The 144,179-nt window shown below is 41.1% G+C and overlaps 1 protein-coding gene and 1 long non-coding RNA gene across 3 annotated transcripts; one reads left to right on the forward strand and one right to left on the reverse strand.

Moving 5' to 3' along the window:
* Nucleotides 1–13,149: 13,149 nt before the first annotated feature.
* On the forward strand, nucleotides 13,150–118,343 carry TTLL7 (tubulin tyrosine ligase like 7). 2 transcript variants are annotated; one of them, XM_084636838.1, is made up of 21 exons: nucleotides 13,150–13,281; nucleotides 43,617–43,794; nucleotides 44,003–44,134; nucleotides 47,685–47,806; nucleotides 48,506–48,573; nucleotides 54,169–54,327; nucleotides 55,495–55,711; nucleotides 57,226–57,390; nucleotides 58,115–58,273; nucleotides 80,306–80,400; nucleotides 81,459–81,606; nucleotides 81,694–81,767; nucleotides 87,550–87,685; nucleotides 88,464–88,550; nucleotides 91,624–91,819; nucleotides 92,838–93,118; nucleotides 97,253–97,366; nucleotides 101,267–101,347; nucleotides 108,641–108,801; nucleotides 113,849–114,022; nucleotides 118,021–118,343. In XM_084636838.1, the coding sequence occupies exons 2-21, from the start codon at nucleotides 43,770–43,772 to the stop codon at nucleotides 118,136–118,138; spliced, it is 2,712 nt and encodes a 903-aa protein (XP_084492964.1). In that variant the 5' UTR covers nucleotides 13,150–13,281; nucleotides 43,617–43,769; the 3' UTR covers nucleotides 118,139–118,343. The 2 variants fall into 2 exon arrangements, with proteins under 2 accessions (XP_084492964.1, XP_084492963.1); XM_084636837.1 differs by lacking the exon at nucleotides 13,150–13,281 and adding an exon at nucleotides 33,333–33,400.
* Nucleotides 77,877–86,334, reverse strand: LOC311525070. The gene is made up of 3 exons (XR_014712672.1): nucleotides 86,157–86,334; nucleotides 80,648–80,842; nucleotides 77,877–78,946 (listed from the first exon to the last, which is right to left on the reverse strand). It is a non-coding gene; the product is annotated as an uncharacterized lncRNA (long non-coding RNA).
* Nucleotides 118,344–144,179: the final 25,836 nt, after the last annotated feature.

The raw sequence follows: 144,179 nt of genomic DNA on the forward strand, positions 1-144,179 counted from the left end.
CTCCTCCTAAGTGGGTAGGGTGGGATGGGTCTTACTATAAAAGTTAGATAATAATGGAGTTAATATCAGCATTTACACAGCATTTTACATTTTCAAAGATCTGTACAGACGTATGCAGCTTCCTCAAAGTTAGTTAAGTATCCCCATTTTATAGATGAGGAAATGGAGGCAGAAAAGGGAAAGGTACGTCCATCACCACACAGCAAATCAGTGGCAAAGTACAGCATGATTTTCATGGTCCCATCCTCATCCTTAGTAAATGTTTGCCTTCATCAAACAAAACCAATACACAATTCTGCACAACTAGCAACCATTGCTTATGAGAGCAAAGACTCAGTTTTCAGAGCTGTTGCAAGGTAGTTGGAGGTGTACTTGCATAGGGAAGTTTTCACATCATATGCCCAGCCTTTGTCCATTATTATAAAATCCATCATCTTAATGAGCAGAACGTTCACATAAGACAATAAATTGAAGAATTTATTTGAGTTCCTTGACAGTGAATGTTAGCTAACTGTGCGTGCCAGATTTTAGATTATGGTTCTGCACACATTGCGATTCTGCTTAAGCAGATAACGTCAGACATCACCGAAAGACCGCTGAGGAAAAAATTGATTGCTTTTTCATTTTTATGTAGCATTAGACATTCTTTGCATTTCAAAAAATGTGAAGAATTGTAACAGGAACTGAAGTTTCCCAGAAATAGATTTACTAGTTAACTATTGCATGAATTTTGTATGCAATATGAAAGCCAAAGGTATTAGAGTCAAATTACTATTTTAGAACTGGATTTATTAAGAGACATGCCAACCATAAATTAATCCAAAAGTGTCCTTAGGATCTCAACTTGTCAATATTTCTTAGGATCAGGAGAGGGGCTGTATGATCTAGTGACCTGAGCATAGGAGTGGAATTCTGGAACAGTTCTACTCCTGGTTCTGCCAGTGACTCAATGGGCTACATTCAAAAGTGATATGTAAGGTATATCTGTTTCTTCACTTCAGCAGGTGAGTACTGTAGTTGTAAGAATGCTTGCTAGAGATCTTGTAGCTGTTTGTCTCTGTCTGAGGGGTTGGAGCAAATGCAGTTGTATCAAAGAGCTTGGCTGTAGACAATGGATCATGTGGTGTGGTCTGGATGAAAGCTACAGGCATATAAGTAGGAATAGTGGTCAGTAGGTTTCCGGTATAGGGTGGTCTTTATGTGATCATTGCTTATTAGCACCGTAGTGTCCAGAAAGTGGATCTTTTGTGGACTGGTCCAGGCTGAGGTTGATGGTGGGATGGAAATTGTTGAAATCATGGTGGAATTCCTCAAGGGCTTCTTTTCCATGGGTCCAGATGAAGATGTCATCAATGTAGCGCAAGTAGAGTAGGGGCATTAGGGGACGAGAGCTGAGAAAGTGTTGCTCTAAGGCAGCCATAAAAATGTTGGCATACTGTGGGGCCATGCGGGTACCCATAGCAGACAAACACCTACAAGATCTCTATGAAGTATTCTTAGAACTACAGTATCCACCTGCTGAAGAGAAGCAACAGACTGACAGAGCCAGAAAAGTACCCAGAAGTCACCTACTACAGGACAGGCCCAACAAAAAATAACAGAACGCCACTAGCCATCACCTTCAGCCCCCAACTAAAACCTCTCCAACGCATCAAGGATCTACAGCCTATCCTGAAAGATGACCCATCGCTCACAGATCTTGGGAGACAGGCCAGTCCTTGCTTACAGACAGCCCCCCAACCTGAAGCAAATACTCACCAGCAACCACACACCAGAACCACTAACCCAGGAACCTATCCTTGCAACAAAGCCCGTTGCCAACTGTGCCCCCATATCTATTCAGGGGACATCATAGGGCCTAATCACATCAGCCACACTATCAGAGGCTCGTTCACCTGCACATCTACCAATGTGATATATGCCATCATGTGCCAGCAATGCCCCTCTGCCATGTACATTGGTCAAACTGGACAGCCTCTACATAAAAGAATAAATGGACACAAATCAGATGTCAAGAATTATAACATTCAAAAACCAGTTGGAGAACACTTCAGTCTCTCTGGTCACTAGATTACAGACGTAAAAGTGGCAATTCTTCAACAAAAAAACTTCAAAAACAGACTCCAACGAGAGATTGCTGAATTGGAATTAATTTGCAAACTGGATGCAATTAACTTAGGCTTGAACAGAGACTGGGAGTGGATGGGTCATTACACAAAGTAAAACTATTTCCCCATGTTTATTCCCCCCCCCCCCCCACTGTTCCTCAGATGTTCTTGTCAACTGCTGGAAATGGCCCACCTTGATTATCACTACAAAAGGTTTCCCCCCTCTACTCCCCACCCTCCTGCTGGTAATAGCTCACCTTAAGTGATCACTCTCATTACAGTGTTTATGGTAACACCCATTGTTTCATATTCTCTATGTATATTAATCTCCCCACTGTATTTTCCGCTGAATGCCTCTGATGAAATGAGCTGTAGCACACGAAAGCTTATGCTCAAATAAATTTGTTAGTCTAAGGTGCCACAAGTATTCTCTTTTAACACAAAATAAGACTCCCTCAGACCAACTTAGACTGATCTCCAAGTATTGTTTACTGTGTGGTCTTGGGCAATTAACTTTTCTGGCTGCGATGGACATTGCGACGGGGTGCTCTACTTACTGCAGGATGGCACCTCCTCATGGTCACTCTGGGGAATACCTCACAAGGTCATCATCACTTCCTCCAGTTGCACACTGTCCTCCGCCTTTCTCACTCCATGAGCTGCTGCTGCCACCTCTTTGTGACTCAGTCCTCCAGCCAGGTCACTACATGTTTTTTTCCTCTTCCAGGGACCAAGGGGGTTTCAAAATCTCTATCCACACTAGCAGGCTGAGGTAGTCTTCCATTTCACTGCTCCATGATACTGCTCCCTCAGTGGCCAGCACATGAACCCAGGGCAACCCTTCATCCAGTAGTCAAGGCCTACTGCCTTTCTCTAAATCCTCTCCTACCATCTGGCACTCCCTACTCTCTGGAGTTTACAAACACCTTAACTGGGAATAACTATATTACCTGTCCCTACAGCCTCCAAATACTCCTCTCTTCCCCCAGGGAGCAACTGCAAGCTTCCCCAGCAGCCCCCTTCTGTTTCCAATTTCCTGTCTTTATAGTTCCAGCCCAGCTTGTTCCTCCTTAGCTGGGCTCCTTCACTCAGTCAGGGAATTACCTGGCCATCTGATTCCCCAGCTGTGGCTCATTGGGCTAATTGTTCCTCTCACTCTGCATTAACCTGTGGTGTTTAGATGCTGCTTGTAATTATTAGAAGTGGGAGCACTGGCTGTTGGGAGTCTGAAAGGACAGGAAACATGAAGGAGGGTGGGGAGTGGAGGAGGCTGAGTGAGAGCTACCGAGGGTGCAGCAGCAGCTTGGTAAAGAGGTTTCCACTTTAAAAATAAAGTCCTGTTGAAGTTTGTTAGTACCTTGCCTGGTTGCTACAACATAACCCTTTCTGGGTAACTGTGAGGTGAACACCTCATAACACTGGCCCAAATTCATTTCTGGTATAATACCACAGAGCTGGAAGGAATTTGAATCACTGTTTCCCTATCTGTAAAATGGAGATAACAATATTTACTTCATAAAAATGCTGCGAGGAACATTATACAATGTTTGTACAGTGTTGTTAAGTAGAATTATTAAAAAAACACCTGATTATTTAGGTTAAGCTTCTCTAAAATTTTTAGTGTTCTAGATTCATTTTACCTGTAACCAGGACTTTCTGTGGTTCTCCTACCCTAAATTTAAATGAGCTGCAGGCAGCTTCAGAAGCTTCAGCCATGAAAATAAGTGTTCACTTTCCCCCTCAAATTAAAACAAATGATATCTGTAAGAGAAGGAAGATTTAGAAACCACACTTGGTCATGAAACGTGTATATTCATTGCCATTTCTAAGGTCCTGGTGACAGCAGTAAAATCTCATACAAAACAGTCATCATGTCTCCACAAATCAAACTGTTGGCCTGATGGTTTTCTTCAGATTTATGGCAATGTATTTTATATTCCCATTGCCTAATAAGGTGCAGCTCTAACAGTGATTGGGAACTGATAAAATATACTTTGCAAAAGAACACGCTGACTACCATGTTTTACACAACAGGATACATCCTGAGACGTGTGGAGCACCAAAACTTCTTTGGGGTAGGAGGCTTTATCCATTCCCTCATTTCATCTTGATGATCCCTCATCAGAACAAGAGCTCTACCATTCCCTGTTGGCTACTGACAAGCCTGAAACAGTACTGGCAGAAGAGTTGTTCAAGCACCTCCATATTTATCCAGCAGTCCAGCAATGATATAGGCAGTACTGGCTAACGCCATATGCTCTTATTCCAGCTTGTGGATGGATAGTTTATGTGCAGTAAGCATATTGCAGTTTCATTATTTTGAGGGACCAGCATTGATTCATAGATTTCATGGCCAGAAGGATCCATTATGATCATCTAGTCTGACATCATGTATAGCAAAGGCTCTAGAACTTCCCCAAAATAATTCCTAGATTATAGTTTTTAGAAAAACATGCAATCTTGATTTAAAATGTCAGTGATAAAGAATCCACCATGACTGTTGGTAAGCATGTGTATAGTTGGCCAGAACACATAGGTTACCACATTCACGTTCCTTGAATTTGTGCCTCTTCCTTCAATCTTTCACCTCCTCGATGATGGAGAACCTGTAGGCATGGACTTTTGATGGTCTGTCTTTCATTCAGTATAGGACTATCTTCAAAAGGCTGAGGTCCTGAGATTCCATCCCTTTCCCCCTAGTAAGCAGGGGCATAGGACAGGTGAGAGTTTGATATGGGTCCTTGAGAAACTCTACATCCTAACACAGGGTTGCTAAACAAAATAAATGAAGACAGTCTGTTTTGAAAGGATATTTTATGTATTAAAAAAACAAACAATTCTCAAGTTCTTGTGGAAGATTTAATTTGAAAAGATGCCTGAAGTCAGGGAGCCAAATTAAGCCACAGTATAATTGAATGCAACTCCATTGACTTCCTTGATATCACAGTACATCTGTTTACACCCATGATTAATGGGGCCCAGAGGGAAGTTTAAATGGCGACGACTGTAAAGTTGCAGTTTATTGTATATGAAAGGATATGTTATGCTTACAGTTTGTAAAAGCACTTTGTTCCCTATAGTAAAAAATGTTTACAGCAGCAATAAGTCCAATAAAGCACATAGCACACATTTGGTGCTATATAAAAAATACGTCATGCTTCAGGGCATTTGATTTTCAGCAGATAGTACCAGATAGTACTTTGAAGATTAGACGGATAGAAGATAAGAACCTGTAACAGTCTGGCAGGGTGTGCCTGAAATACCAGACTCTGTTAGCAGGTGTTGATGCTGCTGGGAAAGAGTTGCATGGGTTCTGCTAACTCACTGAGTAAGTGGCTTTTATGAGGGAGGATGGTATGGCTCTCTGGAGGGGGAAAATAGATTTAGGCTGAGCAATCTTGAATTAAGAACACGAGGAGAGACCAAGCCTAGAGACAGAGTTTGGGATTAACCTTGCTGTTTTCCTGTTAATTTCTTTAATAATGCCAAACCCCAGCAAAGGGATGATTTTTTGACTCTACAGTGTGTGTGTGTCTCCTTTGTTTTAGAGGAACTTGGAAAAGACACTTCCTCACAAAAACATATTAAATGACTAGCAAATATTGTCTAAGAAGGGTGTTTATAAACAGCAGTAGACAGCACTTTTGAAACAACCGGCATTCGTACTGTACAACTATTGCCTGAGCTACACTTTCTCTGTCAAAGTTAGATGTGAAAAGAGCCTTATAGTGGCTCTTAGCTACAGCCTGGCACTGAGGGTACCATGGAGCTTTTACCAGCACACTGGTAGCACCTCAGGAAGGCAAAATGCAGCCTGAAGTTCCCAGGAGCACAGGAGTGCATGCCTGCAACTACATCCTTCAGACACTATGGTCCAGTGACTAGGGCATGAGACTGAAAGGAAAGAAAAGAAAAATATGTTATGATTTCTCACTCTGCTACTGTCTTCTTTGTGGTCATGACCAAATCACTTAAGCTCTTTGTATTTCATTTTTTCCTATCTGTAAAATGAAGATGATACCTACACACTGTACAAAAGCACTGAGGCCTATGGAAAAGTGTATGGATGATAAGTGTGGAGTACAACAACGATGATCATAATTATTCAGGGAGTACATCATGTATGGAAGGATGGAACCTAGGCTCTGTCATGTATGGCAGGAAGAATGGAACAGGGGCTGGACCATAATAAGTAATTAGCTTATACCCTGAAGTATAGTACAAGCTTTGATTGACCTTATCATTATCGTACTATGTTATTTATAATAATAAAATGTACTCAGCCCCACTTGGAGCACAGAAAAAAAAACAGAAGCATTAAAAGTTTGTGAAACAGCTTTACCACTTTACTTCTTGGTTCTGCTTATGTTGTGCATAGAATTCACAACATGACTCTTACAGCATAAAAGGTATTCCTTATAGAATGTTTTATTTACAGTAGTAATTATGTACACACAGCTGTTATCTCAAGAAGAAAATTGGTTTACAATTTATAAAAACAAACAATCCTATTTTCCACTCCCACTGAAACACCTGGGCATTTAATACCCTGCTTTGGTTTGTTAATAAGTTCAAGTTTTGTTAGAGTTTCATTTCAAATATCCAGTGCAGTCCACATTAGAAGTGATTCAAAATAATGAAGGCTGTATCCAAGTTAAAAAAAAAAGAAAAAGTTGGTGAATTTTGGTCCTTGCTGTATTTCACAGCCCAACTGAGGGCCAGGAAGAGCTCAAATATTTCATTAATTAAAACTTTGCTTTGTATTGTTTCAACTGATCACAGTTTCTCTGATGGCTGAAAGCAAGTGTAGGGATTCATCTTCCTTTTCTAAGAAGGATTTTTTTGTGGCTAGAGCACAGGCATTTACTGTTTCTCTCACACACGTCCTTAATGACGTTGGACAAGTTATGTAACCTCTCTGGGCTTCATTTTCACCACCTATAAAATACCTACCTCACTAGTGTTGTGAGGTTTTAATTCGTTAATGTTTGTGAAGTGTTTCGTTATCTTTGGATGGCAGTTACTGTATGAGTATGTTTGGTTACATTAGCAAGAAGTACAACACTAAGACTATGTCTACACTACCACGGTAAGTTGACCTATGCTTCGCAACTCCAGCTACGTACCTTAGGTCAAGTTACCGTGGAGTCTACATCGCGGGGAGTTGACGGGAGAAACTCTCCCATCGATTTACCTTACTTTTCTTGTCGGGGGTAGAGTACAGGGGTCAACTGGAGAATGATCTGCTGTCGATTTGGTGGGTCTTCACTAGACCCGCTAAATCAGGGATCTCAAACTCAAATCACCATGAGGGCCACACAAGGACTAGTACATTGGCCCAAGGGCCACATCACTAAAGCCTTTGCATACAACGATACAAAAGTATAGTCAAAAATGAAAAAAATGAAGAGTAATATAGTATGCTATTAAAAGTCAATGTATTAAATTTTTTAAAACTGTAATGCAAAGAGGGGTTTTAATAAAATATAAACACCTGTAACTATTTCTTATAAGGTCAGTAACATTGATGATGATCTATACTAACAGTCTATCAACATAGCTGTAATGGCAGGAACTTTTTAAAGTAACTATTCATACAAAATACGTTGCCACTTTTAACAAACATTCTTCCCAACTACTCACAGCAAAGACTCATACATGCTGAACTTCATATCTCAGACTGCTCATCTCTTCCATGAGGCCCCACCCCTTCCCTGCCCCCATTCCAACCCCTTCCCCTAAGTCCCTGCCCCAATTCCGCCTGCTCCCTGCCCCTATTCCAACCCCTTCCCCAAATGCCTGCCCTGGCCCCACCTCTTCTCTGCCTCCTCCCTGAGTGTGCCACATCCCTGCTCCACCCCACTCCCTTCTGGAAAGTCCTAAGTGTGCCAAACAGCTGTGTATGTGCGGGGGCTGGGGGTCAGGGCGGGGGGGCTGGGTGTGTGTGAGGGGGTGCAGGAATCAGGGCAGGGGGCTGGGGTGTGTGTGTGGGATGCAGGGGTCATGGCAGGGGGCTGGGGGTGTGGGCTGGGGTCATGGGGGTGCTCCCAGCCCCCTGCCCAGAGAGGCTCATGGCAGGGGGCTGGAGGGGATATGCCCTGATTCCACCCCTCTTCCCCAAGGCCCCGTCCCCACCTCTTCTCCGCTTCCTCCGCGGAGCAGCGAGCATGCTGCAGCTCCGCTTCTCCCCCTCCCTTGCAAGGGCCATCAGCTGATCGGCAGCAGGGAGGGAGAGGAGGAGGGACAGGAATGCAGCAGGGGGGGGGGGGGAGGCGAGAGGTGGGGAAGGGGGAGCTTGCCTGCTCTGCAGCAGCAGCCAGTGGCCGGAGGGCGCGGAGAAGAGCAGACGGGGCGGGCAGGATTTTTAATGGCACGCTGCTGCCTGTGGGGGTCCCAGCGTGGGTTCGGCAGCGGGCTGAGCAGGGCTGGTGGCTGGGACTCGGCAGGCAGCAGCGTGCCATTAAAAATCGGCTCGCGTGCCGTCTTTGGCACACGTGCCATAGGTTGCTGACCCCTGATTTAGATAATGGCAAAAAGGGGTACACTTACAAAATTTGCAGACGATACCAAGCTCTGAGGCATTGCAAGTGCTTTGGAGGATAGGATTAATATTAAAAATGATCTGGACAAACCGGAGAAGTGGTCTGAAGTAAATAGGATGAAATTCAATAATGACAAATGCAAAGTACTCTACTTAGGCAGGAACAATCAGTTGCACACATACAAAATGGAAAATGACTGCCTAGAAAGGACAGAACAAGAAGCAGTGGGCTTAAATTGCAGCAAGGGCAGTTTAGGCTGGGCATTAGGAATAAATTGCCCAGGGAGGTTGTGGAATCTCAGTCATTGGCAGTTTTTAAGAGCAATTTAGACAAACACGTGTGAGGGATGATCTAGATAATACTTAGTCCTGCCTTGAGTACAGGGAACTGGACAAGAAGACCTCTCAATGTCCCTTTCAGTCCTACAATTCTATATTTTATTAATTGTGAATATGCCTTACCTCCCTCTTCCAGCAGCTGAAGAGATATTTGGGAATGAAAATTTCTCACTCCTCCACATTCAATATATTTCTCTTTAAAGAAAAATCTAAAGAGTTAATTTCTACTTTTTAAAAATGTACATTGTTTTGATTTATGTAGGATGAATACTACAGCAAGATTGATTAGGTTAGGGAAGAAGCAGAAGTTCCACTGCTTGAGAAATTGAAAACTATGTTGGATAATGCATCAGTAAATATACTGTAAGAACCAATCCTAAACAGGTAGGAAGATGCACTGGATGACCAAATACATCTTTTCCGTTCTGCAATTCTTTAAAAATATTGAAAATGCAAAATTGTGTGAAAATATTGAAAGAAAACATTCAATTACTATAAAAAATTGCTCACTTGTACCTTCAATGGATATGGAAGGTTAGCAGCATATTCAGATTGAGGCTTTCTTTAGAAATTTTTGGTAAAGGAAAAGGTTTGTGTAGAATTAATTTTTGCCATTTTATAGATAGCCAGTATGTGATACACAAAGAAAAACATTACATTTTTCTCATGCTTTTAATCATGTGGGTTTTTTGTTTGTTTGTTTGTTTTTCAAAGCAGATGCAGAACACCAGGAGCGATGCCAGAAAAATTTGCTTGATTCCTTCAGATTTTTATATGACAAGTTTGTAAGATTTTCTACATTGCTTTCTCACTCTTTAAGGTGAAGAAGATTCTGCTATCAAGAAAACGTGCCTGTTATGCAAAATAAGGTATTTGATCTTAAATATTGTTTCTTTATGGGATTTTGGAGTAAGTTGTTGTGTAGTATGCTTTTACAGAGACAGGGTTCCTTTTTATGTCACTGTTCACAGACATGAATAAGACATTGGAATGTAAAATGTTTGGTCCATGTTCCATAAAACTTGCCTTCCTATGCATCTGTGGGCCAGATCTCCGGCTAGCATAAATCAACATAGCTCTATTATACTAGCTGAGGATCTGTCCCTTTGTTCCAGGATATTCACAATATCTTCATCACTGTAAAATGTAAATCTTACTTATAGTTCTGTTTAACACACAACAATTTTTAACTAAGGTTTGTAAATTTGAGTTGTATTTTTAAATGCCTAAATAAAACCAATGATGTGGGTTAGAATTCACAACTTAATTAATGCATCAAAAGTCCTTTAACCAATTACTTATACACTTATTCTTTTTATTTCATTTTTGATTCTGGTACAGAGCACAGATAAAACTGAAATCTCAAATACACACCAAAACAGTTTCACAAACATCTTCCAGTGCACTAACACTAGTGATACTCTCATCTGCTGTGCCTGATAAATAAGGTGCAACTAGCATTTCCCTTCCCAGTGAGCAGCTAATGTTAGTGCACATCAGTACAAGAACAACTGAACAGGAATTTTAAAAAATGCTGCATTGTATTCAACTTTTTCAGATAAAGTTTTTGATTTTCAATTACAGATGTAAGTCAAGTCCATTCTGCAAGTATAAAGTTAACTCAGCACATTTATATTAAATGTATTTGATGATAACCAGGAAAGAACTAAGTAGAACATGTGCTTATGATGTCAAGAAATGATTACCTTTCCATATAGAATATGGAAGTTTCCCATCCAAGTCTGACATACCTTGACAGGGGGTGGATCACTTGGTGATTACCGGTTCTGTTCATTCCCTCTGGGGCACCTGGCATTGGCCACTGTCAGAAGACAGGATACTGGGCTAGTTGGACCTTTGGTCTGACCCAGTAGAGCCGTTCTTATGTACCGTGTCAAGCCTAAAAAATGTTGTTGCTTTTGTTGTATAAACAATCAAGGTGGTAATGAAATCTACTTGGTTATAAGAGACAGGTTTATTAACTCTGCCTGTTACAGTACTTCATTTGTGGTGGATATTTAGGATTGTGTAGTGACTTTCCTAACTGCACTATTTCCAGGGTTTTATATCTTTGAAAACAGAATTCTTGTACGCTGAACTTCAATTATAGGTTCTTAGCTCAGAATCAATATTTTGGGGTAAAATTTGAGCAAAGTTGATGCTTTTGAAATCTTTCATTTTGGGGGGATCAGACAATGCTAGAAAATATAAGAATCTGCAATACAGAACTTACATCTCTGAGAGCTCCGGCTCACAAGGGTAATTTTGAGCTATGTCTAGGTTACATAATGGTGTTTTGTAAAAAGGAAAATAGTTGTTCAGAAGCAGAAAATTATTCAGAATATGGGTGTTATACTTTAGTCTGTAATATTTGTTGCCTTATTAGGTAATGTAATGCAAATCTATGACACCAAAAACAAAGGTAGATTGTGATACAAGAATAATGTTATGATCTAGGTGAAACCTTGTTATGGATTGAGTTGAAACCCGATTGAAATTGACGGATATGAGAACACCTGCCAATTAACATAACTGTAAGGATAAATTAATCACAAACCTCCACCTAAGATAAAAGTGCTGTGACCCCACTAGGAGTTTTAAACTGTGTGGGTAGGGGGCTTGAACTGAGTATTGTTGGGAGGAGGGGGAGAGAGAACGTAAAAGACAGAACTAGAAAGTGACAGAAAACCTGAAGAAATCAAAACAAAAGGCTGTAACCAGGGTGTGGCCCTGGAAGAAGGCAGAGAGAGCTTTTGGGTCTGGGCTGACTAAAGAGGCATGAGGGGAGTTGGGGGGTGGTAAGCTAAGAAACTACTGTGTTGGCCTTTGGTTCCTCCCATGTTCACAGAAGTAGGATTTGTACATGCCTAGTAAATAAACAAAAATGCATCAAACAAAATACCAGTCTCCACCATCAATTTCTACTCCCATTCATAGCCCTGAACACTGACTAGCTACTCAAGTCAAAAGGGGGCAACAATAATTTTCTTAAATCATTAGAAATTAGAAATTTTATTGTGAGGGTTCTTCTTGTTTGAAGTCGTCTCCCATATACTACTATGACCTAAGTTAGGCGATCTCAGCCTTGCCTGAGCCCATTCCAGTCCTGTCCCAGTCTTGCTTTAGCCTAGACCCTGTCTGGCACCCAGCCTCACTCCAGCATTGCACCCCCCTTCTTACCCCCTGACTCTTGTTCTGATTTCCACCCTGCAGTCAAGGGGCAACTCTTTGCAATAAATTTCCAGTCTACCTATCTTGCATATTCTTGTATGGCTGCATTCTTATGGTAGCTCAGCATCTCATAAATATAAATGAATTTGTCACAACACTCATACGTTTTACAGATGGGCAACTGAGAGATGAAGTTGTCACTGCTGCAGGGCTAGCTGCAACTTTCCCCCTTTCTTGGTCTGCCTCGGAGCGTTCTCTCAGGTCTCGTGCCTTTAGCTCTCCTGGGGTGGAATTCCACAAGTCTCCCACTTTTAGACCAGGCCCTGGGCTATGGTACCTGGTGTATTCACTGTGTTTACCCAGCATATCCAACTGGGCTTGGCACCTGCAATTCTTCCCGTCGGCCGTCTGCAACCAGCGGTGTCTTGTAGTGACCAGACAGCCTTCTTAGAACCAGAGTATTGTTTACTTTAACAGTAGGAACAAAGTATTGAGGGGAAAGGATTTTAAAACAACAAAGTCTACAGGCACGTCATGTCTATCTTGCCTGAACCCTTGCCATCACCTGCGTACCCCCAGGGGTCCCTGTGCCCTTGGTGAGAGCCACTGACCTACAGGCAGATCACATCCTAATGGGAAGGTTCCCACCCCCGATCAGTTTTGCTTTGCTTGGCGCACGGGTCCGGGGGAAGAGCAGTGATGGGGCGAGCTACTCCGTATGGAGCAGCCCGGCGCGGGGGGAGGGGGCAACAGCGCTAGCATCCGAGGGGTCCCGCTAGCCGGTGCGGCGGGGGAGTTGAGACACGTCCCGGCCGCGGGGCCCGCTCCGCAGCCCTCGCCCGCCCTTCGGGGGCCACCGCCGGCTGCCTCGCGCACCCACCGGCCCCGCCAGCCCGTCTCCGCCACCCCCTCGCCCGCGAATGGTTTGCTCCGGCAGCCCAGTTGTCCCCGCCTGCTGCTGCTGCCTCCAGCGTCCAGCCTGGGCGGGCTCCGGGGCAGGTGCTGCTGGCCGGGGAGGGACCCCAGACGCCGGCCCGAGCGCAGGCGGGCTGGCGCAGCGCAGCGACCCTGCAGAGCGCAGAGCCCCGGAGTGTGGGGGGGGCCCTCAGCCTCAAGGTTCAGGTAAGAAACCAGTGAATCGCGGGCCCTCCCCACTGCCCTTCACCCCGCTCCCGGGCGCAGCGCGGGGCGGCTGTAGCAGCCGGGTGGGGTGGTTCTACCCAGAGACCCCTGAACCGTCCCCTCCTCCCAGCTCTCCTGTGGTTGCAAAGGTGCAGGGGTGCGAAGCCTCTGCTGCGGGGAGATGGGCGTCCAAGGGAGACGCCAGATGCGGAACAGCTGCTGATCGTGATTCAGCATCATTCCCTGCCAGCCACGGGGAGGAGGAGGTGGAGGTCGTTCCAGGGGAGGACGGACATCAGAAGGGGCCCTTTCAGTTACCCAGGAGAGAAAGGACACAAAGTCAAAGGTGCTTATTCACCCTCTCTCCTTTTATGCTTATATGTGATGCGCAGGTAGGGTCTTCTCCCCACAGAGGTGTAATATTAGCCTTTGCGGCTGCTGGGGGGCGGAGGAGAAGGGAGAGGGAGACTCTGCCTATTCAGGTTTTTTTTCTCTCTCTCTCCTGCTATTTGGCTGTGTTAAGAGTTAGAGTACAACTTATGTAAAAAATGCTCCAAAGAAGGCCCCCGTCCAGTAATCCTTTTTCTCACAAATAATGACTTACATGATAATATGATTGATCTCACTGGCACAGGTGGTGGTTTCAGGATTGAGCCCCAAATGGGATGCAGCAAATGCTTCTGGTCAGTTTAGACTGTTATGAAGAGCTTCATAAATGCAGCTGATTTAATAATTTATGTTAGAACATCTAAGGATTGTCATTTCACCTGAAGAATGATGAGCAAGCACATCTTTTTGTCTGTGAGCATACTGTATTTTTAACAAATCAGCTGGTTTTCAGAATAAAATTTACTCGTTACTGATGTGTGTGTGGATGGAAGTCCATTTAAAAATAGCGTATGTAAGTTATATTAGAGTGCCCAACTAGGTCTCTGCAGAGAAGGGCGAGGTTACGGTGGGGTCATTTCTTAGCAGTAGTATTTAGTGAATGCTCAAATTCAGAACAAATGAAATCCACGGACATGAAAGAGAACTTCTTTATCAGCTTCCTGCTGGTAGACCAACATCTGTCGTCTGTAAAGCTTCTTTTTGTAATTCATATGGTCTTAAACTGCACATCAGTTTAAGCAATATACCTGATAACCTAAATATATATTTGAACTTTGTCATCAAACATTTGTATTATTAGATTCCACCAAACAAATGTGAGACTTTTGTGTGTGTATCTTTGATATGTATTTGCAAAGTAAAAACCTAATTTAGGCACTGTTGCTCCTTATAATAAAACCAGTGCTTGATACTGTATTTCTTAGCAGCACTTCATTGGAAGGGCTATCTTCACAGTCAGGAGATCAAAAATTCCTTCTCAAGGGAAGGGGGGAAAAGCATGGATTCTAGAGAATATATCAAAATGTGCAGAATGACTGTACAAGATGCTTTGTGCCTTGTCTAATTTCCAGGGTAAAGGTTTCCTACAGGAATAGAATAGGCTCAAAATAGCACTTCATAGGACAAACACAGAAGGCTGTTTTCTACCAGGGTCTCTGCCACATTGCAAAAAAGGGTATTGTCAGCAACTTCATGTTCATGAAAGCAGCATCTGAAAGTATTATTTGCAGAGATAGGACAATGATGCACTATTAAAAATATACCAGAGCAGAGAAATAAAATTGTTTTCAGAAAATAATATATGATATTCTAGATGCTTCTTAAAGAAGTGTATTCTTACCTATAACTATGGGTTCTCACATTGCTAGTGCAATGGGGTCCTGGTTCAGGATTAGGGCTCCTGAGCATGAAAGTAACACAAATAATAAATAATAAGGACATCACCAGTCTAGAAAATGCTACTGGGTCCAATCTGCTAGAAATGCGGACAGAGGCAGCAGGCTGAAGAATTTTGGAGCCCATGCTCAACTAGTAGGCAGGAAGTGGTTGACTCCCAGCATCTTCCAAAGCCAGTAATGTTAGAATTGGAAACACAGAATAAGCTATGGCCATGTCTGAAGCCGAGAAAGAAGAACAAGTCACAAATGGTGGGATAATAAATCATCTTGTAATCGATTATATATTTAAGTTTTTTTCGAAGATCTTTATATTTGCTAGCAGTGAAAGACATAGTAAATATTGAGGATGAGATGTGGATGCTTAATGCATACTACTGAATGCAGTGCTTACTACCAGTCATTATTGTCGCCAGGATTGAGACACAATTTCTTGTTAAATGTGAGTCTTTGATTGAATCTATATTATAAAATAGGATACACAAAGGGCTTTGGATCAGGCTCTTAAAAAGGAATGAACGAATACATTCCTGATTGAAAAAACATCAAAGTATTCTGTTTCTTGTGGGTTGTCTTAAAAAAGACCAGACGTGGTACAATCATTGATTAATAATGAGGCATTCTTGTTCTTATGATCACTGTTAAGATGAAGGTCTCTATTATTGATGGATAAGGTAGTATACGTTTTAGGTGTTTTTTTTTTTAAGTGCATTGCCTCAAAGGCAGAGATAAGGTAGTCTGGGTATCATACCCATGTAAGTCCATGCTTTCAGATGTCTGGGTTTCTTGTAAGTCCAACTTTAACTTTGAATTTCCTTGCTTTTTAATGGAGTGGTTTTACAAATGGCCACATTATTATAGGGAGATTTACTCTTAGATATGTATGCTCTGCCTTAACTTCACCTTAAAGTTGTTTTTGTCTGCAAGTCCCTTAGTTTTTTAAATAGTTCTAAAATGGGAGTAGGGAAAGCAGGTATTGAGGTAGAGAGGGCTCATTTTCCTCCTTGCTAACTTCCTGAAATCTGTAGGAGTGGATCTTCCACTCCTGATAATCTTGGGAACTATGCAAGAGAAGGGATCCCTTTTTGGGCACCTTATTAGGTCTCCTGGATGGGGAAGAGACTTGAGAAAGCAAAGCAAATGTGGTAGGGCATGGCTCCTTCCATTCCTGTGTACCTCCTGAGGCCCACATGCAGGGACCCCATTTCTGAAAATGTTAGGGAAGTTCACTACACCTGTACAAGTGCATCCAATCTGTCAAAATTTAAGAGGCTGATCAGGGTCTTCCCAACCACAAGGTTTGGAGGCTTGTGAGCTCCATGTTAATCTTGATTCTTAGCAAGCTGGCTTGGGGGCAGGGTAGAAGGGACCTTTCAAAATCCAAGCTGCAGGCATTTGGAGGCTAATGGGATCCCCATAAGCATTAGGAGGCTCTTTGGGGGTCCCCTAATCCTCCCTCCCTTCAAAGTTTAAGAGGCTTGTTATGGGGATGCTCTCCAGCCTTTTCTCTGCAGACACTAGGTGGCCCCCTTCAAGCTTGTTGGAACCAATGAGCTATTTTTACATTAGTGTTACAATATTAATCAGTTTTATAATTGGAATGTAATTAACTAATCTTTGGACTTGTGCACAGGATCTCAACCAGAAGAGTCCAGTAAAGTAGGTTTATCTTTCTCCTTTCCATTTTTTGCTATAAAATTGGCAAAATAAATAAATAAATCATCAGTGGTATTAGCCAAGATGTACAGAGTTGCAACCCCATTTTATGGGAGGCCCTAAGCCGCTGACTGCCAGATGCTGGAACTGGACAGCAGGGGATGGATCACTTGATAATTGCCCTGTTCTGTTCACTCCCTTTGAAACATCTGGAATTGGTTAATGTTGGAAGACAGGATACTGGGCTAGACAGACCATTCATCTGACTCAGTATGGCCGTTCTTATGTTCTTATGTTAATTAGTGCGGGGTTTTTTTGTACTCTGATAAAATCAGAAAACAGAGACCCCTTTGTTTAATTCCACCTTGATCCCAAATGTAACTTATTCATTTTGAATCTGATTTTTTTTTTCTTTTTAAAAAATGGAGGGCAGGGGACAGTATGTGGCAAAATGTGCTTAAAATAGGGACTCAATTGGAACTTCAGCTATGGCCTTATTTACATTAAGGACATTGATTACAATTCTGTGCACTCCTTAATATAGACATTCTGCAGTAGCATAATGTGATCTTACATCAGTATTATTATCAACTACTACTCCAATTACAAATCATTGAAAAATCGTGAGTCAGCCCCCTTAAAAATGAAGATTTAAAAAAATAAATTTTGGGTCCTTTATATTTTGCTTTGTTTTTTGAGCCTTATGGGTTCACATTTTCCAGCTTTTCTCTCTAACCATGAGGGTGAGAAACTTTTCTTTTCTCTTAAGTTAATAAAATGAGGGGTGGGGAAATGGAAGGGTGAGGGAGAAGACAAAATGAAACAGAGATTCTTATGTAATAACATGGCTCCAGCAGTTCGGACTCTAAGCATCAAATATTGAGACCCATGATAAAATTATGAGTTGGCAACACTGTTCAGTGCATTTTATTTCAGAAACATATTATTACACCTTCCTGTTTGTGACCCATTCATCTCTCAGTTATGCATCAGACCTGTCCACAGCTTAATGTGCGTTTCAAACAATATTGGTTTTGGAAGATGCTGGGATTGAACCACTTCCTGCCTACAAACTGACCATGGGGTCAAAATTCTTCAGGCTGCTACTTCTGTCTGAAGTGCGGGCAGACCAGACCCAGAAGTATCCTCTAGATTGGTGACTTAGTATGAGAAACCATAATTTTAGGTAGAATACATTTCTCCTTAGAATCATAGAATCATAGAATATCAGGGTTGGAAGGGACCTCAGGAGGTCATCTAGTCCAACCTCCTGCTCAAAGCAGGACCAATCCCCAATTAAATCATCCCAGTCAGGGCTTTGTCAAGCCTGACCTTAAAAACTTCTAAGGAAGGAGATTCTACCACCTCCCTAGGTAACGCATTCCAGTGTTTCACCACCCTCCTAGTGAAAAAGTTTTTCCTAATATCCAACCTAAACCTCTCCCGCTGCAACTTGAGACCATTACTCCGTGTCCTGTCCTCTTCTACCACTGAGAATAGTCTAGAACCATCCTCTCTGGAACCACCTCTCAGGTAGTTGAAAGCAGCTATCAAATCCCCCCTCATTCTTCTCTTCTGCAGACTAAACAATCCCAGTTCCCTCAGCCTCTCCTCATAAGTCATGTGTTCCAGACCCCTAATCATTTTTGTTGCCTTTCGCTGGACTCTCTCCAATTTATCCACATCCTTCTTGTAGTGTGGGGCCCAAAACTGGACACAGTACTCCAGATGAGGCCTCACCAATGTTGAATAGAGGGGGATGATCACGTCCCTCAATCTGCTTGCTATGCCCCTACTTATACATCCCAAAATGCTATTGGCCTTCCTGGCAACAAGGGCACACTGCTGACTCATATCCAGCTTCTCGTCCACTGTCACCCCTAGGTCCTTTTCCTCGGAACTGCTGCCTAGCCATTCGGTCCCTAGTCTGTAGCTGTGCATTGGGTTCTTCCGTCCTAAGTGCAGGACTCTGCACTTATCCTTATTGAACCTCATCAGATTTCTTTTGGCCCAATCCTCCAATTTGTCTAGGTCCCTCTGTATCCTATCCCTGCCCTCCAGCATATCTACCACTCCTCCCAGTTTAGTATCATCCGCAAATTTGCTGAGAGTGCAATCCACACCATCCTCCAGATCATTTATGAAGATATTGAACAAAACCAACCCCTGGGGCACTCCACTTGACACCGGCTGCCAACTAGACATGGAGCCATTGATCACTACCCATTGAGCCCGACAATCTAGCCAGCTTTCTACCCACCTTATAGTGCATTCATCCAGCCCACACTTCTTTAACTTGCTGACAAGAATACTGTGGGAGACCGTGTCAAAGGCTTTGCTAAAGTCAAGAAACAATACATCCACTGCTTTCCCTTCATCCACAGAACCAGTAATCTCATCATAGAAGGCGATTAGATTAGTCAGGCATGACCTTCTCTTGGTGAATCCATGCTGAAGGAAGTGCTTCAGGATTGATACTTTGAGGACCTGCTCCATGATTTTTCCAGGGACTGAGGTGAGGCTGACTGGCCTGTAGTTCCCAGGATCCTCCTTCTTCGCTTTTTTAAAGATTGGCGCTACATTAGCCTTTTTCCAGTCATCCGGGACTTCCCCCGTTCGCCACGAGTTTTCAAAGATAATGGCCAATGGCTCTGCAATCACAGCCGCCAATTCCTTTAGCACTCTCGGATGCAACTCGTCCGGCCCCATGGACTTGTGCACATCCAGCTTTTCTAAATAGTCCCTAACCACCTCTTTCTCCACAGAGGACTGGCCATCTATTCCCCATGTTGTGATGCCCAGCGCAGCAGTCTGGGAGCTGACCTTGTTCGTGAAGACAGAGGCAAAAAAAGCATTGAGTACATTAGCTTTTTCCACATCCTCTGTCACTAGGTTGCCTCCATCATTCATTAAGGGGCCCACACTTTCCTTGGCTTTCTTCTTGTTGCCAACATACCTGAAGAAACCCTTCTTGTTACTCTTGACATCTCTCACTAGCTGCAGCTCCAGGTGCGATTTGGCCCTCCTGATTTCATTCCTACATGCCCGAGCAATATTTTTATACTCTTCCCTGGTCATATGTCCAACCTTCCACTTCTTGTAAGCTTCTTTTTTATGTTTCAGATCCGCTAGGATTTCACCGTTAAGTCAAGCTGGTTGCCTGCCATATTTACTATTCTTTCGACACATCGGGATGGTTTGTCCCTGTAACCTCAACAGGGATTCCTTGAAATACAGCCAGCTCTCCTGGACTCCTTTCCCCTTCATGTTAGTCCCCCAGGGGATCCTACCCATCCGTTCCCTGAGGGAGTCGAAGTCTGCTTTCCTGAAGTCCAGGGTCCGTATCCTGCTGCTTACCTTTCTTCCCTGTCAGGATCCTGAACTCAACCAACTCATGGTCACTGCCTCCCAGATTCCCATCCACTTTTGCTTCCCCTACTAATTCTTCCCGGTTTGTGAGCAGCAGGTCAAGAAAAGCTCCCCCCCTAGTTGGCTCCTCTAGCACTTGCACCAGGAAATTGTCCCCTACGCTTTCCAAAAACTTCCTGGATTGTCTATGCACCGCTGTATTGCTCTCCCAGCAGATATCAGGAAAATTAAAGTCACCCATGAGAATCAGGGCATGCGATCTAGTAGCTTCCGTGAGCTGCCGGAAGAAAGCCTCATCTACCTCATCCCCCTGGTCCGGTGTATCTATAGCAGACTCCCACCACTACATCACTCTTGTTGCTCACACTGCTAAACTTAATCCAGGGACACTCAGGTTTTTCTGCAGTTTCATACCGGAGCTCTGAGCAGTCATACTGCTCCCTTACATACAGTGCTACTCCCCCACCTTTTCTGCCCTGCCTGTCCTTCCTGAACAGTTTATAACCATCCATGACAGTACTCCAGTCATGTGAGTTATCCCACCAAGTCTCTGTTATTCCAATCACGTCACAATTCCTTGACATCACCAGGACCTCCAGTTCTCCCTGCTTGTTTCCAAGGCTTTGTGCATTCGTATATAAGCACTTGAGATAACCTGCTGATTGCCCCTCATTCTCAGTATGAGGCAGGAGCCCTCCCCTCACAGACATTCCTGCCTGTGCTTCCTCCCGGTATCCCGCTTTCCCACTTATCTCAGGGCTTTGGTCTCCTTCCCCTGGTGAACCTAGTTTAAAGCCCTCCTCACTAGGTTAGCCAGCCTGCTCGCAAAGATGCTCTTCCCTCTCATTGTAAGGTGGAGCCCGTCTCTGCCCAGCACTCCTCCTTCATGGAACACCATCCCATGGTCAAAGAATCCAAAGCCTTCTCTCCGACACCACCTGCATAGCCATTCGTTGACTTCCACGATTTGACGGTCCCTACCCAGGCCTTTTCCTTCCACGGGGAGGATGGACGAGAATACCACTTGTGCCTCAAACTCCTTTATCCTTCTTCCCAGAGCCACATAGTCCGCAGTGATCCGCTCAAGGTCATTCTTGGCAGTATCATTGGTGCCCACGTGGAGAAGCAGGAAGGGGTAGCGATCCGAGGGCTTGATGAGTCTCGGCAGTCTCTCCGTCACATCGCGAATCTTAGCCCCCGGCAAGCAGCAGACGTCTCGGTTTTCCCGGTCAGGGCGGCAGATAGATGACTCAGTCCCCCGGAGGAGAGAGTCCCCGACCACCACCACCCATTTCCTTCTCTTGGGAGTGGTGGTCGTGGAACGCCCCCATCTGAGGACAGTGCATCTCATGCCTTCCAACAGCTCCTTTAAGAAAGCACTATCATATTACATATGAATATTTCACATAGCTTATGCAAACAATTGTATTTCTGTGCTCTGCTACTATTGTTGGACACTAAATAATTGGATACCTGTTAAGACAACAAGAAACTAAAGGAGAAAAGAAGCAGTAGCATATTAAATAAACTATAGTAGAAGACTGTCTTTCTCTTGTGTGGAAAATAGAAAACTATTAAAGAAAATATAGTTCCCTTAAAAGGTACAACATTAACAGCCTGAGATACTGAAGTTCTGTTTATCCACAGTACACACCTACCCATGTTGCCTTGCTTATGTCCCTCCACCGAGGACACTTCTAATGAGTAAAAGATTAAGTCATTCTCAAGCACATTATCCTTTGTACTGTACTATCTTCTGACAATGCCCAAAACAGGACTTATTAGTGACCATTTTTGTGGTGGTTTAAGTGATGTGGACTGAGTTGTGTGGACTGGGAAATGGACTGAGATCAACAACCAGCTGGTAGGTGCCATGATTTTTTACTTACTGTTAACCTGGTCCAGATGTGAACCAGTAGCCTAGAGAAGAAACACTCCATATCAAATAACAAGTTTCCTAAACCATCTTTTTACTCTCATCATTCTTTTTTAAATAAAATTCTTTTTCTTTGCTTTCTTCTGTTGCCATGTTTCTGAATGTTCACCCTTTATTTCACTGACTGAGGTTGGGATAATTGTTGTGGTCCTAAATGTAGGATACACAGCTATGTTACTTGTTCAATGACTTATGGAATAAATGGCAAGCCAGAAAAGGCTGATTTAGTTTCAGCCATCTTCAGTTAGGTTATGACTTGTAGATTTGTCCATAGCAAACAGATAAAATGGAACATTATTATTAATTACTTGTACTGTGATAACACCTAGGAACTGCAGTCATGGATCAGGAGCCCGTAGTAGTAGGCACAGTACAAACACAGAGCAAAAAGACTTTCTCTCCCCCAAAGAACTTACAGCACCATAATGATTATTGTGAAACTATATAATAAAGGTTAACAAAAACCCATCAAAAATTGAAGTGAGAATGTAATGCTGGAACGTGCTTTGTTAAATATCACTGTCATCAACATGAGTACATGATCACTTTTTATAGAAAGTAAAGTTAGTAAATGGAATTACACAAGGAATGGCTTTGGTCCAGTGTTTAGTAATCACTGTAAAAAGTTTAAGGAAACAGGTGCATAATCATCTATCTTCTTCCCCTCAAATAATAGAAGCTATAGAACCTGGATAATTAAAGAGAGCTCTAAAATATAAGTAATAGCAGTAAACTGCAGTGCTACATTCCATTACCTATTTCTGTTGCAAACAGTTTTTTTCTGTAAGTGCAGGTTATTAAGTTGCTAAGTGAAATAACTTCTTAATGCATTTTAGTCCCTAGTCAGGAAACAGATAGATAGAGGCATACCTTCAGGTTCCAGTAGTTATTTAAAATAATGGTTTGTTGTTGAATTGATTTACTCTTTAATGTTACTAACCATTCTGTTCGTTGGCCATAATGAACTAAACTACTGTAATCATGTAATTCTAAACAAACACTACTTTGGAATTTATTGCGGCAGAAGTTAGTGTAAAATGATAATGAAGGCATTTTAGGAAATGTGCATTTTTAAAAAAGAAGACTTTTATTAGATTTAAAATGTGATTTATTACAACAACAAATTCACCAATTCCCTTATTATCATGTGCTTCACAGCATATATTATGTATCTTGTTACATAAATATTGTATCATTATGCAACTACATAGTGGTATAAAGATGACTTTAAATGAGCACAGACTCACATTCATCATACATTACGGTGTGCGCAATACTGGACTGATTTTTGTCCATTGCTCCAAATTTAATGTCTCAGTAATTGTACACTAATCCACAATATGAAGAGCTGTGATTGTGTGGCAATTCTGTGGTCAAGACAAAACCATTTGGGAAAAGGCATACTTTTGATTGCACAGATTGATACCTCTTGTATTTATTACTCTCATCTTTCGCTAATTATAATACTTTGCCACTTTTAATCTCAGTATCTTGTTGAATGCTCACCTGTACGGTCTATGAGCTAAATATTATGCTGCAAAATAAGCATGAAAGTGCAATTAACACTTTCTGAAAGTAATAATAACTTTTCAAATAATTTATAAAATGAGCTGGACAGAGGGAGTAGTATGACTAGTTAAAAATACACATTCCAGTTCTGGTGATTTTGGGCCTAATGCATTCTGCTGGTGAATGGGAAGAGAAGTGCAGGTAACTGGGAATGAGGCAGGGAAGGGAGGATCATGGAATGTGGAAGGAGGCTCCCATTTAAATCTGGTGGACATCTGAGCAAAAAGTCATCTAGCTACTCCACAATTGCACCACGTTGAGAGATGGATGCTTTGCACTCTCAGGGAAGTCTGTGGGAGCATGGCTGAGTTAGTCAAGTTCTATCTGTGGAGACTCTGGGATCCATGGGATGTGTTCATGAATCTTCAGGTTTCATGGGGATTAGAGACTTTGCGTTTTGCTTGTCATGCAGGGCCTCAAACCCTTCCTTCTAAAAGAGAACATGCAGCAGAAACTCCATGGAATAGGTGGTCATTTACACCTGTACAAAGCAGATGTAAAACTCTACCAACTCAGAATTCTCCACTCATTTACACCAGTACTAATACTTAGACACACATCACGTTCCCTTTGCCTTCATGTGTCTGATGAGACAACCTGCAAGACCATGGAGAATCAGGCCTCTTGAATTTGACAGCAGTCTGTTCTCCATTCTGCCTGATATTTGCAGTCAGAGTCAGAACTGGTTAGCTCCATGCCTTCATGCAGATTATATGCATAGGAACATTATTTCCCCTTACTTAATTTATGTTTTAAAGGAATAATTAAAGTGGGCATCATGCCTGCTACCGTTCTAAAACGTTCAGTGTCAGCAGCTTTAATTTGAGCTGCTCAGTGTCTCCAGAGTGAAGTCACTGAATTTCATGATAGTACTATTTCCCTTTCCATATGCAAAACTATTATAGCTTAAAATACAAAGCAGTATGGGTATTTCTTTAAGAATATCTCTGTTTCAAAGGCAGGATTTATAAATATGAGCTGCAGGTGTGGCCTAGATAAACACTCACTTATGTGGGGCAAAACCCTATCTGCTTTATGGACAGTACTTTAAATCTGAATTGAGGCTAATTAAAGACGTTACCTTTTTAATGAATGTTTGAGTATTTTATATTTTGGGACAGTGCCACTGAGATTCCGTCTTTCTCTTTTTTAATCTCTTTCTCCCAGGACTTGGTCCGTACATCCTTTCATTTTAACATTGGTCAAGATGCCCCATACGCCCAAGAGTTAACAAAGAAAAATCATTTTAATTGGAGAATCATTTGCTTCTGTTTGCCTTCAGAGAAATGTCAGGGAAAATAAGATTTCTGGCTTTATTTATTTTTCAGGGAACTCAATAAGAGGTCTAACATCTATCAAATCAATGAAAATTTAAATTGGTGACTTGCTTATTTGATAATTGATGGAAGAATACAGCTATGTATAGCAAGTAGAAACTTTTATATTTGTATTTCACATTTGTGGGCCAATGTGGTAGTCTTGTAGACCACACCCAGTACCATGCTGTGGTCTGAGTTTGAGTCCGTTACCACCTGGATCATTAGGAGTGAAATCCTGGCCCTACTGAAGTAAATGGAAGTTTTGCCATTGGAGCCAGGATTTCACCTCCGGAGAAGAGATGTCATGCTGCACTCTTAAGTCCATTAGGTTGTGTTGGGAAACAGGGATTGAGGTCTAAAGTGGGGGGTTCAGCATGGCATATGAGAATTGTAATGGGTGGGGTCTCAGATAACTGAGTAGGGCCTGAGGTTGTTCTGTTGAAGGGCTACATTAACACCTTATCTAGAAAGAAAATTCCTTAGTGTGGGTACTGGAAAGAGTGGTCTAAAGGGAAACATTGGTAGTTTTTCATGAAGGACAGAGCAAGCCTTTTAAAAATGTAAAGCACAATTGATATTTATTCATGAGGGGGCTTTCCCTGTAGTTTAGACCTGGCTATGTGTTGACAAAGTTATTTTCATCTTTGCTTAGGAGCAAAAAGCTAAGTATATTCTTCTTTGGTTACATTAATGCATGTTTCCTTCCAGCTTTGTCCTTGGATTGACATTTGTTTGTTATTTTTAGCATCTGAAAACCAGCACAGTAATATCCCTATAGGCTATAGTGAAAGAATTGGAGTATAGCACCAGCAAATGGAGCCTTAACACTGATCTTAGGTGAGGGCTTGCTCCAGCATTTCCCCTCCTTCTTTTCTGTTTCTTTGCTTTTGCCCATATTTCCTTGAACTCATATCATAATGACTTTTTCTTCTCGTAAGGATGATTGGCTTTGGGTGGGTGAAAATCTGTCCTGGACACCTTTCCTAAGCATTGCTTCAAACACACAGTGAATTTTGCTATTAAAAAGAAAATCTTTCCAGACCAAGAGAGAAGAAGACTAAAGGTAGTGTTTTTTCAGCATTGCTCCCTAATTGGAACTGCATCACTGCTGTGATTAAAGACATGAGGAGAAATGGGCATGCTTAGGTCAGTTGTCTCAAATTTTGTAGTTATTTTAAACTATGAATTCAGAAAAACCTACAGTGTCACTGTCAGCACGTTCATTGTTTGTAGCTTAGAGACAGCATGAGGTTAGTCTATAAATAGAGCTGTTCAATATTATAGAGTGGCACTAGTAATGCTACCGTTGTGGCTGAGAAAGCACATTTATTCTGTGCTGTGTTTTCAGGCGCTTCCTAAAAAAATTACCCATTTTGGGCAGAAAATTCTCATGCTGCTTCATTTTTCTCAGCACAAAGGTAAAACAATTTGTGTGTGGAAAGTTTGATATACTTTATTTTTTATGCTTCAGGTGTTGCATTTTTTTTCAGTAAATAAAGGAATTTTTCAGAGGCTTTTGATCACATGCTGCCTTCTACTGTATTGTGTGGAGTGTAGCAAATTGTAGCTGTGACAGGGGTCTGCACTCATTACCAACAGATAGATGCTAATTCCTGCTTAGGTCTCCGACAGTGGATAGAGTGGAGAAATGCAGCAGTGCTGAGTGATTGGAAGCCAATCAGGCATTCAAAGGAGATTCTATAAACCCGCTCCCTTTTAGCGAGAAGGAAGAGACTTTGGAGGAGGCAGAGCTCCACATGCCGTTGTGAAAGAGCTAGATTCCTTTTGTTTTATATATACAAGTTTTAGTTTTTAAATCAACTATACATCTTGAACCCCAAGAAGAACAAAGCTGAGAGGAGAAAAGCTTGGTCATGGGATATTTTGTTGTTGGAGCTTCCGGCCTGCTCTACCTGTACATTTGGGCCCAAGTCAGTGAAGCGTTGGTGAAAGGAGGCATTTTGCTTTATTCTCCCCCTGCAGATAATGCACAATAAAAATCCCTTTCCATAACAAGTGCTGTGGGGAACCAAGTCTGTGGCCAGAGAAAAGCAGCTGGTCTTTATGGCATGTTCCCCTCAGGTCTGGTTGAATTTCTGAATGGAAATTAGGCCATGTCTACACTACAGAGTTAAGTCAACTTAAATTTGTTAGTCTCTAAAGTGCCACAAGTACTCCTGTTCTTTTTGCGGATACAGACTAACACGGCTGCTACTCTGAAACCTTAAGTTATGTTGAGGATCATAAACCTCTGTAATTCTATTGCTTGTACCTGTTCACACAACGCTACTTGTGTCAGCAGAGCACATCCAATGTTGTGAGCTGGGCACTGTGGGTGGCTATCCCACTGTGCAACTCACTACATTCTCCCACTAGGAGTTCTGGGAAATGATCGCAGTGCATCATGGGGGCGGGATCACCACCTCCATGATACAATTTTCTCCGTCTCATAATTCCAAGGGCCTCCAACTGTATTTTGTGTCATTTTTCAACTGCTCCTACAAACTTTGCACCTGCAATCTCTGCCTGAAAGCATGGATCCTGTCTTGTGATCAGTATTATGAACACAACGTAGCTGATCCCGCAGTATTTCATGAGCTGCGAATCTGAACAGGAATCCATGCTGCCTGCCCTGCTGTGTGCCATGGAAATAAACAATTCAAGATTTATGTTGGCATTCATGGAGCAGCTGCACACGGTGAACCATCACTTTTGGGCTTGGGAAACAAGTACCGAGTGGTTGGATCCGATTCTGATGCAGGCATGGGATGTTGAGCAGCGGCAGCAGAACTTTTGTATGCACAAAGCCATCTTCCTTGAATTATGTGTAGAGCTTGCCCCCACCCTGAGGTGCAAGGAACTAAAATGAGAGCTGCCCTAATGGTGGAAAAGCAAGTGGCGATCGCTGTGTGGAAGCTGGCAACTCTAGACTGCTACCAGTCAGTCTGAATCAGTTTGGATTTGGAAAGTTCACCGTGGAGGTTGTGCTGATGCAAGTGTGCAGGGCCATTAATCGCCCCCTGCTATGAAGGACTGTGACTCTGGGCAATGTGTGGGCAATTGGATTGTTTTGCGGAAATGGGATTCCCTAACTGTGGTGGGGCGATACATACACATGTATCCCAATCTTGGACCCAGCCCATCTTGCGATGGAGTACGTCAACAGAAAGGGCTACTTCTCTATGGTATTGCTGGTGCTGGTGGATCACTGGGGTCGTTTCACGTACATCAACATGGGATGGTCAGGGAGGGTACTTGACACACGTATCATCAGGAACATTGGCCTGTGCAGAAAGCTGCAAGGAGGGACTTTCTTTCCAGCCCAGAAGATTCCAGTAGTGGATGTGGAAACGCCCATAGTGATCCTAGAAGACACCCTACCGCTTACTCCTGTGGCTGATGAAACTGTACACCAGAAACGTTGACAGCAGCAAGGAACACTTCAACAATAGGCTCAGCAGGTGCAGAATGACTGTAGAATGTGCGTTTGGCAGATTAAGCAGTTGCTGGCACTGCCTTTTTGGCAGGTTAGACCTCAATGAAGAAAATATTCCCATAGTCATAGCGGCCTGCTGTGATCAGCATAACATTTGTGAAACCAAGGGGGAAAAGTTTCCCCCGGGGTGGAGTGTTGAGGTTGATCACCTGGTGGCTGATTTTGAGCAGTCAGACACCAGGGCTATTAGAGAAGCTCAACGATGGGCTATTCAAATCAGGGAGGTTTTGAAGCAGCGTTTTGACAATGAGCCCCAGTAGTGTGCCTTTCTGTAATGAATTGAGCTAGACATTATTTACTTGCCATCTTGAATAAGCCCTGTAATGGTTCCTGCCTGAGCGTTAACTGTAGTCTGCAAATGTGTTGATTGCCATTGTGTATGAATTTCTGTTGCAACCACTCTAGGTCACAAATAAAGAATCACTGTCTTTGTAAGACTTAATGTTTATTAAACAGCAATACACAGATTAACATTTCTTACACCCTTACAAAGATGTAAGGGTGTATTTCCTGCCTGTGTGTGGCTTCAGAGCAGGTTGGTATGTCTGTGTGCTGCTTTGTTTCCTCCAGAAGTAATTGCTGAAACAAAGCAGCTCTGCCAAGGAACCTTCAGGAGAGGGTTGCAGAGTATCTGCAGGAAAGTTTCCTAGAGACCTCTAGGCAGGATCCCCAAGAGATCTCGGTGTGCATTAACAAACTTTTCTGCAGAGCCCCCATTGCATAGCTGCACAGAGGACTATGAAGCCGATGCAAACAGCACCTAGTCTTGTTAATTTCGATTCCTTCTCTCATGTGCACCATGTAACAAAATTAAGGACACCTCTACCTCATGTAACGATGCACTATTCAAGAAAAATGAATACTTACCAGAGCTCCCCTCTCCTACTTTAGCCAGTCTGCTGGGTCTGGGAAGATCCTTCCAGAGACAAAAAGAGGTCTTAGTGGTGGAGGTGGGGTTGCCGCCGAGGATGCCATGCAACTTCTTGTAGAAGTGGCATGTTTTCAGTGCTGCACCGGAGAAACAGTTGGCATCTCTTGCCTTCTAGTATGCTTGTCTCCGCTCCTTGATCTTAGCACGCCACTGCTGCATGTCTCTTTTGTGCCCCTTCTCCTCCATGCCACCAGCAATCTGTTCATAGGTGTCAAAGTTCCTACGGCTGGATTGGAGCTGCAACTTCACAAACTTCTCTCCCCACAGACCCAACAGATGCAGCAACTTCAGTGTACTCGACGCAGGAGCCTGTTTGCTGCAGAAGTCTGGCATGGTCAGCTGGGAAGGTGTGATGTGAGATGTCCACACTGAGCAAACAGGAAGTGGAATTTCAAAAATTCATGGGGCTTTAAAATGGGAGCGGTGCGTGCCTGTGTACCTGGCTGTAGGGCAATGAAGTAGAAACTACTTACCAGAGCAGTCATGATGAGCATTGTGGGATACTTCCTGGAGGCCACTTAGGGTGACATAAGCAAGTACTGTGAAACTGTGTCGCTCTAACTTTGTTGCAAAAAGCTCTATGCTGCTTGCTGAGGTGGGTTTATTTTGTCAGCATAGCTGGAGATTTAAATTGGCAGGAGGTGTGTATACCTCCACTGTCGACAAAACTGTGTAGTGTAGACAAGGCCTTAATCTGGAAGTTCTGCTTGCTGAATCAGAATAACTCCACCCTGGGAGTACATTCACACATTGCTCTGCTGGTGGGATCCAGAGGAAGCATTGCAGCCTTGTGGGAGGGACAGAGCCAGGATAGCTGTGGGTATCCTTGACCTCCATATGGATGCTCCTGCTCCTGATGATGTGGTTAGAGCAGGGATAATCAGACTGGGGCTCAGGAGCCGCAAGTGGCTCTTTAATGTGTCTCCTATGGCTCTTTGCAGCACATGATATTAAAACACTGATTTAATTATTAACCAGTCTAAGTTATTAACCTATTAGGATGCTTTTACTATATTATTAACCAATTGTAGAATACTTGGTCAGTCATTTTGCTGTGAAAAAAAAATATATATAGTAAATGAAACCATGAATTCACACTACTGTGGCTCTTGTGGGTAATGTTGGCTCCTGAATCACTGAAGTCAGAGTATTACTGGGTTAGAGCAAGGGAATGGGAGCTAGGATTATTTTTTTTTTTTTTTGTTCTATTCTTTGTATTGCCACTGACTTGCTGTGTAACCTTGGACAAGTCAGTCAGTTTCTCTGTGTCTCTGTTTGCAGTTCTATAGAATGGGCAGAAGTGTCCTGCAATATTTTGCAGGGTGTTGCAAGACTGAATTCAAACAATTGGGTTGTGAGGCACTTTGGGTCCTTGGGATGAAAGGTGTTAATTAAAATATTCGTTCTTCTCTCTTTGATTATATATTTAAAGAAACTGAAAACAGATTCTTCGGTTCTGCTGAAGCTTCTTTTAAATTTTACATCAATACTTGTCCGAACCACCGATAAAGAAGTCAACTTTGTATTGATTTTATGCAGTAATATGGCAGTGAGCATGGGCGGACTCTTCTTGCTAGTACCATAAAGTTAATTTTTCAGCACTTAGCAGGGTTTTTGGATAGCTTTTGTACAATATGTGTATTAGTTGGGCAGTACTACTAAATTCTATGTACTTCTCACGTGTCTGCCTGCTGGGTTTAAAATTGTGTGGATTTGTTTGTCTTTTTGTTTGGAAGAATGGGAGTGATGTTGAATAGCATTTTTTCATATTGTTTGACATGCTATGGAATGATGTGTACACTAGAGGGCTTAAAAAAATGCCCACTGGATGCTCAGGATCCCACAGCAGAAATAGGTAGAAGCTGGGATTCTCCAAGGAGGGTTAGTTAGGCATCTGACTCCGACAGAAATTCAACGGGAAGTGGACATCTAACTCTTTCCGATCCCTTTAAAACCCCAGCCAAGGTGTTCTGTTGTTTTTAGAAACTGTTTATTTTTTAATTTTTTCCTGTTGTGGAATATTTAATTTCTTCCCTTTGTTCTCCTGTATATAAACAGCTTTGTATACAGCACATTTTTGTCCTAAAATTTCCCACCATTGCTACTGCTAGCACAGCTGCACTAGTGGTGGCAACAGATAGCATAGACCAGAGGTGGGTAAACTTATGGCCCGCGGACCACATCCGACCCGCAGGACGGTCCTACCTGGCCCTTGAGCTCCCGGCTGGGGAGGCCAGCCCTTGGCCCCTCCCTTGCTTTCCCCCCTCCCCCGCAGCCACGCCACTGCATGGGCAGCACTCTGGCCCGCCACTCCTGCCGGGCAGTGTGGCTTGTGCCCACCCGCCACCCACCTGTCCTGCCACTCTGAGCAGCATGGTAAGGGGATGGGGAGCGGGGGGAGGGAGGGTTGGATAAGGGGCAGGAGGTTCTGCGGGGTTGCGGGGTGGTCAGGAGACAGGGAGCAGGGGGGGTTGCATAGAGGGTGGGGTCCCGGGGGGGCAGTTAGGGGCGGGGGTCCTGGGAGGGGCCTGTCAGGGGATAAGGAGCAGGGGTTGGATGGGTCAGGAGTTCTGAGGGGGGCAGTCAGGGGGCAGGAAGTGGGAGGGGGCCAGGCTGTTTGGGGAGGCACAGTCTTTCCTACTGGGTTCTCCATACCGTTTCGCAACCCCGATGTGGCCCTCAGGCCAAAAAGTTTGCCCACCCCTGGTGTAGACCAACCAACAATACTCTTCCAATCACTTTAATCCTGCTTAAAGCAGATTTGAATGTTGCAGTGGTTAAAATGTCACCAACTACCAATCTACACAAGTACTCCCACCATTGCTGTTCCCTGTGAAGCTATACTAATGGTAGCAACAGTGGGGAAACTTCAGAGCAATTACTGTGGGGTGGGCAGGAGTTCACTATGTACATAGGAGCTTCCTAGTTTCAGTTTCATATGTTAGAAAACCATAGACAGACATTTACCCTTAGCGTGGCGGTTAGTTTGTGACCAGACCCTGGACTTTGAAAGTGTTACTTGACATTTTGAATCAGGTTCTGGATTCTAGGCTGCAGGCCAGTGTCTGTCAATTTGCATTTCATCGTGCTGTCGGTGTGCCATCCTGGGTGCTAGACTAGCAAACATTCTGATGTGCCAGGATCTGAATTTAGATGGTGTAATTCACAGCCATAAACTCTGCAAGCCCCATTTAGAAATTACAATTAATGTCCAGAAACACTGATGGAGCTAGGCAGTGCAGGCCTGGAATATATTAGAGCTAATGGGCCAGATTCTGTGCTGTGGATAAGGAGTACTTGCTTTAATGCATCTTTGTGTTTATATCCCTGATCCTGAGGCCATCCTGGCAGTTGGCTAGTACCTGACATGCATTTGAGAAGCCTTCTGCCAGTGACTCTAAGAGGTTATTTTGACAACCAGGGATCAGCTGGGCATAAGGAAGCATGTAACAGATGCAGAGGCATATAGGGTAGACATTGACTATGGGGGCCAGGTGTCTTGCTGAAAGACACAGGTCTGCTGCCAGAAGCACAGGGGGTCTGGGTTGGGAGGAGGCACTTGGGAGTAGGAGTGCTTCCCTTCTTTCTCCATCCAGCAAAACTGAGGCCTGGTCTACACTGGGGGTGGGGGGATTGACATACTTAGATCTATTTACCGCGGTGTCTTCATTTGTGTTCTTTCATTCCTTCATTTGTGCCAGATGTGTGAAATAAATTTGCCAGAGTACCGGAGTCAACGGGAGAGTGCTCGGCAGTCAATTTATCATGTCTAGACTAGACGCAATAAATTGACCACCGCTGGATCGATCGCTGCCTGTCAATCTAGCGAGTAATGTAGACAAGCCCTTAGAGAATTTAGGTTCTTAAATTTTAGAGGGAAGCAGAGTTTGAGCAGGATACAAAACTAAGTGTATAATGGAGATTTCGTTACAACCTTGAATTGGAGCAACTGGGATCATTCCACAATGAAGATCTGAATTCTGTAAATCTGCAGGAAAGTGACATTCACCTGAGAGACGATTACAAAGTCAAACTGCAATCAAACTGATTACAAAGGAGGTAAGTATCATTTCCTCAATAGCTAGTATATAAGATGCAAAACTGTCTTTTTTTAAACATGCAAGACACGTCAATATATACTTACATAACTAAGAGTATATACTTTCTGTATGAGGCATTTATGAACTATAAACCAAAACAGAGTCTAGACCATTATAACACCACTTCAAATGGAGAGATAAAGTATACAGATAAAATGATTATTTGCATTTCTAGGTAATTACCTGCAATAAATAGAGTTTCTGTTTTGCTGAACAGAACTCTAATTGGTGGTAAGGGACTCGGAAGCCATTTCTATTTTAGAGGCAATGAAAGGCTGCCCTGGATAATAGTTTCATAGAATTATCAATACCTTCTGAAGTAATGGACTGTCGTGTCCATGCTATGTGCTGAAAGAGTGCACAATAAAAAAAACATGAGACAGCCTAAAGTGGTATTTTATATTCACTCATGATGGTAGGAATGTGTTCTGTAAATTTATTAGATTTACCAGACACAAGCAGGGTGGTTGCTGGTTTACTTTTAGGGGATAAGTGAAAAATGTACCTTGCCAATATTTCTTCTCATTGTTGTGATTACTGACTAAAGCTGGTGTTCCTCAGCATTTCCTTTGTTTTTGACAGACAGGCTAGATTCTGTTTGTAAGTCTTGTCAATTAGCACATTTTCTAGTGTTTAATTACATGAGCTTCTACAAATAGAAATGGGCATAAGCATGTGCTGCTGTAGCATATTGCTTTATACTACAGTCTTCTAGTTGGCTTTTAGTGTACTAATCATTAGACTGCAAGCAGAATATAAATACGCTTCTCCGAAGTATGCATTTGGCTGGGAGGCTGAAGCCTGCTTTCACTCTAATGCTAGCCTCAGGGGTAGGGTTGGAGCAAGACAATAGTCTGGTTGTGCGCCGAAAGTGAAAGATATCTTGGAAGCAATATTTTTTTTAAAAGGCTTAACAAAGTTTCAACAAAAAAAATGTACTTCAGATCTAGTTAAGGGGTGGGGAGAGTCCTTTTGGAAACGGGATGCATGGAGGGGCAACCATCTTTCAGGGCAATCTTGAAAGGTCTAATGTGACTTTTGTGCCTGTTTCTGATCTCTGGTACACTGAGAGTATTGCAGTGTAGTTTATAAGAGCAGTGTTTACTTGTGAAAAGTATACGTCACAACATTTGTCACAGCAGAGCTCCTAACTTTCCCCTTTGTGCCGCCTTGAGGACACCTGCTCATTGCCATCAAATATTTTACATGCAAAAACTAACCAACCAAAACAATGTAAACACAAAGACAGGACGTACAAAAGATAAGGCTTTCATGAAAATGTGAGCGCTTCAAAATTGCAGATATTGTACATACTTTTTATTTCTGGTTAATAATTGTGTACATATTTAATACGTTATATGTATAATGTGTGTGAATTCCCAAGGAAGTCTCACCTCCAACCAGAGCTCATTCTTCCTTATTTAGGTAACACATCTTTATTTCCCCCAAAACAAGCATTCCTTTCACAACCAAGGTGACAGGTGCCATGTTCTATCACTTTTTGAAACCAGACCAGAATGGTAAAAATAGTCTGAATCTGGATCAGATACTAGTTTGTGCTAAATTATATATATACATGAACATTAAGCAATATTTTCTTTTAAGCCTCTGCTTCCATTATTGCTTAATAGCCATCAGAGTGTTTTGTTTATTAGGAGTTACACAGGCCTTAGATGTGTACGACTTTAGAGCCCTTGACTCATGTGCGCGGAAAGGTTACACAGCAGCAATAAGACTTAGTCAGTTTAACATAACATTGGCTCCTCACATACATGGATTCATGTGTTATATTGTACTGTCTCACTGTAGCTACAGTATTTAGCAAACTTAAGAATAATTTAATATATATCAAATATTCTGAAACTGTTTACTATCTCAGTGTCAATGTGTTACATGAGCTTAGTTGTAGGACTGCACATGACTCAAAATGTTTGAGCTGTGCTGATATGTCAGTTTTTATTCTGGTATTACTTTTTTTCTATCCATTCTGCTACATTAGACAGGTCAGGATTCTATTCTTTAACTGTAGTCAAAAGAGCAGATAACTAGTCAACAGCCCTCTTTTCATTTTTGGCTTGATACAAAGACTGTTGAAGTCAATGGAATGTCAAGGGGATCTCAGCCAGCCTGGGTTGAAAAGCAAAAGGCTTTGGATGAGATAAACTTTTTAAAACAGGACGTTAACCTGTTATACTCCTGTGGGAATTCTGCACCAAAAAATTAAAATTCTGTGCACAATATTTTAAAATTCTGCATATTTTATTTGTCAAAATAATGCAATGTAATCACTCTGGTTTCAATTATTTTGGTAATTTATCTAAACTACAATACAATGGATGAAGAATGGGAGTGAGGCGCATTAGAGGAAATCCCCAAGCACCCTTGCCTAATAGTCATGTAGCTAGGTTTGACCCTTTATTAATCAACAAATATATGCAGCCATATGCTCAGTGTTACATTGTAGGAAACTGAAGAGCAAGTGAGGGCTGTGGAATCAAACTCACAATTTATATTGACGACTGGCCATCTCCAGAAAGGTCACTAGCAAACAGTTCATAGAGCACATTTTGATGGGAAATTCAGTCCAAAAATTTAGACCAGTTCTAATAACTGAAACACTATAAGCATTTGTAAGGCCATACTGTCCTTTACGCCACTCTGGCAATGTAAAGGAGCCTTAAAACTTTTACACTTGTTTTATACTGCTGGGAGAATTCACAAAGACAATGGGAACAATTCACTAAGCAGGCAGGCTGCTACATTCTACTCTGTGTGAGGGGACAGAGCCTTCCCCATGCCTCCTCAGAAACACCCTGAAGCCCTGTCCCTCCACGCTGAGTGTGCTGCAATAGCACGTGAGAGAGACAGTGTCTCTCTCTCACATGCATGACTGCCACCCCCTGGCAGTGATTTACATCTCTACTAGCTGGTCCAGGCCCCCAAACCAACCTGCCTGCACTGCCGGGGAGGGGCGTATAACTGCTCTTGTGTCTTTCCTTTGCTTCCTCTTCCAAACTCATTTTTCTGTGGGGAAGCAAAGATATCTGCGGGGAACATGAATTATGCACACGTGCAGTGATGCCGAATTCCCCTAGGGGTACCTGTTAGTTAGAAAGCATGCTATGATTTGGTTTTATATAAAAACTTTTATTTCCAATATCCTTACTCAGTACCTTTTGAACCTTTCTTGTTTTCACTGTAAATATGTTTAAGTGCTGAAGTGCTGGTCCTCAGTTGAATCTTGGATGCTGGTGTGTATATGGTTCCTTTGGGGATAGCAGAACAGGTGAGTAGCCAGTGGTGGGCTGGATATCAACAGGAACACTTCACAGGGGTGCACCTATTATTAACCTTCAAGGCAAAGTGGGCTTTGAATCAGATACCAGACTTGTATTTTAAGCTTTACTGTGCCTGTTGTCTATATTTTTGGTTTGAATGATTTAAGATTTCTGTTTATAATCTAGGCTCGGAGATTTTTTGCATAGAATTTCATAATTCATGGGATGCGTTGTTTTTATAATAGCAAAATATCCCTTTTAAATTATTTTGCTGCAGTGTCATGACTCTTTGGCCTCTGTTTTTCCCAACACAGAGTATATCTGAAATACCCATTTTGGCACATGTGTATTTATTGTACAGGTCTGAGCATATATCTGTAAAAGATCTTTAAAAAGCCATGTAGTTTATATACAAGAACAAAAGCAAGAGCAAAACAATTAAATTTAAAGATTGACATGAGAAACAACTCCTATTAATTAGGTAAGGCAGTTTGTCTTCTTCCATATCTTCTCAAATACCCCTACACTCTTCTGTAAAAAAAAAAAAAAAAACAAAAGGAGAAACCAATCACCAATTTGAATAGATTTTTGGTCACTGCTGACTTGAGCCAGAGTTTGCTTAGAGGTGCGAGATGCCAGTCTGAGCCATCTAGTTCCCAACCAGAAAAATTCTACCAAAATTATACCATTGTGTACACACTGTACAACACTTCCCTTTGACTTTTGAACTGAAGATGTAATTAGCCTGTCACTTGGAAAGAGATATGAGCAAGGGTTCTGAAGATATTCTGTTCTGTTAAAGGGCTATCAATTATGTCAGAGTCATTAGCACAAAGTAAACACAATGGGCTGCACCTTCAAAATTTGGCACTCCAGATTTGTATGTAAGACAGGAAAATGTTTAGGAACATATGCAGAGAGTGACACACATAATTAGACATGTATAACATTTAAAACATGTGAGAATTAATACATGCATATTTATAACTGTTTCTGCACCTCACAACAGGTGTAACCTGAAAGGAGCAGTGCACAGTATTCAACTAAACAATTGTTTAATTAGCTTCTATTATGTCTGTGCAGATTTAGACCATGAAGGAGTTGCAAGACAAATTTGATAGGTATATAAATTAAAACATGAATGCAGCTAAAATGTCTCTACAGATTCACTTTAGGACAATAACCCTTAGAAGGCAAAATCCTACAGGAAATGAGTTGGTACATACAGTAAAGTAGCAATTCCTTTTGGTCCTTGAAGAAAATAGTTTACATCAAAGTTTGAAAAATAGACTATTTGGGGTCTTTGTAAAAAGATTTGCAATCTCTTACAGAAGGACCATGTTTGAGCTGTAATGGTAAAAATTATGTAATCCATAATCTTGTTAGCAAACAACTTATTCCAAAAAGCAATTTAGATACTTTTTTTGAGGAGAACTGGAGAATACATTTGTCTTGGGCTTTTTTTAGATATATGGCCTCAATAGCAAATCATGCATTAAACATATTGATGGTGACCTGCAGATCTTTTCCATCAACTGCAAGAGATGTGCTGAATATCCTTAGTAGCCAGGCTAAGTGTGGCATTCAGCACAAATTTAGCTCATTTACACTAGGGTAACTGAGGGCAGAATCTGGCCCTTTAACTAATAAACTTATTTTTTCTCTCTTTGGTTAGCAGCAACCATCTTGTCTGAAGATGGTGACTCTGTTTCCTAGATGATGGTCTGGCCGCCCAGTGCTGTGATGCCAAATCAGCTTTGGAGGAACAGTGATCTGTTAATCTAGTAACCCGATGATCAGTAATATGTCAGCAGGGTGCAGTGTGGTGAATCTGCTGCTGTTCTTCTGGCTCTGGCTAGAGGTTGATAGGGCAGCTAAGAGGGGGAGTTCCATGGCAACTGGGAGGACAGTTCGAAATCTGGAGAGACCGTAACTAAGGCAGTTGTTCCTGGTGACCGTCTGGGAATTCTAGGTTGCCTGTGTGCAGCTGGGTCCATTTTGGTTTAAGAATACATAGCATAAACAAGTTACATCAGATTGCATGAAATTGGTCCTGGCTATGCTGTGGGGCAACAATATTATATGGAAATTATAGTTTTAATATTTACAAAACTTGCAGAGAGACACTTATCTGACACTCCCATTTGGCAGATTCTCCTGGTGATGTGTAGGCTTGGCAGAATTTGTTAGTTATTTTTTATAATTTCGATGGATAATATCGATGTTGTTCAAGCATTTTTTCCCAATTTTTATCAATTTAAACTTAGTTGCATGAAATTATGGGTGTATGTGTCAGACAATTAATGACAGACATTGAAATTCAAAAAGTTAAAGCTTTCTAACTGTTAAAACACAAATTGTGAACACTAGGGTTGCCAGCTGTCTGGTTTTCCCCGGAAAGTCTGGTCAAAAATGGCACCTGACAATGTCCGGTCAGAAACACTGACCAGACACCAAAAGTCCGGTTGCTGCCTGCAGGAGCAAGGGTAATGCACAGAGGGGACATGCGGGGGCAAGTGCCCCCCTAGATTTGCCTGCCAGGGCAGGGAGAGGGGCTCTGTCCTTCTCCCACTGCCGCCGCTGTGGTTGGGCTCTCATGCTGACCCAGAGTGGAGCAGCCAGCAAGGGAAGTGAGTAGACCCACTCCTTCCGCTCCTTGCCTGGGCATGGCTGCCAGGGCTGGAGGCTGTGTGAGCTGGAAGTGTACTAGGGAGCAGAAGGGGTAGGACCACCCACTTCTCTCATTGGCCTCTCGACTCTGGGTTGGCATGAGAGCCCAGCTGCCCAGTGCAGCAGCTGGGCTGCCTGGGAAAGAACCTGGCTGTGGGAGGCAGCGGTGGCAGGCCGTAGGTAACTGGTGGGGTGGGGAGAGAGTGGTGGTTCCCAGGGTGGAGGGGAGAGGAGTGAGCAGAGGGCAGGACCTTGGTGGAGGGGGTGGAGCTGGGGGCAGGGCCTCGGGGGAGGGGGCAGAGCCGGGGTGACCAGCTTCCAGAAATTGGAAAATTGGCAGCTCTATCAACATCACATATCAAAATATACAGCATAAATAATATCCATAAATCAAACTCTGGAGTTCTCATATAGCATTTTTCTTATTTTGCCTGTCCGTAAACTTCAGTTATCTATGGAAATATTTTTGCCAGTTTGTGTGTGTACAGTGAAATTGATGTTTACTGACACTGATAAAAATTGAATCCTTCCAAGCCTAGTGGTGTGACATTATAAATTCATGGAGGATAAGTCCATCAATGGCTATTAGCCAGGATGGGCAGGGATGGTGTCCCTAGCCTTTGTTTGCCAGAAGGTGGGAATGGGCGACAGGGGATGATTACCTGTACTGTTCATTCCCTCTGGGGCACCTGGCATTGGCCACTGTCAGAAGACAGGATACTGGGCTAGATGGACTTTTGGTCTGACCCAGTATGGCCGTTCTTATATATCTCCTTGACACCACATTGTCAACTGCTGGGGCTTCTCCTGCAAGCAGAACACAATTGAGGACTGGGCTTGCTCTCCACAAAAAAAAGTAGGTATTTATGCCGAAACAAATGACCCAAAGAATATCATTTTATATTCAGAGAGCACTTATCATGGGAAAGAGAATAATCCTTTGTCAGAATTTGGGTCAGGTAGTACTTACAGTGCGTGTGCCTCACGCATGGAAGAGTGCCCAGGATAAAACTCCATGAGGTTCCGTGGCAAAGTTTCTTCCAAATTCTTCTGTCAAGGGGTTTTCTTCCCATGGAAGAAGCAGTATGTTCAACCTCCGAATCTCATAGGTAGCCTGAGATCTATGTGAATATGGAGGATGGTTCTGCTGAAGGCTTCTGAGCTGGCTCCAGAGCCCTCAGCAATTCTCACCAGCAGCTTGGGACATACAGCTCCAACAGAGCAAAGAAGCAGCAAGGATCCCACATACATTGAGATCTGCAAGGAGTGATTTCTGTGCATTCCCACAGACCCCCCAGGCTACATGACAGATCTTGGTGGCACAGCCTCCACACAGCTGCTGGCTTGCCAGTCCCAAGGACCAGTGGCGTGTCAAAAATCATGCACTTTGAATGTATGTTCTCCTGTTTAAATGTGGATTCATGTCAGAAAAGAGGACCTGATAATCCACATATTAGGAGTAATAGTGTGGCAGAATTTAGTGCAGATTTAATCATTGTGGTCCAGGTGGAAAACACTGATGTATTGATGGTAAACTGTGGGAAGATATTTTCTGTATGTGTAAACTAAATGTCTGAACTGATTGGGTAGGTGCAGTTTGCATTCTGATGGTTTTTATAAAAAGTATTTAATAAAGGGCTACCAACTTGTAATTAGTTGGGATTAAAACAGTATTGTATTAGTAAGGCTGGTGTTTCTCAAGAAGCAATATCAGGCTCCTTATCACTTCCCCAAATTTTCAAAGTTTTTTGCCAGCATAGCTGACAAGCAGCTGCTAAGAATTTGTGTGTGCGTATGCAACTTCTTAATTGGCCAACAGAAGTGCTTCAGGTTTTTCTTCCCAGAAATGAAACTTCTCTCTCACTCTGGCAATATGCTAAGCCTGAGAAACAGATGAAAGTCAGCAAGTCACTGTGCATGCACTCAGTGCTATTTTCCCTTAGTAGTGGTTTCAAAGAGGCTTTTCTGCTGCCCAGTGTATAATGAACTAAAATGGAAAAAGGAGTGGGGGCTTTTTAATTTTTGTATGGTATACATTTGGCAGTAGAATCATTGGGCCACCTTCTTGGTTGACTTCACCCAGAACAATCAACTGCCAAAGAGGCACTTTCAATCCAACTGGGGATTTTCTTGCAGAGATCAGATGCAGTAAAACTCTTCTGCGGGGGTGCATGTGAGAGCTACTGTAACTTACATCCCAACCACTTTTGCCAAAATTACATTTGTATATCAAAATCTATCTAGGCTCTTGGATAAATATAGAGGCAAATCTCAGCCTTGGTGTTGGCTGGTGCAGCTCCATTGATATCAGTGGGGTTGGCTCAGCTTACATCAGAGCAGAATTTGGCCCCCAATGGAATCTCTAATTGGGGCTCGTTACATCAATCTGCTCCTATTATCCCATTGCATTAGTAGGAGTTTTAAGGATAAATCCCCTCATTGAATTGAGAAGTCACTTTACAACTCAACTTTTTTTTGCTTCCTACTAAAAGTATCCCATGCTGACCTGTCCAGAAAATGATTAAGTATATTATGATTGTATCTCAAACAAAAGGAAGAAGACTCAGACTTAATATTCTGGGCCAAATTCTGCTCTGATTTGCATCCCATGCAATTCCCTTGAGCTCATTGATTTCCGGTATAAATTAATGCAACACTTGACTGCCACTGGTTTGCCTTTTAGTTTACTTGTGGCTTGAGGAAAGGGCAGTATCAGACTTGATTTCAAGTTTCTGATGTTGTCATTTTGTGTCAAAGCCTTCATGTTTTAATATGCTTTGTTGTATTTTTGCATTGCTGCATTTATATGCCTGAGGTATAATGCATGTGACTTAACATCTGCAGATTGCTTCAGCTTTAGAAATCTGTGGTTTGTCATTACATTTATCCTAGACTGAAATCAAATAAAGCACGAGTGCTTCACATTGTCTTTACAGCTATTTTAAAGCATTTGTGCAAATACAACATACTTAAACTACATATAAAGCCAGCCCGAAGCACTTTTAACCACATTCATAATTGCATGAACGAAATTCAAGTACTTTAAAATTATAGAAGCAATTTAAACTATTTGTCCTTCTGTGCAGAATTCATGAATTTTGGGTCTGAATCACTTTTTGGGGGGCATTTTGCCAAAGTTTTTGTTGTGGTGGTTTTCTTATAATTTTTTCTGTGATATGGAAGCATGACTGAATGCATGCTACCAGCATAGTAAAATGTTTAGGGCAATGTTTGATCCTGATTCAGAGTCGATTTTTTAAAGTTTTTTCCAGACATTTTGATATGTTTCAGGGAGATTTTTAAAAACACTTTAGTATGTGAGATTTCAAATGTTATATAAATACAGTATGTCAGGCCAAAAATAAACTAAGATGGAAGTAAGGTCTCTTTGATGCAGGTTTATTGTCCATCTTAACAAACAAACAGAACAGGTCCCCAGCTCACACATCACATCTTGGGGTCTCCTTGTCACCTATCGCAGAGTACTCTGGCAGTCCTGCTTCTCTGTGGCTCACTCTACCTGTGCGAGTTCTTTCTCACAGTATCCCTGTTCCCTTCCAGATCTGTTCTCACTGAAATGCCCTCTGACCCTTTATAGCCCAGAAAAAGTCCTGCCCCCTTAATTGATGCAATGGGATGCACCTGTTCTGGCACAGGTGTTCTGGACCTACTTCAGTCACAGGGGACATTCTCCCTGTGACAGCATGTTAGTGTCTGTGGTCCCAGGTTCTATGAAACTGATTTAATAAATTTTCAACAAATGGTCTCACTTTTTTCTCCTCATGGTGATGGGAGCATGCATAATATTGTACTACATTATTGAAAACCTTGAAATTTTCAGTGTAGTTGGAACTTACCAGGAATTCAGTGCACTTTGCTGAGGATAAAAGTTCCCAGAGTTATTGAATCTAATAATGAATCATATAAACATCTAAGATAGACAAACTGTGTAATAAGCAAAACCTTATAAACCCTTTTTCAAGAACAGAGACAGCTAAAAAGTTTTTATTCACCATAAATTAAACAGAAAACTACCTTTTTGAGATTCTGCATTTTGATGAATAAATTGGCATATTTTTGCTAACTTGATTACATCTCTAAAAGTAAGCATCAGTTTTGGGTACACACATTGCCAAAAACAAAAGGAAGAAACAGTTTTATATGTGCTTCTATACAAGTTACGCTTTATCAGTTATTATTTTATAACGAAATCCTTTTCTAATGCAGATACCTGTCTCTTCCATAATTGAGAGTCAATATAATCAGAGATTGAAATGGTATGACACAAGCTTTGAATCATTTGACTTGGAAGGCCTTCATGGTTTTCTGAGAACTTGGAACAGAATTTGGACACCTGGTTCTGCGCAGCCCCATGTTATAATGCCATCCTTGCCTAATGAGGGAGGTATGTAAATTGATTATAGAACTCTTGTATTTTTAATATGGCTCATTAATGATGATCTTTCAACATGCTTGTAACTGTTAATAAATCTGAATCAAAGTTTACTAATGCCTAATTGACTAGCAACTCACATTGCTTTTGTACTGTGGTTCTTTTAGTTATGTGCATTATTTTATGTATTGTTGATTGTTACAAACATTATTTTTCAAAGATAACCAAGGAACCTCTTGTCTGACTTTGAGTTCAGAACTGCCTTACCAAAGCACAATTAAAAGAAAAGTCAGAAAGAAGAAAAAGAATGGAATCATCACTGCGAACGTTGCCGGCACAAAATACGAAATTGGTAGGAGGCTACAGATTCTGCTTATTTTTAATAGCTACTGGGGTGTGTGAAAAGGGTTGAAATCAGACTGCTGGGGTAAAATAAAGAGTGGTATCAGGAAGGAAGCAAACTTTCACTGTTGCAGGGCCTGATCCAAAACCTATTGAAGTTAATGGAAAGACCCCAGTGACTTTAATGGAGTTTGGGCCAGGCCCATAGTGAATTAATGCCATTGGTTTTCTTTTTGAACATAGGAAACTTTATATGTTGTGTTATAATATATATCTGCTGGTCTTGCATGCTCTGTGCACCCATAAATCCTGTTCTGTTACTCAGGAAAGCATTTCCTTGCCAGTGGAGGTCTCCTTAGTGAATGGCTGAGGAAGGAAACCCCTGTCTCCTTATGCCTCCATCAAGCTATATCAGCGTTTCAGGGAGTGTTCTCGGGGAATAGAAAATTGTTTCTGAACCTTATAGTGATATCTGTGAGGCCTGCTATGCTTGTTACTGAGGTGGACTGTTGGTTCAGGATCTTCTATAGGCCCAGCGTTTGAATGGGAAGACAAAAGGTATTAGTGGAATTCTTCTGAAATCTGTCTGCAAAATAAGGTCCATCCAAAGATGATGGTGCATATGATCAAAATATATATGCTCTGTAGGCTTATTTTCCCTTCTTTGGGGTTCAGATACATCCGAGTTCCTCTGCATTCCTTGGACTTGATTTTCCCCCTTGGTAGGGCTTTGGTGCTCTGCTAAATGTATCTCCTTGTTTAGGAAAAGTAAGAGGAGGTATCCAGCCAGGATGGGAAAATGAACTGTGACTCAGACTGTAAAATCTTCATAGCATGATTCTCCCTCTCCTTTCTAGGATGCTTTGGTTAGCATTGAAACAGTTGACAAATTTAATTTAGATGCCCAGCATTCATACTTAACACCCCACTGCAGCTGCACAGTTATGAGGGCTAAAGACGGAGGGCTCGGTGCACAGTTGGAATGTAGGTGCCTAAGTCCAATATTTAGGCACAATTGGCATTCACAAAACCACCACTCAGCTTCTGCCTATCCCTGTAGGTGCTTAAAGTCTCTAGATACCCACATTTTCACTGGTAAAATGTTCTAGGTGCCTAAATTTCAGCAGTGACCATGTGTGCAGCTACCTAAGTCCTGAGTACCTAAGTATCTACCTCCCAGCAGCTCAGCACCTTACTTATGCTTAAGCCCTAGCGGGATTCACAAACTAGGTGTTTCCCAACTTAACTTGCCTTTGAGGCCTGATCTGAGTACCCGTTAACCTGTAAAAAAGATGCCAGTGGTGGAGCCCCTTTTATCTGTGAATCCCCTTTTTAGGTGCCTAACTCTCCCCATGCATTGTATAGGGAGTCTGGGAGCCTAACTCAGGATAGGTGGCTGGGTGCCTAAAAGTTAGGTGCTGCCAGACTGAGTATTGCAGCCCTTCTGTCCCTCTTGTGAATCTAGCTCTTCATTTAAAAAAATGCAACTCTGAGTCTAGAGTACAACATGGCAGCTTGCATAGGCAATGTCTCCACATTCCATCAGTTTGATTCTTGCCTTTGCCCTGGGAAAGGAGGCCTCTCAGCTCCTGAAGGAATGGTAATAGGTCAGTCCTGTTTCTTCACTCCCCTGCTAATTCCTCCTTACTCTCACCTGGCACGATGGAGCCAGTTTCCCCAGCTCCCTTCTCACTCCTTCACCTTCTAGCACAAGCAGAGACAAACCTGGGTCCCATGGTTCCCTGAGTTCTGGCACACTGCCTTCAGCTCTTCTTCTTCAGTCTGGGCAGGCAGACTGATAAAGTCTTTGGACAGAACAGTCCTCCCCACCAGATACAAGAATTTCAACAGCAAGTAGCCCAACTAGCACATAACAGCATATCCTCTTCCATTCATAGTGACTGCTCTTCAGTGGGAAGGAGTTGAAGTGCTGCCAAATTTAGATGCCAAAGGCCCAGACTGCAGTTCAATAAGCGTGTTTCTCTTCTTTTATCCTTGGGGTTTATCATAAATCTAGAATACTCTAAAACCAGCCTAGGACCTAGTCCTTCTTTTAATTGTGGTCTTCATTGTGTAAGCAGACCCTAATCCAGCCGGATGGATGGGAGCTGTCCCATTCTTCAGTCAAGACTATTTGCAACAGTTGGGAAAACTCTAGTGATGGACTTGTTCACCATGAGCCAACAGGAGGGTTCTCATGTTAAACAGCTAATCCAAAGAAAGAGGAGGACTAACAGTCATGGATGCACCCTGTATCTCTAGTCGTGATTCTTGGAGACATTTACTATGAGTCAATGGGAAGGGGAAAAATAGCAGTACTCTTCCAAACTTGGCCTACTGACCAAGCTCTGCTTACATCTCCAGAATGAGTTGTCACTCACAGTAGTTTATGTTGATGTTCAAAATAGCTGCTTCTGAGCTCTGGTAGGCTTCCTGGTCTTGACTCCCCGCAGTGGGGCTTGTGTGTACTGTGCATCTCTTCATATTATGACTGCCACTTTTCTTTCTTACATGTTTTTGATCAACAATACGATCATTTAAATTTCAGTATTTTAAATGTTCTTCACTGGGATTCAGTGTTAACACCCAGTGAGGTCAGTAGGGATATTGTATACCTCTCAGAGCTATTGCTGAGAGAAAGTTATGGCAATTGCTGAATGAATATGAGCAGGAAGCTCTTTAAAGCTCCCTGCCTGTAAATCCAGTCTCTGTAAAATGTTCATATAGTAATACACAACCTTCTATAGAATTTTGTATAGATTACTTTGTATGGTTTTAATTAGTTAAGGTCTTTGACTGTTGAAATGATCAAATGTTTCTAATCTCAAGTAAGTTTTATAGACTTTTGATGGCCATGGAAATATTCAGCTGGAGCTTTGTCCACTAGGCCAAGTTTTGTCATATGGGGAAAGCTTCAAATCCAGAAACTGGACAGTCCCCTTCTGGAGAGATGATATCAGAGCAAGTCTATTATGCAGATTGCTGAATGAACAGTTTTTAAAGAAATCGTACTTATACTCAGGGAAAACAAATCTTGCAAATTCTTCCGGAAAATCTCTTCTCCTGCAACATTACTTATGACTGGCACATCATCATAATTATTTTTTTTTACATTAGAACAATGCATCAATTTGCATTTGTAAGTATTAGACTGTTGACTTAAGGGGCATCCTTGTCTGTTGGCTTCAGTCGCACCTATAGTCATTGTTGCTGTAAAATTAAAATATGTAATAACAAAGATAGACTCAGATGGATTTTAGACTAAGTGGATTGTTATTAAACCATTTTTTGGACAATTTAGAAGCTCTTTGCAGTTCCCACTGCAGATTGTACTTTGCTCCCAGCCACAGTACAAGCAGTAACGACTCTATAATTACTTATGCAATAGACAGATGTAGACTGTCCAATTAAATATCATAAATTGAACAATATGAACTCCATTAGCTTGTATGCTAATATTGTTCTGTGGCCAGAGGTGAATTTATACTGAAAATAGAATATTAATTTTACATTTGAAGGTTCATTTCAAAATATCATTTAAATGTATCACTTTTGTGTAGTTCGTCTAGTAATAGATGAAATGGGGTTTGTGAAGACAAGAGACGAAGATGAGACTGCTAATCTCATATGGAGTGATTCTGCTGTGCAACAAGACAAGATTGCTGAGCTCCGAAACTACCAGGTAACATGCAGCATACTTTGTTTCTGAACCAGTTTTTTTAAAAAAACTATTTCATTCTGAAGTCATGAATTAATCACTGTGGTACGCTTGGGTCAGTTGCACCCATCACAAGACTAGAAGGCAGAAACATCAGCTGCACCAAATATTTTGATACTAAGGAGTCTTAATTTCTATTTTGTTTTCCCTGCAGTTTCTGTATCACTTGGCCTTCAGTGTCAACATCTTTGGTGTTCTATGAGTGCTTCTGCTTGCCAGTGGTCTGTTGTGAGTGAATGATCAGAGACTGAGTGTTTTATTCAAGTTACAGAAACATTTATAGGATAAATTGGCTATGAGCTTGCATATTGTTAGCTAATCAGAGCCCTTCTCCCTAGTATTTGTCTGTAAGTCATCTCCTTCCTTTTTAACATTAGTTTGTGACAACAGTATTTGTTTACATATAACTCTCTGAGTAAAAGGATCTGATTCTCCTCTCACTTGCCCTGAAGTCAGTGGAGATACATAGGAGTAAATCTGGTGGGAAAGGAGAATGCGGTCAATAACATCTAGAGTACTCTCTAGGATATCGAGCATAATTTAGAATAGTCTTTACCAATTAATGTATAATCAAACTAATTTAATTGACTGTTCGAAATGTTTGTCTATAATATTTGTGCTAGAAATGCATAAAAATACCAACATTCTTTTTTTTTTCTCCAGAGAATCAACCATTTTCCAGGAATGGGAGAGATCTGTAGGAAGGATTTCTTAGCAAGAAACATGACCAAGTAATTTACTTCTTACTAATCTAGGAATGGCATTTGGAATGCAGATTTAAGTTTAGTCACTTTTCAAACATGTGTTTTTGATGTGGTACAATACTGAGTTGTCTTTTATGAGAACTAATTTATTTCTACAGGGTACAGTAACAGAGCCATGAAATCATTTCTGAGGTTCTCAGTAGTGTTGGCCCCAATCCTGCATGGTATAGCATTCAGCTGGACTTCTGTGCCTGTCCTGTTGACTTCATTGGGGCTCCACAAATGCACAGCAGTCTGTCCACACACCACACAAGGCAAGATTGGGGCCTTACATGTATTATAACATGTGCTTTAAGCACACTTGCACATACATGATTTAGCAACAGAAACAGGAGTAGTGGGGACAAAGTATTCAAATATATTGATGTATAATACCTTAGTAATATATTATCTATTTAGAATAACTAGCAGTTGTCTGTTCATGTTATATATATCAAATACATAAATGTAAAGTATCTTATTGTTAAGAAACTAGTCCTTCCCTTTTGTGGGCTATCTTCTAAAATGTCAGTTGTGATTTTTTTTCATTATTGAAAAACATACAAGGTACTCAGCAGAGATTCAGTGTAAATTGACACTGCTCCATTGAAATCAGTGAAGCTACAATGATTTATGCTGTCTGAGGATCTGGGCCAATGAGTATAACCTATAAGAAAAGAATATTAAATGGTGATTAATCATTATCTGTTACTAAGATAAAGAAGAGCTTTCCAAATGTGTACAGAAAGGTTTGTGAATATATTGATATATGTGCAGTAAATTAATTCAAAGTAATTTTAAAATACAGTGTACAGTTAATCTTTAGACCTAAAATTTGACCTACACTATGTCTCTTTTCTTCATGGAAATTTACACGTGTATCCCTATTTTCACATGCGCGTACACACAGCATACCATTTATTTATGTATTTATTTGTATTACCAAAGCACCTAGGAGCCCTAGTCATGGACCAGGACCCACTGGGACTAGAGGCTAGACCATCTCAGAACAAAAAGATGGTCTCTGCTTTGAAGGGTTTACAATCTAAGTATAAAACAAAAAGCAGACAGAATACAATGAAGCAGCATTGGCCAGCATGATGGGCAATGTTATGTTAGTCATACTACTTCATGTCTGAGATTTTTTAAAAAATGTGCAGAACAATAAAGTGCTCAGGTTATCATGTATATTACCAGGTTCAGCCTGAGAACTTGCCTCTCAATCTGCTGAAGCCCAAGTGTGGGATGCAATCTCAAAATTATATCTGTGACAATGCTACAAGGAACTGTAAATAACGTGGGCTCAATTTCTTAAGCAGAAATATTTTTGGGTCAAATATATCTCTGGTGTAACTTTACTGAAATAAATGGAATTACAGCAGGGATTAATCTAGTCTATTTTCCATAACCTCAGTATTGTGAGTTAACATTTAACCTTAATAATTTACAGTAATCAAAGTGCCATGCCTCAAGACCGCTTTGTGAAAGAGGCAAATTTGGATCTAAAGTTAAAGGGAGTTGGGAGATATGGCTGGGAACACTACAGTATGTAGAGTGCAGGCTTTGGTTCGTGATTACTATTCTTCTGTGTTAATATTTGTGACTATGTATATAATAGTACAGAATTCTTATTTCTGGCCTCTTGCTTTTCTGCTGCATACAGTCTCTTCTAGTCCCTTGTTTCCTTATTTGTAGCCTGGAATGATGTACAGCTGCTTTTGTTCATGATCTTACCTCTCAGCTCTGCTTACCTTTTTTCAAGAGTGCGCTGGAATGTTGCACAGGGTTTTCTTTTTGCTCTGTTATGCAGGTCTTTCAGTGATACTCACGCTTGCAATACAATACACATACAGCTCTTGTATTCTGTTGAGACAATGGGGCACCAGGGCAAGCAGAAATAGAGGCCTGTATTTTGCAAATAGAAGCAGCAAATGTCTAGAACACGATGTTATCTCTAAATCCTTTCTCTAAAGGAAACAAGCAAGCAAGTAAATAAAGCAGAGGAGAAAAGCTTTAGAATAAAACTTTATCCTTACAATAACAGAAAGGCCTGGAGCTTAGCCACAAATAGTAAAAGCAACATATTAATCTGGTAGCATGTTTTGCTAAATGTGTTGCTCATAAACACCAGAGAAAAAAGACGGTAATTATACATTCAGGTTCAGAAGAGCATAGTGCATTGTTTAGGGATTTAATCACGTTATTCTCTCAAACACCATTGTGAGTTATATGCAGTTGAGTGTATCCCAGGCAATTCTCTGAAAAGGTTCCTATGTATAGTCTCCTGAAGGTTTCTATTCTAAGCTCAGTTACTAACTTTGAGCAAATCACTTAACCTCTTGCTTCAGTTTGCCCATCTGTAAAATCGGTATAATACCTCCCATGAGGAAAGTACTGATAGTTAGACCTCATAAAACCTAATTAATGGGCCAAACTTTCATAGTATATGCACTAGTGCTTTAACATGTTCAGATGAAATTCCCTATAGGAGCGCAAACTTTTTATGACAAATATTCTTTTATTAAATTCTGTAGGGGTTCTGTACTTATTGGCAATGCACAATTAAAGAAAAAAAGATGAAGATTTTAAAGTTCTAAACTGTTGTGCGTAGCATCACATATTTGAAATTGGTTCACTTCTAACAATTGTATTTATTTTAGTAGATGTGTGATCAAAGAAAAATGGGATCCAAAATATATCTTTGTGCATATAGTCACAATTCAAAATGTGGGGGGACCTTTGTTTATAAAAAGACTTAGGGATTTGTTTATGTGCCCCCTAGAGAGACAAGGTGGGTGACATCTTTTAGGGTATGTCTACACAGCAAAGAAAAACTTGCTGCTGGCTCGTGCAGCCGAGTTGGGCTCATGGGGCTCGGGCTGCAGGGCTGTTCCATTGCTGTGTAGACATCTGGACTCAGGCTGGAGCTCGGCTCTAGGACCCTGCAAGGTGGGAGGTTCCCAGAGCTTAGGCTCCAGCTCGAGCCCGGAAATCTACACAGCAATGAACCAGTCCCACAGCATGAGCCCCATGACCCTGAGTCAGTTGGTACGGGCCAACTGCAGGTTTTTCTTTGCTATGTAGACATACCCTTGGTGGACCAACTTCTGTTAGTGAAAGAGACAAGCTTTTTGAGCTACACAGAGTTCTTTTTCCCCTGGTTTCTCTAATCAACAAGGACCAATATGGCTACAACAACATTGCAAACAATGGAAGATGTTTGTGCCTATGACAGTCAAAATGAATAAACATATCATAATATTGAGAAGAGGATCAGGGGAGAGAGGAATTGAACAGATGGGAAGAGGAGATAGAATTAAGAGCAAAACTTTCCTAATTTTTCATGCTAACTGTTCTGTTCTAAGCACCTATGATTTCTTTAGCAGGGAGCACACTCTGAGAATAATACAAATGCATACAGTCTGACTGGATAACCACATGCGTTAGTTAGAATAGCACTCAAAGAACAATAGCTTGTTTTTCCACTGTGCTGTATTCTTCAGTCCTCTTAGTAAGGACTATAGAGAAGCTGAAGGGGAGAACAGAGCAAGAAGAATGGCACAAAAGTAGGTACCAGAACTGGGATATGTAGGAAAAACAGGCCTACTATGAAATAGGCCTGATTCAGGAAAGCACTTGAGCATGTGCTTAAAGCTAAGCTCCTGCTTGCATGCTTCCCTGAATAGGGGCCATAACAAGGGGAAAAGATCAAAGAAAATTTTACATTTTTGTTAAACATCAGTGGGTACCAAAACCTAAAAAAACCAAACCCTGAAGTTCTCAGATATTTAAGTAGATGTGTGATATTTAAGTAGATATATTCATTACATGCTGACAGTTTGCTCAATGGTATAAAAGGCACAAAAAAGGTACAGTCCCTGCTCTGAGAAATGTGTAGTTCTAAAGTAGCACCTTCATTATAATGTCCTGAAACTGTATCCAGCCAGTGAGAAAGCTGAATGTTTAAATCTGTAGGTTAGTTAAATGCCAAGATGCAATACTGTGTTTTCTTCAGTCTGTCATGTACCACACCTTGTGATGTATATACCTTGTGCCCTTTTGATGGTGAAGGAAAATGTAGCACAAGAAATCCTTTTGTGGGTTAAAATAAATCAAAACCCAATAGTGGTTAGATGAGGTATTCACCCAGTAAGGCAGGAATATGTTTAGATGTATAGAGTAAAGCAGCATAGCTTAAATATTAGTGCTTAATTGGTAATTGTGGATGATATGGCACTCTGTGCATGGTGTTCCCCAACTCAAATTTCTAAATGTTAGTTTCAATTAAGGCTGCAAAAATGTTGAGCATGTAAAAACTATAGTGGCTATTGTGGTTTCTGTAATGTTTGTTGCATACTTAGCCAATGGATTCAGTGACAGTGTATCTATTGTACCAATCTTTTTAGTCTTTTGGCTCCCGTCCTTGTCTTGCAGATGTGCTTGGTAATTCTGTCATTTCTGTTACCAAGAGGCAATTAGAAGTCTCTCATGTTCTCATATAGTTGGACTGAAATGATACTTTGAGTCCACATCCAAGTCATCCTGTCCTTATTGTTTTCATTGGCACAGTAAGAGTATAACTAAATCTGCAATCTGTTAGAGAATTCACTGCACAATATTATATTTATTTAAAAAAAACCAACCCATTTTGGGTCATATACTGCTGCTAATTTACTTTTGAAACACCCAAATCTTCTTTGAGTGGCCTCTGCACATTCATACTTTTCAGATGTGTCAACTTGCAGTGTGAACTGGTAGAACCTTCTAGTGGTAGCTTTCTTGTATTTTCTTCTTTTCCCTTCATTTTCCCCCAGTGTCGCATGATTTCCTGACACCATTTTGTATCCTCTTTTGGGTGTCATAATTTCCAGTTTGGGAAATGCTGCCATAAACTTCTTGTGGTCTGGGTCCTCTTTCTTCCCTGTCACCACCCACATTTCTTCTTTCTCCATCCTGGAGACTTGAATTTAGGTCTTTTGGTTCCTCCTGACCTTTATTTCACACTCTCTCTCTCTCTCTCTATATATATATATATATGAACTCTCCCTCCTTCCCCTCTTTGCCACCCAAACGCACACAATTGTCAATATGTATTCTTATGAGTATCTTCAGTATAAACATGCCATGATAGCATCCCAGACTGGCACAAAAATTAAATTAAACCAATGAACTGGGGATAAAATATGGTCAAAATTTTGCCGCCAAAATGTGATAATTAGGAGGATGTCTCTGGCGAACTGCTATATATCTTAATCACATTGTACGCTTTAATATAGGAAGGATAGCATATCACCAAGGACTTTTATTAATTGAGCCACATCTTTTGGAGAAATGAATCCATGCATGAGGATATGCAAAAATGCAATATAGCCCTTTTTATAGTTCTGATTATTTGCATATTAATGCATCATAGACTACTATTGTTAACTGTTTTGGACTTGTTTTCCTGTTACTCTATTATGTCAATAAACTTGCTTTTCAGAGTCCCCATTCAAAATACAATTTAGTCCTGTAGACTGAAGTGTAACAGGTCTAAACTTGAAGGTTGAAAAAGATTTCTAAATTCAGTTTTCCTTTTTGCAGAATGATCAAGTCTCAGCCTCAGGATTATAGTTTTATTCCTCGAACATGGATCTTCCCTGCAGAATATATGCAATTTCAGAACTATGTAAAGGAACTGAAGAAGAAGCGAAGACAGAAAACTTTTATAGTCAAACCAGCTAATGGTGCAATGGGGCATGGGTAGGTCGATTTGAATAGATTATTCATGTTATCTAAACAAAAGTGAAATGTTAAAATTTTTTTTTCCAAATAATGGGTGGCTTTTGAGATTAAATCTTAACTTTTGTGTGTCTTATCCCAAGCGACTGTCATTACCTGGAAACTGTGTTAGCAAAAGGTTTAATATGTGAATAGTAGTGTCAGTATAAGAAGGCTCACATTTTGACAAAGGCCTATAGACCAATAACAGCTGAGATATAAGGCGAAATGTAAAGGGTAAAAGGGGAGCTTTGTTCTCTGTGTTACAGAAAGCTTTTGCTGATAAGGGGCTCAAATAGGACTTGAGATCAGGATTCCTTTTGTGAAAATACATATAGGCTATATACTCTTTCATCTACGGGATGGGATGTTACAGGAACAACCAGGTGAGATAAGTATACCAGGTTCAGTCTCAACTCAGAATTTTCACAGCTTTGTTACCTTAACTCCAAACTTCAGTATTTTAAACATAGATTTTAATGTCCTGGAGTTCATTATATCAGTTAGCTCAGCCACTTAGTTATGTGAAACATATGAAATGAAACATGAAAAATCCGTATATTTAGGGCCTAATGTTTTCCAATCTGTTGGGTGTGTGTGTGTGTGTGTGTGTGAGAGAGAGAGAGAGAGAGTGAGAGTGAGTGAGTGAGGGGGGTAAAAAAAGAAAAAGAAAACTGGAATATGGGGGTTTATTCTGCCACCTGTACTCATGTTACTCCCCATTGAAATCAGTTTGGCAGAGAAGTGGCACTGAATCCTGGGTCTGGGGCAGAAGATGAGCTGAAGAAAGTGTAGGAGCCAGTCTTTAAATAATAGAAATAATCTTAAAAGCCAGTGACTGGTCACTCTGCCTAGCATTTCTGAACAGCAGAGGGAAACCTATTATGCCAACTTGTTGCTTGAATAGGAGCAGAAAGTTATTTTTAAATGGTGCACTGATTTTCTTCATCCCATTGTTGCACTGTCAAGTACAGGAAGCAATAAAAGCATGTAAGTGAATGGCATGTTTCTGTACCATGCAAATAAGATACACAAATATCTACATAGATAATGGAATTCAGATGGTTCTTTGGCTGGTCAGCTATGAAAATGTACTTCAAAGAGTTGTGTCAAATTTCAGTGTTTTAAATTAACCTTTGTTTTAAACAGAATCTCTCTGATAAGAAATGGAGAAAAACTACAAGCTCAGGATCACTTGATTGTCCAGGAATACCTTGACAAACCATTTCTTATGGAAGGTTACAAGTTTGATTTACGAGTGTACATTCTGGTGACATCCTGTGATCCATTAAAAATATTTTTATATCATGATGGACTTGTGAGAATGGGCACAGAGAAGTACCATCCTCCCAATGACTCTAATTTGGTAAGTGGATACTAGTCCCAGGGTGTCACTTGCAACAATAGCACTAAATGTTTTATAAGGGGATGACTGAATAAATGTCAGATACACAGCAAGATGAGCATTTGGAGAAGGGAAAACAAATGTCCACATTAACCTATAATTTACGTTAGCTTTTCAAATCCAGAATTAGTCTTATATTTGCCAAGCAGGACCTTTCTGTTGTCAGCTTAAAGTTCAGAATGTAAATGAGAAGTTAAAATAAAAAACCGTCTTCAAGACATTTAACTCATTATTGGCTCTGCAGTGCTAGAACATGGTGACATATCATTACTTTTATAATAATCTTCAAACTACTCTACTTCTTCTCTTGTCTCCAAAAGACTTATTTCTAAAAAGAGAGAAAAAGGCAGCAATTATTAAGCTTCAAACCTAGACCAGGGGGAACTAAAGTGGATCCCATCAATGACTGTTATATTTATTCAATACTTTGTCTTTGGTGGTGAGAAAGGGGAATCTCTTGCCTTATCCTGCATCAGCGAATACTCAGGAAACAAGTTCTGTAAACCATCAAAAACGTTACCTTGAAAATACCCTTGAATTTGTGTCCTTCTTCTGAAAGCAGGTTTTGCTTTCATTCAATATTTTAACTCCTTGTTAATCTTCTGTGTGTCTAGTATCCCCTTCAAGCTCTGTCTGATCAGTTCAATTCCATTTTCAATGGCAAAACACAATGGAAAACATAAATCAACTCCTGTTTGCATTTTTCCATTTAAAATAAAAACAAACATTATTGGGCTACATGTCATTGATGTTCTGCCTTGGAACTTCCGTGCCTCTAATGTCTGGTTGCCGGCAGCCAATCCTGAGCCTTACTGACAACTGCAAGGGTGAGGGAATAGAGCTCGCAAGTAGTAGATATTTTTAAGGAGATAAACCGGATCTTCATCATGAGAACATTTCTCATAAACAGAGTACAGTGAAAACTGAAAGGGGGATTGTCTTAGAATGAGACAGGTAGCCAAGTACTTAATAGCATTTTCCTGGTCTACAGACACCTCTGATAGTGGGGATGTAACCGTTCTGTATGTTAACTGCTCTGTAGATACTTTTCTCTAGTTACTGTTTATGTATGGACATATAAAGATTGGCAACACACATAGGCCCCAGCAAAGTACATAAGCATATACCAAGTAGTCCCACTGACTTCAATTGGCTTAAATTTAAGCATATGCTTAAATTCTTTGCTTTATCAGGGCTGTAACATTCAGTATATAATATCTTCCCAAGAGCTAATTATACTTGAGCTTCATGTAATGATAGATGTGCTGTGGGTTTATTTCAATAAATGTCATATGAAACTCAAAATATGAATTCATATATTTAATAGAAATAAAATAAATATTACAGTATGTCAAGGTTTATATAACATTAAAAGGCTTTTATTTCAATTTCTTTAATTTTCTTTTTAAATTATTTTGAACCACATATTCTGGATCCATATTTATGAGATATCTGTTACCTTTCCCTGCTTGCAGAGCCAGTTGTATATGCATCTAACCAACTACTCTGTGAATAAACATAATGAGCATTTTGAACGGGATGAAACAGAAGATAAAGGCAGTAAACGCTCCATAAAATGGTTTACTGAGTTTCTACAAACAAATCACCTTGATGTTTCCAAATTCTGGAGTGATATTTCAGTAAGATAAAATGAATGTGCAATTAATGATTTATGTATATACAGCATATCAATTTAGAAAATTAATGTCACCTGTCATCTCTAGACTTTGCTCGGAAATCACCACGTGTATTGCAGCGTTATTAATCCGAGCTCTCAATAATGCACATCACACAGGACGTACTGTAAATTGGTGCTAAGGGCAAACTGTTGTTTTAATTTTTTTTTTAAGGTTTAGAAGTAGGACAGCTTTCAGACTGAATTAGCCTTCCTCATGGAGAGGCATTTTTCTGCGAGGTTAGCATTGAAGTCATTTTGCTAGACAATGTAGGACAGAGTGAATTATTTGCAATAAGAATAGCAGGGGAGATATTAATAAATCTGGAGAAAACTCTGCCCTGACCTATATGTCATGTAACCTTTAATAAGACTAGAGTTTCCCAAGATATAAGGCAGGGCAAAATTAGATGTAATGCTATTTTCAATAGTTGCTTAAACAAAGGGCTAAATTTATGCATAAATCCCTTAAAATGGATTTGTTTATATAATTCCCTCAGACTGCTTTTAAAAATAGAGCACTCATTTGTTCAATCTTTTTGTAACCACATATGACAGATCTAGACAATTCCTCTTGTCATGAATGTGTTAGAAGACTTGAATATGAAAACCTTGGTTATGATTTATCTCAAAATATGCTGATATCATTCCCTGCGGTTCTAATGCAACTTTGTGAAAAATCCCCACAGGAACTAGTGGTGAAGACTCTCATAGTAGCAGAGCCACATGTCCTTCATGCTTATCGTATGTGCAGACCAGGCCAAGCTCCCGGAAGTGACAGTGTCTGTTTCGAAGTACTGGGATTTGATATTCTGCTGGACAGAAAACTAAAACCCTGGCTCCTGGAGGTAAAGCACTTTTGTTAGACTGTAAAGTGTGCTTATATAAAACTAAGTACAGTCATGCCTAGCCCATACCTTCCTGGGAAAACTCCCAAGGAAAATCCAAGCATTGTAGGGAGGGGTACTGGTGATTTAAATAGCTGGCACTCATCCTTCTGAGAGTATGTGTGCACTGCATGCTTCTTTCAGCAGCAAGCAGCAAATATACATGGGTAGCCCCCCTAGCACAAGGTAAGTTATAAGTAGAGTGAGTACAAACCCTAAACAGCTTTCTACTTGCCCAAACTGTGCCTCCCCATCTACTCTGCTATTTTTAGCAGGATAGTGTCCCACTGTCTCCTGCTGTTGGAGCCTTTCCCTGTCACAGGAAAAGACTCTGACAGTGCAGAGGGGAGCAGCAGGGAAAGAATGCTCAGACTCAGCCTTTCTCCACTTACTTCCCACTGCCAGAGACTTTACCTGACACATGTAGCTACACACTGCAGCATGGATGCAGCTTGCTTTTTACTGTGGCATGTAGTCTGGGCTATTACTGAATCGGTGCTCTTGAATGATCCTGAGGTTGGGAAGTTTGGGGTAAGGGAAGGATATTGTTTTGCCGCAGATGTTGTATTTCACAAGCGATGTAAAACTGAGGTCCTGACCACTTTAAAGTTCACATACAACTTTTTGTGAGAAGAAAGGTGTAACCCTGGCTTTCTGAACACATGCCAGTCTGAGAACCACCCTCACTCAAATGGAGTACTGTTTTCCTCCATTGGCTTCAGGGCAACTGCTCAATGTGAGTAAAGGTGGCAGAATCAGCCCTCCATTAATTAATTACATTCTGGCCAGTTAAGTACAAGTATTTGATAAGTCTGAATGGCGTCTAGTGCAGTCCTCCCTAGCTGGAAGGATGGTGGCTGTGAATGAGTTCAGGCGGAGGTGAAGATACTGCCTTCCATAGGGTGATGTGAAGAACATCCTCAAGGCTTTTGCACCTTCTCCGCAAAAACCAATTGACATATTTCAGCATTTTAAACATTAGCGTTAGTCTGTGGAGGAGGAGACCTATAAATTGCTTTGGAAAGATTTATTTTCCATTTCTAGTTTAGAAACTAGCTTTTTATTTTGACAAAATATTGTCATCTTTTCTCAGTTAAGATAGAGAACAAGCTTGTCACTTTTAACATACAATATAACGCCATGAATCCATTATTTTGGAGATGGCATTTACAGCTTTTGGACTTGATCCTACCAGGTGCTGAGCACTCTGATGTGATCCAGCAAAGTGCGTAAGCATATGCTAACTTCAAGCATGTGAGTAATCCCATTGATTTCAGTAGAATTATTCAAGTACTTAAAACTAAACCCTTGTTTAAGTGTTTTGCTAGATCATGCCATAATGCTTGGCGCCTTGCAGGATCAAGCCTTTTAGTGAATGAACCTTTTCCCCAAGATATGGCTTCAGCTTGTCAGTTCAGAAAAGAAGATGCCCACCCTGCCCACCAGATGCAGCAGGAATTTTTTTTAATTTTTGACTTGTAATCTTTTATTCTGTATCAGTTTTTAACAAACTGTTTGACACAGAAGTGATGCATTTTCCAGACCAACGCCAGTTCACTTAACATTTTGTTTGACTTTAAAAGTTACTTTAACTCTACACATCTTTTCTATCACTCTTTGCAACTTTTGTTTGACAAACTTCTTTGAAGTACATAAAGCAGCTTTAGGCTATTAGCACTTCCAGTTCTGCGGATGGAAAAAAGGAGTCCTACTGAACAGAACTTTAGATGTCTTTGGTAACCCACAAGGCAAACACCAAAGCAAGAATCCTTTGCACACACATTGTTACTAACTACTTGATTCACTATTTGGGCATACACAAATCAATTGCTGCTTGAACAAAGTAACTGTAATGAGCGTAACTGGGAAGCATAGAGACAGAATGTAGGCACCAGCATGAAAACAATTTTTCACTCCACAGTGTGGATTAGTAAGACACTTTAATAGTAGCGCTTGGTCTACACCTAAAATTTAGGTCAACCTAGCTATGTTGCTCAAGAATATGAAAAATTCACATCTATGCAAAATGTAATTAAGCCTATCTAAGCCCCTGTCTGGACACTGCTAGGTCGATGGAAGAAGTTTTTCATTGGCCAAGCTACCGCCTGTCAGGGGAGGATTAATTACAGTGATGGAAAAACCCCTTCTGGTGCTGTAGCAAGTGTCTGCACTACAGCGGTGTAGCAGCAGCTATGCTGCTGTAGCACTTGTAGTGTAGACATAGTTTAGGTTTACAGATGGATTACTTCTAATCTTGAAACCTAATCTGTTTACACCCAGTCAAAATGTGTTGCTGGTACGGTACTGCCTGTGGCCTTGCCAATATTTTATGAATTTACAATCACAATTACCTATTTTTGAAACACACATTTTCCCCTTCCCTTCATGAAAGACCCACATAAACAACAGATGAAGCTGTTTGACTGACTGAAGTGGGGAAACTGTGAAACTGACTATATAAAGAGTGCTGTCAAGTGAACAAACTTAGTTTCTTCCTCTAATCTCTCTTCTACAATAATGTTACTTGTAAAAATAGTAGGTAACACGTCTCAGAAGCAGGTGTGTGTGTGTGTGTGTGTGTGTGTGTTTTTGTTTTCCTTTTACTGGACTCTTTTTAAATTTACTGTTAATGCATGTTTGGGGCTTTGTCTTTTTCAAACCAACTGGGTGATGTCATTATGGCAACTGCTTGCAGTGCTTGTATAGCTTGAGGAAAAAACAAAGCATTTTTTAAAAGTTTGTCTACTGACAGTAAAACACGATGATGATGGTACTGATGAGCAAAACATCCATAATTAATATGCCAAATTATAGCCTTATTCTCCAACCATTGACTGTCATTGAGTAGTTTAGCAGGCATATTTCTCACAAGGGTTTGGCATAACTTTAATTAGAAAAACACATGTTCCTTCCCTCTCTTCCCTGTAGAGAGACTAATTTGCTGGCATTGATGCCTTGACCAGAAACAGCACATGACATACAATGCTGTATCTGCATTTTAGAAATGGAAATGTCTATGTTCATACAAGTCACCAGCTCCTAAGCACTAGTAACATATATGCAATTTCCATCATCCTAGCCTGCTATCAAATGCAGGACAATGTGAAGATGAGGGTTCTGGAGGCTGCCACCTATGATAATAGTTGTAAGGCTAGAATCACACTGCTCCTGGGTTCTGTGTGTGGGGTGTGTGCATATGGGATGTCTGGCGAGGTGGTTACCTGCTCCTGCCTGGTGGGGCTTCAAAGCCAGCCCTGAGAGAGAGGGCCAGGGCTGAGGGCAAGAAAAGTTAGGCTGATTGGGGAAATGACCGCAGCTGGGCCATGCCCCAATCAGGCCGCAGCTGGGCCCATAAAGGAGCTGCTAGACTGAAGCTTAGAGTCTCTCTGCATTCAGAGAGGGAAGGGGCTGGTTGTAGGGACATGAGGGAATACCAAGATTGGAGCGGGCTGAGATGGAAAGGCCTTGGGAGTAGGGGAGCTCTGGCCTGGAAACCCCCAGGCTACAAGGCCTAGATTAGGGCCTATTAGGTACTGGGGTTGCAAGGGGGCAGCCCACGGGTAGACAGAGGCAACAGGTCCAAACCCTCTTGTCTGTGATGAGTGGCTGATACACTGCAGTCTGCCCTGGGGAGCGGGGCTAAGCGATGACTGGCAGTAGCCAAGACTGAGGCGAGGTGGGGGTAGTGGGTGGGGGTTCCCCGGGGAGTGAAGACCATCAGGAATTGTTGGGGGTTTACTGCCAGGGGGCAGCACCCCAGTGGGAGGAGGCACCGGAGCCGACGGTAAGGCGGATCACCAGACGGCAGAGGGTGCTCCAGAGGCTGAAAAGCTAATTCCCAAGGACAATCAGCAGGAGGCACTGCCCGGTGAGTCTGGCTCTATTACAGGTGGTATTAAGAAACACTGCCGTGGTGCTGGGATTATTGGAGCAGTATTACATATGGGCATGGAGAGTCGTTATTTTATTACATTTTCATATTTAGTTTCAGTTCTTTCCCATTTTGCTAGAGGAAAGAGACATGACTAACCTTAAATCTTGTTTGCCAGACACATTGAACTAATTTAATGTAGGTTCACTCTTTGCAGTAGATACAAACATCATACTTCACATCCACACCTCCTTTGTGAACACTCATTCTGCTTGTTCAGCTGTTTGCTTGCGGTACTCTCAGGTCAACATCTACTGCTGCCTTTAATCTTCTATAATTTGGTTCCTTCTCCAGATTCACACTCTTGTCCCTTTCCACCCATTTTCCTCCTGCCAAGAACTCCTTAAAAGGAGCGAATCACACTGTAGCACTGGGGACAAGCACAAACCTCGCAAGACCATGAGATTTCCCAGTGTATTGGGAGTGCTGCCAAGATGGCATTGTGATGAGGGATGCAGCCTCTACATGTTTCCTTGGCTTATGCGGTTTATTTTACAAAGGCAGCTGCACACATTATTACAAGAAAACTATTGTGATCGTTTCTGTCTTGGGGAGACCTGTCTCTGTATGCCCCTTTCACTGCTGGTCTTGATTGGGCTGAACATTTGGGGACACCTCAGCTTGCCTCTCCTCTGGCATCAAGCATAAGGCTTTGAGGAAGCAGAGAGTAAGACAGGGCCTTTGTGATGGCGGTCCTGGGGTCTTACCAGGAAAGAGGAAACATTAACCCAAATTCAGGGAATATGGGGGCAAATCTACAGTCTTGGCTCTGAGAGGGCTCCTATGTTGCCAATCCCCAGGACGCTCTCTGGATCTCCCTTTTGGGGATGACATAGGTCCTGTGGCGCTGATGTACTTCTGCTTTCCACATGGCTCCCAAGCCTGCCAGAAGGATCCAGTGAGCAGGAGGAGCTGAGGTGTTTGGGACTGCGATTCTTCTTACAACCTCATCTCTGAACAATTGACTCTGGATTTTTTCAATAGTCAGCCCTGCAAAATTACCTTTGATTATTCAAATAGGTGCCCTAAAACATAGATTTAAATAGCAAAGTTAATGCTGTGCAAGCTTACAAAAACAAACTCAAATCCGTGGTTTCTGAGGCTACATCTCCACTTGGAGCTAGGGGTGTGATTTCCAGCTTGCCTAGACATACTTGAGCTAGCATGCTAAAAAATAGTGTAGCCTCATTAGCATGGAGAGCAGCAGCATAGGCTAGTTGCCCTGAGTATGTACACATCGGATCCAGGTGGGCTGTATTTGGGGCAGCTAGCCCATGCTACTGCTCACAGCTGCCTGTGCTACCATAGCTACACTACTATTTTTAGTATGCTAGCTCAATGAGAGTTAGCTTGTATAGACAAACTTGTGCGAGGGAATTGTACTCCAGGAGCCAAGTTTAGCTGTCGTCTCAATGGTAATTGTTATCCATGCACATCATGCTGGGCTTTCTGGTGTCTTTCTGTTTTGAGAGTAGGCAAGATACTGACATTCATATAAATCCCACTCTCTCTGAGGCACTCCACTTCAGAGGGCAAGTGTGTTGTAAATGTGGATATCCTGCTGTCTTAACAATGCATACTGAGCAGAGGATTGTTTCTGGCTTTGTTCTAATCCTGAGGGCCTATGAACCAAAACAGAGTGGGTTTTAGGTTCACTAGTGCTCTTTTAAAAAAGAGAGAACTCAATCTACTATGAAATGAAGCATCAACATTCTTTACGTGTACCAAAAGGTAGAAAATACAATCTCTAAAAGACCTAGAAAATTTAGGTATGCTTTTAAAAGCAAATTGTTGGAAGCTATCTGAATGAAGAAGAGGACCGTAAATACCTGTGGAAATTCTGGATGGTCTGGCATTTCTGTGATTGTTTTGAAATGGAAAAATGAGTTCCTCTTCAAGTGACTGTACATGTCCCTTCCATGCCCAGTGCATAAGAATCTGAGACTTTCCCCTTTACCCATTAGGGCTGTACTTCAGCCACCGCTGCTTCATGATGGTAGAAATCACGTAGCCTCCCCAACCCCCACCTCGGTTCCTTTTTACCACCTACGATCAGTTGTCTAAGCCTTCCCTCTCGGGGCAGGCACTGTGTACTTTGGCATCGGAGAGGACTGCCCTTTGGAACATTGCTTCTGAATGTCAACACTGATCCCCCTTCTCTGGGGCCAAGAAAGAAGCACAGAAGATCAGATCATTTATGGAAGGAGCTGAATCTTTGTGTCTGCTCAAAGATCAAGATCCCTGGTACTGTCCACCAGTAAACAAAAATAAGAAGGACCGGGTAGAGCATCCTCCGGGAAGAGACACTCCTTGGTACTGACTTCTCATCAAGGGTCATCTATTATGGCACTGGTGCCTGGCCTGGTGAGACTGATGTCTGTCTGCTATGGTGCCAACTCCTTTAAGGCAACAGCAGCACCAAAAAAAATCACCCCATACCAACAATGCTGGAGGCCTATGGAGCAGCACAGCACCTACTCTGCCCCTCAGTGCCAGACTCTGATCAGGGAGACAAGCCTGGATCCTCAGACCGATACTTGAACTTACCTCAGAGACGAGATCAGCCCTTGGTACTGGGGGAGGAGCTAGATCTGTGGTGTGTCCAGTGCTTTCTCTCTGGTGAAGTGCAGGGGTAAACCAGCATGCTGATCCTGGTGCCAACGTCTCCTAGGGTGACCAGATGTCCCCATTTTGTAGGGAGGGTCCCAGTATTTGGGGACTGTCCCTACATATCTTCCCAGCATTCATTTGTCTTACATAGGTGCCTGTTACCGCCCACATCCCAATTTTTACACTTGCTGTCTGGTCACCCTAACATCTCCAGAGAGATGTCCCTGAACTTCAGCACTACCTGGCACAGCACCACCATGGTCAGGCAACTCAGGGTCCTCCCAGAGTCTAAGGTTGGTTTTTATGCCCTTTTCTCCCAGAATAGATGTCAGTACCATCCTTCCCATTGAGGGAATTCTGTTACTGGTACTCAGCAGATTTCCAGAGACATGGGTGCTTGGAGCAGTTGTGGCCCAATGCTATAACCAATGGGGCATGCTCTTCCTTCCATATCCTCACCCTTTCCTGAGCCCCTGGCTTGAATTGCTTGTGAGTCACCTGAAGTAGCGTGGACATATGTATGGAACGTACACTGTCTCCTCCTGAGCACTCCTTGTAGCTGAGTGTGGCTCTGCAGTGGCCTGCCTCAGTTGCCCCTCCTTAATGAGGTGGTAATGAGGTCACTTAAACAACCTGGTCAAGGAGAAGACACACACCACAGGAGTATATCTCCCTTTAATACAGCCTCTTCTACAGGCATTTAAAGGCTCCTACCTCAGAGGCCAGATAAAACTCGTAAGTCCCAAAGCAAATGTTTCTAGGTCCCAGCAGCAGCTGCTTCTGCTATAAGGCCTTGGGTTTCTCCACAGCCCAGGGAGCTTCTGCAGTTTTTTCCTTGATTGTTTAGGGTCTTTCCCAGGACTCCTGCAGTGGAGAACTTTTTGCCTAGTTCAGGCTCCATAGGAACTCCCCTCCTCTGGAGCTTTCCTTTAACTGAGCTCTCCAGCCCTTTAGACCTATTAGACTGAGGTGTGTGTTACTTTAATTAACAGCCTTCCATCTACTTAAGCAGTTAATTATCCCCTGGTGGATCTGGGTTGGCTCATTCCCTTTAGTATAGTCTGTCACAGGCAGGCTGGGTACTGACTCCCTTAAAGGGACAGCCCTGTGACACTGTGCAGTCCTTCAAAGAAGGAAAAAATGTTTACTAGCCTGTTCTGTATCTGTTGTTCAAGTTGTGTTGCGCACCTCCATGCCGTGACCCAACTTCCTTCTCCTCCTAGCCTCTGGGATTCTGCACCCACCGCAATGGTCTATAGGATGCATTACAGTTAGTCTGTCAGGTAAGAAGGAATTGAGGTGGGTCTGGAGTTGCCATGCTCTTCACATCACCATGCAGGAAGAGAAAGTAGCTGAGGGAGGATGTGCTGCCCTGATAGGTACCACTAAGGGAAAAATCTCAGACTATGACCCACTGGAAACACGCACACACCTGAAGTGGACTGGATATGTGCAACACACCTTGAACAAGTTTACAGAACAGGTTAGTAACTGTTTTTATGCACTTAATTTCCTCCTTGGTGCTCTGGAAAGGCAAATAGTTGAATTATGGGAGCTCAATTCACCTCATGCTATTCATTACCTTCATTTCAAATAAGGAACAGAGCATGCAGTTCTCTTCACAAAAGTGGCTGAAGTGGCATGATGGGGATCCAGGTGTTTTGTGCCTCAATGATTTCCATATGCAGTGTGCTGAATTTACAAGGCTAGAGGTTTTTGGTTTTTGTGAGCCCTGCCAACTGATCTTTGGGGTTGGAGGAATAAGCTGGGTCATCTTCCAGCTCATCTTTAAATCTTGCCCTTAGTTACACTTATGCTGCCCTAGTGGGTCCAATTCATGTTTGCCCTGCAGCCAGCTGCACCAGAAAAAAGGGGCTACAAAGCAGCTGCATAGGTTCCTAGGATTTCTGGTTCTCCTATCACAGAGGGCCTTCTGATTGGCATGAAGGAGTGCTGTAGTCTCTGGGATTCTGCACCTCCACAATGGTCTATAGGATGCATTACAGTTAGAGCACATCTTAAGGCAGCCCTGACCTAACCTTAACCTGTGCTAAAGGTGAGCCCCTAAGTACCCTGCACTCTTGCTAATGCTGGCATAGGGATGCCTTTCCTTCATTACCTTCAAATTATGCTCTTAATAAAGATTTTGCAACTCTGTTGCTGTCAGGAGATTTGGACGGGTAACTGATTAGAATTCATTGAACAAATTCTGTTGAAGATGTAGTAGATGGATTCTATTCCTTCTAATCTTTTCTCTGCTGTAATGGCTCTGCAGAGCTAATGGGAGTGAAAAGTAATAAACTTTAATGACTAGAGTTACCAAGTCAGATCCTTAATACACAGGGACCATAGTTCAGCAAGGTGCTTAAAATGTGCTTAACTTTAAGCATCTAAATCAGGGGGATTACTCATGTTCTTAAAGCTAGGCACATGCTTAAGTAACTTGCTGAATTGGAGTTTGAGCGCAGACCTGTAAGTAACAAGGTGCCACTTTTGTATAGTGACTTTTCAAAGTAGAATTATACTTCAAATGGTTAAACAGAAACAAATGACAAAAGGTATGCAAGTATTGTAGAAAATCTTGGGCACTGATAGATGAAGATACTCTGTACGGTCCAGCAAAATACTTATTAAAAACTTCTTTGCTTAACTTAATTCTTTTAAATAACAAAATACACTTGGCTCTTAAAATAAAAAAGCAGTATTCTCAACAGTAGAGAGATACACAAGGTAGAAAGGATACAGCTGATGTACAATCAGAAATATATTCTAGCCATATGCCATGTATGGTAGTGATTATTTAGTTGTATTATAGTTGCATTTGGAGGTCCCAAGCGGTATTGGGGGCCCATTGTGCTAGGCACTGTTCCTAAATACAGACGTTCCTGGGCCCTGAGAACTTAGGCCAGATCTTCAAAGGTATTAGACACCAAACTCCTATTGAAGTCAAGGGTGTTAGTGCCTAAAGGCCTTTGAGGATCTTATAGTCTAAGCAGCAGTTCTCAAACAGTGCGTCAAAGTGGGTTGTGACCCACTTTGAATGTGGTCACCAGGGCTGGCTGAGACTTGCTCAGGCCCGGGGCTGAAGCCCAAGCCCCACTGCCCAGGGCCGAAGCCAGAGCCCAAGGGCTTCAGCCTTGGGCAGCGTGGCTCATGTTACAGGCCCCCTGCTGGGGCGGAAGCCCTTGAGCTTCAGGTTTGGGGCCCCCCACACCCGGGGCAGTAAGGATCAGGCAGGCTCAGGCTTTGGTTCCCCCCCTCCAGGGGTCGTGAAGTAATTTTTGTTGTCAAAGGGAGTCACGGTGCAACGAAGTTTGAGAATCCCTGGTAGACAAGACAGATAAAAGGTATAAGGGGAAAGAGGTGATTTGTCTAGTGGTCAGTGGCAGAGCCAGGAATAGAATGCAGATTTTCTGAGTCCCCTTATTCATGGCTTGTCTAGTTGGTTCACTTCTGTGAAAATAGACAAATATACCTTCATTTCTGGTTAGGTCTGCATGAAGATAAACATAGATTCAGTCATGAACACGATTTTAAATGTAACTTTAAAAGGATCTTTAAACCTACAAAACTCAAATTAAGCGATACACTAAGATCGTCTCCATTTCATCCCCCATTAGTTATTAGAAATATTCTTGAGCAGCAGTGTCTAATCAGGAATATCTTCCCAGCATTCATTAGTCTAAAAATAAACAGAAATCACAGCCTCCTGTCTAAACTTGACTAATGTGACCTTTGCAAAATTCACAAAAATTGCATGTGGAAGAGTGCTGACTCCTTCAGACTGCTTTAAAGCAAGCTACATTGCACCACCTAGAGGATGACAATCAGGAACATCTTTTTCAGATTCTCTCCCTGATGTATTTGAACCAATCCCTTTTGCAGAAAAGGATAAATATTACAATATACTTCATGATCTATTGATATACTGGTATAATTTAGAAAGAAAATTCTCTTTTGGGCATGAACTGTACATCAGCTTTGTCTGTTGCCATATATTACACTCCAACATTTGAGAGAGCATTTGAAGAGTGATCTTGTAGGATACTTGACTGCTCCCTGCAATATGCAGATTGCTCTCAACTTCCACAGAAGTTAAGGGGGATTTAAAGGTACAAAGCAGTTTGTAGGTGGAGTTTGGAACTTCTTAGCAAGTAACACTAGGGAGCAAGCATTTCTGGGGGGAGATGGCTACATTAAGGAAATACTTCAAAGGGGGACCATAAGGCTTTCTCCCCCTGAAAGTATAAAAACATCAAATATTTGATTTCTTGCAATCAAGAAAGCATGTTTTAAAATACACATGCAGAGAACCATGCCAATCCATACTTCAGCATGTTGCTATTACACTGTGAAACGGATGGTTGGGTTTGCTCTTCACTGAAGCACAGGCCAGCAAGCTTTCCTGCCATGTCCAGGTGAGTGGGCAAGTGGAAGAGCAGTATGTTGTCCCCTCACCTAGCCCTTTGCACACAGCAACACCCCGAACAGGATTATGATGTTTACTGTTACCTGTTGGTTCTTCCTCCCTTGTGCTGCTAATCTGAGAAGATGGGCAGGGCCAGGCTCTCGTTGCTCCTGTACAACTCTTCTGGGGTGCTGTTGGACAGAAAGAAAACTCATGGGAAGGTGCCTTAGAAATTGGTCCCATTGGAGGGAAGAGGTAATTAGGCTGTTGCTTTGCTTCTCTCCTCTTCAGCTCTTAAAAGGGGCACTGCAGCCATTGCCAGTGGGCTTCTGTGATACTGAAGCCAGCCATTGGAAGTGAATAAACATGGATGCTGAGACTTTGTCGCTGTATGGGAGCGGTCTGTGATGCAAAGTATTCTGTGTTAGCCCAGAAAAACTAGTACAATCCCAGCAGAATTGTGCAGTGGGCAGGTATAACATGCTCATGCATGTTTAGCAAAAATATTCACAGAAAGCTGTATTTCCCCATGGCTTCTGTAGTTTGTGATCTCAAAAGAACCTCTGCTTTATATTCCAACATAAAAATGCATTAACTTGGTGTAAATTCCATCCAATTTGTGAAAAACAAGTACTAATGAAACACAAAATCCTAAACTTTAGAATGCATTGTTGCAGGTTTTCATTTCTTATTTATGCTTTTTAAAAATACAGATAATTGATATGTTGTGTAAGGAACATAAATGGTTTCCAGAGTTTATGGAAAACTCTTAACTTGGGATTTCCTGTATTTTAATGTGTTCTATTATTGAAGAATGGATTTAAACAATCTTAGTCCTAGGGTAATGCATTATTTATGCTGGAATTTACATGGCTTTTTTGGAGCATAATGGCAGAGTTGAGACATTGAACATATGGACACCCACAAAAAAACCCCCTTAAGGTACTGTCAAATTTGAACCTTTTTTACAGCTGTAACGCATTGCTAGTAAGGTAAAAACCTCACATTTATATGAGAAAATGGCTGGGCTCCAGCCGGGAGCCTGATGGCATAGGGCCCTGCTGCAGCATCTTGTTCTGGTTCTATAAAATGCATATTCCACTAGGTCATGGGAGTAAATGTATTTTCCAACCATAAAGGGCTTCTTGTGATCAAAATAAGAACAGTTATGCTGAGTAATGAGGCATGATTGCCAAAGAGCATAAAATATATTTTATCACCAGCCTGTTATCAATAACTCTCTAAATATGGGCATTTTGAGGTTTTGTAAATTTGTCAATGTTCAGCTAGAGGGATTTTAAACCCTTTTTCCCCCACCCCAGAAAATTATTGTAAAACCAGTATGGAATCTGAAAAATGGGCAATTTTTAAATGCCTCTAACTTAAAATATTCACTGATCGATTTAATGTTTTTTTCAATCTCATCAGGAGTCCTTTAGTAAGAGTTGTGAGTTTGGGAAAGAAGTATTTTTGTTCCACTTCTAAAATTCATGGAGGACAGTCCACATAACTGTCCTTTTCAATGCAAACTTACCTTTGATGTTGTGCTCAGCACCTCCATAATAGTTAATGAAGAAATGGCAATAGAGGCATAAACCATGAGCATGAATGATGAGCTAGGTGAATGCAGCAGGCCACTAATCCATTACTCAGGTTAATCCTCTGGAAACAGCCTGAGAAATGTCAGCATTTCAATTACACGATGAATGTTTGGGGATTTTAAAAAAAAATAATTTAGAATTATTGTTGCCCCTTGGCCTGAGCAGTTCACCACCAATATTTGGGACCTGGCCTGATTGTGTCTAATAAGAAGAGAATATGATCAAGTTCTTTGATACCAAAATCAGGCCATTTGTCCTATTTGCTCCCTCTGAGGGACACTTCTTCTCACAAATATTTCTCTTTGGTTTTGCTAGCTTTCTCCTTTTTTTTTTTTTTTTTTTTTTTTTTTTTTAAACACTCATAGAATCCGAGAATATCAGAGTTGGAAGAGACCTCAGGAGGTCATCTAGTCCAACCCCCTGCTCAAAGCAGGACCAATCCCCAATTAAATCATCCCAGCCAGGGCTTTGTCAAGCCTGACCTTAAAAACTTCTAAGGAAGGAGATTCTACCACCTCCCTAGGTAACGCATTCCAGTGTTTCACCACCCTCCTAGTGAAAAGGTTTTTCCTAATATCCAACCTAAACCTCCCCCACTGCAACTTGAGACCATTACTCCTTGTCCTGTCATCTTCTACCACTGAGAATAGTCTAGAACCATCCTCTTTGGAACTACCTCTCAGGTAGTTGAAAGCAGCTATCAAATCCCCCCCCCATTCTTCTCTTCCGCAGACTAAACAATCCCAGTTCCCTCAGCCTCTCCTCATAAGTCATGTGTTCCAGACCCCTAATCATTTTTGTTGCCCTTCGCGGGACTCTCTCCAATTTATCCACATCCTTCTTGTAGTGTGGGGCCCAAAACTGGACACAGTACCGCAGCTGAGGCCTCACCAATGTCTAATAGAGGGGAATGATCATGTCCCTCAATCTGCTGGCAATGCCCTACTTATACAGCCCAAAATGCCATTGACTGCCTTGGCAACAAGGGCACACTGCTGACTCATATCCAGCTTCTCATCCACTGTCACCCCTAGGTCCTTTTCCTCGGAACTGCTGCCTAGCCATTCAGTCCCTAGTCTGTAGAGTGCATGGGATTCTTCTGTCCTAAGTGCAGGACTCTGCACTTGTCCTTGTTGAACCTCATCAGATTTCTTTTGGCCCAATCCTCTAATTTGTCTAGGTCCCTCTGTATCCTATCCCTACCCTCCAGCATATCTACCTCTCCTCCCAGTTTAGTGTCATCTGAAAACTTGCTGAGGGTGCAATCCACACCATCCTCCAGATCATTATTGAAGATATTGAACAAAACCGACCCTTGGGACACTCCACTTGATACCGGCTGCCAACTAGACATGGAGCCATTGATCACTACCTGTTGAGACCAACAATCTAGCCAGCTTTCTATCCACCTTATAGTCCATTCATCCAGCCCATGCTACTTTAACTTGCTGACAAGAATACTGTGGGAGACCATGTCAAAAGCTTGCTTTCACTCACTCTTCCCCCCCCCCCCATGCCCTCCAACCCCACATTTAAACCAATCCCAGGGAAACTCCACAAAGTCACAAACTACATGGTGTCTTTCCCTGCTCAGGCTTTGCAATGTGACCAGTGGTCTTGGGTGGTAGTTGCTATTATCTCCAGCTATGTCACACCAGAAAGTGGCTTAATTGCTCCCTCTTTAGCCTGAAAGAAGAGTGGTTAGCATGCCCATCCGCTTTAATGAGGTCTGTGATTGTCTGTACATCAGTGGCTGCGAACACCTTCCAGTACAGTATAACATTATATTTTTGGTGGTTGGTCTTTTTCTTACGACTTTTAAACTCAACCCATTATTTGGGGAAAGTTCAGCACACATTAATACAGAATGAAGTCCTGTCTAAAATATTTATACCGACTTATGGACTTAATGGAGAATGAAATCTCTGCTATAAAAAGGATATCATTCTCTAATCAATTCTATAGATTTGCAAAGCACTTTACATAAGTTTTAAGCTCTATTAAGTTTGATGGGTGAGTCTACAAAGCATTTTGGAGAATGCAGGAGGAGCCTCCCAGCCTAGAGTGACAGACCTGGGATAGCAGGGCTCGCCCAAGCACTCTACAAATAGCTGCATGAGACAGGGCATTGAAGTTGAGACTTGAACTGGAGTTCAGGCTCTGAAGCCCACCCGCTTCCCTAGGCTACAGAGCCTGAGCCTCAACTTCAAAGTGCTGTCTACACAGCTACTTTCAGAGCTCTTACTCAGGCCTGCTACCCCAAGTCTGGCAACCTGGGCTGGGAGGCCTGCTCCCACTCACTCCAAAATGGTATGTAGATATATTGGCCTATGGGGCTTTCCCCTAAGGGATATCACTGACTTCAGCCTTGTGAGAGCTGCGTGTTTTGACCCTCTGCCAGCTCCACAGTAATGGGCTCCAGGAAGAGGAGAGCAGGAGTCTGCTGTTGAATCTTTTGACAAGGATGCTGTCACCAAGTCCCGTAGGTCATAAGTGAGAATACCAAATTCAGGACAAGCTCCTGGGGAAAAGGGTAGACACCCCCACCCCACAAAACTAGTGGTTATTCTTCCATGAGATATACCAAACCAGCAACAAAAGTTAACTTCTGTCTCAACACACTGGCTAATGGGAAGTCCAAACTGCAGCCTCCTTAGGTATTCCAGTCTTGGATTCAATAACCAGACACTAGACTTAATAATTTGGTTATTTAAAACCAATTTCATCAAACAAAGGTTCTTCTGATCCCAAAGGACCAGCCACGTACCCAGGTCAATAATAACACTGTTGTCAGATCTTTAGTATCTAACACCTAAAGGTTTATTTATACAGAAAGAAAAAGGTGAGCGTTAAAATTGGTTAAAGGAATTAAATACATACAACAATTGCAAATTTGTTGGATCAGGCTTGTAGCAGAGACGGAGTGAATAAACTGCTGTCTTGTTAAGTCTCTGGTGGCTTCCAAATCTTTGGAAGATCCTCAGTCACTTCGCTAGAATGCTCCCCTTAGTACAGAGGTCTCAAAGTCCCAGCCCGGAGGCCAGCGGGGGCCCAAGAACCTCCCCACTGTGGCCCACAGAGGAGAGACCTAGGCAAACACGCTGCCAGCAATGTCTGCAACAGGTGCCGCTCCCCACAGCTCCCATTGGCTGGGGGAGAGGGATAGAGATTCAGCCATGGAGGCAGCATCATTAGTTGCCGGGCAGAGTCAGCCATGGAGGCAGTGTCACTTTTTTCCACAATGAATATAAATACCGAACACAACTATCTGATGGCCACCTTGCTGCAATCCTGAAGGTTTCAACTTTTCAGTCACTGGGGCGAAACATCAACAAACTGACACAACTGAAGTGTTGCCAGGTGTCTAGAAAACACTAAAAACTCTCTAGCAGGCAAAGAATTGTATAAAGTTGTATGACAGTTTTATTATTTCTAAGAAATTCAAAATAAAAACTACACTATAAACGTTTTTTCTTTTCTGAACCCATCTTCAGTGACATTATTGCCCCACGGGGAGGATTTGAGGACTGGCAGTGGCCAATTTACTACGGTAAATTGAGTTTGAGACCCCTTCATTAGTACACATTCATAGTCCAGAGGTTTGAGAAAGAAAGAAAGGCAAAATGCAGATGCTTTCAGGGCCTTTTGTATCTTCTGCCAAGTGAAGGGAAATCCATTGTTCTAGTTTGTGTAAAATTACAGGTAGCAAGATGGGGTTTGGAGTCACTTGGGCAAGTCGCATGTCCATACATGCTTTGCTTAGTCATAGCAGAGGCCATTACCCATGTTCTAAACAGAACGTTCACATGAAAGTCCATCAGTTGTGGATGGACGTCTTCCATGGTCCATTGTGAGTTAAGTTTTCCTTGATGAGCCATTTCACTTGAATAGTCGCTTCAGGATGTGCAGGCTAAATACCTTGTGGGTGTTACCACAGGAGCAAATATTTGAAATACAGGTGCATAGTTATAACTTCAGATACAAAAATGATACATTCATACAAATAGCATAATCATATTTGGCAAATCATAACCTTTCCATAGACCAGTTATTTGACATACTTTGTACAAAATTTGTTGCAATTATGTAACAGTGGTAGCAACAATGATCTACATGGTCATATTTTAATCACATATCATCACAGTTGCTAAATCCTAACCCCAGTGTTTTCATTTTGTGGGTGATATGGTTTCATTTGACTTACTGACTTCTAGACAATTAGTGTTTTATGCATTAGCCAGAAGTTAAAAACTATTCCTTTCATCTTATAAAATCAGATCCCCTTGCAAATGAAAACATAGATAAGATCTTTAGATAGCATAAATAGCTATAAACTTGTATAGCTATTTATGCTAAGAATTACAGATTTGGCAATTGTGCCATTCTTTCAAATTTAACACCAAGTATAAAATTACATAAAAAGCATGGCAATAAAACTACCATCTAACTGTGTATGCCTGACTTGCGCAAATGTATGCACAACATTTGTGCAACTTTTAATTGTAGGAACAAAGTTTGAGGACTTCAGCTGGCTGATTTACAAACTCTCACTGGAATAAAATAATTAATTCAGTAACTGTTTAAAATTCAGAGCAACTAAAAAACCATTAATATTAAACAAGTTCTTCAGGGGAAAGGAGGGTGAGATTATAAAAAATATAATCTACACCAGGGATCTCAAACTCAAATCACCACAAGGGCTGCATGAGTACTAGTACATTGGCGCTAGGGCCGCATCACTGAAACCTTTTCATAGAACGATACAAAAGTATAGTCAAAAATGAAGAGTAATACATTGACTTTTAATAGCATACTATATTAACTTTTTAAGAACAATAATGCGAAGAGGGGTTTTAAGGAATAGTTACAGGTGTTTATATTTATTATGTGGTCAGTAACACCGATGATGATCTATACTAACAGTCTATCAACATAGCTGTAATGGCAGGAACTTTTTAAAGTAACTATTCATACAAAATACATTGCCACTTTTAACAAACATTCTTCCCAACTACTCACAACAAAGAATCATGCATGCTCAACTTCGTACCTCAGACTGCTCATCTAGTCCATGAGGCCCCGCCCTTTCCAACCCCTTCCCCATATCCCGGCCCCAGCTCCGCCTTCTTCTCCTCCCCTGAATGCGCTGTGTCCCCGCTCGTCTCCCCTCCCTCCTGGAAAGTCCTAAGTGCCGCCAAACAGCTGTTCGGTGGTGGGAAGTGCTGGGAGGTAGGTGGAGGAGCAGGGACATGGTGTTCTTGGGGGAGGGGGGGGCTTGGGGGAAGGAGAGCTTGGCTGCCAATGGAATCGGTGCCTATGGCGGGCCACAGGAAATAACTCTGCAGGCTGCATGTGGCCCACAGGCCATGTGTTTGAGACCCCGATCTACACAATGTCTCAACATACTGGACCGTTGTAAGCAATAATGTGTGTGTACGCATCTGTTATTTACCCAGTAGTTTTCCTCTTCTGTGTGTTATCCCATGTGCTAAGTGACTATAAACTAGCTTGGATGTTGATTGTTCAAATCTGTTTTGGTGATTGTCTGCCCCAGGAAATCTGGAGTATGACAAAGCTAGTATCTTTGTGGGATGAATCCATTTATAAATTAGCACTAATACATTTATTGTATAAATGACCCACCAAGAAAAGTGCTAATAGAAGCAGATACCAGCACAGATTAGGCAGGTGGAAGAAAGGTGAAGGAAAAACAGGATAAAAGTTTTAGTTAGAGGGTTTGTTCAAAGTAGACCAAAAGGGCTTTTGTGGCCAAATGGCTCATCAGTCCATCCAAATGCAGAGTCTGTCAAACTCTTTCTCTGTTCCCTCTTGGCGAAGAATTCATTCCAACTGAGCTCAGCCACTTCCCTGCCTGGTTAGGTTCCCTGGCAATCTCTGCCTTGGTATTAGTTTGTTCTTGCCAGCTATTGGATGGAGCCTGGAAAAGATATTGTCATGGGTTCTAAAGGCCTGTTAATTCATTGGTAGAGGCTTAAGTACTACTTAAGCAGGGAGGTTTTCTTCCTCAGGGCTTGCCTATACTTACAGTACAGCCATAGTACTTAGTAAAGATGCTATCTATGCCAATGGGAGAGCTTATCCCATTAGTGTAGGTGCTCCACCACCCTGAGAGGCAGTAGCTATGGCAATGGGAGAAGTCCTTCCTTCGACAATACTGTTTACACTGGGGGTTAGTTTGGTATAACTATGTTGCTCAGGGGTGTGGATAATCAACGTACTTGTATTGACATAAGTTACCAGTGTAAAACAAGCCTCAGACTCCTGTTTCCACTCCTTTCCCCCTCTGTGTGCTCAACATCATGAGGCAAACAGCAGGGCCTCTGAAATGTTACATTCACGTGTAGAAGCTAAATTGAGAGCGGCTTCCAAATTAGTTTCTGGAGTAAAACTGGAAAAGAAGCCCAGCCATCAGCAAAGTGGCGCTGAGTGTAGCGGCCAGGCTGGAGGAAGAACTTGGCATCCTGCCTTTGCTGCCACCAAACTTCAGTCAGCCGCAGATCTGAACTGTCTGTTCACAAATCACTATAGCAGGCCTCTTGCATCTTAGGGGTTGTCTACACTGGCGCTTTACAGCTCTGCAACTTTCTCGCTCGGGGGTGTGAAAAACACCCCCGAGTGCAGCAAGTTTCAGCGCTGTAAAGCGCCAGTGTGGACAGTGCACCAGTGCTGGGAGCCGTGCTCCTGTGCTGGGAGCCGTGCTCCTCCTGGGGGTATTTTTAGAGCACTGGGAGAGCTCTCTGCCGCGACCATACAAGCCATGTTAAAGCACTGCTGTGGCAGCGCTTTAACATGGCCAGTGTAGACTAGCCCTCAACTACATAAAGTAACAAAACTTATGAAAATAAATAGGTGCAATATCCTAGACCAGTAACAGATCAGGTATTCAACTATAAACTGATGGAAATGATTTTTTTTGTATTATTCATTTTTTCTTCATTTTCGTACTAAGTCAGGGAATTAGAGTGACATCTCAAACCCCTAAAGCAGGCAGTTCAGCAGGCATCTGAGACGGCATCAGCGTTGTAATGGAAACCCAGAACCCTCCGCCTGATTTCAGGACTTGGTGCATAAATGAAGGAGGAAATGATTTTCCAATCTTTAATTTTTTTTAATGTAGCTGTTTATAATTATGAAGTCTGTACTAATCTTCTGTCACTTAGTGTGAATCTTTAAATAAAAGGTTTTGCAGATCATCTTTAGTGCTTCTTTCTAAAACATTCGAATGCTGCATACGGTTGCTTTTTGTTAGCTGTTATTTGTGTCACAGCCATCGTGTGTGTATCTATAACTAAAAAAACCTTACTACAGTAAATAGGTTTCACAAGTTTCCTTTTTGTTAAAATGAATTTAATAGTCACCTTGATCACCTTGAGTGATCGGTCCTTCAGCCCTCATATAGATTTCATCGATCACAAAACTTCTTCCATTCGTCTCTTATCCTGACCTTCCTTCTCCATGTGCGGCCTTGCCTTTTCACAGTAAAAACTTCCCATCTCTTTGGAAGTTGGCAGAGTGGTCATTTCAGTTCTCGTGGGTACCACTTGTGAGACTGGCAATCCATTGATTGTCAGTGAGCCTAGATGCCCGGCCCATCGCATTTTACTGTACCTGCTTTCAACAACGACATCCTATACTCCAGTCTGCTGTCTGATTGCTTCATTGGGGACTCAGTGGTCGATAGAAATCCCCAGAATTCTTCTTTCCATCGCCCTCTCTGTGACAAGCAGTTGTTGCTCCTTTATCTTTGTCAGCGCCCATGTTTCGCCGCGATACAACATTTCATAGTAGCATTAAGATACTGTACTTTAAGCAGTGCATTTCAAACTGACTAGTGCACTTCTCAAGTAGTTGGTCTCTCGACTTTTGACCTTGTGTCTCTTAATTTTGGAGGCTTCTTGGGATGTTGACTGCTTCTGAATATCTATCCAGTGGTCAGAAAAAGTCAAAGAAGCAATTTTCCGCCCCCTCCCTAAGCGCTGTCTATACAGATATTTTTCGAGTGCTAGTGTGAGCCCCACTAGCCCCCATCTCTTGTCCTGGGCTGGGAGTCTCAGTCCAAAATGCTGTGAAAACATACCCACAGAAATCTTACTGTAGCATTTTTTACACTGTGTGTTTTATAATAACAAAACCACCTTCTTCATAAAACACAACTAACATGGTTATGTTTGTTCAGGTTTGCTGCAAACTTTTTTTTTTTCTGTATCACCACTTTGTAAGAAATAAAAGGTCATTTAAATCAAGAGTTAGTTTTTGGTGTAATTGAATGTTCCTTTCTATCTTAGATGAATAGCACAGATCCTTTTTATAATAATGTCTGTTAATATATATTAACATATTAAATATATCCATGTGTAACTATATTATTCACTTGTATTACGTTATTCTCGTAAAATGACAGGATATAAGATATTAAGTAGTACAATGTGCTGTAATTACTTCTCATGTTCACTGCAGGAATGCTGCTGTTAATGCTGCAGCTGCAATCTAAAATGTTAACAATACAGGGATATTTTGAAGGCCCACAATTTCAAAAATCAGCATGAACTTCTGCATGCCATGTTCCCTATTTGCACATGTGCAATCCTGTGTGTGTGTGGGCTCACGGGCTCTGGCTATTTCTATGTGCTATGGGTGCATGCAATTGTGACTTAAAAATTTGGGCCAAAATAGCATTTCAGAAGTCCCAAAAATTACACTATATCTAACTACAATTTCACTGGTATTTAGACATGCAGTACATAGATAACTTATTGGAAAAATTAATAAAACTACCTGGTGTTTACCTTTAACTTATCCAAACACATCTAATCAATGTAGTTTTACTTTAAATATTTTACATACATAAAATCTTATTTAAAATGCATCTGTCCTGTCAAGTGACAGTTTTCTGTAATATGATGTATGAGAGTTGGGTTTGAGTTCTTGCCCCCAGAGGCCCAGAGATTAAATGCTCCACTTCTTCTTTCAACATTTATCTACATGCATGATTTTAAGCATGGACTACCAACATTCTTAAAGTTAACCATGTGTGTAAGTGTTTGTACTATCAGGGAGCTGAACAACAAAAACTCTTTGGCCTGTGTGCTGCCAGAGGAGACAAGTCTATCAGATTATCTAAGAAAGATTCAGCCTGGTAAATCCTTGGATGGGAGACCTCCCAAGAAGAAAGTAGCCAGTCTTCTCCCACCATGTTTTTAATGACTTTTCATGGTTTTTCTTTTAATTCTGATTGAATGGTATCTCTCCTGTATAATAACTTTCATTTCGAATGTTCGCTCTTTCAGTTTTCATGATATTGGCTTCCTAACATTTATTTTATTAATCAAATTATTTTTATGTCAGTAAATTTTTAAACAAGTCTTTATGACAAATGTGTGTATATTTCATATGCTGAAATATTTTCTGTTTCAATTTTTCAGATTAATCGAGCCCCAAGCTTTGGAACTGACCAAAAAATAGACTATGATGTAAAAAAAGGTGTTCTTCTAAATGCACTAAAGCTTCTCAATATACGGTAAACTTGCATTTTAATCCTCACCCTACTTTTTTTTTTTTTATAGGAGGGTGACGTTTACTGCCCTTTTTTTTTCTGTTGAATGTGGGAAAATCATGGGATATGCGCAGGATGGAAAATTTGTTACCAGTCTTAAATTGTGTGAATGGCAAAGTTTTCTTATTTACCATTTTTACTATGTGTACGTGACTCAGCGTTAACTTTACTCCTCATTAGTGTGCATTATAAAAAAAAAAGTACTGATTACCATTCCTGATTCTTGTTTTAATAATTTTTCACTTGGGTCTCAGTGCGTGGATGGTAAGTGCTGGCATAGGTACACTGTCATTTTGGTAGTTTGTTCTGACGGCAGCGGCCTCCACAATTGCAATCCATTTCTACTAACACCAGAACACAGAGGTGGGGTAAAGTGGAGGAAATGGTGCAGTTTTCAGTTGTAAACCTAATAGAAAATAATTAAGTTAAGGTCAATGTGGCACATTGGGTGGTAGCACAAAGTCAGTACAGTACACTTAAAAGCACAGTTATCATAGCCATAAAAACTGATACTACAAGAATTCATTCTTAAGCAGTATTTATTTTTTCATCTTATCTCTTTATCTATAAGATTTATAGCATAAAGTGTTTGACAGGAAAAAACAGAGGTTTTCTTTTACAGTCAAAGCATCTCTCAGCTCAAATGTGCTATGAAATGACAACCTGTACACAGTGGTTAATACATTAGACCCTTGTCCTGGAATTGGATCTGGGAGGACAGACCCCTATGCCTGTGCAGTACCCCATTGATTTTAGTGGGATTCTGTACAGCTATAGAGGTCTGCCTACATGGAGTCCCATTAAAATTACTGGGGGGTTCCACACCTGTGCAGACCTGATTGCATGTTGGGACAGTATCCTGTGACTGTGCCAGATAAATATGAACAAAAGATTTCATTATAAAAAAACCTAAGAATTCAGCTATGTTTATAACAATGTAATGCAATCTTCTCCTAATCCTGATTAAAAGATATTACTTTCCAGATTAACTGAGTCATATCTGAATGTAATCTGTATTTTAGGACAAGTGATAAAAGGAGAAACTTAGCCCAACAAAAAGCTGAGGCTCAAAAGAGACTTTATGGTCAAGGCTCAATGAAAAGACTGTCACCAGGATCCTCTGACTGGGAAAAACAGCGCCACACGCTAGAGAGGAGAAGAGAAGAACTGGTATAAAGGAATTTTACAAAGCTACTCCTCCTTCCCTCCCAAGGCTCGTACTCAATCAGTTTTAATTCTTTCTTACTTGATTTCTAGAAAGAAAGACTTGCACAAGTTCGTAAACAGATTTCCAAAGAAGAGCATGAAAACAGACACATGGGGAACTACAGGTAACTGTGCCCTCCATCTTTCTGCTTGAGTGGGATGAATCAGTCCAGAATTGAATGATTTATTTAAGGATAATGGAAATGTGAGGCAATGATAGATTTTCTGCAGAAAAATTATTTACAGGAATGTATTTTAAGTATTGATGTGCACCAGATGCTGTCTTTTTTCCCAGGTAATAGAACTTGTAATCCAAGGTGTGTGTTTGCATCTGGCATTTATAAGGCATCAGTTATGTGGTCTATAGGCACTAACATAATTACCTGAAAGACTTGGACATAAATGTTGAGTGCACGTAGAAGCATGGCTGCAGATAAAGGGCCTGTTCCTGCAGCCAGGCAATAATCCTATTGCTAGCAAGTTGTAGGCAGAAAGGGGGTGATAATGATGATGCCTATCTACGGTATGTCTTTAGGTATCTTTGCCTTGAAAATAACAAACAACAATTTTAATGAAGCAAAGATCGCATTACTTAATAGTATGTTGATTTTGTTATGTTCTAGACAAAGCACACTGTATTGATTTAATATTTGAAAAGACAAATTTAAGTACACAACAATGAGTAAGTATCTATGGTAAATATTATATTTGAAAGTAACACCTTAAGAAATAAAGGGTGTTTTTAACATCAACTCCAGGACTGAGGGAGTACATAGGTGAGCATTATGCCACCGTGCACTCTGTATAATTCGGTCAGATACCAGGATCTGACTCTGTACTTTTAAGATACAAGTAAATTATTGTTTTAAAATGTTAATGAAAAAAATCTAGATTTAAAAAAAAAAAAGCTGCCTTACAATATGGAAAGATGAACAATCCATTACTATTGTTGCATGGGATGACATGAGTGTTTTAAATGAGAACCGCAAGAAACTTGTATGTCTGCAAGTTGACAGACCTGTTTTAGACCTTTGAGTGTAATTGTTTTGTGAACAAATGGTCTCTTATATTAGTCAGGCATATTTTCTTCTGCCTTTGTCTTGCACTGAAATAGAAAACACTTTGGATCAGATTCTTCCCTCATTTTCACTGATCTAAATGCACAGTAACACTATTGGCGTCATATAATACCTGTATAATTGAGAGCAGAATGTGGCTTATTATCTTCTCAATGTATAAATATAGGGCAGTATCCTGAGAAGTACAGAGGATCTACTAGGCAACTATAATTCCCATTGATTTTAGGACCAACTCCATAATTTTTACTGAAGAGGATATTGATGTGAAATTCAAATTTATTATAGAAGTGATTTTCCAGAAATCAATTATCTGAGGTTTTGTGCATGACAGTATCTGGGCAGTAGAATATAGTCTCAATGCTTTCTTTTTTTTTATGGGAGAAAACTTACCAACAGATTCATACTGGCTCAGGATGCCTTTTTCATAAAATGAGACTTCACACCTTATATTCACTCACTCTCCCTTACAGTCCTCTTAAAACTTTGGAGATCCCTCAAGAAAAGTGAAATTAATGTTTGTGACAGTGGGGAAGCTTCTACTAGCTATTTCCCTTGCCTTCTCTGATGCACTTCTGGCTCCTACTAAGGGCGCCCTGGCCCTCTCTAATTCTCCCTTGCTCTCTGTGGAACTTCTATGGTTGCTCCTAATTTATCCATTGGCACAGCCTTGTCTGTAATGCACACAAAGCATAGCTGCTGAATGGTTATGAATTATGCTAGGTTTTAATTTGTTTTAGACCAGTGAAAAATTTTCCATTGGCCTGAGATCACTGAATATTCACCATAGCATTCACTAGAAAACTGTACGTAACCCTTCTGCCAGGTGGAGCCAGCAGCAACAAGGGCCAGGTTCAGTATCTAGGGGTTCCTTTTCAACAATACAACACAAAACTGGCTCAAGCCCCCACCCAGTGACCTGGGACAATTACATACCACCCCCTGGGTGCCTCTAAGAGGCAATACTTCCCCTCTCGCAAGCACAGAGTCTGGGTGTAGCAAAAGCTTTTAATAAAAGGACGGAAGTAACTCAGCATTAATTTGGGAAAACACCGCAACTAGGGTTCATAAACACAAACCATGAGCAAAAGACCCATCCCCAAGTAAGTTGGGCAGTGTCCTTTTCCCCTCAGGTTCTTAAGTCCAGCAACCCAAAAGTCCCTTTAATGTGTCCACCCCTTCTCTGTATCCCACTCACAGCTGCTGTCCTTGGCCAGTGCAGCCCCAAAGTTCAGAGGTTCATCTGCAGAGTTCACTTTCCACCCAGTGTGGAGGTGGGGGTAAGGAGGCACCTTACATGTTTCATTGCTTGGGCACTCGCTCATCACCCCAACGGCCGACTGCTGCTCTTCTGCGTGGCTCTGCTCTGGCCCTGGCTCTCCGCCAGCCATGCTACTGGCCACTCACCAAGACATCTTTTGCTCCACCCTTGTAACACAGCTCTCAGTGATTTCAGCTGTTAGTGATGGAGCCTCACTGCTGGTGCACACTGGGCAGTGTCTTGCAATAGAGACACTGTCCGAAAGTAGGTATAATATGTAGACTTAGGTATCAGTGATTTCAGCTCTGCAGCGTGTAACAAGACTCTCACTTGAATCTAAATTACTTCTTTTATTATACCATGGAGAGAGGAAGGATCAAATGGTGTCTAGGACCCTTAAATAGGGCCCACACCCTGTATCAACTCATTGGATTTTGGAACCCAAGTCTCCTGCCTAGCGAGTGCTGTTCAGTTGAGTGAGTGTCCCTCCATTGGGGTATGCCAGGTACAGTTCTGCTGCTCTCGGTTCACACAACAAGGATAACAACCCTTTTGTACTCCTGCCCCAATAACAAGGAGACTGGGGATCTGACACCAGCCACAAGTGATCATTTGGGCAAGCAATCCGATCATGCTGAGCACCTAGGCAGGGTGGGTGTGTCCATGCAAACGAGATTACCTTCTGAAGTCTTTTTCCACAGTTCACCACTAGATATCAGGGGAGAACTCATTAGGACCCTGCTTACATGTACAAAAGTATATCTGAACCAAAGCTACTATGTTTATTTTAAACCAATGTGTGTGAATCTAGACTAATGCAATTTTATGAAAACTGAAAACCAAAAGTTTTTTTCACATACAGTTGGGAAAAAAGACCGTTTGTCCAACCACTGGATAAGGGAGTGCTACATATTGCTCTCCAGCAATCTTCTCTGGCAGATGCCTGGATTATATTAAGTCTAGCGAGAACATAACCACTCTTCTCCATCTGAGTGAAGGTCACTGCAAGAGGTAGCTTTTCAAGGAGCCAAACATTGTGAGCAGGCAAAAGGGGAGCAATTCTTTTTCAAAATTCACAAGACTTAGTGTATGTCTACACTGCACTGCGAAACCTGCACTTGTGGACTTGGGGTTTCCAAGTCTACGGTTGAGCATGCACACTGCATTGTAAACCCAGGTTTACAGTTGCTGGAACTGAATCTCTCAACTATGCTAACGCATCTACACTGCACTATGCAAATCTTCTGACCTGGGTCTATGGCTTGAGCTGCGTCCACACTTCAAAATGACAGGGTTTGGACCAGAGCCACAGTGGGACTGGGCCTTGGACCCACACCCTGCTCCTGTGTGCTTGTGTAACCTTTGGGTGGGCTAGAGTTCACTTCGTTACCTTTCTCCAGTGCCTAAAAAATACCTTCCAGCTCCCTTAGAAGAGTAGCTGGAGACTCAGAGTTCAGTCTCTAAGGATTTTCAGCAAGGATTGCATAGGGTCAGCCTCCTCCCCCCATTTAAGTCTCAAAAGGAAATAAGAAATAAATTTAAATAAAAAACTGTATAAAATCTTATGATAAAGAAACAAATAATAATCTAATTTTTACAGCATGACATGACTATTTTATAATCCACAGACATTACCTATAAATGTGAATAAAGAAAACAAATTAAAATCTGAACAGTTCAGTCCCCACAGAAATACAGTGAGAAGAACCTGAAAGTTCCCAAAAGCTTAGGTTTTGTTCACCTAAGTCTCAGTCTTTGATCACCAAATGTATACAATCTGCTGAGTCTAAAACCTCTTACTCCACTTGCTTGTAGGAATCTTCGGTTGGAATCCATGCAGACTCTTCCTCTGCTGAAATCACTGCTAGCCAGTCAGCTAACTGATTAACCAACCACTCAGTTAAGTGTATAGATTTGAAGAAAAAAAACACATTACCAGAAAATACAAAACTGAGAATAGCAAAATAGAAATGTCTCTTTCCCCATTACTACATTTAAAGAAAAGCTGGTGACTCAGACTAGTTGAGACAATTTAACTAGAACAGTTTGGCTAAAATCAAAACCACATTCAAAGCATACAATTAAAATAGAAGAAATTATTTGTCCCTCCCAATTTCCCCTTGCTATAATTAGCATTGCCCAGGCTTCCCTGTTAGAGGGTTAACAATATCACTAACCTGCTGCAACATGCTTCAGAGTTAGGGACAACAGCCTGCTTCTTGCTCCTGGGCTCAGCTTTTCCCAACTCACACAGGACACATGGCCTTCTGCAAAGCAGCTGCCCTGACAGCTCGCCCTCCTGGAGTCTGACCCCAGCAACAGGGAACCTATTGGAGCAGACCCAAAACTATCACACCCAATTCCAGAAGCGTCTGGATGTGGAGTGCTTAATCTGCCTAGCAACAGTGACCCGGACACAGCTCAGTCCTACCTCCCCCAAAATGGGTCTCTCAAAGAGTTATCTCCCTATTAAGCACATGGTTACACTTGCTTACTGAAGTCAGAAAGGCTTGTGTGTGGACAGTAAGGGGGCTTAGGCTCAAACCTGAATCTGAGCCTGGGTTTACAATGAAGTATAGACATACCCTTAGAGACCCACTAAAATACACCAGTTAATGATGCTGACTGATTATAATCTAAAGGAGTACTTGTGGCACCTTAGAGACTAACCAATTTATTTGAGCATGAACTGTAGCTCACGAAAGCTTATGCTCAAATAAATTGGTTAGTCTCTAAGGTGCCACAAGTACTCCTTTTCTTTTTGCGAAAACAGACTAACACGGCTGTTACTCTGAAACCTGATTATAATCTATTTGCCCACTTAATGTAGATTAGAAATCAGTCACCAGGTTTTACAGTCTCTGGCTATGCTTCAGTTTTTCCTGAAAAGTAGATTAGGGATGATTCTCTTCAGAGCCAATTGTTTCTTTGTAAATGTACATAAATCACTCAGTCCTATTTTTGCATTGTCATAATCTTCCTACCCACAGTTGTAAAGAATAATGGTCATAGCTGCTGTAATGGAAAATTGGAGCCACTCTCCATCTTTGTTAGATAATGTTTTTCTAATAGTGAATGTTCCTGTCCATTATGTTAAAAGGGTTACTGGGGTAGTGCAGTATGTCTCTAAGCTTTAATGTATAGCATGCCCATAAAAGCGTAGTAGTTAATCAGTAAGATTTTCAATCCTTTTGTATTGCTTTGTTCCAAAACAAAATATTTCATGCCTCTGAATTCAGCATTTTGTTAATGTTTCATGCCTCATTCACATCTGAAGTTGAAATTTCAGTGAGTATTCCAAGACTCAGTCATGATATTTCTGTAGAAGAACCTGCACTGTCTTCTTTCTTTCCTTCTTTCTTTCGCCAATTGCTGGCTAAAGCATGTGTGTGTCCACTGAGCTAAATTTAGGTGAGAGAGTCTTATTCACAGTATGCATTTAATAGTAATTACAGACTGCCTAAATCTCCTACATGAGTTTTGTGAATTAGTTACTTTAGTTGTATTCCTTGTGTGGTCAGTAGCTCAACTTTGTTCTACTTGTCTCCATTTCATTTTTTCTAATTGTAGGCGAATTTACCCTCCTGATGATAAGCTGTTACTTGAAAAATATGAGAGTTTGTTAGCCATTGCTTTCCAGACGTTCCTTGCTGGGAGAGCAGCTTCCCTTCAGCGGGAGTTGAATAACCCTTTGAAACGAATGAAGGTACTAGTGTGCAGAAGTATTGGCTTTAAAGTTATGTATCTTGGAATTCCATGACCCAGCATGAAGTTTTGAATCAGGTTTGAATCATCTTTGCTCATGTGTCATTAATAACAACACCTTATAATTTTTCTGTAGTTTTATTGTTGTTCTTCATGTAGCTTATTGGCCAAATTCCTGAGTCTGGATGAACTGCACTGGACATAAGACCCAGGGTGGAGATAGGAAAAGTGGCTTTAAGCCACTTTTCCATTTTCTTGATCCTCAGCCTGACCTGTGGCCAAACGAAACCCTAGCATAAACCCCCATAAAGACAACTCTGCCTACTGATAATTGCCTTCTTTCCCCCAGTAATGGTCCCAGGCTACTCCGGGATGCCCACTATAGCTGGATGGGACAACCGCTGTCATAATGCCAGCTCCACTATCTTTATGGCCCTCAGGGGAAATTCCTAGAGATAGCCACTTGAAGAATGGATATATTTGAAATGGCCAAATTATCATGATTTAGAAGTCATTGTTCAAATAATTGATTTCCACTGGAGTGGCATACATCAGAGGAAAGAATTTAATATCAAGATTTTATTATTTTATCAAACTAGTCTTTGGAAGCATGTGAATACACGTATGTGCACACACTAGTGTTTAGTGATTATTTGATCAGAAAATCACTTTTAAATCTCAATCCAAACTGCCACTTTACTCTTGGAGGAAAGGTGGGATGTGTTTTGAGTTGTCGTTTTTATTTACATCGCTTTGCATTAAATAATTCACATTTTCAGGAGGAAGATATTTTGGATCTTCTGGAGCAATGTGAACTAGATGATGAAAAACTGATGGGAAAATCCACTAGGCAACCAGGACCCAAGGTGTGTGACTGATTTTTAAATTAATTTGTGCCAAAGATGATTAGGCTAGCCAAGCTGCAGGCAGCAATGGATGGGTTGGTTACAAGGCACATGCATATTCTTCCCCTACAGCCTTGTGGAGCTTAAGCTGATTTGGAGATGAGCTCCTCGGCCCATCTGTGAGGGGGCAAACCATGACTTTAAATGGAATTATAAAGGAGGAGCTATGCATGGGGAATTTTCTTCCTCAGAGCTCCCTTGTATAGGTTTTTTTGGGTTGCAGCAGGGGTGAAGATCTGGGCCCAGGAAATTGCCATCTGCCCAACTAAATTCCCAGGGACGTGCTGGCCACCACTTCCTGCAGCTCCCATTGGCCGGGAACGGCAAACCGTGGCCACTGGGAGCTGCGGGTGGCCGTGCAAGTGTAAACAAACCATCTGGCAGCCCACCAGTGGATTACCGTGATGGGCCGTGTTCGGGCCACAGGTTGCCCATCACTGCTTTATATCCTTCGCCTATCTCAAAGGGGTGTTGTGAGCCTTAATTTATTAATGTCTTTAAAGAACTTTGAGGTCATGGGATGAAAGGCACTCTGGAAGTTCAAAGTATTAATTATGATTATGATATGTGTGTGACTTGATGTACTGCTAAAAGTGTCATCCTGCTACAGAGGATGTTTCATGTCCAGAATCAGATTTTAATTGAAATGTGTATTAGTTTTAGCGTAGTTCCTGTGGATAGTGCACACAGTTCATATGAAGCCCATTGCATTAAATTCATCTTCTCACCCATCAGCAAAGATTAATTACTGTATTATCAAGCCTAAATTATTTATTTGCCTACATTCTTCAATCCTTCTAACTCAGTTTAGAAAAGCTCACATTTTAGGTGTTTGCATTCACCTGAATTTGTGTGTGTGTAAAGGAATAGAAAAGTTTCACCGCATTTTCTGTTGCTCAAAACATTACCCTCATGTACAAATCTGGGACTGCACTTCCTGATCAAAACAAATGCTAACTAGAGACCTGATCTTGAAGTGGAACCTTACACCCATATGGACTCTTACTCTTGTATATCTGTATGCAGGGTTGGGACCTAAAAAGGATTTGTGTATACCCAATTGATATTAAAGGGATTTCTGCAAGAAATCATTAAACTTAAAGGGAGTCTGTAAGCCAATGGGTTAACTCTCTGTTCCATGCACCAAAGAACGCTCTCCAGCCCCAAGATTCCAATTCCTTTTTCTAACTGGGGGGTGGATAATTTTAAAGCCTCCAGAAGGTGCTTCACACACACTGGAAGGTTTATTTCCTCATGTTCAATATGTTGTACTGTTCTTTGTACAGTGTGTTCACAAGAATAAAAAAAATTTAACCTGCAAAATAACAGGTTTTTAGAGGAGATTAGTAACTGTCATTTTCCTGTGGAACAAAACAGAATGGATTTACATGGGGACAATTTAGATTTAACAATTAGGAAACATTTTCTAATAATTAGAATTACTAATCAATGGAATAAGTTGTCAAGGAAGGTTGGTAAATCACATTTACTGCAGCCTTTAAAACTGTTGTTCATTTATCATAGATGATTTAGAGATGTTGGAATCAATCTTGCCACGATGCAGAGAAAAGGTCCAAATGATCCATAAGAGATCACTTTCCGTGCAAATGCGTTTCTGTCATCTGTGTTTTTTCTCAATTTATTTGAAATCCTTTTTGTTTTTACATTTTTGTCTTCAACTTTTATTTGTATTGCTGAAAATTCTTCTTAGTTAATTGATCCAGGGAAGGTACTTTCTGTTTTTGAAAAAGTACCAACCCAATAATGCACCTAAATTGATCCTTGTGGCAAGGGAGTGTTACCCTCAAAACATACTTCATTTAACTTGAATAATTACCAAGACCATACAATGGCAATACACTTCTTCCACAGTCTCTTAGCTGGTTTGGATTAAGATAAGCATACTGTGCCTGACAGGTTGCTATTAAAATTTTTTCGCCTTACCTTTACGGAGAAAAGTCTTTGAAAAGAGGTGTCTATTTTTAAACTTCATGCTACCTAAGTGCTATCTAAGGAGGTTTGTACTGCTGCCCATCACCATAGTATCTGAGCACAGTAAGGCATATAACATTTTAAATTCATGCTGAAATATTTTCCAGCATGACTCTGACCTTCCCCAAAACAAATTCAGTTATCATGTTAACTTTTGCTTTATAAACTTAATTTGCTATCAAATATTCAAATAGGAAGATGAGATGGTGACAATATGGTATAAGCCTTACAGTTAGTAGTCATTGGAAAGCAGACATATAGACATCATATGGCTGTTCAACTGGGAAAATGGTTAATTACCAGAAAAAAAATAACAATACGAGACTTCTTGTGGTGACAAATATAACAGAGGGGATTATTAGCACTGATGTTCCTGCTTTCTGTCTGCTTCATGGTTGGTGGAAGAAGGCGAATTCTCAACCTATGCTTACTGTTTCTACAGCTGTTTCTCAGTCTCCTGCTGTTTTTTTCTCATCTCCCAATTCTTTTTATGATGGTGCAAGATTAATTATCTAATGGTATATGATCCCATGTGCATATGGAGCACCAGAGTGATACCTAGCAGAGCATGCTCTCTTCTCTCTGCTTCTGTTTTCTGCACCATTTATTTTTATTTTCTCTTTCAAAACTGTATTGACCAGAGTTGTCTGCTGTGCTTATTGTCTGCATGTTACTGTCCTTGGTAAGGTATAGCTCCAGCTATTATAAACATATGTAGTGACTAAAATCTATAAAAAATGATATTACATCATTGACTTATATCACCTTATAGAAATTAGATGTGTGAACTGTACAATTAAAAATCCTTTCATAACATACTGTGGTATTGTGGGAAATAATAAAGCAATTACCATAACACACATCCCTGCCATCAGTGAGTGAGAGAGAGAGCATTAAGTCCCCAGTTCCGGAAAGCACATACTGAAGTAAACTTGAAGTAAAACCTAAAGCATTTGCTTATGTGCTTGCCTAAATAAAGGCCTAAGTATGCTCCTTTTGGGCAATGGAGGAATTTACTATACATTTTATTTTTTTATATTAGCCCCTGTCTTCTATGCCAGAAAGTTCACAGACCTTAAAAAAACAGAGGAACTACAGTAGTGAGAGTAGCTGTGACAGCAGCAGCAACACATCAGAATGGGAGGAGGAAACTGAAATGGAAGATCACAATGAGAAAAAAGAGATGAAAGAGTCATATGAGCTTGAAGAAAACAAGTATAAATTATTAGAGCGATCCAGTAAGTGAATGATCATAATTTTGTTTAAATCTAATGTGCACAAAAAATCATATAAGATACTTCTGTGCTGCAGAACTTAACAGTGACAAAGTTTTTATTCCTGAAAATTGACTGACTGTACCTTGACACTAGATCAGCTGGAGTCACAAATTAGCTTGTTTGATTCTTCTTCTTTAAAACCCAGTTCCAGCTTGATAGAAGAGCTGTATCAAAATAACCTACGCAGGGCTTGCTGCCAGGTTACTACTTATTAAAGAAAAGGATGAACATTAGCTACCATTGGGTGTGTTGTGTATGCTTCTCTTTGTTTTCATTACTTCTGGCAAAGTTGCCAATCAAATTTATTCTTTGTTGTTGTTGTTTTTAATTTCCGTTGAACATGATTTTGTTGGGAAATTAAAAAAACGATCTAGGGAAGTGCAGAAGGTAAGATTTACAGATGGGTCACTCTCCAGGTAAATAAGTGGAACAATAACTAAACAGTGTAAGATTGAATATTAAAGTGCTGACATGGTTTGTACAATATATTATTTGTGTTTTTGTAGTTTGCAGTTTAGGAGTATTGCATTGAAGTTGTCATCATATAGCTATGTAGTTATGTTTGCATATGGTACTGCTGCCAAAAATTGTTTTGTAACAGAATCTTATTTTTATTATGGGCTGCAGAAGGCCTAAAATGTAGAGGATCAGTGTAGTTCTGCTGTCCAGAAAAGCCAAAGTCCCTACTCCCTTCCCCCCTAATTCTCTGACCACATAGAGGAAGTCCACATTCCATCTTACTGAACCACAAGATGCAAACACCCTTCGACAAATTTATTTGTACATGGGAGAGGATTTGAGCCTAACTGAGGAAGGCTGATTTGGGAACAGGAATGGGTACTTTTATGGGTTGCATAAAGCATTTATTACTGGAGAACCTTATGATTTCCAATAGACCTATTCTCTAGTCAGTAATGACAGAGGAACGTAGAGTAAATGGATGGAAAGTAATTATATCCTGCATTGTCTTTGTCTTCAGGCAGATTACACTGGAAACCTTTAATTAAAAATATAAAAACTCCATCATATTCACCCTCCACATCATCCACAGGTCCTATAAGGCGTTCTGTAAGCTGTCCCCGTTCAATATCAGTCTTCGCTATACAGTCACAAGCAGCTGAGCAACGTCCCTTTTCAGCCAAACCTGCAGTGCAAATGCCACGTCCGTCGTCAATGAATAGGTCCCATTCTTTAACTCGTAATTCATCTTCAGTTGGAATGTGTAATACTGCTAGTCTGGGCACAGTACACTCTTCAGGGGTAAGTTGTTAAAAACATCACCCTGTGTTTTATTTATCTAAAACATGTATTGCAGTGTTGCTTTGTGTATTACTGCTTCAATAAGATTTTGAATTTCTTTCAACACAGTACCGCTGTCATCTTGGTGTATAATAGTAGTTTTCCTTCTACATTACTTGTTTTCTTGATACAATGTCAGAGATCCTGAGGTACTGAAATAGCTTATGTTTTAATAGAATCTCAGGAGTATTGGACTGCTACACCTTTATGCTCCTTAAAATTAGCTCTTGCAGTGATTCTTTCATGTTTCCAGTGCATCCATTAGATTGCAGCCCTGCAAACACCACAACTTATGGGAAAGGACTTCTTAGTCTGTGCCCTTGTGACTGAGAATCTTGAGTTTCAAACACCCTTCCTGCACCATGTCTAAAAGATGGAAGGTTTTTCTCTTCTCCAGGACAGTCTGTGTGAATGATTTGGGAATTATTGATTTCCCAAACAATATAAAGGCTTATCTGCCTAAGGATTTTTACACTGGCAGAACTATGCTGGTGTTTCAACATCAATATAAATCCCCTGTATAGATATGTTGCATTAGAGTAAAGCAGGGCTTGCATTAGTAAGACTTAGGCTATATCTTCCCTGCAACAAGAGGTGTGCGTATACATTGAGAAACCTATTTTGGTGTAGAAACCTAGTTGACAAGGTAAAGCTAGTTTTGAACTCGATGTAGCTAGCTGAGGTAAAATCTATATCATCCACTCCTGGGATTTAGCTCATCCAGCTATATAAAGTTAAAAATTACAGGATCTTGTCTCCGTTAGGATTTTACATTGAGATAACTAATTTCAATTAGCTGTCTCAGAGTAAAAACACACATTTTCCCCCAAATGAAGACAAAGCTTTTCTCCCATTTTGAAATGCATCCCTAAGGTAGACAAGCCTTAAAGCCAATGTGGCCTAATTTAAAACAAGATGTATTTAAGAATAAACGGAAGATCAGATTTAAAAAGTTTTCACCACATATCTAGTTTTACACGTGACAGGAATTAAGATAGGTAGGTTTATTGTTGTGGTTAGCTGCAGTGTAGTAACTGCCTTACAGTTCTAGAGTTGGATTTCTCCCCTCTCTGTCCAGCCTATCTGAGATCATCCTCTTTGGTTTCCCCTTTCGTAGTTCCGTTATCCTTTACAGGTTTCTGTGATGTTCCTCATGCCCCACTTATGCCAAAGTGGTGTTCCCTGGGATCTGTCCCAAAATTAATTCAGGAATATGTTAAGTGCTGTAGCTAAACTATTTCAATTCCTGTTTTCCAGTCCCCTTTATATCTTATCACCCTCAAATAATCCTTTGGAGATAGGTCAATTAAAATGGGCACTTTCAGTCCACATATGCAATCCCTCTCCCCATCAGAGGAATGTCTGTTGTGAGAAATTATTTTGGGATGCTTATTAACCTTTCTAACTTTTACTCACCCTAACCAAAATTTTTAATGTGGCAAAAAGCTCATTGTCTGCTGCCTCTGAGGCTCTGTCTTGAAGATGAAAAAAGGTTCTTTTTTAAACTGAGTTAGTTGATGTGATGTAAAACATCCCTGACCATCTTTTGTACATACAGTTTAACAACTTTAAATTCCGCTAACAGGATTATAAAGATATTAACCTCTGTCTACAGACAGTGTTAAGGATGTTTCCCTTCACATTAGCTAACTCAAGGTTAAAAAAGCTCCTTTTTATCATGAAGACATACTCTGAGAATTTATTGATACAGAGCTAGTATGGACTTCTCTCTTCAGATTAATTCTGATCTATATCAAATACAAATTACTGAGACATTAAAATGAGTCTGTCACAGTGTGCCACTGAAAATGATCTACTCACTTAAATAAACATGAGTAAGAAACCAGATTTACTTTTTCATTGAGAAAGCTTCAACTACTGGCAGAGATCTTGTATTACAGAATATCCTTGCTTCTGTGACAAAACCGGGGTCGTATTCCTTAAAATAATGCAAATAAAGTTACTTATAGAATAGCAGTGGGAAAGATTTAATGATAACTTTATGGACTGAGTTCAATGCACAGTACTGTGTGATTGTTTTTGCAACCAAGCATAATATACTGTATATTGCTGATAGAGTAAAAATTAAAATGGATAATCCATAATTTTTTAGCATGCTCAAAATAAATTATTTGGAAAGTGTATGTTTATCAGCCCTTCGAGTAGTGAGAAGAAAGTATGTTTTTAGTGTCTTGTATTACCATTAATTAGATTGATTTAAAAACCAAATACATAAAGATATGGAACCTAAATATGGAAAAACAACCTATACTTGAGCTACAAACTCAGAATTATAAATAGAAATAAACGAGGCATTAGATGCCTCTTTATTTCAGAGCCAAATTATTATATATTATATGGCAACATTATTTTGTTAAGATTTAAAGTAGCTATCACTTAATTCGGCCAAAACAAGCCCTTAAGAGACTAAGGGCTGTACTTCTCCCAAAATCCACAGATGTTAGGCTGTAAATGCTAAGTTAATGTTCAACTTTTAACAAATATAAAATCAAGCCCCATCCCAAGCCTCCAGACATTCTGAAGTATGCAAAAGTGGAGTTATAATCTAATCTAATCTAATCTAATCTATCTATCATCACAAACAACCTTAATTCTGCCCCCATAGCACCATCCTGAGGGAACTAGAACATCTTAGACAATCTTAACCATCTGTCACACAGGCTCATCTCAATATTGATCAAAAACATTCATAACTTGAGTTTGAAATCCTGGCCCCATGAAGTCAATGGCAACACTTTTATTGACAAGGATAAGTGCAGGGTCCTGCACTTAGGATGGAAGAATCCAATGCACCGCTACAGACTAGGGACCAAATGGCTAGGCAGCAGTTCTGCGGAAAAGGATCTAGGGGTGACAGTGGACGAGAAGCTGGATATGAGTCAACAGTGTGCCCTTGTTGCCAAGAAGGCCAATGGCATTTTGGTATGTATAAGTAGGGGCATAGCCAGCAGATCGAGGGACGTGATCGGTCCCCTCTATTCGACATTGGTGAGGCCTCATCTGGAGTACTGTGTCCAGTTTTGGGCCCCACACTACAAGAAGGATGTGGATAAATTGGAGAGAGTGCAGTGAAGGGCAACAAAAGTGATTAGGGGTCTGGAACACATGATTTATGAGGAGAGGCTGAGGGAACTGGGATTGTTTAGTCTGCAGAAGAGAAGAATGAGGGGGGATTTGATAGCTGCTTTCAAATACCTAAGAGGTGGTTCCAAAGAGGATGGTTCTAGACTATTCTCAGTGGTAGAAGATGACAGGACAAGGAGTAATGGTCTCAAGTTGCAGTGGGGGAGGTTTAGGTTGGATATTAGGAAAAACTTTTTCACTAGGAGGGTGGCGAAACACTGGAATGCGTTACCTAGGGAGGTGGTAGAATCTCCTTCCTTAGAAGTTTTTAAGGTCAGGCTTGACAAAGTCCTGGCTGGGATGATTTAGTTGGGGATTGGTCCTGCTTTGAGCAGGGGTTTGGACTAGATGACCTTTTGAGGTCCCTTCCAACCCTGATATTCTATGATTCTGTGACTTTAGCAGGATTTCACCCTTTCATTTACTGAACCTGTGCATGGAAGTTTGGTATGATTTCATATGATTGGCAACTTGTGCTAAATTGAGATGCAGGACTGGAAAGCAATGGATGTCTCAGCTCACGTTGGAGGTGCAGTGGTAGAGTTCTGTGAGTTGTTTGTTAGTGGCTGCATAAAGAATCCTCTTTGCTCATAAAATAGTCTTTAAATTTAAGTTTGTGTTTCAACTGCATATTTTAAATGGGGTATATCATAAATCTATAGCAGATTTTTCTCATCTGTCTGAAACAAATTTACCTTCAGACTTTACTTCTCTTGCAGTATTTTACAAGTTCTAGTCAATACTTATATGTTAATGTACACATACAGTGTATGTATTATGTACATATACTGTTTTTACATTATTTTTAAAAAATCTATTTATTTTCCTCTGTTTGGGAATAAATGTTTTTTACCATGGAAATATCTTTCACATAAAAGATACACATGAAATCACTAATTCTTTACTAAATCAAATCCATATCCATTTTTGAATGAGTCTTTGCTTCAATAGAGAACAAAAGAGCAAGAAGAGGCATTGACAAGAGAGACACTGTTCATTTTCAATGATATGAGGATCAAGTTCCCAGGAAAAACAGATGAAGAGGCAGAATTAATCATAGAAAATGTAAGTATCTATCAATGAGAGAGGTGCATCACAGGACACTTATTGTTTTATATTCAGTCCCTATGAACTTGGGAAAATAAAAAGTGCATCTAATGATTCATGAGCTCCTATGGCCTTCAGCTCATGGAACTCATAAATCAAAGGATTCCAAAAGCTCAGATTTCTACATTCTACCTGACCTTAAAAGAACAACACTGAAATCATTCTTAGGACTTTCTAAAATGTGACAAACATATATAATTAGGAAGATTAATTAACTTAAGTTTATAATTGTGGAGGTTTGTCCTGTTAAAGTTCAAACTTTTAAGTAAGCAAAGAAGAATGTTACAATTAATTAATAGTTATGTTTCACAGAATGTGACTATGGATTATGACATGTTTATCACTACCCCTGAATAGGCATGCTAACGAACTCAGAAAGGTATGCAATAAGGTGAAGTAAAAGCCTGAGTATCAGTTCCAGGAATACCATTTGCATTCTTGCTGGCTCCTTCAGTTTGCCAGTTTGGCTTTTCCTTTTATCTAACATTCTTCTGAGCCTTAGTGGTTGGCGTGAAACAAAGAAGGATATGAAAGGAGGTGAAAGAATAAGAGATGAATATTGTGCTTGATGCTAAACAGTAAAGGGGAATCTTAAAAGAAAATAATACCAAATATGAAGAGATGCTGGGAGAGACAAAGTGCAGATGGGAAAAACTTTGAAAATGCTGAAGAACAAAGAAATAAACATCAGTTTAAGAAAGGAAAAAAGTAAATAGCGACGTTGTGTTACGCTCTTTCTCTGGCAGAGGTGTAACATACGCATGTTAACATGTCGCAGGTTAAACCAACTGTATCCTGGCTCAGTCAGGGGTCCACTTGCAGGGGAACTGAGCAGCTTTCATTGTTATTGGTAGGGGCTGCCCAGGCTGTTTTCTTTGTTATGATGAAGATGTATGCAAAGCTCTTCCTGACTCCAGACACTATCCATGTGGAAATGTCCACTGCCTTCTGGGCCATGCAAATCCTGAATGGCCATTGATACTGGCTTCATATAGGCCACGTCTATGCTACCTACCGGATCAGTGAGTAGTGATCGATCTATTGGGGATCGATTTATCTTGTCTAGTATTGACGCGATAAATCGATCCCTGATCGCTCTGCTGTCGACTCCGGGACTCCTCCACTGCAAGAGGCGGAAGCGGAGTCAATGGGGGAGCAGTGGCCGTCGATCCCGTGCCGCGAGGATGCGAACTAAGTGGTTCTAAGTCGATCTAAACTAGTCTTGTATCTGAAGTTGCGTATCTTAGATCGATCCCCACCCCCAGTGTAGACCAGGCCATAGTAATCCAGCCTCTCTGAGAGGGCAAAGATACCCCACAAATGTGCATACCAGAGAGAGATTTCTGAAACAATTTTTTTTAAACTTTTTTTTGGTGGGAAATTTCAAAATTTCCAGTTTTCCTGATGAAAACAAAAACTTTTTCAAAATTTCTGAATTTCAAACAGAATGGAAATTCTGAGTTTGAACCAGCTCTACTGACTATAGCTCTAGGACTTAATTCCTGTGTGTGACCCAGAAGCACAGGCATGAGACAATCCTTGGTCAGTCTATGGGTAGGGTCCTACCAAATTCACGGCCATGAAAAACATGTCACGGACCGTGAAATCTGGCCTCCCCCCGTGAAATCTAGGCTTTTGTGTGTTTTTACCCTGTATTATACAGATTTCATGGGGAGACCAATGTTTCTCAAACTGGGGGTCCTGACCCAAAAGGGAGTTGCAAGGTTATTTGGGGTGGGTGGGAGAGTTGTGTTATTGCCACCCTTACTTCTGCACTGCCTTCAGAGCTGGGCTGCCAGAGAGCAGCAGCTGATGGCTGGGTGCCCAATTCTGAAGGCAGCGCCCCACCAGCAGCAACGCAGAAGTCAGGGTGGCAATACCACACCATGCCACCCTTACTTCTGTGCTGCTGCCTTCAGAGCTGGGCAGCCAGAGAGTGGTGGCCGCTGACTGAGGGCCCAGCTCTGCAGGCAGCAGTGGAGACGTCAGGGTGGCAATACCATACCATGCCAGCCTGACTTCTGCGCTGCTGCTGGCGGCGACACTGCCTTCAGAGCTGGGATCCCAGCCAGCAGTCGCTGCCACGCTCCAGCTGCCCAGCTCTGAAGGCACTGCTGCCACCAGCAGCAGTCCAGAAGTAAGGGTAGCAGTACCGCAACCCCCCTACAGTAACCTTGCGACCCCGCCACAACTTCTTTTTGGGCCAGGATCCCTACAACTACAACACTGTGAAATTTCAGATTTAAATAGGTGAAATCATGAAATTTACTATTTAAAAAATGCTATGACCATAAAATTGACCAAAATGGACCATGAATTTGGTAGGGCTCTATCTACGGGCCATCTGAAAAACCAAATTCCCTTGTATGTGTGGGGCCTGGCCTAATTCTTGATCACTGAAGAGGAGTGCAAGGCCTGTTACGCCAATTCCTCCCTTTATAGTCTAATTTGAGAGCTCCCTTTGCTGTTTGTGGTGTGTGTGAGTAAGAATGCAAATATTCAGCTTAATAGGCTCCTCTTTTTTTCCTCCTTGGATAAGCTGTGGAATACGGCTGTGAGCCTGAGAGACTTTTTGAGCCATACGGTTCCTTTAAAACACCGTCACTGACTGTACAGCATAGCTAGCGAAGCACCTGCCTTTCACTTTAAGTGAATCCCTATAACATGGTTGCCATGAGCCTGGTGTCAAATAGGCTGGGCAGAATCTCTGGCTTTGCACCTGGGAAATTGATTGACTTGGGTGATGATACTGGGAAAATTTTTCAAAAGCACTTCAGTGATTTCGGAGCCTGAGTCCTATTGAAAGTCAATGGGACTTAGGCTCCCAAGTGACTTAGATGCTTTTGAAAATGGGTCTCAGGCTCCTATGTTTTTGAAAATTTTACCTATAATGCCTAAACCAGCTTTGAGCCACACTAGCTTTCAGTTGCTCCCAAGGCCTTGTCCAGCGGTCAGTGATTACCAAGGTAAAGGAGTGCCACGTAACTGCCTCCATTCCCCTGGGAGCATCCTTATAATGCGGGTTCAGAAGAGGGTGACATAAGGGCTGCAACAGTGGCTCTGCATCACTGGATCCTCTGGTAGCCAAATCCACCAGCTTTGGGTCTGTTCTAGCTGACCACAGAATCTGGCCCTTCAAAGGGAGTTTTGCCTGGATAGGAACTGAGGCATTTGAATGAACTCATAGGTTTCTCCCCCTAGGCTATTCGTTTTCTCGACTTTGAACTAAAGTAAAAGGCTTCTTCAATATTTTTTTCAAAATGTACTCCATCTAGTGGCATGTCCTGATATAACATTAAGCATGACAATATGCTTCCTGATTACAAAGTCCCCTGTAAAGCCACTTAGCGAACTTCTATTGGAAAATAAGAATCTCAGGGTTGGAACAGGTCAGATCACAAAGTGATGGTGTATTAGATGACTTTGAGGCAAAATTGTTAATAGATATTGATCTGGAATACAGACAACGGAGCAGAATAGCAAAAAATTAAAAAGATATGTTAATAGTTCATTAATATTTCGATGTAACCAAGGAAAAATAAAAATACATTTTCTATGATTATTAGGAAGAGTATTTTAAAGTTACCTTTAATGACCTGTATGAAGCACAAAACTTCATATTTACTCAAATAAACAATGGTTATATAATATTGAACTCTGTGCCCATCCCAGAGCTTTTGCTTGCAGTGCTAGAATGGCATGATCAGGTAGAACAGAGAATTAATTATTTTTTGCACAAAATGCTGGGATTGTTTTTAAACAATTAAGTATTTTACCAATGTAATATTGTTGCTGGAAATGTCAGATTCCACTCTTTATAGATGTTTGTTTTTATCTTTTGTTTTTCAACTAATTCAGATTATGGATAATTGGAAATACCATAAGACAAATGTGGCTTCATATTGGCTGATAAAACTGGACTCTGTAAAGCAACGAAAGGTGAGTGATGCACACGTCAACCTTTGAAAATACTATTAAGTAGTAAACATGCATTTAGGAGCCTACATATGGATTGAGGTGCCTAATTTTGGGTACCCATTTTTGAGTATCTTAGTGTAGAATTGTATGCATAGTGCCAGGTGTTATTTGGAGTATACCTTGGACAGCTCATGTGTGGTTGCAAGTCAACATGTGGGGGAGAGAGAGGTCTTGCAACTGGAGGGTCAATAATGTGAGCTTGTGGAAAAAATGACTGTTAGAACAGTAAACAGTGGAGAATTATCACTTCTAGTACAAAGACGCGTGTGCAGCAAACTCCTTCTCCCACCCACCAAAAGAAAAGAAGTAAATATAGCTATCAGGTGTCTGAGTTGTCTGAGTCTGAATTTGTCCCTTTGAGTGTAGTATCTTAGCAGATGGCTTGTTAATGACATGGCAGTGAATTGGAGATAGAGCTACAAAGATTGTAAACTCAATTGAAGATTACAACATTGTTAACAAAGTGCATGGTAGTTATTCCTCTTCTTTTGCCAAATAGTTTATTCCCACGAAAGATTAGTATTGCTTGTCATGCTTTCTCCAGTTCACAGAAATAGTCAGTGCTGCTAGTGTTTATAGTGTGCTAATGGCTTCATTCTTAATCTCCATTTTTAAAAAATGAACATATTTTAGTCAATCTCGGCTTTGTAATCCAGTGTCCCTTTTCCTTAAAATAGCTGAAATTTTTATTTGGCAATAGGTGAGATTATCAATATATCACTGGACTGGGAGTCAGGAGATTTGGATTCTCTTTCTGCCCTCGAAAAGAACTTGCTGTCTGACTTTGGGCAAGTCACTTAACCTGCTATGTGCCTCAGTTTCCCAATCTATTTTTTTAAAAAAGAAAACAGTGGAAAGCACTTTGCGTAAAATGCTTAATATATAATATGTATTGTTGTTAGGAAAGGTGAAACATCATTATAAAGGAACAGGAAAAATATGTTGTAACCCCGTTTCAAATTGCCCCTACAAAATCTGCAGTCTCATGTTCAATTGTTTTAATCTCTGTAGTTCTGAATACTGCATAAACTACCTGCTCTGTGTTTGGAACTGGGTACAGACAAGCTGCTATAAAGAAAACTTATCCGTTGTGATGTGATGTAATTGACTATTTGACCTCAAGTTCATACGTTAGATGGAAGATTTATGCATACAGTTTTATAAAACTGGCGTAGCTGTATAGAGACACAGACATGATGAGAACTTGATGATGCAGGTTAGCTGTGAACTTAATTACAGGTCTTTTGGAATTATATAAAGTGGCAGCATAAATCCACACTTCTGCAGAGATTTTTTTAAAAAGTATAGAGTGAATGTATTGTAGTAGTGTTAGGGGGCTTATTCCTTCACCCACTTACTTCCCTGGTCCTTCTCGCATCAACAGAGAGCAACAATACCCGAAGTCCAAAGGTGCAAACAATTCGATGTTTATTGGGGTGAACTTCCAGCAAGCATGATTCCAGTTTCCTTCCTTAGTATCCTCCTTCCCAGCTCTGACACCACAAAGCCTTACACCTGTGTCCCTGTTCCCATTCCTGCCCTTAGCCAAACATGATTCCAACTTCCTTACTCCCATTCCCTGTTTCCATTTCCCCCTTTAGCAAAACATGATTCCAATTTTCTTACCCCCATTCCCTGTTCCCATCTCCCCCTTTAGCAAAACATGATTCCAATTTTCTTACCCCCATTCCCTGTTCCCATCTCACACACCCACATGCCCACCCCCACCCACACCCCAGTCACTTCCTCATTGACTACAGATTATATAGTAAAACTTGAGTTCTGCTTAGCTATACCTTAACCAATCATTTTCCTGAAATTTAACTAAACAATCCTAACATATTGTAACATGATTATGTAACCAATTATATCCCACCACCTCAATTAGTTTACACCCAGCAAAATTAATTATACAGCAGACAGGACCAATCACAGAACCAGACAGAGATTATACAGACAAACAACAGCAAAGTGGGAACTATAATGACAAAACAATACAGAAGTGAGGATTTCACATCCCAGCTATTGATAAGTGAGTTCTTGCCAGACAGGATGCTATCAAACTAAGTTTCCTTTTACATTTTCTAGGCACTTCCCTTTCTCTGGAGGTGATAGGAATACAATCCTGTCCTGATAGTGCCTAACAGCCCAATAGCACCTTATTTCAATGTGACTAGTTTGGAATGTGAGGATGTGACTGTTCGCTTCCCAGCTTATGGCTGCCTCTGCTGCTTAGCCAAAGGCCTTAGCCTAAGAACAGGGCCTCAGACTGTCACAGTAAGAGAAGGCCCTTACACCAGCAGACAGTGATTTTGATTCTTTCTTTTATACCTCTATCACTAGCCAAGTGATAAGAATACACCTAAATTCTTAGAGTACAGGCCTTTGCAGACAGGCCTGAATATCTATATCCTAACAAGTAGTAGCAGTCATTGATTGAGACTGAATTATTTTATTATCTGACAGCCACTGGTCCCTCTGCTGAGTGCCCTTTGCCAATGATGATCTCTTACATGTTTGTAATGCACTGGGGAGGGTCGTTACCCCAGGATCCAATGCATAGACCTGTTCCATCCTTCGCAGCAGGGGAGCTCGGCTGCCTCACCAGCACTCTTCTCCATCTTTCACCAAACCTGCATAGGCCTCTCTGCTGGTGTGCGGATCTACACAGTTGGAGTGGTGGGTTATAGGAAGAGCAGGAAGATTTGTCGTGACCCACAGGTCTCAAACCTGGGTCTGCCAGATTTATGGGAGCAGCCACGCTCCAACCCTCCACCTTGCAGCCTGCTAGTAATAGCTTACCTGAGACTTACAAAGCCCAGCCCCTGCGTGAGGCTCCACCCATGAGGTCCAGTTTGTGGAGTCCCAGACTGGTTGATTGGTCTGCTGGCCATATGTAAGCCAGCAGCAGGACAACGAAGCTGTCCAAACAACTGGCTCCACCCTGTTCTGAACTGTGGGGCTTGTGCTTCCTGCGCCTGATTAGGGTTGCTAGTCATCCGGTTTTCGACTGGAACACCTGGTCAAAAAGGGACACTGGTGGCTCCGATCAGCACCGCTGACTGGGCCATTAAGAGTCCGTTTAGCAGCACAGCAGGGATAAGTCTAAGGGACACTGCCCGGCTCCATGCGGCTCCCAGGCTCCCATGTCCTGCCTCTGGCTCCTAGGTGCAAAGGTGGCCAGGGGGCTCTGCATGCTGCCCCCAGCTCCGCAGCTCCCATTGGCTGTGGTTTCTGGACAATGGGAGCTGTGGGGGCAGCGCCTGCAGACGGGGCAGTGCATGGAGGTCCCTGGCCCCTCCCCCTAGGAGCCAGACATGCCAGCCACTTCTGAGAACCGCCTGAGGTAAGTGCCGCCCGAAGCCTGCACCCACTCCCGCACCCCAACCCTGTGTCCCAGCCCTGAGCCCTGTCCCGCACTCAAAGTCCCTCCCAGAGACTGCACCCTCTCCCACACTTTGAACCCCTTGAACCCAGCCCAGAGCCCCTTCCTGCATCCCAAACCCACTCATTCCCAGCCCCGTACCGGAGCTCGCACCTCCAGCCAGAGCCCTCACTCCTCCTTGCATCCCAATCCCCAGCCCTGAGCCTCCTTCCGCACTATGAACTCTTCATTTCTGGCCCCACCCCGGAGCCCTCACCCCCTCCCGCACTCCAACCCCCTCCCCCAACCCGGTGAAAGTGAGTGAGGTTGGGGGAGAGTGAGTGACAGAGGGAGGGGGGGATCGAGTGAGTGGGGTTAGGGCCTTGGAGAAGAGGTGGGGGTGGGACAGCAAGCGGGGCAAAGGTGTTTAGTTTTCTGAAATCAGAAAGTTGGCAACCCTAACCCTGCTCCTGCTTGATTTTTCTGGCATTCCAACCTGGCTTGACTCCTGGCATCTGACTTGTGGTTCCTGATTTCATTTGTTTCCTGCCTGTGACTCCCTGATATCCTCACCTGCCCTGACTCTGGTTTCTGACTCATGGTTCTGATCTTCAGTTTGTCTCTTGCTTCTGATCTTCCTGTATCCCAACCCAGCTGACTCTTGACTCCTGTCTCATGAGTGCAGACTCTGGCTCTGACTACTAACTCTGGCTGCGTATGACCTGGTCATGACAAGATTGCACATTATCCCCCCTTCAGTGGAGTGTACAAGAAAAAGATAATGGAACGCAGACCCCAAACTTTGCAGTCTTCTCTGAAGTGGAGATCCCTTTGGGGGGAAAAGGTCCGGGGCAACTGTAGCTAGGAGGAGTCCTTGATAGCACAGATCTTTTGCACCTAGACTGCTAGGAGTAGGGGGAGGGGAAATCTGCTGGGGGTCAAAGCTGCAGCAGAGATGTGGGTCCCCTGTACGGAACCTTGGGGAGTCTCTTTCATCTATTCCAACAAGGTTATCCCTTTAGAAAAGAAAAAAGGGCGGGGGCGGGGGGAGGAATCTCCATGAAGCCCTGGCAGAGGGCACAACCCCCTCTTGTGGGCTGAAGGGGGTACTTAGACCTGATATGGCATCACCACTCCAATATGTTAACAGGTATCTCAGATTGGGAATACTATTTCATTGACCACACCGTTTTCAATTGCCCCTGTTTTGTTTTTGTTTTTTTTCTTCTACTACAAGAGTTTCAGCCATCCTGTTTAATTTTAGCTGTGGCTTTATCACTCCAGCTGGTGTTTCCCCTGTAACCGGTGTTTTAAAAAGCATGCTAGTGGGTCCTGTGCTTTCTTTGACTGACGCTTGTGTGGCACCCAGGGCATGTACAGTATGTCAGGATAAGACACTAGGTCATTATTAATATAAAATGCAGTACTGAAAATGTGGATTTCTTCATGTGAAGACACCTTTGATGACTCAGGAGAATAATACTACCTGAAGCATTGATGTGCTCTTGATATTCTGGCAGCAGGGGAAATGATTTGCTGTACGTTTTTGTACCTTTTTAACCTCAACCCCTTCAAGCAATCAGATAGTTATTCTTAGGGATGTAGTTATACAAATGGCTTCCCTTGGAGATTGACATTGCAGCTAAGGATTTCCAAATGTGACATATGAGCACAAAGCTTTAGTGGAGCTGAGAGCAGAGTGTTTTATATTCTAGCAGGGTGGAGATGGGAGGGAAAAGCAGAAAAAAATGAGTGTTAGAGAATATTTCTGAAAGTATAAGTATGTAGTTCAAAAGCAGCTCTGCAATTGTATGAAGTTTTAAAACAGAAACTTGGACTCTCTGGCACACGCTCTGGGGTTACTAGGAAATTCCAGAATACGGGAAGGAAATATCCGTCAAATATGCTAGGTTTTCAGTATGTCTATCCCCAACAGGTATATCTTCTTAATGATTTTTCCACCCTTGCTCTGGTTAAATACAAACACCTGTATATAGCCATAATCTCTAACATCAAACAGTGATGCGTTGCAAGGACCGTTTAGCAACTGTATTACCTCAGCTTGCACAATTTCTACTGTATCCACTGCTGGCACACTCTCTGTCTTTGACTGCTCAGTTTATTCACCACCTTGTTCTGTTATATCTAGATGATTTGTTGTGTTAGTGCAAAAGAAAAGAAAGAAAAGGACATTCTCATTCTGCACAGGGAAATTAATTTGGTTGGAGCTAAATGGCTGTGCCCTTGTGCAATGCCTGAAAGTTCTTTAGTTCTTTTTTGGGTGCTGATCCGTAGAGGTATTCTCTGTGCGTCTACATGCACTCCATGTGCCCAAAACCAGAGGACTCTTCAATAGCAATATTCATTGGTGTAGTAAAAAGACAACGCTCATCTTACCATGGATAAATTCTCTGCTTGGTCACTCCCTTGTCAGGTATCTTAGGGTTTGGATACCATCTTACTTGCTGAGCAGTAGGGGCAGCTCCTTTCAGAAAATCACTTTAACAGGCTTTATTCTATGTGATGCTGTTGGCATTTTGGGGTCTGATGAACTGCAATATGCTTTTTGGGGTGAAATTTGCCTTTGTTCAGCACAAAGCCTATATAAGTGGTGGGCCACCTGTGGCCCTTCAGGATAATCTGATTGCGAGCTGTAAGACATTTTGCTGACGTTGACCATCCACAGGCACGCCCCCTCCTGCAGCTCCCAGTGGCCGTGGTTTGCCATTCCCAGCCAATGGGAGCTGCAGGAAGTGGCGGGCCGCAGGGACATGCTGACTGCCATTTCCCGCAGCTCCCATTGGCCAGGAACAGTGAACCACGGCTACTGGGAGCCGTGGGGGCCATGCCTGCAGACGGTCAACATCAGCAACATGTCTTGCAGTCCGCAATCCGATTACCCTGATGGGCCACATGAGGCCCGCGGGCAGCAGGTTGCCCACCACTGGCCTATCTGGTACTTAAATTACGTTCTCAGAAAACATGTTACAGGCAGTATTTAAATAGCCATGATTTAGCCCAGATTCTGTGCTGCAATTCTGCATCAATATATCCACACACAACTCCCATTTAATTCAAGTGTATCGGAGAGCAGAATTGGTCATGTTCTAATGAGGTACTTCCTACTCCATAGTCTACTGGTGTATGTATGCATGGAAGAAAAACCACATGAGACATTGAGCTAAGATGTATACTAGACAGAGGACCAACTTATACACTGTGCGAAAACATCCAGTTTTCTTCTTTCTCCCCACAAACAATATATGTCCATTACATTTTTAAAAAGCATTTCCTTTTCAAATGTCTCTTAATGCTGATTTTTCTTCAATGCTATGACATACTATTTCCTGCATAAAAGCCAGTCTTACTAAAATAGTGTCTTATGGTTTGATTCTGAGTAGGGCTAAGCACCTGCAACACACACTGAAGTCAGTGTAGACTGTGGGAGCTCAGCTCCTCTCAGGATCATTCTTTTATGAAGTAGATGGTATTCTAAACACGGTAACCCATTTTAAAAGTATTCAGTATTGCTTAAGATGGTATGAATAATAAGGCTCCTTATCAGCTCTGTGTGTGTGTCCTTTTCTGTTTTTACTTGTTTTTAACAATCTTTTTTACTTGCTAATACTGGAAAAGGTGGGGGGAGAAATACTAATGCAATAAATATGAAAACTTGTTTTGTTTTTGCAAAATGGGTTTGATGGAAAATGATGCCATAGCAAAGTTAGTAAATAAAACAGCTTGTTGAAATTTAGAAGTGATGATGCTATATGATAATTCTCCGTTACCATTTTTTCTGTGTAATGAAAGGACAGATGTTTGATTTTGAGATTTTGTTATATATGTCTATTTTTTTAATGCTTTGATTTGCTTGAAATATTCTTTTCTAGGTTTTGGACATAGTGAGGACAAGTGTTCGTGCTGTTCTGCAACGTGTCTGGAGGGTTTCTGATGCTGAATGTTTACATTTGTACCGTATTTTTAACCGTTTGTTTAATCGCTTACTCTGGAGCCATGGCCAAGGCCTGTGGAACTGTTTCTGTAATTCAGGGTAGGCCTAATAAATGTATTATTGTAATCCTTCTAATAATTTCACAGCTGGCCTAGTTTAATGTTTACTTTCGTTCAAGAAATTATTATAATAAATAGAACTGTTTTAAAAACCATTAATCAAAAATGTACCATGTAATTACCTATTAACATAGACCAAGCATTTCAATAATAGGCTAGTACAGTTAGGATCTTAGATCCATATGAAGGTATCTAAAGTAAATGATTTGATTTTTCAGGAATGCTGAGCATCCTGCAGCTCCCATTGATTTCTCTCATTGAGAGACCCTTCTGGCTCAGCACTTTTGGCCTGATTTTCAACTATTTAAGTGACTCTGACAGGGTCTCTGGGGTGCTATCTGGATTGTGGGACCACGGAGCCTCCAAAACCCGCCAGCCTGGGGTTTCCCTCACTCTACAAAGCTACTGCACTTACACAGACATCCCCAGGCAGGGACACACCCAACTGAGTTACATGAATGCTTCTCCCACCCACTCATGAAGCTGCAGCCTTGCACCCCAGAACTGTACTCTGTGGCACTGGTCAGAAGCCTGGCCCGTGTCAGCTCCTGACCTAGTTGGCCACTCTGACAAAAGGGTAGTGGATGTGCAACAGCCCTTGATAACCTGAGTTGAGATTGCCTGGGCTCTTCAACCAAACAGGCTTTATATTAGGTAAAATATAAAACAGATTTATTAATTACAGAAAGATGGATTTTAAGTGATTATAAGTGGTAGGCATAAAGGTCAGATATAGTTACCTTAAGAAATAAAAATAGAAACATTCTAAATCCTAAACTTTTAATCTAAACAAGCATTGAATCAAATAGCTTTTCTCACCCTGACAGATGGTACAGGAGGTTACAGTTCCTCAATACATAGACTGGACCATTTTCTAGCCAGTGATCCAAACTCCCCAGTTCAAATTCTGTGTCTTGCAGACATGCTTCCAGGTGTTGAGATGTGGGGGGAGAGAGGCCAAGTCATGATGTCACTTCCCTCCTTTTATACTTTCTTCCAGTTTGCTGGAAAGATCCTTGCTGTGAGGAGGGGATCAGGCAGTCGCCATTGATAAAAGCACTCCATTGCAAACATACCTTCTCTAAGGAATCTCTGGGATAGTGGATTCTGTTGTTGATGAGCTATTAATGCTGTCTGGCTATTGGTAGCTACTATTTTGTTGTAACTGAAAGGCTGGTTGTGGGTGTTCCCAACCTCACAACATATTTCAGGAACAGAGCTAGCAATACTTCATAACTTCACATACAATGATAGCACATACAATCCAGTAGGATAGTCATGTTCAACAGATCAAGACTTTTAAAATACCTCCTCACAAGGTATACTTTGTACAAAACATATCCTAATTATATCACCGTGGTGAATATGAGGTTCCAGGGTGCCACTTTGAGGTACAGAGAGTCACAGTGACTTAATCTTAACTTTAGTTGGCCTCTGACAAAAATCCTGGCCTTATCTGTTTGATTCCTAGAATAAAGAAAAGGAGAGTCAAGTAAAGAGTCCTGCTGACATTTTATACCCCAAGTATTCAGCTTCTGTTGTGTGGTTTAGAAATACAGCAGAATTTCTGAGTTGGACTGTATTTGCTCTTCATTACATATCTGAAACAATTATGAGAATGTGAGCATGTGAAAAGTAGGAAATTGTGACACTGATAGGTAAAGAAATGTGTTTTTTGCTTGAAAATTAAGGATGGTTACTGGAAAAGATGCCATGTTTTTAAAATTAAATTAGCCCATTCCCCAGCCCCTGATGCTCATGCAGTTGAAGTCAAAGGACTATTCATGTGAGGAAAGGTCTGCAGGATCAGATCCTATGTATATAACAGAGCAAAATAGGTCAAAGATCTTTTACAGTTTTTTTCCCCATAAGGAAGACTATATGTATGAATATGTACCATATATGCTCTCCAGATAAATTTCTTCGTAAATATATAGCATGAGGTGACTAATGGGATGTTTTTGAGTAGCTTGCAAAAGAGGATTGAAAAAAGATTTATTGAAAATGAGCTTCAACAAATATACACATGATGATGATGGGTTTCATATGTACAAAAAGAAATAACTCATTTGTCACTTGTAGGGAATGCTTGCACTACATTTACAAATGTAATAAACCTTACCTGTATTCAACACAATGACAAGAAAAGGGAGGTGGGAAAAAAATAGGATATTAAAAGCAACAGTCCGAGAGTGAGAGATCCTCTGCTGGCATAAATTGGCATAGCTCCATTGATTTCAATTGACTTTAATGGTTTGATGTCAATTTATACCAGCTGAGGATCTGACCCATAATATGATTGATTCTTCTATAAGTGCTTGCATATGTCCATTACACTGTATGGGTATGATCAAAATCTTAGCATTGTACCTAGTGGTACTTTTTTCCACTTCATTGTTTTAAAAATATTTTATTTCAGAATTTTCAATAATCCCTTAATTTTAGTGTTACAGTTAGCATCGCTTTACACAACATATATGTGAACCTCTTGCTTTTAATATTGAATTTTTTAATATTTAATATTGTTTTGGAAGCCTCAATTTGTAATGATTCTTATTTTCAGAAATCAAACATTTTTCTACAAAAATGTTTTTTGTTCAAAAGTTGATCAGCTCTCCTGTTCAACTGATTCAGGAATGCCGCTCTTGAGCCTGCTGAATAAATCAGTGAAGAGCAGGATCTTTGATATAGCAAAAGCTCCTTTCACGCAGAACAGTGCCTTTGTCAGGGAGCCCAGCTGGCTCAGTAGGGTTGTAAACTATCCAGGAGTCTCCTGAAATTAAAGATTATTTCATGTGATAAAATCTCCAGAAATTCTTCCAACCAAAGTTGGTAACCCTATGCCTCAGGAGTCAAGATGAACTCTGACAAAATTCCTGTTCCTTGTTAAAGGAGTTATTGCTTTGTCAAACATCTTTTTTTAAAAAACCTAAGAAACTAATATATACAAACACTGTGGGGTGTTGAGCTTGCCCTACATGCAATATACCTAATACAAAACCTACAAAGCAAGGAAATAGAAAATTATGGCTGTCAGCAGTACATATCCTGTTTCTCCAGCCAGAGACATACTTTACCACTAGCCCAATCACCATACCCCCAAGAGAACATGCTGGAGCCTTAACTCTGCCCTAGAGGGTGTGTGCAATTTTACAGAAGTGAATAGTAGGGACACTGGGGGAGTGAAGTTTGGTGTGTTTGTGGTAGAGGTGGAATTTGGGGAAGATTATGCTGGTTTCCCTCCTAAGGCAGAGTTAAAGTTGTGGTGCATTCTCTGTGGTGTAGGGTGGCTGGGCTAGTGGTAAGGTATGTGTCTCTGCGGGAAGAATAGAGGATATTTATTGTTAGTAGTTTTAACTCGTTATTCCCTTGCTATTTAGGTTGTGTTATATTAGGTGTAGAATGACTAACAGATGCATAAAAAACACTTGTGTATTAATATATGGTATCTGTATGGCATAATCTAGATGTAGCTAATTAATGATAAACTTGCTTTAATCGCCTGCACAAAATCAAAAGGAGTACTCGAAAAGTGATCGTACCAGTTTGATTAAAAATCAAGGTTCAAATAAAGGCTCACACATGATTTAGAATATAGCATACTCCAGCATGGCCTTCCCTTGTTGTATTCCTGTATCCCCTTTCCACGGTGGTGTGCCATGCCAAAAGCAAATTAGATATACCCAAAATTACCTCAGATTTTACTTGTCACATTTCCTGTTCATGCACTGTTATAGCATCAGCCGTGAATTGTCACTAAGCCCTAACAGACATCCTATTTTATGACTCTTATTCAAAACCCCTATGTGGAGGATAAAATCCTGGCTCCACTGAAGTTTTTAGGGAAAAAACTACCATTGACATCAGTGAGCCCAAGACTTCATTCTGGATGCTTAGAACCTGGAAGAGGGATGCAAGGAACCCTCCCCCCACACCTCTCCCACACATATACTGATTTGTTTTTTTAATAAAACAAACACACAAACCCAAGCTTGCCACCCATCTAAGCCATCATAGAGGGCTTTCATTTTTTTTTAAATAGGGAAAGGGGTTTCAAGTATGAATTTTGCCTTTGGACACCCACATAGTTCTCTGTATTCATATCTGAATATTGGACCTATAGTAAGTTGTGAATAAACACAAATGCTGAGTTAGCCCTGTGCACAGGACTAATTCCTCCTTGCTGTGGTGAAACGCACCAGGTTAGACTAGCGTGGGTAGCCTTAAAATTCTGTGCACTGAAAAGCTGAAGGGACTAAACCTTTTTTGGAAATAAAAGGTTAATGGAAACAAAAGTACCTTGTGTATGGTTATTTCAGAGGGAAAAATTTACCAGACACAAACTGAAAGTTTTAATTATACTTCTCTGACTTGATAAAGAGCAGTCTCCCCTGCCCAGTTAGAGCAATGTGCTAATGTTCAAATGGTCTAGACGGAGAAACTCCCATCCCATGACTTTTTGAATGGTTCTGATAGAGAAATGAAATGCTTCCATTTATCTATTTTTTGGAAATGTGAAACAGAGCACAGTATTTTGAACATTTATATTCGACTGTCATATGTATCATTTGTTATTCTCTTCATGCTTAATATCATGGACTTCTGAATATGACTGACTAATGAAAGTATTAGCATGCTATATAATTACTATTCAGATAGTAGCTTGTTAAAAATAAATCAGTATTTTGTGCATCTCATGATGTAGAACACCATTTAAAATTGCATGGCAGTAAATCTTTACGTGCTAAACCTAAACAATGGTCCTATAAATGCTTTAGGGGACATACTGAATGAAAAATGGGTTGTGATCATTTTGAAATATGAAGATTAACTTCTTAATTTGTATTTTATATTCCCACCATCTGTCAGTATATGGGTTAAATAGCATAGGCCTTTCCTGTAAACAGGCAAGGTCACACTTTATTTCTCTTACTCCTCCACTGCTAAATCTGATGTGCAGTAGTAAAGCTTTTAGATTGCCATTTGTAACAGAAAACATGAGGTCATGTCTGTTTCCATGCCAACAGAAGTTCTTGGGAGACCATATTCAGTAAAAGGACAGAGGTGGTGACTCCTGAACAACTCCAGTGTTGTCAACGACTAGTACAACTTTGTAAACACTGCCTGCTAGTGGCTTACAAATATTCAGCAGATTCAAGAGGATCTGTTACTGGAATTAGCCCTGACTGGGATGATACAAGGTATATACTTTCATATTTCTAATTATGAGACATATTGGAATGTATGATCAGATTTTAAATTATATGTGTATACTTTCCTCTAGGCTAGTGGTCTCACCCTGCGGCCCATGAGCTGCTTGTGGCCCAACCAGCACACAGCTATGGCCCATGTGACATCTTCGGGGCCATACAAGTGTATATATATTGTGTGGATGTGGCCCACATAACACAGAGAGAGCTGTATATGCAGCCCACAATGGTAAACAGGTAGAGAACCACTGCTCTAGGCCTAGGAAAAAGCAACACGAACTAGTTCACTGTCTGCAACATAAAGGATGAGCATTTCCTTCCAGCCCTACTTCCTGTCATTATGATTTCTATAGTGTGGTAGTGAACGCAACAGAAATTATCCTTGCTGGGTTAAGAGGAGACTTACCATATTCCTTTTATTTGAAACTAACTTATTAAAAGTTGTTTGCTTAATGCCCAAATAGCCAGAGTAAGAAAGGCATTCTGTACTTAACTGAATTGAAACTTGCCTTTCTTCCTTTTCCTCAGATTCCTGAGAGTAATTGATTCCTGGTTTGCATTCCTAGGAGTGCCCTAACATGTATTACTCAGCTGGCTTCACAACCACTGTGGGATCCCACAAGAGCATAGCTCCAGGCCATGGTCAGGTAAGTGCCATCTGACTTACTGTGTTGTACAGTTTTGCAAAGTTTACTTCTAAAAACTGCAGACATAACAGTTTTTCTTATTGTATTTCCAAAAGTGTATAAACATTTTGTTAAAACCTTGCAAAACAGCACAATATAGTAAAAAAAAAAAAAAAAAAAAAAAAAAAAATTGGCACTTACCTGACTCTCCATGCGCAGGGTCAGTTCTTCAGCAGAGTTATAATATTGTCAGCATGCTGACTTTTACTGAAACATCACTAGGAGTGGAGAGCCAGTGATCTGTGACGCAATGGTCCTGAATTGCAGAATTAAAGGTAAGTTTCAGATTTATGTTCTGAATGCTTCTCTTACCCTAGTAATTTGGATCATTCAGTACATAAACCTACAAATGGGTTGTTCATTTTAAAAGTCATGCAGTTCTGTCCAAGGGCAGTGTTTATTCCTTAAAATAGCAAATACATTTAGAATGTCCTATAGAAAATAAACGCAATATATATTATCAGTTAAACCTACTGTATGACTTAATTGCTTAAGCAATATGTCTTTAACTAGTTATTTGATATATTAAACTTTCTGCTATTGTCATGTGAATGTTTCAGGGGCTCTAACATAATTTAATACCAGCTGGAAACAGAAGCTGATTGTTCACAGCAAAAGTAGAGGTAATTTAGCCACAAAATGAACCATATGCAATATTCATATACAAATGAGCTTATAATAGTAAAGTGGTAAAATAAAAAAAGATGAAACAAAGTAATTCTTACTTCCACCATTAATACATGGTCATTTTTTTTTCAATTAAAAACCAGCCATAACTGTTCAGACCAATCAAATCACTGTAGTGTATTGCCTAGCTAACAGGCCTGCATTGGCCATTTTCTGTGACTCTGTTGAAGTCCAATGGAAGTGTAATCATGGATTTCAAATGTGAGCAGAATCAGGCTCTCTGTTTTAGATAAGTGCATAGCAGTTACAAAACAGTAACTTTTACTTCTATATCTGTAGTACCATAGTTGTCAGGGTAACTTTGATTAAAAGCTACAACCAGTCTGCATTTATCTCAAAAAACATTACATTTATATTATGGCTACAACTAACCGTTATGTTCTGGCTAAAAAAGGGGCTTCCTATTTTCTTTACGGGAAAGAAACTTTTATATCAGCTGGGTTTGCTTGTATTTGTCCAGCCAGCCCTAATATGTACAAGGTAACAGTGACGTTATTTCCCTTGAGTAACCACTACACAGTTTCACGTTGCACCTGGGTTTGTATTTTTAAGCTATCAAGGAAATTATATTAAAGGATTTTCACTGATGATAATTTTGTTCACTATTATTGTGATATAGTATAAGTAAGACCCTGTAAACTGTAGCATATGGGCAGAGAGTGATGTAAAGCTATTTTTTTTCATAAATGTAAAGTTTCATTTGTATAGCTCTGTTGGGCTTTCTTGAGAGGGAAACGATTTTCAGGCTACGTTTATGTGCACTTTTTTGGCAGCTTTGTCAGATGCATCTCCAGTTTCAATTGGCTATTTGTACATTTTTGGCATTTTACACATTACTGTACATCTAATTCCCAGTGATACTGTTCCTGATGGAAAACCAGTCATTATTTTAACTTTATTGCATAGGAAAAGCTCAAATTGTTAAACATATTTCCAAAATAATTTTCACTGTACAGTTCAGTAGTCCCAGAGCTCTTGTTATCAGATATTAGTGGGAATACCAAGGTAAATGATGAATTATGTTTTCTTCACAAAATAAAAATAAGAGTAAATGCTGTGAAAACACAGCCAGACTTCTTTTCCAGTCAGGATACTCAAATCTCGTAACACATGCTTTTTTAAAAAACAGCCTCTGACCTTTTGAATCCTAACAAAATTCACTTCTAAAAGAAACTTGAAGGAAAGTGGTCATCCCCAACCCCAATTCCCCCTGCTGGTTAGATCCTCAGACAAGCATAGTAGATGTCACATCTCACACCTCATCAGCACTGCTCAGATGTTCTTGCTCCCAAATCTTGTGAGATACTGAGCACCTCTGCACAAAAGGTTTCAGAGTAACAGCCGTGTTAGTCTGTATTCGCAAAAAGAAAAGGAGTACTTGTGGCACCTTAGAGACTAACCAATTTATTTGAGCATGAGCTTTCGTGAGCTACATGCTCAAATAAATTGGTTAGTCTCTAAGGTGCCACAAGTACTCCTTTTCTTTCTGCACAAAAGGTGCTTGCCTCCCATAAGATCAGGCCCTTTGTTTGTAGCAAATTGATTAGCCTTTGGCAATAATCGCCTTCCTCAGGGCTTAAACAAACCAAACATTTACACTTCCTTATAGAGCAGATGTTTCCCATTAACAGTCATGACATTGCCCCTTTCCCTGTGATTAGTAGGATTAATCCTCAGAACTCTTTCAATGCACTCGCTCAGCATCAATCAATATGATTCCCTAGAATGCTGCTACACTTCTTAAAACAATACATTATATAATCTGTGGTGTATGTAATCTGTTCTAGCATTGCCCATCACTCATGAAATTTTGATTTAATGTGGATGTTTTGTATTGTTTTTTGTGCTCATCTAATGACTCCGGCAATTAATTATAAGAACTGTTAATAAACAGATTTAAAAATTAAATATTAAGCAACAGATGATGAATGTTTGTAATGTTGTCTAAAATGTATCCTATAGCTAGTCTGATTTAAAAAATAAAGATAACTGAGTCACTGATTAATGAATGATGAATTAGTAGATTGCAGAAATCTGGGGTGTTTGCATTACTTGGATGGTGGTGGTGGCATGCCAATATTTAAAACAACTAGGGATAGTCCAATGATTAGAGAAGAAAACTGGGATTCAAAACTACATGTTTTTTTATTGCCTGGCTTTGCCACTGAATTTCTGTTTCACTTTTTACAGGTCAGTTAATCTGTGTCTCAGTTTTTAACCCATTTTTAATCTGGGAAAAATAATACTATTCTAATTGAGATCCTTAGGAAACAGATTAGAAATAGCTTTGCATAAGTGACTGTTTTCTCGTTTTTTTTTCCCTATAAAGGGCTGGCTATTGCAAGCATTTAACATCTTTACCATTAAGAAATCAGTGGCAAAATGTATGACCCAAAGTAGGCTGCAGTTTTGCTATGGCTGTCTATAGGTTGAAATAAATAATATTTATTTATTAAACCTTTTCCTTTGTCTGAGACAAAGGCCTGCCACACGGTACTCTGTGTGAATGTACATAAAGTCTGACATACCAAGATTATAATGTGAGGCACATGCATGACTAATGCCTTTGAATGTTATCTTTGCAGTTAAATTCCACTTTTTTAAAATCATTTTTAGGTATTTACTGCCAGGACCTTCACAGTTAATCATGAAAACATCCTCCAACTTTATCTGCACTTCATCTGGAATGCCTCGCTCTAACATATTGTTTGCACCCAGGTATAGCCACTTGTGAAACAAAGAGAAGAGTGCCACGCTTGATAAATAATGGCATTCCATTTTTCCACTTTAAATTTGTGAGGGAGCTGAGTATAAGCACTGTTATATATTTGCTACAGTACATAAAATTTAGCTGAAATCCTACTGTAAAAGCATAACCTTTCTGGAAATCTAATAAACATTGTTAAGTTGTTTACACAAATATGTGAATGTCCAGATCTTGCTAAGTTTATAAGTAATTCCTTCCTACTAGAAATGTTATTTTTGCTGCAATATATAAAATTGAGTTAATCTTGAAGATCCTATTACAGTGTTTAATTAGGTACAATATCTTTTAACTTGAAATATATTTATTGTAAATCATACTGTTCATTCTCTCCTAGATAAGCCTGTTGTAGAACAGTAATGGTAATTAAATATAAGTCATCTGATCATTTCTATAGCACATTTTAAAATATTGTAAAAGCAAGATCTAATATACAGACGTTTGTATTTCTCCTATGAAATTACAAGGTATGTGTAATATTGTTTTTCAGTAAGGACATAAAGTATCTTTTAGTCTAAATGAAGACAGTCCCGAGGGTAAATATTCAAATATGCCAGTTCTGGCAAATAGCTTCTAGTTGGATCCTTGTAATAAAACAGAAGGCAACGGTTATTGTCAGATCTTCCTTCAACCTTCTTGTGTCTTGTGCCTTTCAGTTTCATTTGGGATCAAGTAGTAACCTACAACTCATAAAAGAGCCATGCATATTTTCTTCCATTCTGCTGCACAAGTGATGAAGCAGACATTTTTCAGAATTACTGCAGTGCAACAGTATCCTCTCTAAATCTTAAAATAGTATGATTTGGTTTGGTTTTCACTGTAGGGTGCATTATATATTGTAGAATGTATACTCTAATGTATACTCACAGTATTTTCTAGACTTGCTGAAATCCTAACAAAATGGTTGAAGGTACAATTAATTAGATTTGTTACTCAAATTCAGCTTTGCAGACCTGGCTGAGTGACACAATAAGAACTTGATATGTTCATGAGCCAGATCCTGAAGGCAGAGGTGATTTGAAGTGTGATCTACAAAACATAATTTTAAGAGTCTCTCAATATCCACACTTGTCCCATTAATCCCTATACATCAGAGGTCCACAAACTGTGGGGCATGCTCCCCTAGGGTGGGGTACCAAGGAACATTTGGAGGGGGGTGTGGCGGGCTGGGTCAGCTCCCACAGGGGGCAGGGAGGAAGGGTCACTGAGCCCCATTGATAGCTTTGTTCCAGCCATGGCCCCAGCTCCGTGCCTGATCCCGTCACAGCCTTGGCACTGCTCTGCATTTGGCTGGGGGCTTGGCTTCCAGCCCGCACCGTGGCCCAGCTGTGGCCCTGCTCCCAATTCCACCCCAGCCTCGGACCCTGGCCATGGCTCCATCCCCAGGCCCAGACCCACCTCCAGCCTCAGACCCTTACCCTGTCAGCGTCCCCTTCCCCTAACCATGACCCCACTCCTGGCCATGGTTCCGGGGGGGTGCAGACAGAGGGAAGGGGGCATAATCCTCAAAAGTTTGGGGACTACTGCTGTACGTGTACATCCTAATAAGTAATTTTTAAAAATGAATCCAGTTTGTAACCAATTAACTGCCTTGTTCCTGTTTGGTGTCAAATGCCTGTTCACTCACTAGTGAAAGTGGTCTTTACAAAAACATTTTTATAGTTATTTTCCAGAGACAATGTACTAAATAGGGTGGTAGCCTAATGGTCTTTCTACCAGAGCATTACATGCTTTTTCCTAGTCACTGACGAGGGAGATGAAAATTTCTCTGGGATTGATTTTTGAAACCTTGGCCAGAGCCTACCAAATAGGGAATTTTGACATCTATGCTTTTGCCTATCCAAGTTCCATACCTGTAGGATGACATTCATAATAGTATGACTGTTTCCTAGATTTTTTAAATGTATTATGCATTTACAATTTGACTCTGAGGCTGATCAGATACAGACAATCTACTAGTCTGACAGAATCTCTTCCTCTTCCATGGTAATGCTGGGTTGCTCACACAGCATGCTCCCATCAGTCCACTTGATGTATCGCTGTGGGCCATACAGTGGTGACAGCCGATAATGCAAATTACATAGGTTTTACAGGTAATCACAACAAAATCCGTAAATCCGTCCCTCCAGGGAGTGCTAATGTACAGTGGTCTCCACAGTATTCTGCTTTTGGCCATAGGGGAAATTTGGATCAGTGTCCAAAGGTGCTGAGCAAGGGGACTGGGCAGTCTCTCTGGCTAATTTTGCCAGCAGTAGAATTTTTAAATATAGGGCATTAAGAACAAATATGCAAGCTACGTAGAACTAGAGAAATCAAGGATATGTGTGGGATGTACACAAATGTATCAAGTGATTGGTTTGTTTTCAAAAATGATTTTAGCTGATATTTCATTGTGTTCTTATTTCTGATGAGCCATGCTGGAGTGGTATATAGTTATTAAATCAATATCTCAACAGAATACAATAATCCTAAATACTTTTCATCTCTGCCAAGTGTACGGGCTGTCTACTCTATAGTTAAAGAGGACTGTGTCAGGGACAGTTAGAATCAGGTTCTATATGGTAATATAAACCAATTCACCAGTCAGTGCATCAAAGCTCCCAACAGCAGCAAAATTTCAGTTCCTTTTTTCAAGGATAGGTTTATAAGTCAAAACCAAGACAGTCTAACTTAAACAAGTAAACCACATCCTGCTGGTTAGCCCATTTCAAAGTCCTTTTCCTTCACCCAGGGCCTCCTGCAGATCTCTCTGTAATTGGGCTGCTTGCTGTTCTTTTATCTGATGAGGAGGTAATCTGCAGGCTATCACCTGATTCCTGACCTCAAACCCGTCACCTGATAGGCAGCTAATTAATCATAGGTGGAGCTAAGCCTATCCCCCTTAAAGGGCCAGCCCAACCTGTGAGCAGGTCCACAACTATATTTCCAAATTGTATTAGAGTCTTAGACATGTTTTAACCAAAAGAGGGGGGATGTGGTTGTAATTGCACTATATGTACAACAAATGACTAAAATAAAACTAGTTGTATATAACTTATAATAAATTATCACAAAGAAAATGCCAAATGATATAAAAATAAGAGTTTTGCATAGCTTTAGCATATGAATTCTATATATTTTAGATTAATACGATGTTTCCAAACCTGTAGGATAGACCTCCACTATAGCCCTTAGGGAGGCTTGAGAAGAGACCCACGGGAGGCAGGGAAAACTGTATTAGCCTGGATCTATTCTAACCGGCATTGCAACTCTGAAAGGATAATGAACAGTAGCAGCCCAGATTCTCCTTCTTCTAAATAAAAGTACTCATTTTGCTCAGCCCACTGTGTAAGAGAGTTCACAGGATAAGATACACTAATTACTACAAATAAACTGCAGGTTTCATTTTTTGAAAGTCCTGGAGACAGCCACCTTGCGAAAACAATAAATCCCTTGTTGAGGGACACACTAAGCCTTCTGCTTTAGTAACTTTACAATCTTGAAAAATTGTCGATATTTAGACAAATTATACATTTTTACAGTGTGTGGGGCAGCAAATGTAGGGTTTTCCCATTCAGTGTTATAGCAGATGCTCAGTGAACCAGAGTCCTGCCATCCATTTGAAAACATAACTTATAACCATAGTCCCCTCCCCGCCCTGCCAAAACCTAGCCCATTATGTGGATTTTGTGCATTGATAGGAGAGCAGATTTTTTAAAAGTCTGAAACTGTCTGCTTATTCTCTCTCTCTCTCTCCCCCTGTTCCTCCTCCCACTCACCCTTAGTTTACCAGAAAGCAGACACAATCCTCAGGTATCTGGACGTTTATAGCTGTCATATACCTGGGAGCTGACTCTGCACATATGTTTAGCTCCCATTCTAGACCATCACAGTTACATGTGCTTCCGGCTTCTTTGGAGAATTGTTCCTAGAAATAGCTTCTAAATATTGAAACTAATTTAGAAACTGGTTTGCTGTCTCTTATACTGTGTGCTAGTGTAAAAATGACTATACTTTAAGGCAGGATTGACACTTCTAGGACCACACTGAGAAATACCAATTGCAAAAACTTAAGAAGACTTCACACTTTATTTGTGATGACAAGCAATTCTTACCTTATGAACGTTTATGATGATGATACTTGCTCTTACCGCCTTTACTGGGAGAAAATTCCTATTGAAATCTGTAGGTGTTTTGTCTGTATGGACTAGAATTGGCTTCTAGGAGCGAGCAAAATGGGTGCCATTTTCCTTAATGGAAAAGCTAGTGGTGCAAATATGTTAATAGTTTGAGTGTTTTAAACAAAGCACTAGGCCCAGTAATTTCCCACCCTAAAAAAAGTGCAATATAAAACTGCTTTTGCAGTTCTTGGTAACGAGCTCAGGAGTCCAAATATAAAGGCAGAACAGCATAGAAGGCACTATACGTTAAGCATTACTTTTCCAAGGTAATGTAAGAAAAGAACCTAATAGCCCACTTGGTGGACTTTGGCCTTCAGGGTAAAGTTCTGTCTGAAAATGAATTTCTTGTCTTCATTATAGAAAAATCAGTCTACACTATGGCAGTTACTTTACTGTGTAGGAAAATGTACAGCTAAAATCTGACGAGTAAGTCAGATTGAGTGGGGGGAGGGATAGGTCAGTGGTTTGAGCATTAGCTTGCTAAACCCAGGGTTGTGAGTTCAATCTTTGAGGGGCTCATTTAGGGATCTGGGGCAAAAATTGGGGATTGGTCCTGTTTTGAGCAGGGGGTTGGACTAGATGACCTCCTGAGATCCCTTCCAACCCTGATAGTCTATGATTTCTTAGTCATGACAAGGACTTCTAGGAAAGTTTTTGTTTTTGAATAATAAGGTACAGATTGAGTTTACATTTTATCTCTCTTTCCATATCTTCTAAATGTAAAGATGGAACTGTATTGGAGTTACATAACATCTAATTTAGGTATATCATATGAAATACTGAAAAAGAGCTAACTTGGAGCTCTTTGATTTATTCCTGTTTTCAGATAAAGTTCATTTTTAAGAGCTCTATTAACTTGAATATTTGTCACTTTTCTGACTTGCTACTGTTTTTGTTGCATTTTTTCTGTAAGAAAGTTTTCCTGCATTAATTGTTGTTCTTCATCTAAGTTCTTTGCTCTGTAGGGGGTCACCCCTAGGCAGAAGGCCAATACAAATCTCTGCACCATCTAAATTCCTTATAAGCCCTCAAATAGTGCCTTTAGTGGGACTTAATGGACCATGAGCTTATGCTAATCCTCAGCTCAGGCGTGAGTTTCAACGTAATTCAAGTGAAAGGGGCTGTTAAAGGAGAGTGTTCCCTCAAAGGTAAACAGTCTGATCCTCTTCTCCTGAAGGCATATCCTAAAGGGTGCTGAGTTCCTAAAACGCTAATTGATGCCAGTGGAAGTTACAAGTACTCAGCACCTCCACGGAGGTAGTTTATTGAATTCAGTGGTAATTTTGTCACTTATGTCAGCGGGAGCAGGAGTAGGCTTTAATTGTGAGGCTGTGTGGCTGGAACTCTTTTTTTTTTTTTTTTTCCCGTCCACTGTTCCTACTTTCAGAAAAAAAGACAACATTCTGTGTTGAAGAGCAACGTAGAAATATTTTAGTCCATGCTGCTAACGTTTGTATTTATATTTATTAAAATTTTCTGATAGGACATACTGAGAATGGTGGCAGGGTCCTGCTTAGTATCGTGTTACATGGGTATAAGCACTGTGGATACTAGACAATATTCTGATTAATGATTTGGATAATGGAACATAGAGTGTGCTTATAAAATCTGCAGATGGCACCAAGCTGGGAAGGAATGCTAACATTCTGGAAGACAAGATTAGAATTCAAAACAACCTCGCCAAATTAGAGAATTGTTCTGAAATCAACAAGATGAAATTCAGTAAAGACAAGTGCAAAGTCCTTTACTTAGGGAAAGAAAATTCCAATGCACAACTACAAAATAGGGAATAACTGGCTAGGTGGAAGTACAGCTGAAAAGGATCTGGTGCTTACAGTGGATCACAAATTGAATATGAGTTAACAATGTGATGCAGGTGCAGAAAAGGGTAATATTCTGTGGTATGTTTAGTCTTGAGAAAAGAAGATTGAAGTCTTCAGATGTGTTAAGGGATGCTATAAAGAGGATGGTGATCAATTGTTCTCCATGTCCAGTGAAAGAAGGATGAGAAGTAATAGATAAAGAAGCAAGGAGATTTAGGTTAGATATTAGGAAAAACTTTCTAACTGTAAATGTAGTTAAGCTCTGGAATAGGCTTCCCAGTGAGGTTATGTAATCCCCATCATTGGAGGTTTTTAAGAACAGGCTTGGCAAACCTGTCAGGGATAGTTTATGTTTACTTGGTCCTGCCTCAGCGTAGAGGGCTACACTGGATGACCACTTGAGATCCCTTCCAGCTGTACATTTCTATGATTCTATGGATTCCTGGATGCAGCTCATACTCTCATAGGCTCTCTTGCACAGAGCAAAAGTCAACTCCACCTTTTAGACTGTAAGCTCTTTGGAAGGGACTGTCATTTTCTATTTTTGTTAAGTGACACAATAGGGCCTCACCCTGTTTGAGGTCTGTAAGTGGTTCTCACAGTACAAATGATAAATAACAGTTGAAACTAGTTTGTATAGCTCCTTAAACACCCCTGATTATTTCTAATGTATTTACAGCTGTGTGGAGCAAAAAAAGGAACATAGTGTTGAGTGAAATGGGGTCTGGCAGCTCCCAGAGCCATTATTTAATATTTTATAGTGGATCAAATGGCTGCATAGCAGTCTTAATCACCCAGAAAACTTACCCAGCCAAGAGCTAGACTAACAGCCACTGTTATGAAGAAGTGGAGGCCTGTAATTGAGTGACACACACATGCCTTCTCCTTTCCAGTGCATTAGTCAAACAGCTGAGCATTGTTGTTGCAGTAGAAACAACACAGGATCATGGGGACTGCTAGACATGCAGCATGTTGCTGAGCATGGTTTTGTACAACTCATAGCTGCAGATTTGTGTTATAGCAGCATATGCACTGATGTAATAGTAGTAAGTGCAGTGATGTTGCTATGAGGCACTGACTTCAATGAATATTGAGGGCGTTTAGCACCTCCCAGGATCAGGTCCTAAGTGGACAAGAGCTGTCTGATGTGCCAGGCGCATCTTCATTGATCTGTGTATAGCATTTTCACTTAGGTCTATTCTTGTTCTGGCCACATGTATTGCCCAGGGTGAAAGTCCCTCAGTAGGGCATGGAAGACACTGTATTTCTTAAAGCCCTGCTTCCCCACATAATGCAAACAAGGAGCGGGAATACAACTAATAAAACTAAGACCACCTAGTAATGGTCAGGGGAGTATGATTTTCTTCCGCCCCCAACTGCCCGCTCTCTTAGCTCTGATTCTTGCTTCAGACTGGCATGCTGCAGAGCAGGATGACTACTTCCTCATGCAGGGCTTTCCCTGGGAACTGGAGTAAATTCTTGCCCCACACTACTGTAGGGTGGGTCTCTTGCTTTCTATTCTACTCACTCAGAGTGTCAGAGTACCTCCAGCCTGACTGAAACAACAGAATATAGGGAAGTGGGACAACCATCCCATGGTTTAAGGTCAGCCAGATTGTTACCAGTTGCTGCTGTTTTTAACGCAGTACAAAACCAAAGACACCCCAGAAAACATAGGCCAGTTTGGGAGCAGATCTGAAGACTAAGATGATCTGATATTTGTAACAATTGTTTTGTACCAGTGATGGTATTCTAAGCCTGTTTGCACATCCTCCTGGTCTTTTTTTGTTGACTTGTTTCATTAGTGGTAAGGTTAGCCATGGTGATATCATCAAAACAATGTATTTGGGTAACATTCAACATGAACCAAAGCCTGCATTTGGCATGTGCCAAGTGTGGAGTAGCATAGAAACCCACACGTGGTCAGCAGCCCTTCCAGCACACTCTAGTGTCTTGCTGTTGTCACCCCCATATCCTCCTTTCATCTTGAAAGCAGAACCCCGTAAAGTCAAACACACTGACTCAAATCTGTTGGCAGCTGTTGACTTCCTATCTCCTCCTCCTTGTTAACACCAATGTCCCAGGCCTGCTGATGACAAGCAACTATTCCTCCTTCGCTCCACAGATATGCTTCTGAGGGTCATTAGAGTCCGGCCATGCACCAGGTGTCTTTTCTTTGCTCCATAGAAAAATGTATGTATTTCTGAAAATATGTATTTCTGAAAAAACAATGTAAGAACTAATATTCTTTATACTTACTAGCTTACAAGCTACTGACATCTTATTTGCTCAAGTTGTTACAACTTTCAGAGTACTGTGGCTGTCTGGCATGATACAGGAAGGCAAAGATACCACTGAACTTTCTTTTGGAAGTGCAAATATTTTCAGACCTCGTTTTTCAGCCCAGTCAACACATGCAAACAGTAAATATTGCATATGCTGTAACCTCCAAATAGTAACTGGATTGATACAAATTTGGGGTTTGAGGATAAGGTTAATAATAATGAATTTGCTAACATGATTCAAACTATTCTCATGTGCTTTCCTATCTGTCTTTGAATGCAAATGTTGTTACAAAGAAAATGCTTGAAATGTCAACATAATATGCAATTTACATAGTTTTGTCATGGCCCTATATATATGAAGCTTATTTCAGTTACTCAAATATGTATAATAATAAAAAAACTGTCTAACATAAGAAGGCTGTAGTATGTAATCAAATGGCTACTTTTGCTTTACAAACACTCACATTGTTTCAGCAGTGGAAAAACCTTAGCTCCCAATTAAGCTTTCAGAATGATGGGATATATTTCATAGTAATTGTCGTCTTCTCCACTGACTTCAACAGCACTACAGGGATGACTTTACCAGCTATTAAAGTCAAGTCAAGTAAATAAAATCTGTATACATTTTTGTTTTAGTTGGCTGTAATATAACCTGTTCTAAAATTCTAGAAGGGCAGTTGTATATCTTCTTTTTTTTTTGGATCAAGCATTATAGCAACACCCCGTAGTGCTAAAATAGCTAAGGTTGTGTCAGCATTTCTGTGACATAGGAGTTTATACTTTACTTGGATTGCAATTTAGCACACAAAATCTCAGCTGGAAGTACAATACCTTTACTATGGTCATTTAAACAACAATAAATTTGGCAATTTTTAAGTTATGCCACTGTGGTTTTCCTTCTTTAAAGAAACAAAACAAAACTGTTTGAAACGCTGTGTGAGTGTCATTCAAAAGCAACTTTGATTTCTTTGTATAGTAATTGGTGAAGGACTTGTTTTTTAACATAGTCCAGGCATTGACCGGTCTAGTCTTGTTGTCTTCATGCAGCTATTCTCCCATTAACTTCAATCCACAGTTTTATTCCTGTGTGTGAGTGGGATTTTACATGAGGGACATTTTAATTTTGAAAACTGGCTACTGTACAACTGCTTTTTGTAAGGAATCTTGCTACACATGCTCGTGATGCATTTTTATATGGTAAACAGGAATAGCTCCTTGGTGGCCACTATGGATAGAAATATGGTTTCTGTCTGTCTTGTCAACCCTTCCTTCAGACTTGTTTTTTCATTTTGCCATCCTTTTTAATGATTAAAGATAAATTAGGCACAAACAAATCTCTTAAAATATTGCTGAAGTTTGGGCTTAAATGGACAATGGGGAACATTCAGATATTTGAGATCTGACAGTGTTGTTTATTAACCTGCTCTCTTGTACCTAGATATTGTAAAACATGGCAATTACGCTGATCACAACTGTGCGGTAACGTATAAGGGTAGCGACGGTAGGCAGATCCCAGGCCACTTAGCGATTTCAGGTCACATCCTTCTAAACTTTACCGAAAGCAACTCGTCCAGGTCAAAAAGCCTGGGTGTAATGTGCTTGCAGTACATAACCGATAGACTTAACTGCATACATTGAGCCAGATGGTTCTATGGTGATCATGGTGGCCATAAAACTGAGAGCTAACTCAGAAAAATCATCACCCATCGGGATGTTAAATTTACTATCAGCCTCAGTGCCTCCAGCAAAACAAAATGAAAGGGTATAGGGTATGGGGGGGCGCCCATCTCAAACCATGGAGGCCAAGTCAGAGGGCACAGTCCGGAAATGGGGTCTTGAAAAGCTTTTCAGAGTGTGGCCCGCCACTTAACAGAGATTTGCTCGTGAACACTTCCCCTCTTGTTCACAATCGTGCAGGCCACCTAGTTTCCAACTGATAGCTGAGTAACGTCCTTGTGGCAACTACATCTGTCATTTAATAGAAAATTAATATTGGCAAAGTATTTAATCTATTTGTAGCAATCTTTTAATGCAGTTTAGTATGTGGGAAGGGGGGAGAAAAAAATAGCCAGCACCGTCTGACCAGCCAAACCTCCGCGGATCAGTTTGGTGTAGAGGAGGCCTCAAACAAAGAACGATTCAGCACTCCTTAGTGCTGGGGGCTCTTGCCCTCATCCTAAAAAATAAATGAACAACCCCCTGTTGTGATATCACTTTCTGAAACGCTTTGTGAGTCTGTGAAAGCTATAGGTAGTTAAGCTGCTGAAAAGGCTGGTTTCAGCAGCAGGTGCGAATGGGTTTAAGGCTTCAATATTAAGCTGGCAGGTTGTGATGAAAGCTGTCATGATGGATTCTGGAAAAAGCCATATGTCTTGAATCAAGTTTAGTCAGGCTCCACTGGGTTGTAATATTGCTGAGGCTGAGCAGTTGCTAATATTAGGATAAGATGACTTTAAAAGGGCCAAGGGCTGAAACAAAATGCATTTCCTGTGCAATAGATTGGTGGCCGTGAAAATGCTAATCTTGCTTCTCTAGCTTTGGTTGTATGCCAAGCTTTGAGAGAGATCAGAAGCATGAAAGCTATCAAGCCAGCTCCTGTCTGGTCCTATGAGAGTGCACCAGGGAAGGGAAAGGGCACATGTAGGCTCCCCGTCTGGGTACAATCGCAACACAAGGACTGATTGTTTCTAGTGCCAACACTAGGACTTCCCCCCAAAAGATACCAAAACATTTGCCTTCCCCCAATTTGCACTGGCCTGGCACAGGGATGGCACATCCTGCATTCTTTCAAAGGATGTGTAGCACAGGTTGCAGAAGCTTTGGGAGCTTCCAGTGGGCACTGTGGGCTGTGATACTGATGAGAGTACCTCCACTGTCCTCTGTATCTCTCGCCTCAGAGCCTTACTTTATTCACAAAATCTCCAGCGCAGTGTATTCAGAAGTCTAGGGCCTATTTCCTAGGTGAGTAGGTTATTCTCCAACACATGTTCTCTCTGAATCCTTGAACTTCCATCTTTCACTGGTCACGTGCCTACGAAGCCTCTGTGTTTTCCACGAATCTGCTATATTTTCCCTCTCTTCTCAATAGGCCTCCTGTTTCCATTTTTGCAATACTGTACAGATCTACACTTATCATTACTCTCCATCTGCTGCCAGGCTCACATATGCATCCATTATCTTTCATATGCATTAGAGCAACTTCCCCTTGCCTTTTCTCCCAACTGCCTCCCAGCTAAGTAGCCCATCAAAATATGTATGCTTGACTGTCACCTCAACCTTTATTTCACAAGTGAATACAGTTTCACATCAACGTACTTGTACCACTTCACCTTGCCTTAATTGTGATTGTCCTGCCTCTTCTCATCTGTGTTACTTTTCCAGTCATCTTGCTCTGGACCATTCTCAGCTCTCACTGTCCAGGCACTTTGCTCATGTTACCCCCACCCTACCAAGCAAGCTTCCACCTGAACTGTTTCTCAGTGACTGTTTTGACTTTTTCTAATCCTGTCAAAGGCCCTGATTCTGTACCATTAATATTGAAGCCAATGGCAAACTTCCCATGAGCGTATGTGATTGGGTGTACCTGGCCTTTGCAGCTCTCTAGAGGAGGCCCTGCCATCCTACTACACCTACCCCAGGAAAGGAGCAGTGAAGGTGGATCCTCCAGGCCTGCCTAGAGAAGGCTTATTGAAACAGGCAATCAGAGCCTAGCAAACTCAGAAAAAAGGAGCTGTAGGGCCTTAGCAGGTCAGTTCCCACGTGGGACCAAAGGGGCAAGGAAAGGTCCTCCTCTCTGGCCAAAGAAGCTTGAGGGATAAATAGAGATTTGTTCTGGTTGCATTTGCTTAAACTGGGGGAGAGAGGACCTGAGAATTTGAACCCTGAGTTAAGGGGTGAAGATAAAGGGGCAACGTGGGAAGAGACTCAGGGAAATAGCAGCAGCAAATGTGAGTGATATGTGGCTGCTGTTTTTATAGGATCCCTGGGTTGGAACCCAGACCAGTGGGCAGACCCAGGTTACCCCTAGGGTTGCCAGGTGTCTGGTTTTTGACCAGAATACCTGGTCATAAAGGGACCCTGGCAGGTCTGGTCATCACCACTAAAAGTCTGGTCGGCGGCACAGTGGGGATCTGGTGCTAAGGCAGGCTCCCTGCCTGCCCTGGCTCTCTGCAGCTCCCAGAAGCGGCTGCCAGGTCACTGTGGCTCCTAGGTGGCCAGGGAGGCTCCACGTGCTGCCTCTGTCCCGAGTGCCGGCTCCGCAGCTCCCATTGGCTGGGAACCACAACCAATGAGAACTGTGGGGGCGGCACCTGCAGGCATGAGGGCACAGCACAGCGTGCACCTAGGGGCCACAGGGATCTGGTGGCTGCTTCCTGGGAGCTGCGGCAAGCACCCCACAGCACCTCCTGTGCCCAAACTCCCTCCCGGAGCCCGCACCTTCCCACATACCCCAACCCCCTGCCCCAGCACTGAGCCCCCTCCTGCACCCCAAACCTCTCATACTTGGCCCCACCCCAGGGCCTGCACCCCGAGCTGGAGCCCTCACCCCCCTGCACCCCAACCCCCTGCCCTAGCCTGAAGCTCTCTCCCACACCCTGAAGCCCTCATTTTTGGCCTCACTCAGAGCCCACACGCCCAGCCCAGAGCCTATACCCCTCCCGCACCCGAACTTCCTGCCCCAGCCTGGAGCCCTCTCCCGCACTCCAAACCCCTCATCCCCAGCCGCATCCCAGAGCCTGCAGCCCTAGCCGGAGCCCTCACCCCCCTCCCGCACCCCAACCCCCTGCCCCAGCCTGGTCAAAGTGAATGTGGGTGGGGAGAGTGAGTGATGAAGGGAGGGGGAATGAAGCAAGTGGGAGGCGGGGCCTTGAAGGGACAGGATAGGATGGGGCCTCAGGCAGGGGGTGGGATAGGGGTGTTCGGTTTTGTGCTGTTAGAAAGTTGGCAACCCTAGTTACCCCTCTGGTAAAGTGGTGTGAACCCTGAGAAGGGGACAAGCAAAGGACTGACTTTAAAGGGCCAAGAGATGGGGACTGGTGGGGGGGGGGGGGGAGGGGGGATAGTTTTGTTGGACTTTTGTTACCTCAGAAGGGTTCATTTTGATTGTGTGATCCAGCTGGAGGGCTGAGTCACTGAAGACCCACTGTGGGGGGCACTAGGAGCAGGAAAAGGACTGCGGTACCCCACACAGCAGCAGAAGGGATTAGTATCCCCTGTTAGCGTATGATCAAGCTCTAAAAGCAAAAAGCATCTTTCTTGCTTTTGGCTGGTAACCATTAGCTCACACCTCACTAACATCAAGCTTTCTGTTCTCCCGTCCCCTTTTGTACTGAGACTTTTATAAAATTATGTTTTTTTCCACGCACTGAGGGATTGTGAAGCCTGACTTTCAGAGGGGTACATACCCACAAATCTCATTGATTTCAGCATTTCTGAAAATAGGACATATTTGTATGAAGAACTCTATTACATAAATAGGGCTTGATCTTGCAACACACTCACTAGGTGTTGTGCTTACTTTCATGAGTAGCCCCTTTGACTACAAGACACTACATTTAGTAGAAAGTATTTGCAGGGTCAGGCCCATGAACTGACTTGTTTACAGCTCTGTGAATAACTAATTTTTCAGTTCACTGGCAGTTCTGAAAAATAAAATAAATAGTTTTGGATCAACCCCAAAATGTTTCATTTGACTCAAAACAAAATGTTTCATTTAGATTTTGCTTTATTAATTTTTTAATCCAAGTGAAGAAAATTTTGAAACACAAAATGGATGTGAATCAAATAAAAATGTTCTGTGTAGAAAATTTAAAAATGGAATGTTTGGATTTTTTTCAGAATAGTTTTATTGAAACAACTTGACGAATTCAAAACAAATTCACAAAATGTGTTGGTCTATCCGAATCTGCATTTCTGCTGGGAAAAAAAAAAATGGTTGAAAGTTTTCATACAGCTTTTGTCACATTTCCATAAACTTTAGAAAGACTCAGTGAAAATTTATAGGAAAAGCATAATAAATAGAAGATTGCTGATTTAAATTTTCTGAGTTTTGTGGACTCACATGCAGTTACATCTCTTTACATCTTGTAAAACAACATGGCCTACCAGTGTCACAGAAAAGTCTGAGGTGTCTGTAATGCTGGAAGAAGATCGTATGAACTACATATGGCACAAGAGATAATGTTCTGATTACTGCACACGTGCATGCATCATACAGGTAATCTTAAAAAGCTTTGTGAAATTTGTAATTATTAGAAGGAAAAGAGACAGATTATCAGATCTATACAAAAATTGAACGTTTTTTTCTAATTAGCAATCAGTTAGGGGAAAAAACACTTCTCAAGGGCCCCCACGCCCAGGGGTTACTTATTGTAAACTAGCGATTGCAATCAAAAACATCAAGTAAAATAATAATAAAATGCACCCACTTTTTTCTACTAATATAAAAGCTCCAAAAATCCAAATTTTTTTTAATTAACTGGTAAACTGTAATATTTATCAACTACAGAAATATTGAAGTTACACAGCAATGTAGTATAGGTCACCTTGGAGCTTTTAAAAATCAAAGTTAAAATAGTTATGAAAAAGAGAGTGGCTACATATTTATTTAAGTACAATTTTAAGCTGTACATGTCAATATTTTTTTCTACCTACTACAGGTTAGTAGGATTTGTATTTAACCTTGCATTAAAGCGATGTGCTATGTCTTAGAAGACTAAACTAGTCCTGACCTTTAATAAAATCCTAATGGTTTCTGATGTGTCAGGTGTTATCAATCCATGTCTTGTAATTTGCAACTCCATCTCCATACACACATACATCAGTAAGGTGGGGTTGCACACTGGAGAGCAGCTTTGCATTTTCGATCTTGAAGCCTGATCCAGCAAACATTTGCTACTGACTTTGAGAAAAGAGCTTTCTCCACTAGCACTACTCACATGGTAGTAAGTATTATTCTTAGTAATATGGTAAGTGTTTGCAAGATTAGGCCCTTAGGTACTGCAGCTCAACTTGCTTGCATTGGGGTTGATTTTACAAGTGACACAATGATATATGCCCACAGACTTGAGTGTAGGTGAAGGTCTATTCTCCTATCCGTTTGTGAGGAATTTATATATTTCCCCCCCTCTTTTGGCACCTGTGTTCTGGTTAGATCAAAAGTGATTGCATAACCACAGCCAGCTGTCTACAGAGAGCATTCATGCCAGAAGCACAAATAATCAAAGTGCAGGGCAGTAGCATGGAGGGTTGTGAGTATACGTTCAAATGCATGGATTATGCTCCATAATGTTTCCATTGAGCTGTATCCTGTAGTGTCCCTCCATGGCTTTTGCCCATGAGGGCTTATAGAATGTGAACTCCTGGGTTTTGGAAGTAGCAGGAAGTGGGTACAAAAGTAAAACCTCACTTGGCTTCCTTCTTGTGTATGCATAAGAGGTGGCCCAAGTTTTGCCACTAAGGAACCTGATCTCGCAACTGCCTCTTTGTGGACAGACCTTTGCACCTGTATGAGGTCCCCTGAAAGTTATAGGGATTCAGCTGGAAGAAGTGGGGAGCACCTAAAATGGGCAGTATTAAAAATATTCTCAAAGTAGCTCAATACTCTTTGTAAGAATTCTGCTTTTTGGGCTAACTCTTAGCTTAGTGGGTACTTCTGACATCCGATTTGTATTTGATTTTATCAGTAGCGACTGCAGTTACTGATTTTGTCTGGTGCATTTTTTAAACTATTTTGCCATCTTGCATTTTTAAATCAGATTTTACACTGTATTTACATGTTTCTCATATACATCTTCTGCGCTGATTACTTATATTTAGCATATAGAGAAGATTATATTTGCATTGATTGTTCTTTGCTGTGTGATAATTTCCCCTTTGTGCGTTACTGATATGATCATCTTTTTCCTTTTCTGTCAATAACATTCTAACCTTAATCTTCTTCCATGACCAGATTTTTATTCTGGTGCTGTAATGATAAATAAACAGCTCCATCTGTTTCTGTTATTATAGTTTATCGAATATCCTTTTGCTCAAATACACGATTGCTTTATTTCTTCTAATTGTAGACTATAAAGAAATACATAGAACAATTAATTAAAGTATCTATATTTCTGTCCCAGAGGTCTGGTACTGTTTATAAGTTTCTCAGCTTATGCTGTCTCTGTTCATGACTTTGGCAGAATCATTTGACTGAAATATGGCTCAATTAATCTTTCTCCGTTTTTATACATTATAATTAGTTCATTCATTTTAAAAATTTCACTCACTAGGGTAGTCACACTGAGGTATAACAAATCCACGTGAGTCCTGGTGGCAGGAGCCATATCTGGAATACTAATCACACAGTTGTACAATAATTCTCCTCCTAATGCAATGTGCTGTGTATAATACAAGGTGCAGCAACTACACCCTTAATATTATACGTGCACAACTACAAGTTCCAAAGGTTTCCAAAAAAGTCTCAGCTGCTTTTACTGTTTCCCTGGGATGATTCAGACTGAGCTAATGAGCAGGCAAATACTCCCAGATTGTAAACCGTAAATGGGGCTTTAATGGTTGGAGAAAGACGTTAGTCAAGATTTTCACCTATCCTAGTGGCTTAAATGTCTATGTCAGTGGATCTTGTAATGCTGAGTCAGTAGCAACCTTTTCAAATCCTCATGAAGAAACTCTGTCATCGTTTATGTTGTTCCAGAGAACTTTCAGGATACAGTGTTCAAATTCAGACTGCATTAGGCACCCAAATCCACATTTAAGCACCTAAGTAAAAGAGGCCTGGTTTTTCAGAAGGGTTGAGCACCTGTAATTCCCATTGAAGTCCATGAGAGCTGCAGATGCTCAGCACAGATAAAAAGAATGCCACATTTATTTGGCTGCCTAAGTATCGGTTTGGATGCTTTACTTTAGGCACCTACATCTCCAAATATTGGCTTCAGAGTATAAGTCTTTTTAACATGTACAGAAAATGCAGGGGAAACGTCTCCACCTTGTTACAAAAGAGCCCATTTGCTCACTAAGAATTAATCATTCATTTAGGTTGTTTGCCCTGAGTGAAAAATAGTCTGGAGGTGATTTCACCCTATTTAAATACCACATGGAATTGGTTATAAACGTGACTGGAGCGCAGGTCTGAAAATACTGCACAGCCCAGGAGGAAAGGACAGGGATTATTATTAAACATTATTCTAGCACAGCAGAGGTACATGCAAGCAGTCTAAAGAGCAGACAAAACACAGGACAGCAATTCAGGATAGCAAGGATGGAGAGAGATGGCTGCTGAGAATATCAGTGAGGGAAGGATTTATGAAAATACTTGGTTTGGAGGACAAAGGCCTTAGTCAAGAAGTGAGAGGTTGTATCAAATGTATTTGGCTATGCGAAGAAGGGTTACAATGGATCACGTCAGTATGGAGTGTGTTAGTGCTGAGGAGTCGTCTGTGATGCATGGTGCTTGGAGCAGTTTGTGTGATGCTTGGAGCATCCTGTGTATGCTGCCATTAAAAAAATCTTTTATTTACAGTATGTACTGCATTGTTTTTTTTAATCCCCCCTCCCTTATAAAGGACATTTATAATGCGGGGGGAGGGGGGTAATCACACACAATTAATGAAATATTGATCACTTTAAGAAAATCATGTACGATACATCAGGTACTGGCTAACCAAGGATCCAGTGATCAAAGCAGCTAACTTTTTGATATTGCTGGATATTTTTGGAGTAAAATATTGTGCAAGTCCTTAAATAAATAGCCAGTCTTTAAAAGTATTTACATTTAGAAAGATAAGAATTATTTGAAACAAATTTTAGGTTTGGAATTGATTATTTTCCATATTTCGTCCTCTCACACTGCATGAATTAAAAAATAATTGGATCAGTACTGCATTTTCACCAAGAGAGAGCAACATAAGCACATTATATAAACTTAGTAGCAAGTAGCCATTTTACATCATAGGCAGGAACATATTGTCCGTCTATTATTTTACCTGCCTTTGAATTTGATGGATGTGATGCAATTATTAGTTAGGGTTATGGCTGTTGATGATGTATGTGTTATGGATCATTTTGTTGTCTTTCAGATGTTTCTTTTTAATGTACAATATGTTTCCTCGTTCATAATGATTTCATTTTGGAAAAATGTTTGTGTTTGCTGAAATACTCTGCTGTTCTTCCTGTCAAAAACTTCTTTCAGCAGGAGACTTTGTATTGATGGATTTTCTTCATCTAATGTAATTAAACCAATACTGAAGAATTTCAGGTTTCTTAACTTTTTTGGAATGAAACCAGCTACATTTCATTCACTTGAATTGAACGAATGGTCCTGTAAGTCTAGGAATGTGTTTGGGGAGTTTTGCTAGTGTTAAATAGAATGACCAGAACCCAGTAAGAACTGAAAATCTAGAGACCAGGTTTCATTTGACATTAGACATTATCCTGTTAAGCAGCTGTGTTAGATCCAAAGATAATACATACACTCATATCGTACAAGGGCATTTATTTAGTTAAGAATGGGCTGCTTTCTCCAGCTCTCTTCTGAAGTAAAATATTTTAAAATGTGTTTAATTTGGCCTAACAATTAAATTTGTAAACACAGCTTTTATAAAAGCTAAGATCACCAGAAAGATTTCCAAAATGTAAAAGTAAATTCCAGTGCAAAGGGTTGTTTCTAAACAAGACAAATTCCTCTGCAGTGTCTGACACCTAACATTTCACTTCTAAGAACCTGAAAGTGGAATTGATTATAAAGAAGTGAAACTGACTTTACTGGTCTTCGCTGTACAACTAACTTGGATTTAAAAAAATATATTCTAAGGTGTTGTTAGTGACATCGGTGAGGAAATATCTTTGTCCAGCACATATGAGGCTCCTCCATGACTACTCTCCTGCAGGCCAGCATAGGGGACATATTAAGGGGTTTGACCAGCTTGTTACTGTATCCCACAATTGTCAGCTGACAGGGCCCCCAAGCCACTTGGCATAGTTTAGAGCATCCCTTTAGACTGATCTAGTGATTAAAGTAGACTGAAACAGCAGGGAGCTCTCACCAAATCAGGCAAATAGAAGGGGGATCTGTGGGAACACCACTTCCCCAGCCCCTAGGAGGAGAGCTGTGTTTCTCTCCTTTTAAGATGAGTAGCTGTTTTCACCACCTTCTTCTTACTTTAACTCTTGGGCTGCTCTAAACATGTCAGGACCAGGCTGGTGTGGTCACCGCTCCTTTGCAGCTCCCCCTCCCACCCCTTCTGTTGAACCCACTGGAAACTGGGTGCAGGAGAATGTCTAGTCCGTGACTTCTAAATTGTGTCCCTTTTAAATATGTATTTCTTCTATACAGCAGTGGGAGCATAACCCCAAGCAGTACACTGGTTATACCACAGTAGGATCTGTGTTTGAAGAGGCGATGCTGTGCTGTGGGTCACCTCTTCTAGTGCCTATGCTAGTGGCTCTGACCCAGCTGCACAGGTACCTGTGGGGGAGAGGAGTCTATCCCCTCCCAACTCCTAAAAAATTTCCATGGGCTAAATGATTTTACTAGGACTTCACACAGGGGAATCTGGATTCTATGTTAAAGGATTAGATGAATTACAAGTGTTTTAAAGGACAGAGCAGAAGAATATGCATATGAGATGCTCAGCTCTCAATCTTTGTGGGCCATACCACATCAAGGGATAGAATGAAGGAACAATAACAAAAGAGTTTATTAAAGAGCATGGGATGAATTACCTTGTGGACCTCAGGATTATGATTCACCATTTCTGATGTAAATTATTCACTGCAATAGAAGTAAAAGAGCAGGTTTTGTGCAGGATAAATCTAAAATGAGGGCCATCTATTGTAATGACTGGGACAGGTGAAAAATGTGTCTAGAGGCAATGCTAATTACTGTACATTTTTAAAAATTAAAATCCTTGATTTAAAGTCTCTCTGGAGCCAAGGAATAGCTAGGAAAGGGACTATTGGAGAGGGACCCCATCTTGGAATCTGATGATTGGAATTCTGCTGGGAGGTTTGTGTGCGAGAGCAAGCATTCCAGCCAGGCTCTCTCAGAAGTGGCTCCGTCCCCCTCCCAAACCAGCTGCCAGGTAGAGCGGCCAGATGTGTAGGGAGAAGGCGTAGGGGGTGAAGGACAGAGCCTCCCTTCTCTCCCCCCACCTGCAGGTAATGTGGGGTGGGGCGAGCGCTGTGGCCCTGGCCATTTGGCCAGAGAGAGAGAATGACTATCTAAGCTGGTGGGTAGAGCATTCACCTGGGAGGATGAGGGATGTAGGGTCCAGTACCCCTGCTCCAATGTGCAGCTGATGGAGGAAATTCTGGCAATGGGGATTTACTGGTGTCAAGACACTGAAAGGAGTTGGACTGAGGAAGCTTCTGACCCAAGTTCTGGATTAGAAAGTGGAATCATACTAGTTAAGGGTGGGGAGAGAGATGTGTGCACTTGCATGTACAAGGAAAATAATGTGCACCCTACCATCTAGAACAGCCTCACAAGCATCTAGTCTCCTGCTATAAGGGTTAGATGACTAACTGAAGACAATATAGGCATGAAAATGAATGGACCCTGAGGATCAGAATGACACTGTGGAACTCGGAGCCAATGGCTCGGTATTTAAATCTGCATAATCCACACTAACTACTGGCTATAAGTGATAGGTTAGGATAGGACAGAATTTGACTCCTCATTAACATTTTAAAAAAAGCTGCAGCTTTTCAGCCATGCTGGAGATGGGTTCCATGACATGTCTTCACTCTGGCATGCCCTCAGCAACAGAACTTGAATACTAAATACTCCTGACAAAACAGCTGCCCTTTATGGTAAACGTACAGATGTTTAGCATGAATGGACAAGCATGTTACATACTGTTCTTGACATCAATTGGTCTTTTGCTTTATACTGAAAGCTTTCTCAGGATTAACAAGAAGGCAAAATGTTTTATGCATATTACTGAAATACAATGTGAATTACCATTTCATATTTTACCTTAGCTTTTTGTACTCTGTTGGTGATCTGCAGGTCTAAATTACAGCTGCATCGCTCCAACCCTTGCATACAATCTGTTTGTTGAACAGTAAGCGGATATCTGTTCTATAATCCATACTCATATCATTGGTCCTTTCTAGTCATGACACTGAACATGACTTGTTGCCCGGGGTAGAGAAATTTTAATCTAGCCATATTTTGTATAACAACTTGCCTACAGCAGTGCAGATTACTAAAATAAAACATTCTTGTTTAAATTTTTTTTTAAAATATTCTACAGTAGGGGCTGAACCTGTGGAAAACAGCAGGAGGGTTTTCTTACATAATGATCTGACAGATGTGTCATGGTATCTAATCCCCTTAAGCCCCCAAAGCCCTTTGATAGTGGATGTTCTAAAAGGCCAGATTGGAAAGCATGCTGCTCTTTTATTGAGCCTTTGGCCTTCAATGTTCATACCATATTCAGTTGCTTTATTTTGCTAAACCAGGATATGTGCTAACCTGATGCTTACAGAAAAATACATAGCAAAATAGAGAATGAAAAATGCAATTGAACAATGATTATTGCAAGTGAAATAGCCACATTTAGATCCAGATCTCCTTGTTTAAATCCCTCTTCCAGAGGTGCTTCTTCTGCAATTCCCTCAAGAAGTAAATCAATAATAATTACACACACAAAAATGACCACCGGACTTACAATTGAACCATCACAATGTTTCTGTTCCTTAACTGTGTAACCATGTAATCATATTACAGTAACCCTTGTCTCTTCTCATCTCATGCCTTTCCCACTTTTTATTACCTCTGTTGTGTTGTATCTAAAATTATGTTGTAAATTCTTCCAGGCAGGGATCCTATCATTTTATGTGCAGAAAAGCACCAAGCCAACTTATGGGTGGTGACATTTCTTAAAATAATTGTAAGATCTTAGAAATGGTTCCCGTGTCCCTCTTAATTATGGTAACCTTAAATATAGTACAGCCTTAATTATCACAATATCAGGCAGGACATAAATTCAGATGATCAGTTGTTCAGTTAATCACCTTAAAAGTTCCCTTAATTATTAGATGTCACAACACACAACCTGCTACCTAAAATAAGGAAGTGTTGGATAACTGATATTTGGATATCCATACTATACTATATCTGTGTTCTACATATTTTGTCATATTATGTGATGCATATGCCGTTGAATCTGAGGTTATAACGATAATTTCAAACTGGCAAATTATTAGAGAGAAAACCTGACATGTTGGGATCTTTGGAGTATTGCAAGGGCACGGCCTTTGCCTCGGTCCAGATGAAACTTGTAGAGCATCTTTTTATTTTTGTAAGTTCTCCTAAATCTACCATGTCTTCTTTTTCTTTCAAAGAGGTTTCTTTCTCTTTACCAAATTCTAGCTTTCTTATTTCTTTTTTTTTTACCAGGCTGTTATTTAGAACGTATTTAAAAAAAATGGGAGATCACTGAGACATCATTTAATAAGCGTATACAAGATTTTATGAAGTGACTTTCTGAGACTGAGAAACTAGTCATTGTCTCTTTGACACAAAACATATTTTCTTTTTTGCATGGATGCAGTAACTGACCGTGACTGTACACGTGGCTAGTTGCTAAGTTTCCTATAGCCTTAAAAAACATCAGTTTTCAACAGACTAATCCTGTATGCAGGGACTTGTTTTCCAAGAAGGATATCTTGATGATTCTTATTTCTGTACAAATCTTTATATAGCCAGCTGTCTACACATAAGATGTAAGATAGAAACAAAGGATGAACAAGAAATGAAGTAAGATTAGGTACAAGGGCTTTGAGACTAAAATGCTTCCCTTTGTCTAGCAAATGTATAATGCTATATGTAAAATAATAAAGCCCACTTTATTTAGATGCCACTTGTTGATTTATCAACATGGGCTTTCCTGTCTAGATAACAATATTCTCTAGAGATGCCCTCTGTGTTTCTTGTGCATCTGTTGTTACTAGAGCTCGGTTTATCCAGTACATTTCTCTTCCACATGTGGAATAAGAAGTTTCCAAACATACCAGATTTCCATTTCTGAATACTTCTGGACTTCTACCATATAGATCGAATCACTGTGCTTTCAGTAGCATCTTACGCCTTGAGTAGACTCATTTGTTTCAGTGAGACTTTCTGTGGAATAAGGGTACCATTCAACATGCACGGGGATGTCAGGATCTGGCCCATAATAAATAGCTTCCACTCTTTCTCTGGACTTTGACTACTCCTGCAAGAGTCTTCACATAGAGACAAATACTGTACACAGTGCAAGATGTTTGGGCAGTGAACAGTCATGAAACCACAGATTGTTACTGGGCACATATAGGGGGCTAGAAAGAAGCATTCAACCTGCTCGAGCTGCTCCACAGCCTTCAGGCTACAGTAGGCCCTGCAGTTGCTGTGTTCCTCCTCTGTGAATGAGAGTGGCTTACAAATCCATCTTCCCACCCCCCCTGTGTGTCTGGGCATGTGAAGACTGTCACAAGAGTGCTGCAGTCTGTACAGGGTTAACAGAATCCAGAGCAAAACATGGCTGCCCAGGACAGAATATAAAAGGAAGGGGAAGCTGAAACTAAGAAGCCTAGTTCAGTTGATTTGAAATTTTTTTTTTTGTCTGTCTGGTGGACAATAAAATAAGTCCTGAGGAAAGGGTCTTGAAAGACTAAGGGCTTGTCTCCACAGGGAAATTGTATTTTGATCAGCTGTTTTGCATTAACTATTCTGGAATAGCTCCTTGTGCGGATGATCTGTTGAAGAATACAAGTGACTTTAGAATAATCATTCCACTTCAGAATTATTCCAGAATAAGAGGATTTTTATTTTGAAATAGTGTATTCACATGGGAAGTTATTCTGCTGCAGCTATGCCGGTCAATTTCCCCACATAGACAAGCCCAAATGCTTATTTCCTTTCCCTGGGTGGTAATTCTGCCCACCACGATACAGAGCTCCATGTTAGGTAGTGGGTTGTGTGGTCTTCCTGAGTTCTGATTCCCATCAACTCAGGGAAATCACATCAGATTTCAGGTTCTAGAGCCCTCCAATATTTCAGCTGACAGGCAGGGTGGGACTGTCCAATAGGTTTTAGCATAGAGTCATTCTGAAGTCATACCCACAGTTATAACTTCTCACTTGTGGTAAGCCAGAGAGAAATGTGAATAGGGCGCTAGACTGGGACTTGGGAGGCGGGTTTGATTGTCTGCTCTGCCACAAGCTTCCCATGTGGCCTTGGACCTCTGGGCCTCAGTTCCCCATCTGCAAAAAGGGGATAATAGCACTGCCCTACCTTGTGGGGGGTGTTCTGAGGATAAATCCATGTAAGATTGTGAGGCATGCAGATATTGTGATGACGGGGATCAGATAAGTATCTAAGATCAATAGGTGTCAAATGGACTCCCTAAGACAAATGCAGATCTGGGATAAACTGGTATAACTCCACTGTCTTCAGTGGAGTTGCACCCACTTATCCTGGTATGATTTGGCCTCCTGAATCTTTTCAGATTGTAATTCAACCCCATTTCTTCTCCTTGGTCTATGGTTCTGTAATAAAGCAATTAAATCCTACTCCCTGAGCTTCCAAGTTTGCCTGTCCTCATTTTCTCTGATACCTGACCCTTCTGTATCCCATTTATAAAGATCACCTTCAACCTCCTTAGTTTAACTACATAGACCTATGGGATATGAATTGTTGTTTATAGCTGAGCTGCTCCCAGGATATTAGAGAGACAAGGTGGCTGAGGTAATATCTTTTATTGGACCAACACTTACCTAGAGCTCTTCTTCACATGCTCCTATGGGAAGTAGTTGATGAATGAACTTTTGAATGTGTTTTGCCTGTATAACTGTATCTTTGGAAGTGCTTACATTTTCTTTCCATTCTTGGCATACTGATGCACTCTTTGTGAAACATTTTGGGTAGAGTGTAAAAATAGTCTCCACAAAGATTAAGAAGTTCTGCTCTGAAAAAAAGACTAGTAAAAAGGCATTATGGGCATTCCATATTTATTGTCTGGTAATGATTTCCATACCAAATATGCTCAGTTAACAAGCGTGAAGACTGTGGGAGATACCTGTATTACTTTTTCAAATATTATGTATACCTCTGTTTATTAGACTGTTTTATGCTGTTTGCTGCATGGGAGAGCTCTCACTTTGGATAACAGTCACTGGTACTTAACTGACAATACAGTTTGAAGCCTTTGAAGTTTTGCTCTGACCAAGATGGCCCCACACTCCTAGTTTGAGACAAGGGAGGTGCCTTCAGGAGGGAAACATGAAACAAAGAACTCTAGAGTACATAAGACCTGAGCTTCAAAAGAGGGAGCCAGTGTCTGAAGTGAAGCAGGTGCCCAGAAGTGGGGATACCTGGGATAAGTTGGACCTACCTAAGCTTGGAGGGAAATGTTAAGCTTTAGGTAAGAACATAAGAATGGCCGTGCTTGGTCAGACCAATGGTTTGTCTAACCCAATATCCTGTCTTCTGACAGTGGCCAGTGCCAGAGGGAGTGAATTTCAGAGGGAGTGAACAGAACAGGGCAATTTATTGAGTGATCCATCCCCTGTGGTCTAATTCCAGCTTCTAGCACTCAAAAAGGTTTAGAGATCCCCAGAGCACGGGATTTATGCCCTTGACCATCTTGACTAATAACCATAGATGACCTACCCTCTATGACTTTATCAAATTCATTTTTGAACTTGTACTTTTGGCCTGCACAGCATCCCCTGGTAATGAGTTCCACAGGTTGAATGT

The sequence above is a fragment of the Lepidochelys olivacea genome (genome assembly GCF_965140295.1).
Source record: "Lepidochelys olivacea isolate rLepOli2 genome assembly, chromosome: 8".
NCBI lineage: Eukaryota > Metazoa > Chordata > Testudines > Cheloniidae > Lepidochelys > Lepidochelys olivacea.

What these genes read in the sequence shown, in the direction of transcription:
- TTLL7 (XM_084636838.1), top strand. Translation starts at nt 43,770, where the DNA reads ATGCCATCCTTGCCTAATGAGGGAG. An exon ending in ATCCTTGCCTAATGAGGGAG is followed by an intron (nt 43,795 to 44,002) that starts GTATGTAAATTG and finishes TATTTTTCAAAG; the next exon opens with ATAACCAAGGAACCTCTTGT. An exon ending in ACCCTTTGAAACGAATGAAG is followed by an intron (nt 87,686 to 88,463) that starts GTACTAGTGTGC and finishes TCACATTTTCAG; the next exon opens with GAGGAAGATATTTTGGATCT.